Below are 143,154 nucleotides of genomic sequence, written 5' to 3'. Positions count from 1 at the left end.
AATGAAAGGGGGAAAGGAGACATTGAGTCTTTTCCATGTAACATGATCTGATCCCAAACATGCCTAAGTAGCATCCAGAGCAGGAATCCCCGATGAGAAATGTGAGACAGCAGTACTTTGAATATGCATATAGTAGTTTATAAGTTTTTCTTTTTCTCCACTCTTTTCTCTTTATTACTTGTGTGTTTTGGTGCCTGGAGCCTCCTGCAGAGTTCTCACTACACAGTGAGAAAATTATGCAGATTTCTATTAGAAAAGGAAAAAGACGATTTGCAGTTAAAATTTGTTACAGGACATCAAGACCTGGTGGGTGGATATGACAAGTCATGCGGTCTTGCTCTCAGTTTTGCACTGATTTTCCATGTATCTGTTGTCTCTATTTCTGTGTCTGGAGAAAGGCAGGATTACCTAACCCTGTCTGTGAGGTGCTTGGTGCTAACTGGGAGAAAACAGGTTATAGGACCTAATATTCTCCATTTGTCAGTAACATTAGAACCATAAAATGAACCAAATGAAGGAAATTTGTGCCCAAGAACTTGAAGGCCTCTTCCATCATGAAGGGTAGGGCAAAACTCTTACTCTCTTTCATGGTTTGCTATTGGACCTAAACTACTGAATGTCAAAAGTAAATTCTTTAAAAATTGGCTGAAATACGATTCACTAACTTCACTCTTAACTAAGAAAAAACTGTGGGGGTCTATGTGTGAGACAGGAATCTCAGCTCTTATTACAGCCCATGGAGATTACTTGGTACCATCAGCATAGTCTAGACAGCGATTCAAATGGCCACAACTGCAACCTGCCTTTTTTGCCAGGTAGGCTTTTTAGGTGAGTGCTTGGTGCTGCTGTCAATTACCAATGAAAGAATACAACGGACTTCAGTACAGGACAGGTAGCAGATGTCCTACAGTCAATTTATCTGCTCATTTGACGAGTTAATCTTTTTCATTTCAGGCTGGTATGCGATCTAATTATTTTTACACCTTTTAGTCACTATTTCATTTAGTCCATGTTTTCCTCTCCTGCCAATGAAAGCTTCACATAAGACAGAAGAGATCTTGCTGAATTCTAGATGTATAACTTATGTTTCTTATGTTTCTCCTTTACTCACAAGACCTATCACACAGAAGAGATGTGGATTAATTTGACAGATTGTGCTTGATAAATTAATTTTATCTCTTACTCATTTTCATGTTTAAAAATTGCTAATTTGTTCCAGAATTTTTTTTTTTTTTCCCCCAGAATTCAAAGTTTAAAAAACCCTATCCTATTGTTCTTACTTTAGCTGGGGTTAGAGTTAGTTTTCTTCACAGTATCTGGTATGGAGCTATGTTTTGGTTTTGTGCTGGCAACAGTTGATAACATAGGGATGTTTTAGTTATTGCTGAGCAAGGCTTACACAGCATCCGGATCTTTTCTGCTCCTCATCCCACCCCAGCAGGCAGTGGGCTGGGAGTGCACAACAGGTTGGGAAAGGACACAGCTGACCCCAGCTGACCAAAGGGATATGCTTAGCTTATAAAGCTGGGAGAAGATGAAGGAAGGGGAGGATGTTAAGAGTCGTGGTTCTTGTCTTCCTAAGCCACTGTGATGGAGCCTGGCTTTCCTGGAGATGACTGAACACCTCCCAGACCATGGAAAGCGGTGAATTAACTCCTTGTTTTGCTTTGCTTTGCTTGCATGCACAGTTTTTGCTTTATCTAATAAACTGTCTTCATCTTAACCCACCATATTTTATCACTTTTACCATTCAGATTCCCTCCCTCCATTCCACTGTGGTAGCAAGCAAGCAGCTGCTGGGGCTTAGGTGCTGGTTGTAGTTAAGCCATGACCCTCATAATTCTGTGGTCCTTTTTCTTACCTTTTTTCTCTCAACAACAAACCCACATAAATCAGTAGCTACCCTACTGAATAAGTATAAATATTCTGTTACAAAACCTATATAAGATTAGGGGAAGCCAAGGCCATTTTCTTGGGGAACTGGCTGAGTGTGTACCCTATCATAATTACAGAAACTGAAAAAACTTCACATCTGAAGCAATTTACTGAAAAATCATGATCTGGAATGTTTTATAAGAAGCTTTAACATAAATGAATTTGCTATATAATGTGTTAGGAGCAACAAGAAAATGCATAAGCTCAGCTGGCTGCCATCCTACAGGGAATCCTGAAATGTTTTTAACAGGATCAGTGTGAATACAGAGTGCTGGAAGAGCAAAATACAATTGAGCTTTCTTTGCCAGCAATTTTGGACAGTTTAATCTTCCAGTCAAAAACCCATGTAGTTTTATTCACACAGATTGTATGATGTACCAACAACAAGGTAAGAGCTATAAATACTTTGCTTATATAATGTAAGTTGTATTTGTGCTAAAATCACAGTTCAATCCCACGGTGTTTTTGAGACCAACCATTCCAAGATGGTGCAAAGTAGAAGAGGCTGGGTGTTTTTTCACCCTAACTTTGATGGATATTCTGTCTTTTACAATTTTCTGTGATTTGAGTACAACAGCTCAAAGTCTGTAACTAGGAATGTGAGACCTTTGGGACAAATGTTCCATTTCCTCCTTTGCACAGTGGGTCATAGGAACTAGAAGGACTTCTGAGTGTTGTTGTCATCATACTGGGGGCAAAACCTGGCCTCTTTCAAGGGGATTCCCTCTGCTCCACTTGCTCAGAGCAGCCTCACAGGCATCACTCACTAGGATGTATAAACACAGAATGCTGTGTGTTTTCATCTTGGTAGGATCTACGAGAGAGATGTTTCTGTGTTAATTTTTCATAAGGGAAGGCTAAGGAAACAACATTATCCAGCTCTGGAACTCTCGTGTGGGTGAGACTGCAGCAGGTTTTGTTCATGTATCCCTCCTGCAGAGTTCTCACTACATAGCAGCATGCTGATAGCTTTTTGCAGGTGTATGTAAGAGAGGATAGATTCTTTGAACATTCAGGAAAATTTTGTTTATACTGAATATTACAAACCATGCTCTTATATGTTTAACATTGTTAACTCATCTTGGGGGAAAAAATCCCAAAATAAAAACATAAGAATATAAAGAAAATATTATCTTTTTTTTTTTTTTCAGACCACAGGAGTTTGTCACCATGGAGATCCTCCTGTTTCCTTCAAGAGTGATTCAAATCTTACAGATGGAGCATATGTGACAGCAGCAAAACAAAATCACCAAGAATTCACATTAAACATTTCAGAAAAAGGATTTGAACACCAACCAACATGCACAGACTGTTCATGCAGAAAAAATTGTGCTTCAAATTTTTTTCCTTCTAACATTAAATAACTAAAAATTTTCTTTCTAATGTTAAATGACTGAAAATTTTATTTCTAAACATAGCTGAATTTTAAGGAATTTGTGATACATGAGCTGAAAGTTGGAGTACTTCACTATTATGTTGTGGTTTTATACAAAGAACTACTCTTTCTAAGAGCTAAAGTACCTTAAGGACATAATGAAGCTAAAACTCCTTGAAAAGCATGGTTTTAGTATTACTTATGTAAGCAGAGTTTTTAAATGAAGGCAGCCAAACCATGCACAAGATGGGGCCAAGAGCAGGACGAGGTGCTTTGTCAGCAAGCCCCTGGCTGCCCCTGCAGCAGCTGGGGGCACCGAGCATGGGGAAGCTGGAGTGGGCTCAGCTCCAAAATCATGTCCTGATGGCCAAGAGCAAATCTGCTGCTCCAGGAGCACCTCTGGGAAGAAAGGAAAACTGGATAAATTCCTATTGTCCTGCCTCCTGCGGCATATCAGACTGTGCCATTCCACTTTAGTCACTGCTCAGCCTGCAGAAATGTATTTTTAAATGAGCGTGGAAGGCACTGCAATGACGACCAAGGACAAACTAAATTAGTCTGAAAATGCATGACAGACTTTCTCCCTAGCCTGCCTTTCTGCTATGCTGCCCACCTGACTTTCTGGTCTGTGGCTGAGGTAGAGCTGAGCCCACCCCTTCATTACTTCTTCCACCAGTGTTGCTGTGATGCCAAGCTGGAGCTTAGCTCTTGTACTGCCACTAGTGCCACAGGGCAATGAGGGGAGCTCAGGGGAAGTGCTGCTCAGTTCAGGGCCAAAAAGAGCCCACTGCTCCTTCCAGGTCAGACTGCTGTTCTTAATCTGATTCCTGAAGAGAGGAACATCCTTCCTCTCAAACATCATGACGTGTCGGTGGAGAGGGGGAGAAAACACAGTCACACAATGTTAATCAGAGCAGTGCTGCATCTCTAAGAGATGTAAATCTGGGTTTAAGTGGCCCAATAGTGAATCAAAACTCCTGCACCTGTATAATACAAGGAATAGAGGCAGTGTCCACCTACTCTGGTGAGAGTGCACACTTCACATCTGATGGGGTTTGCTGTCAGCCGCTGTAATTTCATGCCAGAAAAGACATTGCTTGTCCTTCTACAACACATCAGGAGATTGGTTGAAGCATAAAGTCAGATCAAATATCCTGATGTGCTCAGGATAATCTAATAGAAGGGAAACTGGTATTTAGCCTTAATCAGGTTCAGATTTGTCCTGCTGGACCACATAGCATTAATTAGTGAGAAGGTGCAAGAATAATAGCAAGATCTGCAGTCCCAGTCCTAGGGGAAGCCTAGGCAAATCCATGGTCTGTGGAGCTGGGCAGCCTCACAGAGAACAGAAGAATGTAGGGCACCTTTCAAGTGGGACAGGCTTTTCTGCAATGGCTTTACCCTAGGAATATCCAGGATACAGTTCAGATGCTGCAAAGGGGCTCTGCTTGTGTTTTTTTCCCTCTTCTTCCTTGGTTATTTTGATAGTAACGCAAAAGAAAGGTTCAAGATATTTCCATTATCAGTGAACAAAATAACTGTTTAGAGAAACTGAATGCCTTTGAATTTACAGTGTTGCAAACAATCTACTGAGGACAATGCAGGAAACCTGAGCTGAAAACTTAGCAACATTTGTATTTAGCATACATAAATCTTGGAAAAACATGAACAAAAAAAACACCACTGCAGTTAAGAGATTTTTTATTAAATTCATCAGACCAAACAAATGCTTTCTCTATTTTCAAGAAGTCATCTTCATGAAAGTCAGTAATCAGGTTGTACTGGACATGGTGAGTGATAACATCTCTTTCATGAGTCCAAGATTTTTTTGTGTTTTGCTCATTGGGTTGAAATACTTCAATTAAAAAAAAGTATCAACACAATAGTTCTATCTGACACATAGCAAAAGCATTTAAGACAGAATATAGTGTTGCTTTTACTGGAGATGAGCCCCCTTACAATCAGCTGGCATAAGTTTATTTGTGTTGATGATACTCCCTGGTCTGTTGCAACCAGTGGTCTGCCCTTGCAGGCACCAGAGATGCACTGCCTACAGCATGTCACCTTCAGGAGTACTTTGAAAATATTTGCATGAGCTAGGTTCAAAATTACTTGACCTACTTTTTCTCACTACCTTTTCTGAAAAATTAGTATAGGATCCTCCTTCTGCCCTCAGATATCAGCCAAGATTCTTTGGGAGCCAGTTTCCCATTTAGAAGAGCCCTTCTCTCTCTTTGTATTTATACTTGTTTCATTTCAGATGTTGCCTGAAGCTGATCTGTGGGAATTGTACACTGTATTCCAGATAGTTTCTCAACACAGGCCTATAAATGGATGCTAGTTTTGGATGCTATACATGGGTACTCTCTAGTCTTTATCCTGTACTGATTGTAAGTAGCTCCCTTTACTCTAAGAGCTTTTGGCAATATTTGTTTGTTTTGCTGTTCTGTTTCTAACTCACTTTGATATTTGTCAATGCTTACTTCTTCCCAGTACTTCTTAACCAATAAGAATTGGCATGTTTTATTTTCCATGTTTTCCTTTCACTCTCAATAGGCTCTTTCCTTGTTCCTGCTGGTTGTTTTTAAAATTATAAATTTTCATCCTGTTGATCATGGTGATCTTTTGCTTAGAACACAAACTCATCATAGTTAATGCATACAGTTTTTATTTCTTTAGAGTAAAGATGCTGCCAGCCTTTTCCACAGTCAAGACTTTTAGCGCTTAAAAGCATTAATTAACTCCTCATTTTGTCGAAACTTATCCTTCTGGAATTAATGGCACTGTTATTCCATAAACCTACATGTGTTCATACATCCCAAAATTTCAGATGTATCAATTCAAGGTTATTTGCTCTGCCTAGGTATTCAGAAAGGTCCCTCCTATTTTCTAAATCTTTGTGTTGTAGAAAAAAATATGTTGACTAGCACATCTTGGAAAATAACACATCTGAGTGTTGTTAGCATTTTCTCACTGGACAATCTCTTAAAACTGAGAGTTGTGGGAGACAGTGATTTCAACTGTCTTGTTGTGGCCTGAAGTAGAGTAAGAGTGCTTAGTAACATCAAGCATTGTTAAACTGTAACATCCTATTTCCGCCTAAACTCTGGTCCTATTGTCTGTGTGAATATTTAAATTCTTTCTCAGAAACCTGGAGCAGTATGGGCTCTGTCACTTTGCTTATCATCCTGAAGAGAGTGCTGGGATTTCAGAGGGATATGTACATTAAAAGTTTTGTTGTTCTGCCGCCGCTTTTCCAGCTGAGATGGAAGGCATTGCAATGACACCTACTGACTTGCTTGCATGGATCCCCGTCTCAGGCCAGTCAGGAATGACCCTTCTTGGAAATATCCTAGTAGGAGCTGTTTCTAGCTGACTTCAGTAAGGGGAGTCTTTCACCTGCTGGCTTTTCTCTACCCTGCCTTCTTGTTTCTAGGGCACTAAGACCCTCAGCACTTTCTTGTGCTGTAGCCATGCCATTTCCCAGTTTTGCAGCTCTGAGTGCAGCTTACCAATAAAAAGCCACAATCTTGGTGATCAATCTTAGCTGCTGAACCTGATTTTGAAGATAAAACCATGGAAATGCATTTAATTAATTTCCAAAATATTTTCGTTTTAGAGCTCCTTAGGGCATGAAGAGAGTGAGGCATCTTCCAGTCTCTTCCACTGGCTAACTTCTATTAAAATTCCTGGCACACATGGTGTTCAATTGTAAGATACAGCACATGAGCCACAGGAGATAAGTGTATGAGCAGGAGAGAGTGTTCTGAGTGCTGGCAGGATGGGAACTGGCTTGGGGTCAGCAGCAGTGAGGTCCACACATGGGTGGGCTGGGGTGAAAATTGTAACTGTGGCTGCTGGGGCATAGGCAGCAGGGATGAGAGATGCGGACCAGCAGTACAGGAAGGCTGATGTCTGCAGACTGAGGCTGCTGAATCATGGTTCCCACTAAAATCTTCCACACAAGAAGGGTGTTTGTGGGATCTGGACAGCTTTATGATGGGGAAGTGCAGACACAGACACATAAGGGGTTGTCTTCCTCCTCTCACACCCTGCCCTCAGACATTTCCAGGGAGCATTCAGCTCTCAAAGCTCTGCTGCTCCTAAGCTGACTTGAAAGACAAACTTATGGGTGTTTTTCTATCAACAATATGCAAAAGGGGTTGAGGAAGGGGAAACAAAAATCCTCCCAGTCCATGGGCTGCTTTAGGCTGGAGCTGTACCAGTGAAGCCAGGGCACTGAGAATTAGGAGGCCCTGGCTATTTCAGGACCTGTGCTGGTAGGTGAGTCTGGAGTGGCAGGGACCTCCCTGTGTAGGGCCCTTGAGCTCCTGGAGCTGGGTATTTCCCAGCAGGAGGGTACTGGCTTGGGAAATGTCTGTCTGGTTCCCTCCCTTTTGCAGATGCTGTCTCTGTGTCCAGTATCCCAACCCAGCCATGACCAGGCTGCCCCAAGATTACTGTCACTTGTGGCTGAGGCTCATGCATGGCCAGTCTCCCGAGGAGCCCACCCTGGTGGCATGTGCATGAGCACGCACTCCCTGTGAGCACTGTTTTTAGGACAAGCTGCAGCTCACTCTCCATTGCCAGGGCTCTCAGCTCCTTGGGTGGGCGGCAGCGACAGCTGTGCTGCTTGAGTCATTCTCTGTGGGCATTAACTCGGCTCTGCAGGCCTGGTGGCACTGCCTAGCCCCCACAGAGCAGCAGCCCTGGTGAAGACCCCAAACTTGGGGGTTCTGGGTAAGCAGGTGACAGTGGATCCTGCTGCCATTCTGAGAAGGGGCTAGCATGACCATCCTGCAGGCAGAGCTACAGGAGAGTCCATGGCTAGGCTGGGCACGCGGGCAGTGTGGTTGCCCTTGGGAAAGATGGATGTAGCCACAGGTAATGTGAGTCAACTGGTGTTGAGAAGTGGCTGTGTTCTGAGTGATGGGCAAGGCATGAAATACGGACAGTTTGCACCACATAAACCATTTTCAGCCAGGACTAGAGCCTGAAAGATCTGCTGATAATCAAACCAAATGTTCAGCATAGCTGTCAAAGAAAAAAACACAAGTTACCATTAGGAGAAAGCAGTGAAACAGTTCATCAGCGTGGGGAGAGTCTCTCCCAGTGACTTATTTTCATACCATGATCAGACTTCTAAAAAACCAGGAGAATTAAACTGGCACTTGGAGCTGCCCTCTTGAGACTTTATTTGAATATAATATATTTCAATTATTGGGTATTTGAAGTTCCCATGCTAATATACAATCTGTGGAGACTTATAATGTGTGTTGCTTGAAATCTGAGCTAAATTAATATAATCTTTTCATTTAAAAAAAAACAAAAAAAAAAACAAAAAAAACCAAAAAACAAAAAACCAAACAAAAAAAAAAAACCCCAAGAGAGATAATCTACTTGGCTGCAAGTGCTTCAAGCAAGGAATATTGAGCAGAAAAGAGACAGAATAACTGGGGAGTGATTTGAAAGGAGCCCTTACGGCCAATTGCTCAGAGCTAGTGCCAGGAAATAAGGGAAACCTTCTTTTATTAAACATGATTGCTGTGACCTTCTCTGGTTAACCTACAGAGGGGAAAATGAGCTATGCACTGTACATGATTTTTTTTCTCACAGCTGGGCTGCATTTCAGTGACTCTGTGGAAGCTGGAATGTTTATTTTGATTTATTTTTGCTTCATTTTTGCTCAAAAGAGTGAAATGTCTTCTAGGGCTGCACATTTCTCTTTGAGTACTGTGACTGTACCCATATCTCTTTGAGTACCTTAACTGTGACTGCTGTCACCTTCCCTGTGAACAGCACAGCCGTGCACATCCCTGGCCCCCTCCTTCCAGGTGTAGGCAGACAGGCCCTGTGATGGCCACCGGGCACTGTCCTCCTCTCAGTGCAGAGCTGGGAGCTGTACCTGGCCCTTGAGGGAGGGCTGGTAAGGTAAGCTTTCTCTTACCTTGAGGCACTAACCACTAGTGCTCCCCTAGGGATTGCATAAATGAGATGGAGAGCAGCAAGCTGACGTACTTATGTGCAGCAGAGTCAAGAGGGCCCCACTGTGCCTGGGATACTCATAAGCAGAGCTCCAGAAGGCTCCCTTGTTGGGGCACCACAGGGACAAAGCACAGGTAAGAGCAGAAGGACAAGGACAGTGCAGTCGTGGGTGTGCTTGTGTATTCTTGTCAGCCTCCGAGGGTTTTTGCAGGGGTACGCTAATGTACGCAGCAAAATCAAGAGCATACGAAAATTCCCACAGAATCCAGACTCAGTCAGCTAATTATGGATTAGGTCATTTTCTATGTGCCTTCCAAGATGACTGCACATACCTAATTAAGTTGCCTAGTGTATTTTGTTTAGCCCAAATGGTGATGGAGGAGGAAGGTTATTGGTCTGGTGTCCAGGGTATTGGCAGGGTTGATTTTTATGTGGACTGGAATTAAGCAGACTTTCAGTTTCCAAGGAATAAAGTTAAGAACAAGGCTCAGTCACACAATTACTTTAAGGAACAGTGAAATCACAGAAAACATTTTCTGAAATCATAAGATTCCACTGATTCATCTTTCTGTGTCATTCCTTGGCTTTGGCTCTCACTTCAGGAAAAATATGCATTTGACTTTATTTTAAAACAAGGTTTTTTAAAGACTACAACAATCATAGAATGTTTGAGGATGGAAGGCACTTGGAGATAATCTAGCTTGAGCCCTTGCCTACATCAGGCAAGGCCACCTAGAGATGGCTGCCCAGGACCATGTCCAGATGGCTTTTGAATACCTCCAGGGACAGTGACTACATAACCTCTGAGAGCAACCTGTTCCAGTTGGGTAAAAAAAATATTTTCTGTATTTCCAATTGTTCCCATTACCTCCTAGCCATTCATTATCACCAATAAGAAACGTCTGTCTCTGTCTTCTTCATTGTCTCCCAGCCTTAGGTATACATTTATAAGGCCCCCCTGAGACTTCCCTTCCCTGGGCTGAACACTACCAGGTCCTTCAGCATTTCCTTATATGTCAGGTGCTCCAATCCCTTAATCACCTTTGTGGTCCTTCAAAGGATTCTGTCCAGAAGATCCACATATCTCTTGTACTGAGGATCCCAGACTGGGACACAGCACCCCAGATGTGTCTCACCAGGGCTAAGCAGATGGGAATGTTCACCTCCATAGACCTACTAGTGATGCTCTTCCTAATGCAGCCCAGGAGGAGGTTGGCCAACTTTCTCACAAGGATACACCACTGGCTTATGTTCAGCTAGGTGTCCCCAGGACCCTCAAGTCCTTCTCTGCAAAGGTCCTTCCAGCTGGCTGGTCACCAGTGTGGACTATAATAATAATAATGGTCCACACCATTATTCCTCGCAAGGAGCAAAGCTTGGCACTCCTCTTTGCTGAACCTGGGGAGATCCCTGCTATCGCATTTCTTCATCTCTTGAGGTCCCCCTGAACAGCAGCACAACCAGCTGGCGCATCAAACCCTCATTCCCATTCTGCAAATTTGCTGAGGGTGGCATCTGTCCCATGATCAAGTTCATTAATGAAATTGTATTGGACCCAGTAGGGCCTGGCCTCTGACAGGATTTCATGTCACTGATTACATTCCTCTGAACTCAGCAGTTCAGCTGGCTTTCAGTCCAGTTTAGCACTCATGTACCTAGCTTGAACTTCATCAGTTGGTCTGTGGAGAAAGACTTGACTAAAATCAGGGTAAACAAAGACCACTGCTCTCTGCTCATCCACCAGTCATCTCACCTTAAAATGCTCTTTGGCTGGCCAAACATGATTTCACCCTCATAACCCTCATAAATCATGCTGACTTCTTCAAGTCATGGTTTTCTTTTTCATATATTTGGAAATGGTTTCCAGCATTATTTGCTCCTTTATCTTCTCAGATATTAATGTGAGGCTGACCAACCTGTGGTTCCCCAGACTTTTTCCTTGCTCTTCTTGAAGGTAGGAGTCATATTTGCTTTCTCCCTATCCTTAGCTACTTCTTCCCCTGGTCACCACAACCTTTCAAGTATATTTAAGAGTGGCCTTGTAGTTACATTAGCCAGCTCCCTCAGCACTCATGGGTGCCTCCCATCAGGTCCCACAGACTTTAATATGTCTAGTTGATTTAGATGTTCCCTAAACTGGTCCTCCTCCAGTGAGAGTAACTCTTCTTTGCTCCAGACATTCCCATGAGTCTCAGGAGCCTGGGACTGCCAAAGGAAAGCTGTACTGGAATGACCATGACCAAGTCAAGGTTGGCATTGGGTATGTCAGCATCTTTCATGTTCATTGTCACCAGGTCCCCTTCCCCCTTCAGCAGCAGGCCCACAGTTTCCCCTTTGCTGCCACCTCCCAGTGGCATTTTCCCTGTCCATCCCCATGCTTACCCTTTCACCATGACATGTCCAGTGACCACTGCCCCAGGAGAGGCACGTGACCATCACAATGCCATTGGGAAGAAGAGAGAGAATTCAGCCAGGCACAGTCAGCCCTGCAATACCCAGCTTCTCAGATCCACTGGATCCCTGCCTCAGTGTAGTGTGGCAGGCCAAGGAAATATTTCAGTACACTGTCTCTAGCCCTGGGGCTGTATGTTGCACATACAGCAAAATGTGTATGAGATGGGTGGGGACTGTTGGATAACCACAAAAACATTGATTTTATATCACTGATGTGCATGGATAATCTAACTACACATGTAAAATAAAGACCGGGTGTAAAAGGTAAGTGCTCTCAGAGAAAGAAAACTTTCATGTGAGGAGATTGAGTTTCAAGTGGTTTTTCAAAGGGAAAAGCCTGTGGCAGTCTGTGAATGGCCAAATGCTTTTACATGACAAGTGGCAAGGAGCCAGTAGAAGTGAGAAGAAGTGCCTGTGGTGTCTGACCAAAAGGACCACCCACACACACTTTGTGCCAAGCGCTGCTTTGCAAACATAGTGGAGGCAGCGCCTAAATAAATGTTACATAAACCGTGCAGAGTTCATGTATGAAAAAACAGTAATGCTGAATGTCAGCTGCTATGCACCTTGTGGGGCTGTGGTGTTTAATGTCTCTGACAGAGCTCAGCTGTGCTTTCTCAGGCATCTGTACCTGTAGTCCCATTTAAGCCATCCTGCCCCTAAGCAGTGGAGACGGCAGTCAGTCAAGACTCTTTGTGTTTCATGGCCACTTGCTCTGGTACAGGGACATTTCTTATGCCCTTCTGACCACCAGGCTCATCAGTGAGGTCAGGAGCATCCCAGGGAACCTGGCGACCACGTGCCTGGATGAGAACAAAAACTGCAGCAGTAGTGCCATTATGAATAGGACTGCTGCCATCTGTTGGTTGAAATCTCATGGGGAGCTGGAAGAATCCTTGAATTGATGATGTCATATCTAAGACGTGGATATACTGAGAAAGGACATTTTCGTTTTTATGGTAAGTGTGATAAGGTCATATTTTGGAAGTCATAAGGGAGGGACAAGATTCTTGGTCTGCATCATTTTACCTACTTGCTGACCTACATATCAGTTTAAGCCCTTTGCTGAAGTACAGGCCAAAGTTTTAACTTTTCAAGATGTGGGTGTACAAACATTTCTCACTGCAGCACTGCCACCTTCAGCAGCTTCTGCTGCTAATTGCTCATGAACGTTCCACAGCTGAATATTTGACTGCCATCTCTGAGTCAGAACACTGATATGGACCAAGAATAACCCCTTACCTCTTTTTTCTTAAGATTATTAGTAAGCTGGATAAGTTTCCAGGACTGGTCTCTACGTCCTCCCACAAACAGCACAGCTGAGGGAGGAGGTCACCCATTGAGGCTGCTGAAAGATGCCCTGCTACTGTGAGAAAATCCTGTCTGTATCATCAGGGCTCTCAGCAGAACAGAAGTCTGTAGACACTGCCCAGATTTGTAAAAGGCCAGCCTATGAAATGGCTGTCTCTCCAAAGGCTGCAACTATCCAGATTTCTGCCACTCTTTCTCCCAAGCCCAGAGCAGCTCAGTATTAACATTCACTTCACGAAGCTCTGCTCTATTCTCTGCCTGAAAGTCACAGCTACAAAATAACTGTTAAAAGTAAATCCTATAGATCGAGCAGCCCTGAGATATGATAAATGTTCACTTCTCAGCTTTCTCCACAAGTTTGTTAAACAAATCGACATGCAACAAACATTTCCAGAGTGAGTGAAGGGTTTTTGCAGTGAGTTAAATTGAACCTGCAGTCTCCTCTGTCCCCAGTGATGCGGGTATTAGAGGTTAATGCTCACATTAAACATCTTGAGCTGTACAGCAATTTCTCCTCTCTGCATTCTGCCAGGCTCCACTTGCAGCTCCATGCAACCTGCCTGTACCTCACCCGCAACAAATTTCTTACAGTGTTCAGGAATAGCTGCTGAGCATACTGAAAAGGCAGGATACTTACCCCAGGATGTTTCTTGGCCTTTCTCTGGAAATGTGAATGGGCAGAAGCACTAACATTTCTAGCAAACATGTTTCCTTCAGGCTTCACAAAGTTTTTGTTAGACTTGGAGTGGGGGGTAGTTTGGCAGTTTCCAGATTTCTTTCCATGTAGGTTGAATGGAAAGTGGAGTCTGAACCAATCTGGTGGGTGCCACTAACTTGGGTGGATGAGGAATTCTTCCTCATACATGATCTAGCAATTGTTTCTTCTCACACTGCTCAGGTCGCACTGCAGTTAGAGGTCCAGTTTCTTTTGCAGTCAGCCATGCTGATAGGTTATTGCACCAGTGTTTCCCACTAACTTCCAATGGCTACAGCATGTTTTTGAAATTTTAGAAAGTTTGTTTGAATTTCTGTGTGATCTTGGCAGAACTGGTGGAAACCAGACAGAGAAGAACTAATTTCCCTCAGTAATTTAGAACTCCAGCTGAACTCTTGTTCAAATTATAGGAAATACTGAAGAAAGGCTCACTTTCTGGAAGTCTGCCTGTGGCTTTCAGCAGAGATTTAAAGAAGAATTAGCTGGCTAGGTTAAACACTGCTTTACTCACTCTTGTAAATCACAGCTCTTAATTCTTATTTTGCTTTCTTTGCAAGAATTACAGGCTGAGGATGTGTTCTTGTAATAAGGTAAATGAGTACCTGAGTACTCATGAGTACCTACGAAGCTTATATAAAAAGTATTGACAAATATGCATTAGAGATGTACATATGGTTATGATTAATAGAAGAGGATTAATAGACCTTCTTTGACCAATGCACTGCTCAGTTTCTGGCTTATTCCTTTGTTCAGTTTTGCATGTGGTCCATCTAGCTCTTTCCGTAAGAAAGCTCACACAGGGCTCTGAGGAGGGCTCGCTACCTTAAATGCAAAGAAGCATTTCTATCTATCTTAGACTAATCAACCACTAGTTTGATCACGCTTCCCCTAGTTCTAGGGATGAATAACCATTCTGCAATCACCTCATCCACTGCCTTCACGATTTTGAAAATGTCAGTCATAACCCCCAGTTTCCTTGTCTCCAGAGTCTTCCTTAGAAGTTGCTTCATTACCTTGATCATTTTACTTGTCCTCTCTGCCCTTTTTCTAACTTCATTGGAGAGGACATGGCTTAACATCAGTAGGAATGCCTTCCGTGTGGGTTACGAAGTGGAATTCCCTAACTCCAGACACAGTGGTGTCCTGTGGAGTGTCCTTCAGTCTTTCTGTCCCACAGGCCACCTCATCAAGGAACAGTTTGGCTGTTCCCACCACGTTGTCCTGATCACATCTTACTGCGCAGGTCTGCATGGGCCAGCATGGACCCTAGACAGAAAGTCCTTTAAACTGTGTGAAAATTTATGGTAAACATAGGTGAGTTCATCATCCTTATTCCCTTCTACATACAGTGTGAAGTGACCCACAAAAGCACTCAATGGTGTAAAGAATATATTGACTTTCTTTCAATGCCTCTGCCCTTCTATGAGTGCAGGGCAGTGGCAGCAGTGTCTGGCTGGTTGCTCTCTGAGGGATGCTCCTCTGAGGGCTGTGCAGCAGCAGAGCTGTGCTGCATCCACAGGGCCATGGGGACAGCTGCTTGCTCAGTGAGGCAGAACAGGTTTTGCTGATAAAGGCAGAGGTTCTCTGGGGTGTTTCACAGAATCAGTTATTTTCGTAAGGTAGTATCAAAACCAAAACTCAACAGGCCAAAGAAATGGAAAAAAAACAAAAAACAAAAAAACAAAAACAACAAAAAAAAAAAACCAAAAAAACAAACAAAAAAAAAAAAAAAAAAAAAAAAAAAACAAAAAAAACCAAACAAAAACAAAAAAACCACCCACAAACAAACCCTCACAGGACCAGGAAAGCACTTGGTGGTTACCAAAGATTTTTCTAGTAAGTCGATTGACTAATGTCTTTCCTGAAACTCCTGGTCCCCTTCCAGCAGCCAGCCAATTACCATGATCACTTGACAGCCCTGCCTTGGCTCTGGTGGAGCAGCTGCTCTGCAGTGCCCCTCAGCAAAAGCCAGGGGCAAGTGAACCTCCTGCCAGCCAGCAATATGAAAATGTTCAATTTTGCAGAGAACTCAGAAGCCCAGCGTGTGGTTGGGATGGGGGTGAAGGGAAGATATGTTGCCAAGCCTTGCTTGCTGGCTCCACTGTCCTTCCCCTTTCTGTGGAATTCCAGCAAAATCATATTCATTCGTATGCATGAAATCCATCTGTGCATTTTTAGAAGCATCTCTATTACCCTTGCTGCAAGGCTTGAGCCCAGTGGAGAAAAGAAAAATGCGGTTAGGAGGAAATAGTAATGAGTTCTTACAGATTGCTTTTGTCTGACTCAGACCATTAGAGCCTGTGTTTAACAACTCAGTGATGCAAAATATGCCCATCAATAGATTAAAGAGGAAAAGCAGGGCTTGTCTAACTGCTTTACTATGGGAACTTGCTGGTGTTCTGCTAAAGGTCTTCAGATGGACAAAAAGAAATTAGTGTCTTTAAGAAATACATCTTGCACATCCTCTGTCTGTCACCCTTGCCCAGGTTCACCCTTGCCCAGAGGCATGAGATGTTGGGCCAGAAGCCAGTATCTTTATTTACCCTTTTCTCCAACAGAACCATGAAATCAGGTTTATTAACACAGAAGTGAGTTCAGTTTTCATAAGAGAGGTCAGGTGGACTCAAGTCCATACTGCTATACCCAGTCTTTGTTGCAGGATTCAGTAATGGTCACAGGTCTTGCCCATCCCTCTTGGTGCAGCTCCATTGCTTTTCGCTCACAGCAGCACCCAGCTGGCATGCAATGGAAGGAGAATCGAGCGTGGAGAAAACACACTCTTTTGGGTCTTTTGGATCTTCTGAGTTTACGTTTCTGTTTGAGTAAGAATCAGTCTGCTCCCAGACAACACTTGCCTTGCTTGCTCCCCTCCACGCATCTCCCAAGGAGAGGCTAGTTACTGTGGGCTGCAAACTGCCCAAAGGAGATTTTGGCTAACTCGGGAGAGAAGTGAAGACAAGGAGAGAGGATAAAGCTCCACCAGGGATTGACAGTGGTGGAAATTAAAATGGGGCCAGAAATTAAAATGGCTGCAGCACTGAGGAGGGGCAGCGCATGTGCCATACAAGGCAGCAGAACAGGCTGGGGGAGAGCAACAGCCCTGATGGCCTCCCACGTCCTCCTTTTCATAAATCTGCCTCAAGCTGATGGAAGGAGATGTGCTCATCTGTTTCCAGTGCTGAGGGTGCCTGTCCTTTTATAAATCTACCCTGATATCTCTTGTCCTATCCTGACTGTAAGTAGCTGTGCAATTTCTGGGCATGCCAAGAATGAAAATGGGAGTGATGTAAAATTCTGAGAGTTGAATATATTGCTCATGCTGCTCTTTGTGCTTCTTTACTCCTCACTTTCTTATATGCTTAATACATGCCTTCTAACACCAGGTCCGGTGAGAGTGCAGTGCTGCAATAGCTCTCTCTGTCTTCCTATAAATACCTTCTTAACCAACATTAACCAACAGCTCTTCTGCAGGGTTTGAGTTTGTTCTTGGGCATCACTGCTCTTCTTTTAAAATGCTCCTTCAGTGGAACAAGACGGTCTGCCATAGCTCTGCCACATCTCAGCATTCACTCAGGGCAATCAGAGGCAATTTAGAACAACTCCATCATTTCGTGATGGGTTTCTGCCTTGTGCTGACCCACTTTTCTGTTATTCTTTTCATATGTGTGCTTGTGTCCTGTTTTTTTCTGGGATAGAGATAATTTTTTTTTAGTATCTGATACAGTGCTGTTACAGTTTTGGATTCAGTATGGGAATAATGTTGGTAATACAGTGATGTTTTGGTTATTGTTAAGTAGTTCTCACCCTAAGTCAAGGACTTTTCAGTTTCCCATGCTCTGCCAGTGAGGAGCTGCACAAGAAGCTGAGAGGGAGCATGGCCAGGACATCTGACCCAAACTGGCCAAAGGGATATTCCATACCATAGAACATCATGACCAGTATATAAACTGGAGGCTGTTGACCAGGGGACAGACTGATAACTGTTCAAAGATGGGCTGGACATTGGTCAGCATGTGGTGAGCAATTACATTGTGCATCGCTCATGATTTTTTTCAATTGAGTTTTATTATTTTCCTTCATTGTTATTGTTACTGTTGTTGTTATTGTTATCATTATTATTATATTTTACTTTGTTTCAATTATCAGCTGTCCTTATCTCAACCCACAGGGTTTTTTTCCCTTCCTTAACTCTCCTCCCCATCCCATGGGGGTAGAGAGGAGTGAGCAAGCAGCTGCACGGTGCTTGGTTTCTGCTGGGGTTGAACCACAACAGTTTGTGCATGTGAACCATCTCCAACATAGTGATATACACCTATACAGATGGAATAAGTGTATTTCTGATGAAAGACAGGTCTAATAATTCCATAAATAAAGTACAGATAATGGAAATTAAATCAATGTACCCAGGCAGGAAATAAGCAAGTGCAATATGAAATGCACATTACACCACCGACAGCTATTTTAATATAGCCTGTGAATAAGGGATTTATTTATAAGGAAAATGCTAAGACAAAACCTAAGAGTCTAATTATTTATCCAGCTATGCAATTATTAGTTATAAATCTCTAGAATGGCTGAGAAACTGTTTGGGGAAATGCCAAGTCTGGCTCAGTGTGAAATGCTATTGCTAGGAACTGTGTTATTCCTAGCAATATATTATGGCCAAAGACACCAGAGACTTTCCATTTTCTGGGAGCTCTGCCTTTTTGCAGCAAAAAATGTGCTTACAGCGATGGCTTTAATATCATGTTGCAGGCTTCAGCCACACAGGGGAGGAGGAATGGAGGCAGTTCCATTTAATCCAGACCTTTCTGGATTAAATGTCTGTTATGTGGTTGCAAGGGACAACAGGGGACTGGGTTTAATGGCCCAGGTGGTCCCTTCATATTCTGTACTCATATCCTCTGCTATTCAAATGGTTCCTTGGGGATCTCTGCCTGATCAAATATGAATGTCACTAAATCCTGAGACCTGCTGGAAAGCACTGACTTGAGTGATATAGTATGTGCTGAGCAGAAGAGTGTGTGAGTTAGCCCAGGTCAGTTTGTTTTACCCCAACCCCAAAACTACAGAATTTGAGGCACCAGACAGTGACAGGTCCTCAGGAGCAGGAGACACAGCTCTGCTTCCCTCACAGCAACTGCACAGAGGTCCTTTGTTAGAAGCTGATACTGGCTCTGTTTCAGTGCTCTTTACACCTTCCATCCAAGGCACACCTAATCCTGTACCTAAAATCTCAACATCACTAGACTTTTGCCAATGGTAAAACAACAAATGCCATCATGTAATCAGTAGGGTCTCCTGGGACACTGGGCACAATATTTCGCCCCCAGAACTTTGGATATATGTAATAAATTCATCTTTACCCACATATATGATGAGTATAAGGAATGAGTTATGTACTCTTGTATAGTTCTGACAGGGCTATACCACGACTGCACTTAGGGTAGGGATGGATACCTTAAGCAAATCTCCCACAAACTTCTGCTGCATTTTATAAGGAAAGACTGAGAAACTGGACCAATAATCAACATTAGGTCTCTTTTTAGTGTAAAACCTGTCACACTATTACATATATTACGCTAGCCAAACATGGGAAAAAGCCAATTGGAATTTGCCATCTGGGTTAGAAAACCCCACAAAGCAACAGTAAAAAACACTGAATGTTTGGAATGAAACTTTTAAGAAACGTTTCCCAGCTGACACTTGCCAAAACCCAGAGCAGACTGGTTTGAACTGGGGCTATGAATCCATCCATATACAAAGACTTCCTGGGATGTGCTGCCTTCTCAGGCTTGGTACAGCTCCACTATAACAAAGAGCTGCAATACAGGCTGTGCTGAAGAAACATTGCTGCATCACCCTCTGTGTTCTCTCAGCCCAGAAGGGAGAGGAGAAAGCATTAAGGATCCTGCCAAATGTTGTCCCAAGCTACACTTTCACAGCTGCTGGAGGCACACATCTGACCTGTGTCTGCTCCAAGCCTGCCTGTATTTTTGCTGAAGGAGGCTGAGCACAGGATGCAGGGGGTGGGGCTCTGCAGGCTTGTGTGAGCTTTTCCAAGTGGACTGGGGATGACAATGGGATGCTTTACACTGTGGGTTGCTGCTCCCATCACCACAAGTCCCAGGACAGGTCCCCTTCACCCAAGCCTCGAGGAGAGTGTTCACACCCACCTTGATGCTGTTACTGCCCTTGGGGCTGTGGCTGTGTGGAGCTCCTGCACAAGAGCTGTGCCATGCCCCAGGCCAGCAGAGAAGTCTCCTCCCCTGGGAAATGTTAGCAGATGGCTACTTTTCCATTGCAAGCCCTGGAGCAGATTGGTACCATCCAGGCTTGAGGTTTGTGTGTGACTCATGGTCATCAGATGGTGGAGGGAGAGAACCAGCCCTGCCCAGCTATGGTCTTGAGGGCCTATGGACTAATCTTTCTCTCATTAACAGTGTTGAATTTTTCATGCTACACTAATAAAAGCCATTTGTACCATCCTGTAGTCATTTGCTGAATTGTTTGACAAAGAAACAAATTTGGCATGGTGTCTCTTCCTTGGTTTGCAGCGTGCATTACCACTCTCTTCCCCTTGCCTTGCTGGACAGCCGTGGTGTACTTTGCAAAATTGGCTGGGAGCAGAAATTCATCATAACATAAGATCAGCTGCACTGAATCAACCCAAAAAATGCTTATCAACATGATCCTACCTCTGATGGTGGCTGAGAGTGAGATCCCTGTGACTAAGTGTAAACACAAGGCAAACAGAATGATGCTCCCCAGGCCTCCTATTAATTCTGGCTGTATTTAAAAGCAGCATTTGAGCCTGCACAGGAAAAGCCTGTGCTGATCCCGAGTTCAACACCACAACTACTCAGGCATCTTCAAGTGCAACCTCAGCTACACTGAGCAGAACACACTGCACAGAGATAAACACAGTTTCCCACCTAGTAGAAGATCTAGCCTCTCAGGCTCTTTCTGCAGACAGGTGTAACCCACAGAATCTAGAGGTCTTCTGCCATTTGAAGTGGTTCAGGGAGAGATTTGTTGAGTGCTGGTGCTGAAGCAGAGGTGGGGATGAGACACTGGGACCAGGACTTGGAAAGCAAGGGTTGGGATAAGCACACAAAGTTATGAACCACTTCCTTCCAGTGCCTGCAAGATATCAAATGTGCTCAGTGGTGTGTGAAGCCACACTGTTTTCATGTGATGTGCAACCTCACAACTCAAGCTTCCTTACCCTCCTAATTTGCGTTGTGGCAGCACATGGGAGACCCATCCAGATCCCCTCACACCCACTCAGCAGTGCAAGAGGTTTCACTGGGACAGCTCTGTGAATCACACAGCTGTCGGTGGGTCTGGAATGCCCATGGTCACAGCTGAGCATCTCTGCATCCCACAGGAAGCAAACACCCAGCACGTTGTGCCCAGTGCCCAATGAGTGCTGGGAACACAGCCCTGGTGGAATCCTGCTGTTTCAAATTAGCACGTTGAGTATGCTGTCATCTGAAAAGTCCTCAGACCACACAGGGCAGGGGAAAACCAGAACAAGTCACAGGGGATCTGGGAGAGAAGAGGGAAGAGAGGCAAGGGGTGATTCAGCATGCCAAATCAGCCCACCTCAGAGTGAGTGGTGATGCAGGACACTCAACACCTTGGAAACCAGGTCAGCCACTTCCAAGCACATTTTACAGTGAAGTACTGGAGGTAGCTATTACTGAGGTGCAAACGTGATAAGCCATGAGCTCTGGGCTTGCAGCATCTGAGAAATGTCAGGCTTGGGGAAGTGCACGCAATCCCACAGAGAAGTGGTGGCTCTGGTGGGATGGGAACTTGTCACCTCATGGGAGCCAACAGCCTGCTGGCTCAGGGCACCTCACTGGGATGGTTGGGCTGTGAACAGGTAGGAGTGTGTCACTGTTTGTCCCCCTTTCTGTTTTTCAGTTCTGCTATAAGACTGTTTCCAAGGCCAATTGGAAATTCCAATCTGAATTGTGTGTGAACCGGAAAAGTTCAGCTGACTTTTGCCAAGGAACTAATGTGTTATTAGCAACCTCTAAATTTGAGCCAAGTCTGTGCTGCTGCCAGCCCTGTCAGAAGGGCCACATCCTTCTATTTCAGTCAGAAAAGCCCCCACAAACTTATAAACCAAATTTGGGAAATGAAAGTACTTTTCTGAAATATAGCAGCCCAGGAGCAAAGCCAGCTGTGGGTGGGATGAGCAATGACCAGCAGGGTGTTTAACAAGCTTGGGCAGAGTTTCCTGCTGCTATTTCACACCTGTGAGCAGTGTCACTGGTATGTCATGCTGTCAGAGATCTGCAGCAGAGGTTGCAAGCTGGGCAAGAGCCCCAGGTCAGTCATGTTTTCTGTGCTGCAGGGGATGCTGTGCCAATCCCTGGGACAGTGTGAGGGGACACAAGGGGTGTTGGCCTCTGGGTGACTCTGTGGTGATTTAGTGTGAGCTAGGGGAAGGACAACTAAACCTCATAGAGCATCTCAAGACTGATACATCAGCATAGCATTTACACCATGCAGAAGGGACACACCGTGGGCCTCATGAGGACCACGTGCAGCAATGGGGACCAGGGAGCTGAGGTAAGTTAAAAACAAACCAGTAAAGGGGGAGAAAAGGTTGTTTTCAGCCAGATCAGGTCCCTGTATGGCTTATCAGGTGGCTCTGCCAGTAGGTGCATTGATTAGGAGGGATATGGAGGGAACAACAAGCACAGAAAGGGATGAATGAGTGAAGCAGGCACTGAAAGGAATGCTTGGGAAGCAGCCTGAAGGGAGCAGGGAGAGTGGGCAAAGGAGATTTAGGGAATGAGGATACAGCTGAACCAAACAGTGGGGCCATGCCATGAAAACTATTCTTTTCTGCTCTTCAGCAATGCCTCTCCTGAAGGCAAGTGGGTCAAGATACACTCCAAGAAACCTCAGTATTGTTAAACATAGCTCAGGACTACACTGCAACTTGAACTGTGATAAATGACTGCCTGCTTTGGTTTATGTCTGAAGCTGCGTGGGCTGAGAGAAGGAGGTAAATCTGTCCACCAGCAAAGTTGTGTGGTCCCCACAGTGGTGGTAGAGCACAGGGACACACAACTGCAGCCTCACAGCTTCTGGCAGGGACTTCCAACATCCCCTCCCATCTGCTGAGGGCAGTGGGAAGGCTGGCACTGCCTTTTGAAAAGAAATTCCTTTGCTGCAGCAAAAGCAATAGCAAGAAGCAGCTGGCCAGGAGATACCATGCTGTTCTGTTTAATCCCAGAGGACCAAGGGGGCTCTTGCTGGATCAGACTGACACCCTCTGAAGTGCTGTGCCAAAAGCACAGAAAACATTGTTTGGGGATGAAGGCAGCGGTGGCACTCTCTTGGGCAAACACAGGAACAATAAATCAATCATATGCTTGTAGAAGTGGTGGCAAACAGCAGCACAGCAGGCAGCAGCAACCAACAAAGCCTCCCAAAGCATCCTCTGGCCTTGCAAGAGGTCACAGCACACAAGCAAGTCCCTGCCAGTTCCCAAATGGCAGAAACAGCACTGCCATAACTGCAACATCATCACACCTTAATTTCTTTAGGTGGAAAACACATCCCATTTCCTCTCTGTCCCTTTGGTGTCTGGTTCCCTTCCCCTGAGGATGAGCAGGAAGCTCCTAGAGGACAGCATCTGAGCAGCTCAGTAGGCAGCCAGCACCAGCCCCAGGATCTCCTCTGTCTGATGAAATCATCTCACAGTGTGAAGATCCTTGCAGCTGAAATTGAAAAGTTATTTATTTCTCCTCTAAAGGGGAAAAAAATCTCACTGTGGAGGCTGTTTGTCTGTTGGGGCAGCTTTTCCAGCTTCTGTGTTTCTGTGTGCTGGCTGGGAGCAGTGAGATGTTCCGGCAGACAGGATGGAGCAGAGCTGGTGCTCTGCTGCCCACAGCCTCCCTCTGCCAGGGCAGGTACAATGAGGGGCACAGTTCAGCACTCCTCTCTCCATGGGACATGGGGATCACAACAGCGCTGTTAGAGCACCTTTTGCTCCACTGCAGCCAGCCAGCAATGCAATGGCTGATTCTCCACCCTCACCCCTTGAGGCATTGAACTGCCTTGATAGGAACCATGGCTGAGGTGTTCTGCATGCTCCCTGGCAGCTCCAGGGATAGCAGTCTTTACCCAAAGGGATTGTGAAGCTTGTATCTGTCCCCCACATGCTCCAAAGGAATATCACAGTGTACAACATCCCTCCCTCTCCCAGGAGTCAAAATGTTCTTGCAGAGAACATTCTGCAGAGGGGCTCTGCAGAACCCCTCAAAAAGGGGCTTTTTCATGGGAATGCTCATCCTGCTCACTCCAGCGGGAACATGAGACCAACTTAAAATCACACAATGAATGATTTTACCACTGTTCTCAGTTTTTACTGTCTGTTCTCTTATCATGGGTGGCCTATTTCCAAGCATGGCCTAGTCTTGCTCCCAGTGCCATCTGCAAATGGCACACCACTGCCTAGGGCCAGTGCTCAGTGCCTTGCAGCATCCCATCCCAACAGGGTGTTGGAAAGCTTTCTGTGAATACTAAACCTGCTACTCTGCTAGAAGAAAGTAACCTCAGAGCGGGTGAGAGTTGAAGGAGGAGTCCAGGGCCAGTCTTTTCTCCATGCCAGCAGAATCACTTTCCCAGTCCTCAGAGACACATTTGGAAACTTCACCTGGAAGAGGTGTGACTTAGACCAAGCTGATATGGCACATGATGATTTTTCAAGCTCTGGGAAACTAGGATTGTAGGAACTACTGCAGGAACTCCTTGTGGCTGGTGCACACAAACTTCTTATTCTGCTCAGATTTTACCTGCTTGCTCAGATCCTGTGCTAAGCAGGACTGCTTGCTTTGGCAAAGGTAGGAGAGGGGTCCTGCTTCAGGACTGGGCCTCCTATTTAAAAGAATAATAGAAAACAGCATTCAGTAGTAACAATACACCTGTTCAGAAATGTGGATGCTTTTGCACTGCTGTCAGGCTTCAAACCTTGAGGGAGCGGCTCATGCCGCAGCCAGCAGCACCAGCGTGCCGATGGGGCCGAGTTTCCACTAGAGGGTTGTAGTGCTGTAAGGAAGCAGACATGGTTACTGTGGCAGAAATATTGTATGCATTCCAGACCTTTGTCAGCAGATCAAAAGCAACCTGCGATATCCCGGCTTCCAGCAGGCTCCGCAGTCTCTGATGTGCACAGCCGGCAAGCTTCGAGAGGGCTGTGAGGGGAAGCACAGCCTGCTTCCCTGCCTTCCCTGAACAGCCTCAGCATCCACGTGTCTCAGTACCTACAACATGGTTAGAGAAGGACAGACAGACAGACAGATAGATAGACAGATGATAATAGAGAGAGAGAGATGGTAAGCAAACACACTGTGCCTAAGCCTATGCACTGATGGACAGAATGTTTGTTTGTACACCTGGGATTTTGATGCACAAAAAGCCACGAGGCATGGCGTTGGCACGCCGTGGCAATGAGTCAGGGCACCACTGGTGAAGCAAAGCCCACAGCCCGGCAACATGGTGAGTGGGACAACTAGCAGCATCAGCACAATGATAGAATCACAGTGTCATTCAGGTTGCAGAAGACTTAGAAGGTCATTGAGTCCAGCTGTTATCCCAGGACTGTCAAGTCCAACACTAAACCTCAGTGCCACATCTACACAGCTTTTAAATACCACCAAGGATGCTGACTCCTCCACTTCCCTGGGCAGCCTGTTCCAATGCTTGACCACCCTCTCAGTAAAGAAATTTCACCTAATATCCAATCTAAACCTCCTCTGGTGCAACTTGAAGCTATTCCCTCTTGTCCTATTGCTTGGCTGTTTGGGAGAAGAGACCTTTCAGGTAGTTGTAGACAGCAATAAGATCTCCAGTGTCTTATCAGTGCTGAGTACAGGGGGATGATCACTTCCCTGGTCCTGCTGGCCACACTGTTGCTGATCAGCAGAACTGGGAAGTGTTAGCTCTTCATATACAACTGCGGCTCCAGGTCAGGAGCTGCCATGCTGTGCATTGCACCAAACACGTGTGCAGACTCCCTGGAGTTTTCAAGCCAGCCTTGAGCAGGAGCCATGAGAGGGGACTGCCACTTCTGCCACCAACCACGTTCCCAAGTCCAGTGCAGCTCATTAGGTCCTCATAGGTTCTTGTGTAGGTGGCCCCAGCATGCATGTTTACAGTGGTGTTTGTATCTTTGCATGTTTATCTGTAGAATCATAAAATCATAGACTGGTTTGGGATGAAAAGAACCTTTAAAGGTCATGTAGTCCAACCCTGCTGCAAAGAGCCTGTGTGTGCAGCTTTCTGAGTAGATGGTGTGCTAAGTGCTGACAACTGTACCAAAAAGATCAGGGTGGTTTTGCTGCTGAAAACAAAAACTGGAGCTGTGTAAGACTGTGGGAAAAGCCCAAATATCACTGACGTTGCCTTCCTTTTGCAGAAAGAGTGGGAAGGGAAATGCAACCACAAGGCCTGCCTGTAATATGAAAAACACATCATGACATTCACCAAGAATTTACATAGTGATCAATTTATGTTGCACCTGTTTGTCTGATACAGTCACTATTTCAGATAGATGGAAAATGGATTTTGCCTACATTTTAATCTCTTTTGTTATCAGAAAGGTTTTGAGGAAGCAAGTATGAGACGTTCTTGCAAAATAAAACATTGCAGCAAAGATGGGCTTTGGTTCCTCTGAAAGATGACCTGATCATACCTAAGTACAACTATGTAAAAGCCAAGTGTCCAGTTGACAGAGAATCATAAAATATCTTGAGTTGGAAGGGACCCACAAGCACCATCAAGTCTAATGGAGAGGCCATAGAGTGCTATGATAGGTTATCTGACCTGAAATAGACACTTGAATCTTCTTCCCTTTATAGTTGGCTGGTGGAGAGTCACTTCTCATGCTAACAGGGGAAAGTAGGAGTTTAAGTGAGCTGTTTCTTGATATAGAGGACAAAAAAGCCCCATGAGGAGACTCAGCCATCTGAGGAGACCTGCAAGGTGGACACATAGAGTTGGGAGAGTCACCTCCCACAAGTGATGGTTCCCATTAACAAGTCACAGACCTCAGGGAGACCAAACAGGCTGGAGAGCAGGGACTGGTGCTGGTGAAGCTTCCCCTGCTCTGAACTGGCTAAAGGTGGTGGCAGCATGAGCCTTTGCTGATCCCAGCAATGCAGAAGAGCTCTGCAGCTCCAGACCACTGGGGTTACCCTCCTCCTCCTGGGGTGCTGCCACGGGGCAGAAGGGTAGTGGGTCTCCACCAAGGATAGGCAGCTGGCATCAGCTATGAAGAGAGCTATGGCAGAAAAGCATGGTGTGAGGAGTATTTGGAGTGTGTTATGAGAAGGATGGGAGGGAAGGAACATGAGTACCCTGCCTGGGAATAAGCTGTCTCAGCAGCTATAGGTTGGAAGGCTAGATTAAATTTTTTTATTACCTATTCTAACCAGTGAGAACATTTATAATCATCATGCAATAAATGTGTCTATTAGTAATCTTTCGCATCTAAAATTCCTGCAGAACACACACACACACACACACACACAAAAAAAAAAAAAAAAAAGAAAGGAAAAAAAAAAGAAAAATATGCATGTGAATTGCCAGCTGCAGAGGACAGCAGCCATGCACAAGCACCTTTGCCCCATGAGACAGCACCAAAACCCTCCAGCCTTGGTGTAGTACAAAGCTAGATGGCTTTCTGCACCTGCTTTTGTGAACAGCTCTGCAAACCCTCTTCTCACATAGCGAGGAGTCTCATTCCCTCCCGAAGGAGTCAGAAAATACAGCTTTATCCATCCTGCATGCAGCAATCAGACAGGCTTAAGAGCTTAAGCACTCGGAGGGTAGCAATGTTTAAAAAGATTGCGCCGACCTGTTTGCCTGCCTCGGTCTGCACCGCTAATCAAAGCTCTCCTCGGCGCGGACTTGCGGGGCACATTGTCAGAGCTGGAAGCAGCACACTGACCGTGCTCACAGAGGAGGAGTTGTTAAGCTCGGTCCTTTCGGGGCCGCACACAGGGCGATCAGCAGCTCGCACAAAGAGCCCGGTGCTCCTGCCCTTGCTCCGCTGTCCGGCCAGCTGCTGAGCCACGGAGCACGGGGATCACCGGGCAAAGAAGACAGCAGCAGACACATTTCATCTCTTTAGACTGTTTTATTAAACAAAGCCAATCAAAACAAACCCAACTTCACCGGCGGTATACCAGCTTCTCATTTACACACCGCTCCTTTTCCCCGTTGTGGGAGAACAAAGAGGCTGAAGTGTAAATGAGATCAGTGTGGTGAGTGTTATGCACATGAATTTTTATCAAGGGAGGGGTTAATTTGCCACCCTCCTGCAACAGCGAGAGCTTGGTCATCAACAAGTCGAGGGAAAGGGTAGGTGAAGAGGCTGGTCCATGCCTTTGTGCAGGCAAGGGCATGTGGAATGCTGGTGAAAGGCTGTTATTGCATCTGAGGGTGACTGGGGAAGCCACCACAGTCAGGAACAACACTGGGAGGATCCTGGGTTTTGCGACAAAAGCTGAGTACGACACAGTTATGAAACAAGCATACAATGTCCCTTCCAGTCATGCAGCCAGCATGCAAGATCCGCTTTAGGGAAAAAATTCTAAAGAATTAACTGAAAGTTTTTACTATTCCTTGGGCGTGCCAAGTGCTCATGATAAATCTTTTTCCTGAAGAAAAAAAGCAAGGCTAAATCATACTACAGAGCTTGTCAAGCATGACATTTACAGAAATCTCACTGGGTTATGGGTTCATTTCTTAAACAGTTGAATTATGGCAGCTTCTGGGCATCAATATACAAAGCGTGCTGACCCCCTCAGCGCTGCGGGGAGTTAGGGTATGAGCAGCAATGGAGAGATTGCACTGGTTATCGTCTTAATGTGTATCTCAAAGTCACTTCCGAAAAAGAAGATGAGATAGTAGTTGAGTATTCCAGCCACAGACATGAGGAACAGGAACAAAATGATACGCTTTCCAAATAAGTAACCAGGAGTGCTGAGGAGACAGAAATGGGGGAAAGCAATTTGTTAATGTGCATCCTCTCACACAAGAACCCTCAGACTTTGGACTCTGCTGTTGAGACCAACTGAAAGACCTCAGGGGCTGAGAGAACGGGGGAAAATTTCTTTTCTGTCTTGCATTACCAGGCAGTTGAAAGGACTTAAATGTAATTTTCAGGATCCATTTGGGTCTGGATTTGGCCTTCTGTTCTCAGTGAAGGCTGCTGCTTACCAAAGTGTCTGCTCAGAGAGACTTGAATGTGTTCTCATCCATTACAGGCTGTGAGACAACTCTGTTTCACATGTGTGTAATTTGCTTTATTAATATAAATGAAATATAAATATTAATATAAAAGGACAATCTTGTGCAAATAGTGACACAAACATGCAAACCTGTGTTTGCAGAGAGTCCTGTGAGCAGGAGCTGTAGGCCCCCTCACCCCAGTGCTGCTGCACGTCTGACATCTCCCACAGCTACACCCATTCATCCAAAAGAGAGGGGCTTTCCTGCACTACCCAATGCCAGCAGCTCTTGCACGCAGCACCACAAGCCAGTGGCTCTGCCTGTGGAAGTGCAGCATCCAGCTGTGCTGCTACCACATTCTGGATTTTTTAAAGAGGTTCTGCAAGTCCTTACCTCTGAGTCCTCTCCCCGAGGTAGCCCACAAAGTACTTTTGCCTCACAAACAAGTACATCAGGCCAGCAAAGGCAGCAGGAGCTGGGTAAAGGACAAAAAAAGACATTAAAAACACCAGCCCATGTCTCACTGTAAGCACTGTCCCCATCTGCTGCCTGGGCTGGAGTGGAAATGGGAATCTGCAGTCTTGGGTTATGGGACAAGCACTGGAACTAGGATGGAGACCTCTGCATGGGAAACAACACTTGCCTTGCCCTCACTCCAGCTTTTCAGAAGACTTTGTGGGTGTAACCCTGCACAAAACTGCCCCCACTGCAGAGCACACACTCACCACCATCCTTCCAGTACCTAAAGGGAGCCTACAAGAAAGCTAGAGAGGGACTTTTTACAAGGACATGAGCTCATAGGACAAGGGGAATGGCTTTAACCTGAAAGAGAGCAAGTGTAGATCATATATAAGGAAGAAGTTTGTCACTGTGAGAGTGATGAGGCACTGGCACAGGTTTCACAGAGAAGTTGTGGATGTCCCATTGATAACTCAGGTGATGCGTTGATGCATCACCATCCCTGTAAGTGCTCAAGACCAGGCTGGATGGGGCTTCAAGCAACCTGGTCTGGTGGAATGTGACCCTGCCCCTGGCAAGGGAGCTGTAACAAGATGATCTTTGAGATCTTTTCCAACCCAAACCTTTCTATGATTTTGTGAAACACAGTGTGGGCTGTACCAGGCTCAGGAAAGAGAGTCCCAACTCAGGCACTGTCCTCACCAGAAACAGAAGGCAGTTGGTAGATGTACTTCACTAGGAGCAGGTGGAGGATACACTATGGTCCAATACTAACTTCTGAGCATAAAAAAAAGGGGCTTTATCCCGTAATTCTAGCCTTTCCCACAATTGCAGGCAAAACCCCTTCTTCTCCCAATCAGGAAACTCCTTTTTTTTTCCAAAAAGAATAGACATGTACCCCCGGTTAGCACTCATATTCATGTTAGATAAACTCACATTGCATTGAAGGGGATCACAATTAGAAATGCAGGTCAATAGTACCAGGTGGCCCTCAGCACAGGGGAGAGCTGGCAGTTCTAGCAATTCAAAAAATTGAGCCTATTTCCTGTCCCAAAACTGAATAATGTGGCAATAATCCAGCAATCAAGTATTAAACCCTTCACCCAAAACAAAGGGAGCTAATCCATAATGCCAGTATGGGAAATGCCCCTGGCCTGGACTACCTTGAATTAAGTCTGGGAACATATCTGTTGACATAAGCCAAGCCATGGCATGAGTGCTGCTACTCAAGCAGCATGCTCAGCTCAGGAGAGGAGGGTAAGAGAGACTCCCCTGCTGCAGGAGGCTTGATCCCTGGAAGTGTAACTTCCAAAGTGCTCACCATCCTTTGCTGAATGTGGTACCAGGTTGAAGGGGGAAAAAACCAAACAAACAAGAGTGTTACCTTGGCTGCAGAGAAGGCCAGCACACCAAAGCACAGCGAGAAACGTAGGATATGCATGTCCACAGTTCTGACTAGAATGGAATTTATAGGAGAGAAATCAGAGCACAGGCAAATAGAAAAAAAATCAGAATGTTTCACCAGCAGAGACTGGTGGCAGGTGAATTTGGGTTGCACTAGTGCCCTTGAGAGCAGACTTTTACCCCAGAGCAGTGGGAGATCCCTGACCTGCCAAGGGCTGGACTCCTCACCCACGTCTGCTTCCCGGTTTTCTCACTCAGATAATAGATGCCTTTGTGCTGCCTGATGAGGAAAACAAACCATCCTGTGCCTGCCTGGCACCTGTGAAAGCCACTTTTCCCTGACCTGTTTGATCATGATACATGCTGTGAGCTTTATTGGCTTAAAGTCCTTTTAATTGAGTCATACCAATAAAGCTATTGGATGAAACCAACAAATGTAGAATTGCATCACAACTAAGAGTGTCTCACAGAGTTAATATGTGTCTTTGCAGGGGAACAGGAATGGTGTCCAGCTGCCTCCTTCAGCTGTGAATGCTTTCTGAGGGGGAGAAGTGAAAAAGTTGAGAGTGATTCCATGTGGCAAAGGAGTGGAGAAGTGGAGAGCTGTGTGCCAAGGGAGGTGCCAGAGACCAAGGGATTTGTACGAGCTCTGCCACCTACCTGCTCCTCAGCAGGCTGATGTCTCTGCTGGCTCTTTCCTTTTGAGCCCTTGGCACTCTGGCTGTGCCTGTGCCACACTTCCAGCAAGGAAGAGTGAACTGCTCTAGAGACCAAATGAAGGGACACAGTACTTGTGATGGCTGCAAGACCTATATAGATGCACCACATGGTGGCAAGAAGGGTGCTGGATTCAGCCAGCAAATATATCTGAAAACCTCATGTCTAAACACTGAGCACAGCTAGGGATTATGTACAAAGCCTTCATCTGAGGCAATTTGGAATCCACCCCTGGCCCCCAAAAGGGTTTGGATTTAATTTTAATGCAGAGCACGATGAACCCCACTCTACCCTCACTGACTCCTCAGGTCTTATCTACTCACTTGGCAGTGTAGACACGGTCGAAGGAGGAGGATCCCTGACGATGCAACACCTTCCCATTACAGTGTCTGCTTTCATGTTCCACTTTGTTAGCAAAAAAAGCTGTTTAAAAAACAGAGTATTCAGTCTGAGATCTCACCTGAAGATATTGCAGAAGCTGGGCATTGTGGGCTCGGCTCTGTTCCCATAAGCATCAATGCTGGACAGATGGCAGGAGAAGACACAAGTGCGGGAGGGTACAGGATGTGGCCAGTATGCTCGCTCCATCACCCAGGTTTAACCAAACCCTCCATGCATCCCCACGCGTCTGTATGTGGCTGGTAGCAGGCTCTCACCTCCAATCCCTGCTTCATCCCAGCTTTGCACTTTGTGCAGTCCCTGCATCTCTGCTGCAGAAGCGCTGCCCTGACCTGGTCCTTTGAGCTCCCAGTGGGAAAAGAGCTTTCCAGTCAGAGCTGCCAACCCCAAATCTTGCTCTCCAACAGAGCAGGGAGACAAGGGAGTCTATTCTCTTTTAGTGAAACCCATTTGCCAAACCAAGGACATCCTGCAGGGCTGGTTCTTTTCCCAGAAAGGCCCAAAGAAAGCCTGGTCTTAATGGCTGATCTGTGTGTATCCTCATTTTAAGCAAAAGTTGTGTCAAAGTGTTAGCTGCTGCAAAAATGCAGCCCCTCAAGATAATGTATCATGCTCTTGACAAACACGTTTTATCTGATGACACTAAACCAGAGACCATCAATCATATTTCCAAGTACACCAGAGAGAGCTCTGGCTGGCTACAAGCTGCAAGCTTTCTGTTGTCGTGCACCCCATCTCAAGTGTGTCCAAATCACTCTATGGCTTGGAATATTAACCTAATATATACACATGAAAGATAGCCCATCAGGAAATATATTATTATAGCAATAAAAATTTAGCTATATAAGCTGCAGGATTTCATCCCTGTAATCTGAAAAGTTGCCTCTTTTTCCTCCCCTTCACTGATGCTGTAAGTAGGTCTTTTGTACTTGCACTGCCTTTAACAAAAACTACTGATTTTTTGGTTCCCAGTATTGTGGGATCCCCTGGGTACATACAGCCCTTCTGCAGAGAAACCCACAGTGCTTTAAGCTAGCATCCCTACTCTGTGCCAGGCTGCAGACCCTCCCACTGCCACCAGCACAGTGTGCTGGCCGGTTCCTGGGGGACCCAGACCAGACATCATCTGGTGGCAAAGTTCTCAGCATCTCCATCTGCACACCAGCACAGCCTTTGGCAAGAGGTTACCCTGCCTACAGTGACTAAGAGGACCTAATTGAAGAGGACAGAGTTGATCAGCACTTTTTTGTCCAGTTCTGAGCTGCAGCAATGGACTTCTGCAGGTCTGGGACCACATGGACTCACTGGTAGCATACCTTCTCTCTTTCTTATATCATGCTTGAAAATCTCTAGAAAATACCACATTACTTAGCTTTCTTTTTTCTCAGAGAAAGCCAAGTAAGCTATTTATCTCCCTCTCCACTGCTGCAGGTGCTTCCACTTCCCAAATATCAGCTTACTGCTGCAGAGAAGTTCCACTATGCTAGGAGGCAAGAAGGTGCTTTCACAAGCCATCATGAGAGGAGTGAGCAGAGCAAGGCTGGAGTGGAGAGATTTAATTCACCTCAGTTGTTCCAGGAGATAACGCCCTGAGGCTCCAAGGCTGCAAGACTGCCCAGAGCCTGAGCAGTGAGAGTCTCACTCTGATCAAGGTAATGTGCAAGAGTTCAGTGTAAGCCCGGTTGTTTCACAAATCCATGCCAACAGAAACTGGGAGCTGATGATCCCACATAGCCAGTACTTGCAAACATGCTCCTTATTTCTCTCCACTTTGCTTCCTCTGTCCTGGTCTGCTCAGCAATGACCACTGATTTGCCCTGAAAGCTGCTGGCTTGCAACACATCTCCAGTAAAAGAACAAAACTTTAGGCTGCATACGTCACTCAGTGGTATGCGGCCACATGAGTCATTCTGTAGGATGTGGAGATTCCATAATGAACAAGGTGACAGCAAATGGACACCAGACTGGGGCAGCACCATAGCCCACCTCCATCTTCAGGAATAACATCATTCAAGCTGTTTTCTAGTCCTGCACCCTCTGCAGAGAAGCATTTAATCACAAATTTAGGTGGTACTGACTTCATGCACTCAGACAGTCAAGCAGAGGCCCAAGTGCTTTGTTGAACGAGAGCCACAGCAAGAGTTCAGCACACCTGATACCCCTTGATAAACATTTCTACTGCCTTCATAATTGCATTCACTGCAAGACTGCGTATCAGGTCTGATTTTTCTAGACAGAAAGCTTGGGAAGAGGAAATCAGATGATGCAAAGCCTGAACTCATGGTTTAGGGCTGTCTGCCTCACGCGCTTGCAGACTCTGCCAAGCATCCTACTTCCCCTTTGTAGCAGCTGGGTCCATAATCTCATAGACAGATAAAAGCACATGGATGGAAGTCTGACATGTCTGAGTGAGAGGAAAAAAAAACCCTGTATATAAAGTCATATGATTATGTAGCAAGAAATGTGTATTTGACACATTTTCTTAATTATGGTATGTTTTTATGGCTCTGATCTTAATGTGCCATATTCTGGTGATGTCACACGTTGTGCATTTGCCAGAGAATAGCATTGGGTTAAATGATGTGGCATTTAGTATTTAGTGACTATGTTGAAACTAAACCAGTCTGCATCTCCTTTTTTTTTTTTTTTTTTTGCTCCTTGGCAGCTAGGCTCCCACCACTTCCCCATCTCTGCAGCAGCCCAAGAATAGTCCATTTCCTAGGACTTTATGTTCAGTGGGAATCTCCCATTTGTAATAAGAAGCCTTCACTACAGATTTCTGGAATTTTCACTAGCCACCCAACCCACTGCTGAATCTCTTTGAACCTGGGCAAACAGTGCAGCTGAGGCAAAACTCAATCCTTTCTTTGAATTCTGGGCAGAATTTCCAGCTTTAAAAAGTATTTGTAAGAGAGGATGAAGAAGTTAAAATCAAATTTGCAGAGGAGAGATACTTGTTTTATTTAAAAAATCTTGAAGACTGTACAAGGGACTGTACAAGGTCTGAATAAGAGCTAGAGAAGGAAACTTCACCATCTCAGGAAACGTACAGTGTTCTTGGGACCACAGTTAATTGAGATTACTTATACTGCAGGACTTGGAGCTGCAAGAAAGCAGGAGAGCTGCCTGCCCACAAATAGCCCACACAGACTCCTCCAGTTCTGTTCCCTTCACCCAGCTCCATGCTCCAGCTCCCACTGCAGCCCCCCAGGGACTCCATCCCTACACATGGCAGCAGGGCTTCAGCTTGAGAGCAGCTCTGGCTGACCATAGCAGGGACCTAGGTCAGAAAAGGAGGTCTTAGTCATCAAATCAAAATTCATATCGCCACAGGGTATCCCAGCATATTAGTCCTTACATTAGCTGAAATGTGTAACAAACTCACTCCAGAATGTCAGAGTGTAAGACCATGTGACTGTCAGGATACTGCCAAAATGTCACACAAAATTCCATTCTTAGAAGGCTGTTCCTAAAGCCAAAGCCATGCCTAAGCATGCATGCACTTATAACTAAAGATTATCTATCCAAAGATCAGCTCAGCATATGTCATCCTGAACTTTCCTCAGCTCCTTTCTAGCCCTTGAATAAATGTTTATTTCTGTCTTACCGTTCTGGACAACACTGATCAGGGTGACAATAGCAAGCAGGACAATGCTTCCCAGGGTCTCCTGGTCCATTTTGGGAGAGGGCTCTCAGGGTGGATGGTGCAGCCTCGGTGGCAGCTCAGTGCTATGAGCACAGAACGAGGAAGTGAAGGTCTTATCTTGAATCATGAAACACTTCCTATGGTTTCACAGGAGAGTGGCAGCACCCTCTGCTCTGGCGCCTATGAGACCAACAAACGCTGGCTCGGTCACTCGTCGTGTACAGATGAAGCTCAGGGAAAAAAAGAGATTACATGTCTGTGATCTAAGATGATACATAATGTGGAAAGATACCTATTGCCCTTCCCACACACAAGCAAAACCTGGATATCTAAAGCATGTCTGAGCATTTGGCCAGCTGTGTGGAACAGCAGAAGGCTGGAAGAAATCAGTCAGGCTACCACAGATTGTCAGCAAGTTCCCAGCCACTCCACAAGTAGCTGGGAGGAGAAATAATGTTGACAAGTCTCAGCAATGGTGTTGCTCTCATGCAGATGCTCTCCCTGGCCACATCTCCATCAGTCTCACCAGTGAGGAGACCCCAGGCCTGCACATCACGAGCCAGAGCTCCTGAACCTCCTGAAATATTGGAATGGGCAGTACACCAGTGCTGTGAGCATTGCTGCTGAGCACAGAAATATGTCTTTTGTTACCAGGCATGGATCCTGCATCCTTCCCCCTACAAATAACGCCTTGGAAGACAGCAACAACTACAAGCATTCAGCGTTTTACAGGCTCAGACTTCACAGTTGTGCCCCAATTTTAGTGCTTGAAGCCCGGTATAGCTGAGCACAATTGCTGCAGCATGTTCACAGCTTGGATCCAACCCCTTGATGAAGCTGGCACAGAAGCACAAGCTGCAGTGTTAGACAGAGGGGTGGGTTGACCTTAGCTGAAAATCAGGCGCCCAGCCAAGCCACCCTATCTCCCCTCCTCAACTGGACAGGGAAGAGAAAATACAACAAAAGGCTAAGGGGTTGAGATAAGGGCAGGAAGAGATCACTCACTAGTTACTATCATAGGCAAGTCAAACCTCACTCTGGGTGTGACACAGCCAGGTAGGAGTTCCCAGCAGGAGCCAACCTGCATAACCTATCTTTTTCAATGGGGACACATTTACTTACAATGGTGTTTCTACCCAGTCTCTCTATCATGCAAATTTTTATAATCTGTAGTCTTACATATGGAAAACTCTCATATTCTTTGGGCATAAACAAATATGCAGAACTGAAGTGGCTGAGACGTCGTTATCAGAATAGGAAAAGGCTGTCTTTCTAGGATGCCTTCCCTACAGTCCAAACAGATAGGACTGTGTGAGAAGCAAGGCCCTAAAGAATATCAAGGTTTAGATTTGGCCTGTGATTTTTTCTTTAGATTTTTAACTTTTGCCAGATTTGCTTTAGGAAAAAACCCAAATTCAAGAACAAAAAGAGAAGGACAACAGCTGTTTGAGAATGTTTTTATTCAGGCTAAAGTTCTCTTTTTCCCCAGAATACCATCTTTTCCTACTTGAATATCAATGTTTATGTTTTGTCTATTGAGCACAGGATTGTAGCTGGTATTTAGGGATGGTATTTAATGCTAAGCATCTACTAATGTTCTGAGAAGAAAAACCATCACCTAAAAGCCATTATGGAATTAAGTCAAAAGAAGAATATTGTCTAAGCAGACAGATCAGTGTTATGACTGTAAAGAGAGGAGCTGTGCATGGGTTTGGGTAAGCAGAAGGGAGCTGCTGACAGGAGAGGATGAAGGGGACAGCACAGCTCCTCGGGGCATTTGTGGTAGGAGGATTCCCACTCATCCTTCTGCAGCAGGCATTATCCTTCTGCTACCTGTTTTGTGCTGGTGCAAACCTACCAGGCAGCCTGCAGCTTGCTTTTGATTTATAAGTGGCAGCACAAGCACATGAGCCTGCTCCAACTTGCCAAGAAAACACACACACTTCCCCACTATCAAAGGCTTTCCAGAGGTGACTTCTATTCAGCAGAAATCAGGCTGCTGAGGTGTGAAGTTGCCATAATGCAAAAAACCCCACAACACACCAGGAGTTTATGCTTTCCAGCTGGCTAACCCAAGCTCCCATCCCTCACCCTGTGCACTGGCCACATCGTGAGAGATGAGCTGATGATGTCTTTGCTTTCTTCTTGCCCTGCTCTTCATTTTGCAGCTCTTTGCTGCTGCTCAGTGCCTCTCACAGCACACTCATCCCCACTTTGCTCTTCTGCTCTGCCCCTTCTGATTTCCCCCCCTGTCCCCTGGCACCGTTTTGGCATTTTGGCACTTAACATCCCCAGTGCTCCTCTGGAAACCCAGCCTGTTCCCTCCTCTCACCCAGGTTTGCTCCAAAGCCATCCCACATGTATGGGTGGAGGAAAGCAGGGTTTCACACTCCTCCCTGCAGTAAAAAAAAAACCTATGACATCAACTCCAGGGCTTGTTAAAATGATTTCTTGGTGTGCAAGGAGAAAAAAGCTTTGCCAGCAAGAACATCTTTGGTATGGCTGCCTTAAGAAAGGAACTGCAGGGTATTCTTTTGTTGGGTTTTTGTTGTTTGCTTGTTTTTTTAAGGGCAGCATCACTCTGAGGGCTCTGCTTGAGGAAAAACAGGGAAATCAAGGTGGTATGTGAGACATGGAAGAAGAAGTCCCTTTACCATGGCAAGGCAACACTGTTGTACAGCCAGATAGAGCAGAAACCTCTTGGGGGGAGGAAAATCACCTTTTCATACCCCTTAGCATTGGAATAGCTGCAGGGTAGAAGGAGATTCTGGCAATTTTTTTGCAATTTGGGGAATTGCCTTCGCAAGGGAAGGCTAAAATGACTCTGCTAGCAGTGTTTTCCGTATCTACACACTAAATTGTTCTCTCTCCCTGAGACCTAAACACACACAGGATCACTGTCTGGATAAGACAAAGTTGGCACCACTGGAAAACCCTGTCCACCTGGGAGAAACATCAGTGCAAAACACCTCCATCATGTCTAACTTGGACCTTTGAAATAAGGGATTTTCCTGAACAGACAAAAAAAAATAAAAGGGGGTGTGGGGGGAGGGATACACACATTGGGGAACAGTACCTGCACCTTCTGTAACCCCCAGATGTGGTCAGAACTCTTCAGGCACAGGCAATTCAGCACTTTGGCAGCTGCTGTCAGACCCCAGCCCTTTTCCTTGCTGCATGGCTGTTTGACATCCACATCATCCTGTCCAAGGAAGATAACCTTGACACAGTGAGCCACGAAGCTCATGAAAATGTGCAAGGCCAGCGAGCTTTTCCAGTTGCGCTGCGAGGCTTCCTGCACATTAATCTCCTCCTCTGAAATCTTGAACAGCCAGTCAAAATAATCCCTTTGTAGAATTGCTTTCATGGTTAAGAGGAAAGGAGTGGGAACACAGATCTATAAATACCTTTTGGGATGTTCATCTCTCCTCTCATGCACTGCGATCAGAGCTCAGGAGAAAGGACTCCAACGAAAGTGTGTCTTGATAAAATAAAGGCTGCTTGTGTGAAACTCCCACATATGAAAGCCAGGTGACACCCAGCTGTCATGCTTTGCCATAAATGCAAGGGGACACAACCCCCTTGGACTGTCTGGTTAATATGAGCACCGTGCTTTGCAAACTCAAAGCACCACAGCCCCATCAGATGTAGTGCACACGCACACATGTGGGTGACTCCCTGCTGTCACGACAGCCTGCCTCAGCATTGCATCCTTGCTGAACCCTGACAAAACCCCAGCAGAGAGCATGAGCAGAGCTGGAACTGTGAAGTGCAGCATGAAGAAAAGGTCCATGCTACAGGTTTTAAAATGCTGCCTTCATTCTGCACAGCCAAGAGAATGAGCCGACAGAGCACCACCTCAAAAACCGTTCCTCCTCCACATTTCACAGGCTTCCTCCTCTCACTCACTGTTTTCATATTCCTTTGGTACAAATTCAGCTCAAAACAGAGCTGGAAGACAGAAGCTGTAGTCCCTCCAGGTCCCCTGGCACAGCCTCCTCCTCCTCATCCTCTGTGTCCCATTGTCATGGTTCAACCCCAGCCGGCAACTTAGCCCCACACAACCACTTGCTCACTCCCCACCAGTGAGATGGGGGAGAGAATCAGAAGGATAAAAATGAGAAAAGGGTTAGGAAATTCCACACATGCAGGCAAATAAAAGCAATAAATGCATTCAGTGCTTCCCACAGGCAGGCAGGTGTTCAGCCGTTTCCAGGAAAGCCAGGTTCCATCACACATAATGGTTACTTGTGGAAGACAACACCATCACTCCAAATGTTCTCCCCTTTCTCCTTCTTCCCTTAGCTTTATATGTTGGGCATGGTGCTATATGGTATGGGGTAAGCCTTGGATCTGCTGGGGTCAGCTGTCCCCGCTCTGTCCCCTCTCAACTCTTGTGTACCCCCAGTCCACTCAGTGGTGGGGTGATGTGAGAGGCAGAAAAGGCCTAGACTTTGCGTAAGTCCTGCTCAGCAGTGACTAAAACATCCCTTTGTGATCAGCAGTGTTTCCAGCACCAATCCCAAACAGAGCCACATGCCAGCTACCAGGAAGAAAATTAACTCTACCCACAGTATTTCAGATGGGGCCTCACCAGAGCTGAGCAGAGGAGCAGAATCACTTCACTTGACCTGCTGGCAATGCTTTGTCTAATGTGACCCAGGGTACCATTCACCTTCTTGGCCACAAAGGCCCACTGCTGGCTCATGTTCAACCTGCTATCCACCAGGACACCCAAATTCCTTTCTGCCAGGTTCAATTCTAGATGGGTGCCCCCAGCATGTCCTGGTGCATGTTTTTTTGGTTTTTTTTTTTTGTCTACAGCTGCAGGACTTGGCACTTCTCCTTGCTGAACTTCATGAGGTACCCATCAGCCCATTTCTCCAACCTGTCAAGGTCCCTCAGGATAGCAGCATCACCCTCTGCTCTGTCTGCCACTTCTGTGAGTCTGGTGCTGTCTGCAAACTTGCTGAGGGTAAACTCTGGCCTATCATCCAGATCATTAATGGGATGTTGTGCAATATTGATTCCTGGGGTACATTGATAGTTACTGGCATCCAACTACATTGTGCCACTGATCACCACACTCTGGACACAACGGTTTGGCTGCTTTTCAATCCATCTCACTGCTTATCCAACCCACACATCAACAGCTTCTCTGCAAGGATGTCATGGGAGACAGTGTCAAAGGCCTCACTGAAGTCCAGGCAGACAATACCCACTGCCTCTCTCTTCTACCAGGCCAATCACTTCACCATGGTAGTCTACCGAATTGTCAAACATGACTTCCCCTTGTTTGAGCCACACTGACCAACTGCTGGCAATTCCACTGTCTTTGATGTGCCTGAAGATGGTTTCCAGGATTAGCTCATACATTACCTTCCAGGGATTGAGGTGAAGCTGACCAGCCTGTAGCTCCCCCAGTCATCCTTCTTGCCCTTCTGGAAGATGGGGGTAATGTTGCTTTATTCCCATCCTTCCCCTCATTCCCATGACTGATCAAAGCTGATGGAAATTGCAATGGATCTGCCATCTCTCTCAGCACCTGTGGGTATATCCCACCAGGTCAATGGACTTATGTATATTCAAGTCGCTTAAGTATTCCCAGACTTGGCCCTCATCCATCTAGGGTATATCTTCCTAGCTAATTTGGGTTTTGTAACTCATGTTTGCTGCCATTATCACCCTATTACCTTTTAGGTGGCTGCAATCTGATTAATAATTCATTTTATAGACTGTTTAGAGCTGATGTGAGGCTGCCTGGGCAGCAGATTCACAGGTCTTTCTCTCCACTTTGCTTTGAGAATTCTCTTTCGCCCTGTCTCATTTCTGCCAGTGTTCCCACTTTCCATTAGCTCTTGCAAATAATTATCAAAGGTCTTTGAATCAAAAGTCACCGTGGAGTGAATTTTGTCTTCTGTTCTTCAAATCTCTGGTCACAACTACTCCTTTTGGTACTGTAATTATCAGAAGGAAAGATACTGGATCCCTTGACCACCTTAAATAACAGGGTAATGCTCATTTTTGCCTTCCTCATCCTTGGCACTTACTGTCAGAGCTTCCTTTTGCCAGCTGAGCTGTCTCGGAGAGCAGCTTTCAGGCTCCCATTTGCAACTGTCCCACCAACAGGCAGAACTTCAACCACTACATTTTTCTGCTTGTCCACTCTTTCCCAATCCCTCTGGAAAACAAACAGAAAAGGCCACAGAGAAAACAAAAAAAGAAAGCAAAGGAAGTACCGTTTTTCAGATTAAAAAAGCAATCAGGCCCCAAAGCTGGTGATTAAGAAGCCCAACCCACGCAGCTCCCAGAAAGAGCGGGGACAGGAAGAACACAAAAGAGCACAAAGCCCGCCAGGCTGCCGCGGGAGCCAGCGGTGGCTCGGCGAATAAAGTTTACAGCGCGTCTCTGTGGCGCAATCGGTTAGCGCGTTCGGCTGTTAACCGAAAGGTTGGTGGTTCGAGCCCACCCAGGGACGGGGTGCGATTCTTTTGTGGTGAGCCGTGTGTTTTTGTCTTCCCTCCTGCAAGAAGCCGCGGCTGTAACCGGCCCGCGCCGCCTTTATACCGGCGGGAACGGCCCGAGACCCGCTTTTGGCTCCGGGACCTCGCTCCTCCTGCCCCGCCGAGAACAGTCGCCCCCGCTCCATGCACTCACAGCGGGGTTCTGAGTGCTCAAGGGACACTGAAGGAAGGCAGCAAACAAGCGGGAGTTTCCGTAGTGTAGTGGTTATCACGTTCGCCTAACACGCGAAAGGTCCCCGGTTCGAAACCGGGCGGAAACACCAAATTTTTTCCCTTCCCGTGTCACCGCGGCCGTGTTTCCTGCCTTCTCCTTTAGAACGCGCGGCGCTCATCCCCCGCCCCGGAGTGGGAGAGGGCGAGCGGCCTCCTGGGCTGCAGGGGGCCGGGAGGAAGGAGCCAGGGGCAGGGCTGGGGGCTGTGCAGAAGTTCTGCTTCATTCCCATGCACGAGCCTCTTGGCAAACGCAGTTTTCCCCGGAAAGATCGCCCAGAGGAAGGGAAAGGAGCTTCAGCTGAAACGGTCTGAACATCATCAGAAAACTTGGGACAAAAACTACAACCACTTGCTGTGAGCATTACAGAAGTCTCTTTAGATATTAGCTTACATAAAAAGAGTAACATAGATCCAGGTCGAGAGAGAAGCATCTCTTGAGGGTTTCTTCAGCCTCTTCCTTGAAAATGTACACTGGAGACACCCAGCCCCTTTTTCCTTACACTCCTTTCCCAGCATTTCCTCTCCTTTGTGAGCCCTGTGGCTCCACCGTGTTCTCCTGGGCTGTGCAGCTTCAGCATCTCCCTCGCAAACAACCACACCGTGTTTGTGCACAGCTGTGTAAAACTAAAAATGCCTCAAACTCCATCAGCCTTGTTATCCCACTAACCTTCTCTTTTCTCTTGCTCTGTCTGCACACTGTCTTAGACTGGAAGTTCCTCCACTCTGAGACCAAATCCTGGTGGATCTCAAAGCACAGCACATACTTTTGAGTATAAGCTGCTCAAAATGTGTTTTGCTCTGAGCACAAAGGGGCTCACATCAAGAGCAGCTGCTTAGCTTTGCAAGAGGAACACAGACAAGACACAACAGCTCTCACTGATATATTGTCAAGAAGGGAATAATTATTTAAAGAAAACAAAACAAAACAAACAAACAAACAAACAAACAAACAAAAACAGTAATGGAAGAATAAATGGCAATACCCAGCCATGAAAAACATCAAGATTAAAATCAGATTTGTAATCAGCACCACAATAGATCTCTTGAACAGTGCTCTGGCAGGTATACAGCTAGAAATCCACCCAGGCAGCTCCTTTGCAGATGTGTTGGTTTATTGTAGGCAGGATGTGAGAAGGCAGCCCTGTTTTTCACCCTTTACTGTGTTGTAAGAAGTGCTTGAATGCATCATCAAGTAGTCAGATCTGAATCATAACACCATCTCTGCAGAGCTGTTTCCAAACTCTGAGTACCACGATTATGCCTTTCCCAAATCAGAAGAAACAGACTAACAAGACTCTGCAGAGGGCTCTGGACAGGCTGGGTTGATGAGCCAAGGCCAATTGTATGAGGTTCAACAAGACCAAGCACTTGGGCCTGTGCTTGGGTCACAAGAACCCCAGGCAGTGCTATCCCAGACTGAGGGCAGTGGCTGGAAAGCTGCCCAGTGGAAAAGGACCTGGGAATGCTGGTCAATGGCAGCTGAACATGAGCCAGCTGTGCCCAGGTGGCCAAGGAGGCCAATGGCATTCTGGCCTGTATCAGCAGTAGTGTGGCCAGCAGTGATTGTCCCCCTGTATTTGGCACTGGTGAGGCCACACCTCAAGTTCTGTGCCCAGTTCTGGACACCTCACTACAAGAAGGACATTGAGGAGCTGGAGTGTGTCCAGAGAAGGGAAATGGAGCTGGGGAAGGGTCTGGAGTGCAAGACTGATGAGGAGCAGCTGAGGGTGTTTCGCCTGGAGAAAAGGAAGCTCAGGGGGGACCTTGCTGCTCCACAACTACTTGAAAAGAGAGTGTAGCCAAGTGGGGGCATGCTTTTCCTCATAGGTAATGAGATAGGATGAGAAGAAATGGTTTCAAGTTGTGTCATGGGACGTCAGATTGGATGTTAGGAAAAATCTCTCTGAAAGGATGGTTAGGAATTGGAAGAGACTGCTCAGGGAGGTGGTGAAGTCACCATGCCTGGAAGTGTTCAAAACATGTAGATGTGGCATTTAGGGACATGGTTTAGTGGTCAAGATGGCAGTGCTCAAAGCCATTAGACTTTGGAAAATTTACCCTAGAACACTGATAAAACCTCCATAATATAGGGACCAGCTTCTGATCACTACCTGTACTTACTAAAAGCCCACCTGGTATACTTCCAATTGACAGAAAACTACTACAATACTTTGTATTCTCTTCATGGCAAATTAAGAGCAATGTTTAAAAACTACTCTTGATATAAAACATCCAGTAACATTTCAAATTCCAAACAATTTCTTTAGTCATAGGGTTTTCATTTAACCTTAGCTGAATTCTCACTTGCACAGGATTGGAAGCAGTAAAACATTTATGGAAATAAACAAATCTGCACTGCATCATCTTTAGTTTTCTGTTTCAGATAAAAAGGTAGCCAGGAACACGCAGCACCAACAGATTTATTTTCATACCTACTTTAATCTCAAGTGCTATTTGTTTGCTCTTGGAGTTTCTACATATACCTGTACCCACACAGAATGCCATGCAGCTGCAGACCAAATACTCCCAACTTCAGTTTGTGGAGGGGGTACAGGTGGTGAGCAGAGGTCCTTGCTTCTGTCTAGGTGTATTTACACAGCAGGTGTGCCCCCACACCCTCCCTCCTCTGCCATGAACCTCATTATAAACCTCTCCACCAGGACCTCTTCACCTTCTAGCAGGGTTTCTTCCTCCTGTTGCCCTGTGAATTCTGCATCACTAACCCTGGGCTGCCTGCTTTACTCACCCCTGGGTCTGTGTTTGTGTCCCAGGCCAGTGGTGAAGGAGCTCCCATGTCACAGCTGCAGGTCATTACAACCCATTCATGGATACATCAAACTCTCATTTTGGTCAGTTTTTTTTTTTTTTTTTTTTTTTTTTTTAAATTAGCAAATTCACAAGCGGGCAAACATTTCATAAGCAGTACACCAGCCCTTACATTCAGAATCCATTCATTTGTTTTCTATTGTAACATTACCAATTACAGTATTTAAAACAAAGAAAAAGTTCAAGTTCTTCACAATAACTCGAATTTCAAAAATTCATTGCCTAAAGTACCAGTTTGATAACAATGTACCCAATTGCAGCAGAAATAAAGTGAACACAGCAAGTTCAGGGCCAATGATAGTTTTTCAAACACTTTTTAAACCTACTACAAACAATCCAAAACCATTAGAATTTGTAACCATGCCTTGTAATATTAATATCATTATGTTTAACTCCATCTACTAGTAAAGTAAGACTGAACATTTAATGTTTTGAACTTGGGATCTGAAACAATGAAAAAATGCAGGACACTATATATGCCTGATATAAAGACTTGCTGATAATATCCTTCTTATTTCCAAGAACAAGAAAAATGTACAGCTAATCTAACTTGGCATATAATACCCTCATCTTTGTATCTATGCATTTAAAAAAAGACTCCAATCTAGCAAAATGAAAGCTATACATATCCAGAAACCAAGGTGTGAATCCCTCTGCTTACTCACTGCTGCCTTGCCAAGTTTTTCCATTACTTTCTTCCTACTGACCTTGCCTCTTCTTGGCATCTCACATACGATCAGGGCTGCACTGCCCAAGTCATGAAAAATTCCAAGTGACAACAGTAATAGGCATTAACTTACTGTTAAATTAATTCTAAGAAACCTTTTTTTTATTAAATGGTTTTGTGGCTATGAAGAGCTAATGGGTACATTTGATATTCTTTCTTAGTGAATGCAAACTCTGGACCGAATCTTACAATTCTTCTTAAAAAAATAACCTGGCTCAGAAGATATTTTACAAAGTTATATTTGCAGTTGCCCAGGATGAAAACTCAGTCGCTGCTGTAACTTTTAATAGGAAAATTTCTACCATGTATTGTTGTATTGTCTTTTTATATCTCTGTAACAGTTCTGTAATGGTTTGCCCCTTCACCCTCCATTTTCTCACGGTGGTTCCACCCCGAGCTTTCCCGCCTTTCCCTCAATGCCAATCTCCCTGAAAATGCTCAGTCATTCCCCTGTCCCCTCCCTGGTACCCTGTCCGTCACTCGGCTCCCCATCCCACTCTCCCAGAATCTTCCACCTTGGGCATTGAGTGAGTGGACGAGGCCCAGGGGTCCCTCCCTTGAACTTCCCCCATTGGTTTGTGTGTCTGTCTGTCCTTTTGCCTTCCACTCCCCCCAAATCCCCCCATTGGTGAATGGGCGTCCCTTCCCCCTGGTTACCGCCCCCGTATTTCAGCTGTTGCGGAAGTCTCGAGGCTGCTCTCGGCTGTTGGATTCTCTGGAGTTCGGAGCTCCTCGGAGCGTGGATTAAACTGAGACTGTTTTCCCACCCTTGAGTCAGCTCCTTTATTGCCTCCTCGGACGTCACCTCTCCTCCATACAAGGCGGATTGTCCCCCGCAGCTGACCGTGCCTCTGCTGGACAGGTGAAGCCAGGGGGCTTCAGGGTGGCACGGCGGCAATGTATCCATCTTTTCTTGAATCCAAGGGCTGTATACATCAGCATGAGCTTGTAGAACAGTAATTCTGTAAGGAGTTAAATGCCAGCCTAGCAGAATGCCAGCCTCAAGTTTATAATATCAGAGGATGCAAAATTCCCTAATTACAGAAGGTACTTACATTTTTTTTTTTTAAATGTTGGACAAAGTAACTTCAGGAATTGAATGGTCCTGTAAAATGATTACTACATAAATAGTATTTCTTACACCGTTACATCATCAAGACTACAGAACTTAATTAGTTCTCAAACTCACTAGAGTATGGAAGTTTGTCATACTAAAAACAGCAAAAATTAAGACTCATAGGAGCTTTTAATTAAAAATCATTGTCATATCTGACAGCTAAAATAACTGCTTCTCAGAAGAATAAAATACATTAAACCCTGATTTGCTTGTTACAGTAAAACATTAAGAAAAAAAATCTCAAATGTAAATTGTTCAAGTACAGCCAGTGTGCAATTAAACTGGTTATAAAATATAATTTAGTAGTGCTTTGTTTCAAAATATACATAATACTGAAAAAATACACCCAAGAAACTGAGTATTTACCAAGTTTCAAACAGAGTTTCATCAAAATGAGGTAAATCCATGTCACCGGTCATTGAGCTTGGTGCTGAAATGGAGAACAGGTCTTCGAGAATATCATCTCTTGTAGGACTTTCAAAAGAAAGTTTTTTCACACTCTGTTTGTTTATTGCATCAAGCTCTGAATTAGTGTCCTTTACAGGACTGTAGTAATTGTGGTCCTCACTTGTCACTGCTGCCTGTGGCACACTGGTGCTCTCATGGGGCACGGTTGTTGCCGCGCTGCTGTGCACCATTTCCATGTACATACACTCATCTTCGCTCTGTGGAGCCTGCAAGGAAGCGACACTCGAAGTAGGGGACAGTAATTCTGCCAGTATGTCATCAGTGTTATCATGGCCAGTGCACCGTGGCACAGTGTTTGCATTCAATTCAGATTCATTGCCTGTGACATCAATCTGATACTGCAGCTCCCTTAAAAAGCTCTGCAATAATTCACTGTCATTTTGAGATTCAGTCTGCGATGAGGTGCTTATGTCTCCACTCACAGGTTTTTCATGTTTCATCTGTTCCACTGCTAATCTATCCAGTGAAGCCAACTTCTTCTTTTTAGCATTAAGTTTTTTTAACAATTTCAGGCGGAGCTTCTTTGTTTTGTCACTGTCTGACTCTTCTGCCTTACCAGAGTTACAGCCAGGTGAAGGGAACTGAGTCACTTTACCTGAGGTACCCAAATTACTTTCTGACTTATTCCAAGTTGGACCTACAACAGTGGTATGATTTGCTGTTGGAAGACAAGTGCTTTGAGAAAATCCTTTGAAATTTGATAAAGGATGAGTATTATTACTCTGAGGAGCCACTAACTTTGGCATCTCAGTTGTTTTCTTTGTACCTCTGCTTTGAAATCCACCAAAGTTACTTGCGCCCTTCATTGGCAGCCGAACTTCACTTACTCTTTGCACTGAGGGAGTTTTGCAACTTCTCTCATTCTTGAGAGCTGAGGAACTTGAAGGCATGAAAGAAGTACTCTTGCTTAATTTCTTTACCCAGCTTCCTACAAATCCTCCTTTTCGGTCTTTTTGTGAGGACTGAACTGAATTACTGACACCAGAAGAACTGCCAACTTGAGAATTAACTACAGCTTTGCTTGCATCTTTCAAGTCAGGTGGATTTTGTATAGTATTTTCTACTGCTAACTTGTTTAGCAGTAGATCTGAATTTAATCCATGTTCTCTGTTAGCTAAATTTGTTCTGTCATTTAATTGGGAAGGCAATGAGTCAGATGAATCAGGGTCATGTTTTTTGGGCACGGGAGCAGTAATACTTACTGAGTTCAACTCTTCTAGAGGTAAGCAAATACTGGAATTTTCATATAACGTGGATTTCTCGTTCATAGCTAGACTAGTTCCAGCAAACTCTCCTGCGTATGGAGTGCTAAGTGAAAAAGCAGGTTCCTCCTGTTCTGGTGTGCCCCATCCATCAAGAAAGTTATTGCCCACCATCCGTCCGTTAGGCAGTGATTTATCTTCCGAGTCAACTAGAACTTCTTCAAGCATCAGTGTTATAAGATCACCATCTGCCAGATTTTCTGAACCATGATCAACAATACTTTTGTCCTCAGTTACTTGCTGCTGTTTCTTCTCTGGAATCCTCACAGAATCCTCTTTATGGTGTTCTGCAGGTGTTTTGCTGACAGTGTTATCAAAACCACAATGCAACACTGTGGAATTTGAATGTAGATTATTAGAAGGAATATCTTCGCTATTTTTACTTTGGAACTGTGAATTCAGTTCTTGTGGCACATGGGATGCTTTCTTTTCCCAGATAACAATATGAATCTCTGAAGGAGGAACTTCAAATCTTTTACGTTTCTTGCAATACGGACCCTTTAAGTCATCACATTCAAGCCAAGTTCCTGAAAAATAGCAACCAGTGCAGAGACTCAGAGACTTTTAAAACTGAAGTCACTATCCTCACACTTGTCAAGTATTTTTATTAACCCATTCCCCTGACAAGCAGAAAATAGAGTTTTTTTTTTTTCTCCAGAGAAAAATGGGAGACTGCCACTGTAAAAAGATTAAATACAAGAAGTTGCAGCAATAATATTACAGGTCAGAGTGGGTCAACCATATAAAACAAAGCTAGCTAAGGGTTTTTTTTGGCTGAAACATCTTGTCTGAAAATACCCTCCCAAGTCTGAGGTAAGAGCCACCTCTCAAAATAAGTCTCTCTGTAGACTTTTTCATTGCCTGGGTAGGAAGCACAGGGGCTAAAAAGAAACTGCTTATTTTAATACTCTTGTCTCATTACCTGCAAACTGTTCATAGATCACAAAAGAATATTTTATAGCTTCAAGAATTTTAAAACAGATATATATGACATATAGGAGCTTCTTAACTAGGCATTTCCCAGCTGCTTCCTCTTTTCATTTCTTTTTTATCTCTGGCAATATGACTTAGACAATTTTCATATTGTCACAACACTTCATAAGACTGCGCCCCATGCTCTCTACAGAGGCATGATTATCAAAATATCACCTTTTCACCTTCTCTGTTTGTGGATCTTCCATCAGTGGTACAACCATCAACCAGCATTAGTAATGTTTCTAATATGGATTTGTGCCTCCCACCCCTGAGGTGCCATAAAGTTCAGATATAAAAAATAACTACATTAATTGCTCATAGTACCATAGGTTACCTTGCTTCCAGCCAAGAATGGATGAATCACTGGTTTAAAAATAAACAATACTATTTGTTCCACAGTCACGGTCAGGCTGCATTTTTTTAACTTTCACCAAGTTATGAAGGGAAAAAAACTCTATAGCCAAATTACTTTTTCCAGTAAATGCACTGTAAGACAGCACAGTGCAGTTAAACCAACTGAAAACCTTCGCTCTGAGAAACAAATCCCCCCAGTTATTTGCAACGTTTTGATATGAAGTTTAGAATGCAGACAAAAGAAATCTTTCAACGGTTGAGACTACTGCAGTAACCCATAAAACATTTCATGTAGACTCATGAAATATTATGGTAGATAAGAACCATAAATTCTATCTTATCTCTCTCTTTTATGAGAAAAGACTGAGGGAGCTGGGCCTGTTCAGCCTTGAGAAAAGACAACTGAGAGGGGACCTCATCAGCATCCATAAGTGTCCGGAGAGAGGTGTCAGAAGACAGACCCAGGCCCTGCTCAGCAGTGCTGAGCAATAGGACAGAAGGCAACAGGCAGAAATAGATGCACAGGAAGTTCCACCTGAACATGAGGAAGGACTTCTTTACTGTGCAGTGGCCACACACTGGAACAGATGGCCCAGAGAGGTTGTGGAATTTCCCTCACAGGAAATATTCAAGAACCATCTGGATGCCATCCTGTGCCATGTGCTCTGGGACAGCCCTGCTTGAGCAGGGAAGTTAGATGACCCCCTGTGGTCCCTTCCAACCTGACCCATTTTGTGATTCTTACCATCAGGATTCAAAGACCAGCTTATGAAGTGCTTCTTATCTGTTTGGTACTGAACAACAGATGTTATTTGGTAGGTGTCTTCCTCAAATTGAAACGAATATTTCTCCAGGTTGTTATGTGGCAAGCCTTCCACAAAATGTAACGTTAATATTGAGGGTACTCTGACAAAGAAACGATAAGAACCAGTTTATTACAATGAAATAGTGGCAAAACTTCCTAATGAAAAAGTAAGATGTCTCTAAGAGTATGTGGTTCTGCCCTTACTATTCTACTTCCTCACAGACTCTTCAGATTGCACAGTAAGCACAAAGAGAAAAGAATATCCCACTTGGATGTTCCATTTAATTATAGATTAGGAAAAAAAAAAAAAAACAACACTAAGTAAGGGATTTGGGGAGTGGGGAAAAGTTGAGGAAAAACACCCCTGTGCCATAAACACAGTAGCAAGGGACATTGTTCCCAGCTGAAATAAGTAAACAAATGATCAAACAACTTTTATCCACAGCAGGGGGTGTGAAAAGGCTGACACTGGATATCAGTTGTCTGTATTTACTACTTGATAGTTAAGTATTTATGACCTAGCTCAAATACATGTGCTGGTCAGCATTTTAAACATTGCTCTATTTCATCTTTAGTAAACACTATTTGCTATTTCAGTTTTTAAGAATGATCTAAAAATCTTTAAAACTGAGTACTGATCAGAGTTTAAGGTTTAGAATCTCTGCAAACTCATATTAATAGTTTGGTTTCAAAAATCATAGGTTCAATAAATGAAGTCTCAGAACTGAGTTAAGTTAAAGTATGTTACTTTTAAGTTCACATATTCAAACTTACTTTTCCAAGATCATCTGCTGTCTTTGAGAAGTATTTCCACAGTTAATACACAATCCAATATGAACAGCATTAAGTGGATGCCATTCAGGGATTACATTTGTAAACGTTGTTAGAGTTTTCTTCAATCTGGACACACACACACATTTAAAGAGTAAGCTGAGTTGGTGATCAGAAAACAGTAAATATACATACTTTACCAGGAAACAAGTTATAAAAATATCATAAAAACCCACATTTTAATCATGTTCATGCAATTTGTGTGGAATTCGCTGTGACAGCATCACATCCAAGTCAGCCCTGAATTCAGTTCTGCCAAACACGTCACAAATTTTCAACAGCCCTGTGGCCTTCAGTTTCACATTATTTGCTTTTTCTCCCTTTTAATGTTACCTCTGCTTCCTTTCCAACATAAGACAGAGCTTGTACCAGGATCTGCATAATTTACTAGCTAATACAGATGTTTTTCAAATAAAATGAGCTGTCTTCTGAAGGTGTCTCTCTTTACCTGCTGACTCTAAAAGGAGCCTAAATTAAGAGCTTGTACCTGTGGCTACACAGAACTAAATCAATTCATGAAATTACTCCCCTGTAATACTATTTTAAAATAGACAAACTGTGTTAGAGACTCTGATTCTTTGTAACCCAAGTGAATATTCCAGGTATTTCTCAATAGCAGGAGTGTACTAGGCATACATTCTTTAGAACCACAGCAATTTGTATACTCTCAGCAAAATATCAGAGTGAGCATGTCCAGAGACTCACACGGTTACCTATTCTTTCTTTCTTTATTAATTGATAACATGGTTGCTTAAGACATGGAACAGCAGTAAACTATTTGCAAATGAAAAAGCAGATCATGTAAAACTTCAACAACAAGCTTAAGCGTGGAAATCTGAAGAAAACCAACTATTACATGCAGATTTTAAAAGGTAAGGTAGAACAGCTATATAGAAGCTACTTATATAAAAATCTCACCGATCCTGGTATTTGTGGCCACAACGTACACATTCAAACTTGCATGAAAAAGAATGCAAGAATAGTCTCTCAGCTTGTTGATCCACTTGTAAGAGTAGCTGAAGTGCAAACACTGGATTCTTCATATTACCTTCAAAGATGGGGCAGAAAAAAATGGGCACTAAATATCTGAAATCACCTTTCAGTACCTCAAAAAGGAAGAAGATAAGCTTATTACTATGATTTAAATGTCAGTTATTATTTCAAGGCTCTATTTGCAAATCTCACAGTAAAGGGATTGATCCATGTTATTAGGTTGTTATCAGTGACAATTTCATGCCTACAGTACAATTACAAAGATTATCTGCTCTCTAGAAAGCCAGAATGGGCAAAGGACAAACCAGCTGATCATGCTGTAAAGTATGTGCAAGTCACCAATAGAAACAAACGTATTTCCAAACTTTTTTGTATGCGTTCATACACACATGCTTTTATGTATGACATAAAAGGCTTCACATCTAGGGTTTCCTGAAAGTAATTACTGAGATGCTGCACTAATTACTTACCCAATTCACACTTCAGCTGGGGCTGAAGTTCTTTAAACATTACATTTCTGATTTCATTGAGCTGAGATTCTGCTTTTGGAAGAACATCTAAAAAAAAAAAATACATATGTCTTCATGTAGTCATGTGTAACAGCCCCCACACCTTTTCACACACATATGTACCCCTAGCATGCACTCCCTCTCTGCAAACCAATGCCTTTCATATTGACCCATACTTGCCTAAGACTTGTTGGTAGAACATCCAATTCTTGGTATTAATTGATTTGAACATAAGAAAAGAATTTACACAAGTTACTCACCCGTTTACTGCAGTTTGCTGACTAAAAACTACTTGCTCTGGCTTAAATTATGACTACAAGCCTGCACCAACAGCTTTGTAGTAACAATATTTAAGGAGAGTGTGACCATACATTAGAAATACTGAAGATTCAGAGATTAAAAGAAAACTCTAAAACTTAAGCATTAAGAGCAAAAGCACAAAAATTGCTTACATGCTAAGGTTATACAATTCAAATAAAACATTTTTATGTATTGTTTCAGATTAAATACCAATTTCCTAAGTGAGCCTTTAAAATAGTAAAAATAATTTTAAATTTAAAAATAACTTTTTACTTTATATATCTTAGTATTTTAATTTTGCAAGTTGTTTAAACACCAATACATTCTTTGAGCACAAGCAAGAACATAACTTCTACTACACAATCATAATCATAACCTGCAGAAATGAAATATTTAGAATAGCTTATTACATATAAACTGTGTATAGAAATAAACAAAGTTTCTTGCAGCTATATTGCTTTTGATTGTTTGTAAAAACAGCTTTATGCAAGAGATACTGTAAAATTACACAGAAGAACAGAATGAATTCTACACTTGTCCTCCACAAAAATACTCTTCCTCCAATCCCCTCTCCACTGTTACCCAATAAACTGATTCGTTTTGCCATAATTGAAATGAAAAAGTTTAAGTTCTTTCAAAACAACACTGTATTCCAACACTTAACATTCCCATTTAAGGGTTACTGCACACCAGACCTCCTTTGCAAACACAGCCCAACAAAGAAAAACATCTCAGACAGGTTCTAGGATGGCAGAGGGCTTCAGTAACAGCTGAACACCTAAACTCAAGCAGCATGACTTCCTGGCACAAACAGTACATGACCTAATTCAGAATATTTTGGGGTTTTTCCCCACTTTGTAACATGGATTAAACCACTTCTGATACACATTCTTTTTCCCAGGAAATATAGGACCATATTCAAGTTACCTAGGGCTGTTCTGTGATTGTGGTCTGTGACTGTGGACTGTTTATATATTCAAACACACATAGTCCAACAGCGTCCACTGAAATTCAGGAGAGGTACTGGCTAACCAGAGAACCTTATTCCTTCTTTAACAGATCATATCTAAGAAGTTTAGACTTATCACACCAGTGATCCAGTTCAAGAGAAATAAAAACCCCATGATCTTAGTTTCGGAGTCTTAAACAGAATCCACAGAACAGAAAATGACTAAAGGCCACACCAGTAGAATACAGTGACACATCCTCCTCAGTTACAGTCCTCCAACGTGTGATGCTGAGCTGACCTGCTAACCCCTTGTTAAGTGTTACTGAGTTACTAACCCTTTCCAGACCATATGATCCAGGTTAATGTGTTTGGCTACTTCTGACTGAAGCAGGTTAGGAAACACTGTCCTCTACAGCAGCTTGCAGACTTCGGGGGAAGCATTCCTTCAATGAGCACAGCTGGAGCCAGAAAAGAACTTATGTTTCCAGCTTTACTATTTTCGGTGTGGCAAGGCAACTGCCCATTTACACAAGGATATAAACCACAAAAGAAATTGTTTCCAAGATCAAGATTAGAACAGTATTCTAACATGTTAACCAACAGAGGGGAAGGAAACAAAGTAAGGTTGAATTACATAAATAATTCATAATACCTTTATGTTGGATATGACAAAAAAAAAAAATTAAGAGATGCTTGGCATTTAATGCCTTCAAAGAGTGCATGTTTGCCCCAAGAAGAACAATTTCAGATGTTACCGGGACTTTGCTAGATAAAGCACACTATTCTACAAATTCATGGTAATAGTTGTATTTTTTGCCATCTTGAAATAGAACGGAGGCATATATAAGTGTGCTGTACTAAATTCCACATATTTGTAGCAAATCAGTCTGAGAAAACAGCAGCTAAATTTACTCACCTTTTACTTTACTCCTTTTACAGGTATTCAGAAGAATAGATGCTTGATTATACTTTGTTAAGAGTTTCTGGAATAAACATTTTCCATCGTTATATTCTTCTGCTAGAGCAGATTTTAATGTTTCTAAGTGTACTAGTGCTGACAAAATGCAATCTAACCAACAAAGATTGTGTATGTTTCTCCACTGAAGACACAAATCTCTGTTATTAGTGGAACTTTTATCCTCTTTGAGTGAAATTTCAGATGCTGTTGATAAAAGTTCAGAATTTGGCAATAGTTGTGTTTTGGGACTAGAAGTCTTTGGTGGACTTTCTTGGTAGTTGCTGGTCTTGGGGGTTGTTTCAAAATCCACATTCTGCATGCAGGATCCCACATGGTTGCCAGGATTTTGCTGGTCATTTTGTAATACATCGTGTAGGCTTGCCCTGGGAATACACGAACTATTCTGGCAGCCTTTCACAGCGGAGTCTGCACTAATGGTGTGCTCAACATTGAGCACGTTGTTAGTTCTTGCTTCTTTTGGATCTGATTCAACAGCAGAAAAGTCACTGGTACCATCTAATTTCCTTCTCTTGTGAGTAGATGGAACTTGATGATTTTCTGAACCAGTAGAAGTAATTATGCTGTTTAATGGTTTATAACCAAGTGGGTAGATACACTAAAGGAAAGAAACAAGGTTACAGTGAAATCTACAAAGCAATTTAAAGAAGTACAAAACATACTTTTAAAATGGAGTTGAATCACAGAATCATAAAATGGCTTGGTTTGGAAAGGATGTTACAGACCATCCAGTTCCAAACCCCCTGCCATGGGCAGGGACACCTTCTACTGGGCCAAGTTGCTTAGACCTCCATCCAACCCAGCAATAGGGACTCCTGTAAAGTGATATTTTAATTAAATCAATATATATATTCAACATAGGTATGACAGGAAGAGTGTGTTATCCCACCACTGTCTTATAAGCAACTGTGAAATAAATCTATCAGTAGTGATACTTCAACACTACTTTTCCAGTAAATTCTTCCAACCTCTGCAAACAACTTAATTTTGCTAAGGAGAGTCCTCTTGTCTTATTCTGCTAAATCCATTCCTTTAGGGCACAGATTTGACATTATTATCTCATGCCTGAGAGACTACTAGTGCCCAAACTGACAGGGTATCTTTCAGGCTAGCTCAATGAATATAGACAAATCCCTATTACCAATCTCCAGAACTATACTATAATTAGTTAAAAGCAGGAAAGAATGGGAAAAACAACTCTGAGACCCATATCTAGTCAAGTCTCTACTAATTTAAGGACACCAGTCTGTTTGGGACTGCTATACCCTCCCCAAATACATGGAGCAGTGAAGGGAGAGGTAGCAAAATCACAACTCAAATATTGAGCAGCACAGAAATCCAGCCAAGGTTAAAATTAAAAAGGAAAAAAAAAAAAAAGAAAAATATTGTAATTACAATTATAAACCTATTTGCATTACCCAGACTTAAAGAAGGGAAAATGGGAGACTCAGATCTGCTAGAGTTATGCACTAATTACATGGATCATCATCACCTTCTACTCTGACTTCTACAAAAATTTACTTGTGATCCCTTGTTAATTGAGAAGAACCCTCCTTTATTTCATTTTTTTTATTCTTTTTAATCCTTTAGGGTAGCTACCTATGCCTAAACACTGCATATACACAGGTTAGTTCTGTTTTTCCCTATTTGCAAGCAAATATCCTGCAGCATACAGACTCAGACGGGTCCTATTCCAACAGTCTGCTCACCACCTACAATATCACGGACTTAGAGAGGTGTAACTGCTGAAGGCAAAGGCCTCTGCAGGGCCAAATAAAACTCTCTATTAGTGTAATACCTGAGGATTTTCACAAAGGAAAATGGACTCTTGAAAATTAAGGCGGTAAGTCCGTAAACCTTGGATCTGACCCTTCTCTTTGCAGACTGGACAATACTCATGTGCAGTTGTTTCCACAGGACTACAGTTCTAAAATAAAAACAAATCAAGAAAGATAAAGCAGCATAAATTTATGTATTTCATACATTTTCCCAAGGTAACACATACTTATCAAGATATAAAATCATTGTTCAACTTCTAAATATAATACAATATAAAAAAGCAAACTCCATTGGTTTCTTCTTTATTATTTGTAATATATTTGTATGTTAGTATGATTTAAATAAATTTATCTTTTTATTTAAATATTCAAACAAGGTGTCTTTCACAACACAATTATGCATATTTTATTCTATTTGAACTAAACCACAGGACCCTTATTGCCAGGGAACACAAGCTCAGATCTTTGAAAGACAAATCAATTTTCATAGGAATGCAAACAGTTGTAAAAATAGTGCCAGTAAAAAACATAGGCACATATTTACTTAGAATAATCTTTCGCCATTGTTATAGATTTCCGTGGAAAATAATTTTCAATTTTTTTTTGTAAAATTAAGACCAATTAAAAATCTCTCAAAACAGAGAAAAATATGAACTTTGCACATATGTAAAACAAGTTTCAACTGACTTTTCCCAAATACCCCACCATGTGGAGTGTCGATTTCCCTATACCAGTCCCTTCTCCAATCACTTGCAAACCATTTGTAGTCTTCTGGGTATCCATCATTCTGAGCCACTGGCTAATTTATGTCACTTGTAACAATGCCATGACCACTAAGGATTTTTCAAAGACTCCTGAAAAATAAGAAGTGAATAAAACAATTAAAGAAAAATTAGACTGACGTTTGGGAAAAAGAAATACCAACAACAATGCAGCTTGCATGGTTTGTGGAAATTAATTCAGAATAGTATTTCCTAAACAGAAAATAGTTTTTTTTGTTCTAGTGCAGATTGTGAACTCAAAATTTTAAATTAAGAATTACAGGGACCCAATCCTGCTCCTGTTGATTTGAAACTAACTAGAATAAATATATATCTCTTCAAGATGCATGAGGAAGTTAAATTGAACTGCAAAGTCATCAATGCAGTATCTTTCCTTCAACCACAACTGCCCTCTTTTCATTACTTCACTGAAAAACATTCTCTCACACACCACGATGTCCTTCAAACCCTTTTTACAGTACAGCAACAACTCCTTATGAAAAAAAATATTTCTCCAGGCATTCTTGATACCAGTATAAATACTGGTTCAGCCTAAACCTACATAGAATATTTGGCAAGAAGAGACCCTACAGAACTGCATGGAATGCTAAAAAGCAAGAGAGCTTAAATTTAAAAAGCACAACCGAAAAACACAACCACTCAGATTTCAAATCAGACCCCCAACTTAAGAGTGAGTCAAAATGAGGGGATATCCTATTGAAACTCTCAGTGTGTCCAGCAGCATTTCTCAGAATTATCAGTCTGCAGCATGTAGAGACAGTATTCCCTGACTGATAAAACTATGGTTGTAATAGAAGACAAGAACATAAAAATATCAATCCATGTCCCTTAGAGCACATTTAGCTTTCCAAGTAATGCTGTAGGGTGCACAAGAAACAGCATGGTCCAGGGCTCATGCAAGGTGAAAATTAATGAATTAGCTCAAGGTATACAAACAAGCTTGTTGGAGTATAAAGGAAGACAAGCACCCTGACTTTTCACACAGCAGCAACAGCACTATCACACTGCAAATCAACCCTGCTATCATATATTTAGTCTAGCCAGGAAGTTGACTTGTTTTATACAATTACAAGTTGTATAGATAACAACCCTTATCATAGGATATATCATATTAAAATACATCAATTTATTTTTTAAGGGACTTTTAGTCAATTCCTCGTCATGAAGCAGTCTCAGCACTCCAGAGTAAATAAAAACCAGGTCACATGACATGACAGAAACTCCTGAGAAATTTCTCACCACAAAAATTCACCACACACTCAAAAGGTTAGTAACACTAAGAACCTGCAGGTTATTATGTTTTAAGCATGCCCCTTGGTTTTTTAAAACATATGTATTTCTTTGCAAGGCCCTGTTTACCCTATCAGCTCTGTCAAAAGGAAAACAAGTTTTTTTTCTGGTTGTGTTCAGTTTCTGTTACTTATGCTGTTCTTTTTAAAGCTTGAATATTGAGATGTATAAGATTTTCTGAGATGTACAATACCTCCCCCAGCTATAATCACCCAGCCAACAGTACCACAATACTGAAAGAAAGACTTTTATTTCTCTTACAAATATAATAACATTTTTTAAAAATTAATTATCCTTTTAGTTCAAAGACAAACTACAATGAGCAAATAAAATAGGTCTGCCAGTACTAGATATGCAGAGTGGTACCAAGAGGCCTTCCTGTGCTCTTCAAAGTTTCTAACATTACAGGAAGGTATTGCTGATCTTTGCACAATATGCAAACACTGGGCATCAGATCAACACTGCCAAGAAAAACAGCCAAGTAAAAGACTGCTGCATCAAGTACTGCAACAACTCATTGTAGCCACGTGCAGTTACTGCATTACAGATGGGAAAGTGCAAAGGAATGCACACTCAACCTTACTAGGTCATGTTCTAAACAATTAATGCTGCTTTCCTTCTTTAAGTCTAAATATTGAAAAATATAATGTAAAATATGCTGTGGATGTGACTAAATTATCATTATGCTGTGGCTATGCTTCCTTGAGTAGATGTGTTGATCTAACAGCTTGCTGGTGCAGAATAGGGGCATCACTTTTCTTTTTTTTTTCCCTTCTCCCCACTTTCCCTCACAGCTCATATCCTCATCAGACTTTTTAAGAACTAAACAGACTCACAAAACAGCAGAAAACTTAGTAAAGAACAAGTTTTTCTGCTATTCCATGGAATTAAATTGGCCTATGAAAACTCCAATGACCTAGGGAGGGTAGAAGATAGAAAATAAGGAAAAGATGAAGTAATAGAGACATATGGCCTTGAAATAGAACTGCTAATGCCTAAGGAACTGGCTGGATGGCCACATCCAAACAGCTGCAGCTCAGTGTACCAAGCACAAACCAGGGTGTCCCTCAAGGGCCCAAAGTAGGGCCAACACTGTCTATTATCTTCAGCAAAGAGACACAGACTGTGGGATCTGGATTCTGCGCCTCCAGTCTGTTCTGGTAAGACCCTACCTGAAGTGCTGGGAGCTGAATAATGATGTGGACCTGCTGGAGCAAGTCCAGAGCACCTCTCCTATGAAGAAAGGCGATGAGAGCTGAGATTGTTCAGCCTGGAGAAGAGCAGGCTCTGGGGAGACCTTACTGCAGCCTTTCAGTAATTAAAATAGGCTTATGAGGAAGAGATAGAGGCCTTTTACTGGGATCTGTAGTGACAGTACAATGTGCAGTGGTTTTAAATTCAAAGAGGGCAGATTTAGATTGGACAAAAGGAAGAAATTCTCTATGATCAGGATGGTGAGGCACTGGGAGAGGTTGCTCAAGGAAGCTGTGGATGTCTCATCATTGGAAATGTTCAAGGTCAGGTGGGACAGAACTTAGAAGAACCTGGTCTAGTGGAAAGTGTCCCTGCCCACTGCAGGGGAGTTGGAACTAAATGATCTTTAAAGGTCCCTTCCAACCCAAACCATCGCATCAAACAATTCTACGGAAAAAGGGACCTGGGCCTTTTTGATAATAACTGTACCTTGTGAAACTGTACCTTATGAATTAGAATCAGTTACAAACTGCAAAAAGCAGGCAACAACAGTGATTACACTACAGTGAAGAGGACATCTCCTTGTTTACAGGCTAAAAGGACAATTAAAAAGAACCTTTTTTGTAAATCACCTCACAAGTCTTGTTTCCTTCATCAAGGGGATATTGAAAAGATTAAAAGAAACAAATGTGAAGAAAAAAAAAAGTGTTGTTAGTTACCTTTCCATTCTTTACACAATAAGACATCAGAGTACTAAGGTTTTTTGTTATCTCAGGTCCTAACTACAAATATCCGAATCCCAGTCTCTCCCTCAAAAATTGACAGTTTAGGCCACAAAATGTATTTCATTACATGCAACAGTAACATTGTTCCCATGAGAAAGCAGCTCTCTCTCCAGCACAGCCTGTAAGTAACGGACAGAACTGCAAGGCTCCATGGCGTGGGAGCAAACACGAATTCCCCACCTGAAAGTAGCTAACGTAGACTAAGCAAATAAAGATAAATCAGATGACATTGCAAAACGAACCAGCGTGCAACATCATTATTCCACTGTTCTATGAGTTTCTTCTACAGGCAGACTTCTCTGAGACGTCCACATATTAACTGCTTTTATGGGCGTATGACAAGGGATGGGGACTACATTTTGCTGGCAAATCATTCAGTCCTTCCGAAACGAAAATGCGAGTGTAGGAAAAACACAGCCTGAACTAGTGCAGTTCATTATAGCTGCAGCGAAGAGGTAAGATTTCATGAAGGCAGGCGATCTGTGTCCCAAGGCAGTGGAAATGAGAGGCACGGGGGTGTGGATGCCACCTAACCAGCCGTCAGGGCAGGGCCGGCCCAGTACGGGGCTGCTGCTCTCCCTCCCTCCCTCACCGAAATGTGCTCGGCTTTTTCAGATAAATCTATGGGTAAGCTGCCTCCTGATTTCTTATTCCACATCCAGAGTGATCCACACGCTACTGCAGAGGAAAAAAGCGCTCAGAGTTAATCGCTGAATACTAGAAAACCGTGCCAGGGTAGGTGCGTGCGGACACACGCGCGGTACCTCTCCGAGCGCATCTCTGCCGAGCGAGGCGCGGAAGGCCCGCACCCTTCCCTGCGCTGCTACTGACAAGAAATACTCAGTCGGCATTTCGGGACCCGCGAGACCCCCCCGCTCTCCGCCCCGGTCGCACCGAACGGACCGGGCCGGGCCGGGCCGGGCCCGCCGCTCCCGGCGCCAGCCGAGCCCCGGCCCGCTGCGCTCGGCGGCCCCGCTCTCACCTGCGGCCGCCGCCACTCCCGGCTCCCGCCGCTGCCCCGGACCCCGCCGCGCGTGGCCTCCGCCGCCCCCCGCCCGGTCGCGGTCGCTGCGCAGCTTCCGGCGCGCTCCTGCCTCCATGCGGGCCCGCCCCGCCCCGCTCTCGGCTGCCAGCGGAGGCGGAGCCACCGCCGGGCGGGCCTGGGCTGCGCCGAGCGGGGCCAGCAGCGCCCGAGGTATTTCTCGCTCCCTCCCTCTCTCCTCCGCGCCCTTCCGCCCCGCTCCGTCACTCACGCGGCGCGGTGGGAGGGGACGGCGGCGGGGGGGGGCCGGTCCTGCGGCGCCTCCCCGGGCGGGAGGGGCCCGCACCTGCTCCCCCCGCGCTGAGGCCCGGGAGGCGGCGGCCCCGCAGCGCTCGGCCCGGTGGCGGAGGGGGGGGCAGCGCGCCCTGCTCGGCGCGGTGCCCGGGGCAGGGAGTTGATGATTAACCTGCGGGCCATTGAATACCTGCCTAAAGTCGCGCCCAGGGTGGGGTTTAACCTTGTCCGAGGCTCGGTGCCTCCCGTGTGACTCTCTGCCCGAGACCCTGGGGCGGCCAGTTCTGCTGCCGCCGCCGAAGCGCTGCGGGAATGCGCAGCTCCCTGTTGAAAATCTCTGCTCTAAATCTCAGCCTAGAGCTCGCCTCGCAGTCGTTTTTGGAAGTTTCAGGCTCAAGAGGTGGAGGTGATGTGGGGTCCCGGCGAGCGTCTCTGCAGCAGCAGCCTCGGGCTGCAGGAGCTCGAGTGTTTGTGGCTGGCACTTGAATCCATGCTGGCCCCTTTTCCTCGGGCCGAGCTGCAAGGAGCTCAGCAGCTGCGGCATTTAGGTCAGTGCTCCGCTTCTCTTGCGTCAGGAAAGCTGCCAGTGCGGCCCCAGCCTCCTGCTCCCCGGGGCGGCAGGAGGGAGTGAGTCAGGAGATTGTTCCAGTGATAGCAGAGAAAATACCTTCTCTCCTAATGCCTGCCACTGCTTTCCTGACACGCTACTCCTGGTTGCGTTTTTAAAAAGCACTTAGCGCTGTATGATTTTGCATTGCGAAATGATGTGTTACTATAACGGGTCCATCGTAACATCTGTAATCTAATTTTTTGCTGTAGTTACTCCTTTAATTTGTGCAGCAATGTTGTCAAGGTTGAATTAATGTTTGAGAGTATTTTGTTCTATTGGAGGAAGTTTTATGCCTGACTGGAGAAATACTGCAATGAAATCTGCAAATAGTTATGTCACGAGCACTGATTTTTTTAGGTTGATGTTGGGGTTTGCTTCATTAGTGCTTTGATTGTAGTGTAAGTTTTCCCTTTTCCCAGGGATGACCAGGGATGCCGTTTTGTTTTGGCCTTCCACAAGCTTTTGTTTCAAGTATGTACAGCCTAAAAGATAATGTGGCAAAGGTGTTTACTTGTGTGTGTTTGTGCTCTGGAGGATTAGATAGATGCTTTTCCTCCTTGTTAGCATGGGCTGATTTTGAAAAAGCTCTAGTACTAGATCCCAGTTCTCTGGTAAGTTAGAATTCATGACTCAATACTGTTAAGACTTTTTAAGCTGCCTAATGCCTCCATTCTCTGCTTTGTCTCCTCCCTCCCACCCCCAACGTTTTTGGTAAATTAACTTATATTTGGGGACAGACATTTTAGCAGGGTCTAGGAAGAAATACTTTACAATGAGGGTGGTGAAAAACTGTCAGGTTGCTAGAGAGGTGGTAGATGCCTCATCCATGGAAACATTCAGGGTCATTTTGGCCAGGCTCTGAGCAACCTGGTCTTGTAAATGTCCGTGCTCATTGCATGCGGTTGGACTAGATGAGCTTTAAAGGACCCTTCCAGCTCAAAGTATTCTATGATTTCAGATGTTTTTTATATACCCCTGAGTACCACAGTAGGATTTACTGGTGTCCTCTATCTTTTTTCCTCCCTGACATTCAAGCTGATTAAAGGAAAGCTTGTGCCACTGACAGAATCCAGAACCTGAGTTTTTCCATATGCTTGAGGAACAGAATTTGTGTGTTGGCAAAGAAAAGAAACAGAAATTTTTCATGGAACTTGAACTCATTTTACCATACAACTTGATTTGTCCTAAACAAAACAGAGTTACTACATGACGCAGACTCTGCAGTCACTAGAAATTGATGTGAATGTGCCAGATGTGGACTCCTAATGACTTTGGGGTCTAGGTAGACTGCTGCTTGCTCAAATGGAGTTTTGTCTTGCATGTTGTGTCAATTTGACTAGATTTGGTTTTGATTTAACTAACAGTGCATGAGCACATGGCTTATTTCTTGTTTTATCAATTTCTATCTGCCTTTTGAAACTTTTTTCATAACATAGACAGGATTAGGAGGGTTTTAAGATAGAATTTTTGAAGCTCCTTTGGTTCAGGCAAATGAATGAACATCCATGTCTGATTTAACTTCCTGAATCAAGGAATCATCCTCTTGTTGCACTCTGTTCAGGCATTATTTTCCAACTTTGTGACTACATGGACACAGTGAAGACTCAGAGTCTCCCTTCAAACCCCAAGATGAACTCTTGAAATGAGTGTTGTTTAAGGCTTGATATGTGTATATATATATATATATCTTTGGTGCTTTCAAAGAGTAACAAATCTGTACAAGAAACCATTATCTGGAACATAGTTAAGAATGTTAGGGAAACAATATTCAGGGCATTTATTTAGAAATTTGTACTTGGTCTGAGAGCATATGCTATTCATGTGCGTCTTCTAAAAATATTTTCACATGCAAATTGCACACCCGCTGGCTGCTCAGTTCTAACCATGTTGTTGCTGCATGATGGTCTCAGAGAAACTGAGAATGGAGTGGGATGTACCAGCTGAAAACGTTTGCTTTGAAGGTTTTGTTTTTGGGATTTTACTTCTGCTTGTCTTTCCTCCTTTTTCCAAAACCTAATATAAGAACATTTCCAAAATGGCACTTTTCAAGTTTAAATTTTAATGTAAGAATAATAAAGTAACTAATTATATATGTATCTCTTTTTCTCTGTTTAATTGCTTAAATATATTAATCATGTTCTGTTTTTCAAGTACAGACCACAAGAAAGCCATTGTCTCACTTAGATTTTTTTTTTTTTTGTATATGAAGTCCAGGTGACTCTGATTGTAAACTTTCTTGCATTCCTCAACTATTTTTAAGCCTACAAATTAGTAACATTACTGATTGTGAAATATACACATAGTATCCTTTTGCTATTGCATTGCAGTATTTTAACCAAAGGGAGGGAGATCTTTTCTAAGAGAGAGATTCTAAAATAAGAGGCCAGGGTTTTTTTTGGTTTTTTTTTGTCAACTGCTGCCTGTTTAAACCCTTTATTTTTTCTGGAGTAAAAACCTCTTACATTTTTATGACTCATTTTCAGAAGTACAGGGAAAAAAAAGTGCTGCGTTTTTTCCCCTACTATGGTGCCTGTAGCCTTGGCAGAACAGGAGAAATCTATATATTGCTCTGAGGTAAAGGTAGATTTCTTTTTTCTTCTTGCATCTTATAAGAGTGTTTCTTATTTTGTCATCTTTAACAGGAGTGTGTTTTTTGCTGTGTTGAATGAGAGAAGCTGAACACTTGACACCTGATGCAATGCTCTCAGAAATCACTGCAAAGATTTCCATTTGGGAATTGCAGCTGGCCTTCAGAATAATTTCTTAATTTTCATACTATTCTTAAAGTTATTTTACCTCCATTACCTACAGCCCATAGGCTTCTGACCCCATTCTAGTAGGGAACAACAGCCAAGAGTTAACTTAGTATCTCTTGTGTTTTCAGAAATGAATTATTTTCAGGCATATTTATAGTGGGAAAATACCAGTGATTAAATGTTTTTTCTGAGACCTGTGGAAAGCTGAGTGCTATCTGATACGATCATAGTGGTTACGTTGTGCATTTGTGTCCTTACAAATCTTCCAGTACTTAGGTTATGTTTCTGTGGTGTTGTATTGCTACTCTTGTGAAAATCAGCAAAAAATAGAAAATACAGCTTAATGTTGATGGAAGGATTTGGATAAGACTCAGCATGAGGTAATATATCAACAGTCAAACAAAACTGACGTCTTTGTAGTGGCAAAGATATTGGCTAGCTTGATGTTAAGGACTTGAAAAACTGATGTGAAAGTTTGGAGTTGCATTGGTTAAAAGACTTACAAAGTAAGAAGGATTACAGCAAGCCAAGTGTTTTGAAATTAAATGAACAAATAGTTAACACTTGCCCAGATGTGATATGCTGGTTTCTGGTTTCATACATTAATTGCTCTTTTAAGGCAGGTTATATTTGACTCTCCTTTTTGTTTGGCCTTTATATTGTTTTTCTCTTCCTCTGTATGGAAGTCTGGAATTTCTAAGGTGGTTTAGGTTTAACTGATTGACTTTAGCAGAATTCCAAGATGTATTGTCAGTAAGATTTCATTCATTTTGAAAATAGCGATTTTCAGCAGTAGTTGCTAAAGACAGTGTTGTACAGGAATTTGGGAAAACTGGGATGGTGTAAAAGGTGCTATTGCTCTTTTGTGTGTGTTTATAAAAGGAAAATTAATACTAAATTATTTTTATACAAGTAAACAATAATTGATATAATGACACTTCCAGAAAGAATCTTAGTTGTTTCATTCTGTTTTCAAAGTAACTTTAAATTCTTTGAAAAAAGAAGTGGTAAGCAAACATATTAGTTAAAGTTGAACCCTTGTGGATCTTGGGGAAAAAAATTCTAAGTATCTTAGCTGCAGAACCCAGTTCCTATGTTAGCAGATCAAAGAATAATAAGTAACACACTCACTGTCCAAGTAATTGGCCAGTTCTTTTTACACTCCATAATGTGCTTGAAGATATTTTTCATGTATTCTGGTACTTTCAGAAGGAAGAAGTCTTTTCAAGTAGTCTGATTCTAAGTTTGTAAAATGTCAATTGGTATTGACAAAGGAAAAAAAGAACAATTATCTATTTTGTGAAATGTACAAGTGACAGATTATTCATTCTTACTTACTGTATAAACTTATACTGACATAGCATTACCTGCCCATTAGAGACTTCCCCCTCTGGTACTTCAAGCACTTGAGCTACATTTTATCACCATTATCTTGTGGTTCTCCTCTTATTTAGTCTTGGAGGTTTTTGCTGTCTGCAATCCCATTTGATTAAATGTCCTGTGTAAGGATGCTGGTATTGTTACAGCCACTTTACAGTGTGTGAACAGAGGCTCCAGCTTCTGGCATCTCTTTCGAGTGAGTGCAGTGTAAATGCAAAGAAAGACTGATGCTTATTGTGAAGAGTTTAAAATGCCTGTCCTGCCTTCTCTTTCTGGAATTGTCAGCGTATTGCATACTTCCCTGGTTTTTCACAGAGTTGCTTGAGCCTAAAGAGTTTGTTAAAGTTGGCAGGACTAATTCTGTGTGAGCTTAAAGCCCTTGCAAAATCTTTCCTGTTTCTGAATTATCCTGTGGTGGTTTTGTTTGATTTTTTAATGTCAGAAAAATTTATTTGTATATGAAGTCATTCCTTAGTTATGGCTAATGAAAGAAAATAATTTGTCTTTCTTAAGGTATAGGACCCAGATATTTTTATATGCCAGTTTTTATTTGCTTCTGGTGCTGAATCACCACATGATTTTGTTACGCTAGTTGCTGTAAGAATGCATGTAGCTCTTCACACTCAAATAGGAGTCATTTTGGGCCTAGAGACCACTACCCTTTTCTAAATAAATTATTTTTTTAAATCCCCAAACTATTTTTAGAGTATTTTTTCTGTAATTCCTAGACCCTTGGTTGACAGGGGGTGTAGGGAGTGGATGAGTGGGATCATGGTGGTAACAAAAAATTATTACCTTTTTTTCCCTCTAGCCTAAAATATCAATAGTTCAACTTCTAGCTGAAATGAAATATTGCTGAGTTCTGGTTTGCTGATGTAAATTTAGTGCCTCTCTCCTTCTCAAGTGTTGTAACCCATTGGCCTGGTAAGTGCATCTAATTGTATGTCTTCTTCCCTGCCAATCTCTCAACCTTTCTTTGTATTTTAAAATAAGAGATATGTTCCAAAGTGATGGTAGTGTTCAGTACTTGTTCTGTATAAAGCAGGATTTCTACCTTTGCCTTTAGAACAGAAGGGAATGGCTGTAATTGTCCTTTTCAGCCTAATAGTGCTTTTTCTGTAGATCAGAAATGTTATTAACTAGCCACACTGGTAATTTTTATATAATCTGTGGTGTGCTAATGCAGAAGTTTTGAGCTGTGCTGGTGTCATTCTCTGTACATAATATGATATAATTGACACAACTCTTTCTTTCTCTCTCTCTCGCTCTCTTTTTTTTTTTTTTTTTTTTTTTTTTTTTTTTTTTTTTGGTTGGTTTTTTCCTAGTGAAACTTTTCAGTAAAGTAATTTTGAACCTTGGCCAAAACTCAAAACCTATCATCTGCTTTTTACATGGCAGCAGCACCTAGCAAAGGTGTGGCCATACCTGTGTTGGCAAAATACCATGGAGCATCTCCTTGTGATTTTTTTCTCTCTTCTGTCAGACAGGGTGCCAGGACAGGGACTTGTTGCTTGGTAATAACCTTCCTTTCTCAACTAGAATGCCAGACACCACACTTCTAAGAAGGGTTGCAAACATGGAAATGCAGTTAGTTTTATTGCAAACAACTATTCTAAAGTATTTTTTTTCTTTCTAAAACACAAAAGCGATAGAGTTTATTGTTAAAAGGGAACCTAAATATTTAGTAGACTCAGTTACTCACCTTTATTAATCAGAAAAAATATTGAAGTTTCTTAACACAAGTATAAAATAAAGCTATCTAAGGTAGAAATTTGCTGGTGAAGATGCTCTGTCAGTTTGAGAATCTGACTGACCTCTTGGTTTTTGCTTTAGAATTGCTGGCTGGATTGTTGTCTCTTCCTGCTTCCTACCTGCATCTTTGAACCATGTCCCTTTCTTTCATGACTTAGTGGTTGATGTGGTTGCACCATCCTGTGACCTAACATCTGACACTTAAACACTGGTGGGAAATTTAGCTCTTTTTGTGGATATGTAGGAGAAAATTGTTGGAGTAACCTATAGTTTAAGTGAATGAGGTCACATAGGGACAGGCCCTCTATGCAACCTAGCAAACAGCAGTGGCTACTAATGAATGCTTGGGGAAGACACGTAAATAATGTCTGGAACTGTAGAATTTAAATGTTTTTCTGTGTATTTAGAAATACCCCAGAATCCAGTGTTTTAAAATGCCTTTTGAATGGTCCTAAGACCAAGGTTAACAAAGCTGCTAAAGTAAATTTCTTTTTTTCTACATATTCTGCTATTTATTTCTTGTTGCTATTGTTACCACTTAAATAGTGCCTATATTGTTTACAGTAGTGTCCACAGTATTAATATTTGAAGTTACTTACAATAGCAGGTATTAAATGTTCAAATGAAATCATAATTTAGAAGATGAACCTTATTTAGTTTGGCAGAGTTCATGTATTGTCACACAGCATAGATAAACCGTTACTGTGTTTCATGCTTCAGAACAGAGGATATTACTGAACTAATATAAGGCAAATTTATTTTGTAATCCAGCTTGGGTAACCATGTTTTTATAAAACATATTACCTTTTTTTTATTATTATTTGTGGATTGTTTCAGTGAGGGTGTTTTTTTTGTTGTTGTTCTTTTTGTAATTAGCAATGCTGTACCATATTTCATGCATGAAATAAAGGTGTAAACTTATGCACAAATCCAAAATGGAGGTCCTTATCAGAGCAAAACTGGAGGAACAAAACAAAATGGCAGTACTAAAGCAGAGGTTCCCAAACTGACTCTGCTGAAGTTTGGTCACTGACCTTGATATCTAAAGGACTATTGGTGCCACTGGTGTTAATTTCTCTTTATAGGTATTTTTTAGGTTTATAGGTATCTCTCAGAGCAGGACCTCTATCCTACATTCATCAGCCTGTGAACCACCTGAAACCAGGACCCAGCCCTGTGCTTAGGGGTTCATCACCCCCTACTTCACTCCATCCTTTTGCCATCTATCAAAATCTACCCCTGTGCAGCAGGTCCCCTTGGAAAGCTCTCTCATAACAGTATCTGATTAGAAGACATTTGAAGTGAAATGCAAGCATGATACTTGTTCTGAGTACAGCTGGAAGTGCTATAATGTTCCATGCTTAGGAATAATGTGTGGCAAGTGACTGGTCCCACAAACCCTTCTGCAGCTAAGTAATCCTATCAAAGGCAGTTGAGTGCATTTGATTAAGGATTACATGCGATTAGTAGTCTGCAAGGTTGAGAGTACAACTTGTGCCATTAATGAGTATTCACATATTAATGCTGCTTTGAGCAGAGATTGAACTAGATGACCTCTGAGGCTTGCTCCTACTAGAATGATTTTTTGATTATCACACTTGTATTATGCAAATAGATAACTTCCTTTATAAAAAAAAAAATCATTAGTTGGATAAGCTGAAGTCTTGTAAGTCCCTGCCATTATTTTACCTAACTGCATCTTGTTGTAGCATGGAGTTGCAAATGTGATCCAAGTTTAAGATTTAAAACAGTAAGAGGAATAAACCCATGCCTTCTCTGTGTATTGCTTCAAATTCTTTGTATACAGTTTTATGCCAGATTGAATTCCTTGTGTAGCAATGGTTTCCTAGCATACAGTTGACTTGTTCTAGAATTAGTTCAGAATAGAGTGCCTGAAAATTTGATGCTTTATGTGCAATTGAGGTGTGTGAATTGATTGAAACTTACTCTGCCTAATTCAGGTACCACTAGTACTGAGACTATGGTAACAAAGGTATCAGTGCAGGTTAGCAGCCTAAGAAAGGTTTGAGGCCCTAAAAACTTTCCAAAGCAAAGACTCAGAATGTGAGAAATATTAAAAAAAAAAAAAAATCCCAAACCCACTACCAGCCCAACAAACCCCTCTACTGTTAGAATACACTATGTAAAATCTGAATACATGTAGATATTGAGACACAGCTGGTTGACTTTAATAAACAATAATCCTTCTCATGTGCAGGGAATCATACGGATTTTCTTCTGCATCTGGATAAACTTTGTACCCATTGATACTTCTATAACTGTTCTCATTTAGTATTGTTAATTACTTACTTTAAGCAAGAAGTTGGTGATAAGAGAAGAAATCTCTAAACTGCTGCCTGATAAAGGCCAATCACTTTCACTTGCATGCAATTAGAAATATTTTTATGTAACATTTTAAGCCTCCCAATAGTTGAATTAATCTCAGTAACAGGCTATAGTTGTTTTCATGTCCTATTGATAGCGTATTTCAGGAAAACACTTGGTTGTATGCTTTTATTTAAAAATACAAGAAGTATGGTAACATCACAACTAATGTGTTAAGGACCTGGCAGGTCTCTTGGGCTTTTAGGCAGTATAGAAAGTAATTGAAAGGAATAAGAGGTGCTAGGAAGGAGTGGAGTTATTTCTTTATGCTGCTCTTCACCGCAAGGATGTGGGCATTTTATTCTTTTGAAATAATGTTGATTGGATGTTATCTGATTATGGGATTAGAGTGGCAAAAGACTGAATGCTAGAATGAAGTGCTAAAGACTCGTAAGTCACCAGGACTCGATGCTATTCATTCCTTTAGTGGTTCTAAAGGATGAAGTGGCTGATCTGCTAAGAAGAATGCATCTCGTTAGGATGAGATGCTGTGCCAGGAGACCGGAAGCTGTCAAGTGCTGTACATACTGTACTTCTAAACTGAACACAAAGAGCAGAGCTGGAATTTGCAGACCAAGGACTCTTATTTTAATGCCACTTAAGTAGCTTTGAATTCTGCATGGATAGTCTAGTAGTTCTGTGAGCACAAGATACAACAGCTTTCTATGCAGTTGTATCTTAGAGGTAATGAAAAATACCAGCTGCAGCTGGGGTACTTGTCATGTGTCTCTTGCTTGTGTGTTTTCTTCCGTAATTACAAGGGCATAGGCTGCAGTCTGTACTTCAGTTTGGTCTGTTTGTGGGTTGGTCTTCTTGGATTTCTGAAATCTCTGAATTCTTATTAAACTGTAAATGACTTTTCAGTTTTCCTTTTTGATAAAGTTTGAAATCAGGTAGTGGATTTGAAAGTTAGAAAAGGCCAGGCCTAACTAAGCAGACATGTTTAACTGCATTAATCTCTTCTGTGTTTAGCAGTCTAAACAATGACTAAGTTGCTTCTGTTATTAGTAGACAAGAGAGGGATGGACCTCTATACTGATACGCTCACACACCCTGTTTAGTTCATCCCACCTTAAACTTGCAGCGTATGGCCTTTGGCAGGAAATTGTACCCCATGCAATTTTGGTGAGGCTTTGTGAGTTGTCATTTTTGATGCCATTGTGGGGATGATGACCAGTGATGCAGAGGTGGAACTGAAAGCTAAAGCACTCCAGTAGTATGCTATGCTGCTTTCAGTGGCAGAGCTGTGATTTACCTTGGAATTTACACTCAGGTAACAACAGCAGTTTCTTAAGTACTGACATTTGTAGCTGCAATTAGCTGTGTCATCTTGTTCTCTCACTTTCCCTCCTGTTGTATTAGCACAGTGATTTGTGCCATCATGCAGTGACTTGAATCAGAAAATTGATCCTGACTTAGAGAGGGGTCTGTGGCAAGCAGCAATTTCTAACCCAAGCTAGTTCCTCACTCTAGTCTAGAGGGTGGCTCCACCAGGAGATGGGATCGTGACCTAAGGATCAGAACAAGCAGCAGGAGTGTCCTCTCTCTTTGAACTGGCATTTTACCAGAATAGATGCTCATCAGATTATGCCTCTAGAATCTGTGACTCATCTTGCCATCAAGTAAGCATCCAAAGTAAAATACTGAATTCATTCTGTAAAATCAGAGAAAGTTGTGAGAAACTTGAAGACAGTCTTCCAAAGCTGTCTGTATTACCACGATGGTGGTAGATGATATTTGGTGGTTTTAGCTACAAAATAATTCATGCTGGAAGGAGTAATTTGAACTACTTGAAGATAATTCTATATTACAAGCAAATGATCTTCAAAAATACATGTATCATTATAGATACCCAGGTGAAAGCCTCTTTGAAGAGAAGAAATATATTAATGTATAAGAAACATCCCTAAACTGTATTAAAATGGTGCTCTGCAGTAGCATTAAATGAAAGTTCTTTATCTGGGCATCTCTGCTTAGATTAACCATCTATCTGGTTTAATGAATTCATTTATACTTTATCAATCACTGCATATACATATCCTTTGTGTTTTAAATGCTATTGTTAAGTAACAAGTTCTTGAAAACTAACTAAAGTATTTTCAGTAACTTTACACAAAATAAAGTTGCTTTATTTCTTGCTTTCAGTTAAATTACTTCAGATCTGTAAATTTTCAATAATGGCAATACATTCATTCTGCCATTTGGAGGAGCCTGTGCCACAGAATAATGATCTGAAGAAAGCTCACTCATTTGCAAGGAAGAGTCTTCATTTGGGAATTAGCACTGATGCAGCTCAAGGGTGCTTTTTCAAGTCCAGGTAAGTTTTTTTAAAGTATACTTACTTGGGTTTGATATGCTGGCATTTCATTTACATTAGCATATGTGCTGTATCCTGTCAGAGCCTTTGTGTTGGTCATTTGACACATGAAGTATGTTGAAATTAAAAGGCACATGTAGGAGTAGACATACTTACAAGATGAGTGGAGGAAAATAGTCCAGAAAATAATTCTAGCACCATTTATTATCTCTGGAGTAGCTAGAGATATGGAGGTTATGATCTTAATTCCCTTTTGCTACATGCTTTTTCAGACATTTTGTATGTGTTTATTATATAAATTCAATATTTTGCTAAGCCTGAGTTGTTGTTTTGGATCAAAATGTTACTAAGTCTCAAGTCATTCAGAGGCAGTAAAAAGGAAGGTGCAGGTAGGTTTTCACAACTTGGAAAATTTTCTACTTAAAAAAGTCAGCATTGGAATTTTAAAAAAAATATTTAAATCTAATTTTTTAAAGTTTGTTATTAAATCTTGACATTGTAACACTTGACCAGGATTTAATTTTAGACTAATGGTTTCTGTATGTAGTGTTTATTTTTTTTTTCAAGACATCCAATTACTTTTATAACTTAATCATGACTTCACAGCACAAGTTAGTTTCTAGTAATGTTCTGTATGGGAGCTGTATGCAATGTACATTCAATAAGAACTCTGAGCAGTAAATTAATAAAATAATTGTGAATATTTAAACAGGCACTTGAATTTCTTGTGTTCTCATTGCAAACTGCAGGGATTCTCTAACTGGCAATGGGTTTGGTGTTCCAACCAGCAGCCAAATAAATGATAATTTATTGAAAAAAAAACCAACATCCAAATGCTTCTTATCAGGTAGAGTACAGTTAGTCAGCCTTTTCAATGGTGCACAAATCAAGAATTGTTTAATGATATCTGTCCACTTTTTTAGACAAATTATTAGTTAAATTACTGGATCACTTGCATCTTTCTAGGTGCATATACGATCTGAGAAGCCTTAACAATATCATTTGTCATGCAAAAAATCCTGCAGAGTTAAATGGTTTTCAAATTTCTCAGGTATATTACTGTGGTATCTTTGGGGTCTGGAAACAGAGGCTCCTGTTCTGCATGTTTTTGTGCACATGTTTGACTTCAGGTCAGTGCCTTCCTGGTAGAGAACTGATGCTGAGAACTTTTACATAGAAATAACATCAGGTTTTTTTAAGTGTAAGCCTTTAGTTTAGTCCTCTCATTCTTGTAGGAAGTATGAAGGTGCTGTTTTAAATAAATGCTTTATAAATGTAATGGATAATTAGAAGTCAGAAACTAGTTTAAAATAGCTTTTGAACTGTTAGTGTACTCCAAACAGGAACAGCAGTAGTGAAAAAGAGGCTGTTGCTTCAGTGTACTTCTAAAAATTGAAATGCATGTCAATAAAATCATCACAAACCAGAATTATCTGGTCCTATTTTGCAGTATGAATGCTGTGAATAGTGTTCACTAGATAGAATTTTAAGTTGTTTTTTTTTCAATGATACAGAATTATAAAAACTGAGGGCTTTGGTGTATCCAAATTTATTTTTAATGCAATTGAAGAACAATATTTATTCTTAAGCTTATTAGGTCCTGTTGGTGAGAATCTATTCTAGCTGCACATGAAATCAGACTTTAATGGAACACAGTTCCATTGAACCCAAAGTAAGACAAGAGTAAAACAGAAACCAAGTTCTGTATTATTCATAACAATGCTTATGGTGTCTATAATATGGATATTGAGAGCAGCAAGTATATTTTTTTTCCAGACGCTTTCAGCAGAACTGTTGTTTTCCTAACACAACCTCTGGTACAAGGATAAAATTGGGTTTTTGTCAAAGAACAGAGTCCTGTATCTGAAGAGCAAGAAGGTAAGGTATTGACATTATATCGTTTCAGCAGCAGTTGACAGTAATTTTGGTTATTTGTTACTTTGCACAGAAGTATACAAAAGTACTTGATTCATCATGCATCAAGAAGTCTCAAACATTTTATATCGGTTCCTTTTTGCTTGCTGGGGTTTTTTTTTACCGTTTTTATCTCATGGGTGGAATTTCTGAAAGCATTCAGCTCTGCTTTCCAAATGTGTTTTCTGTGAAATCAATGAGCTGACCTGAGTGGGAATGAAGGTTGGTTTATCTTTGGTGAGTCAAAGTTAAGTTGTCATTAAGTGATGTTGAAATACCATCCTTCAAATGCTAGGTCCTTGACATTCAGTGGGATGAGAATCTCAGAACTGACTACTGGGGACTCCCAAGCTACAGATCAGGTAAATAACTTCTTTGGAGGAGGAAATTAAAGGTGTCTTCTTTTCAAAATTATGATAATTAAGTAGCAAAGTGTGCAACTTAAACTATAAATATTTCCCACTTAACATTTAATTTAAAATAGACATATCTATATTTGTGAGAGGATTTGTTAGTTGCAGTTTGAGCCTTATATAATTATCTAACATTTCAGCAGTACTGTTTCTGAAGAGGACTTCTATACTGACACAGAGCATGAATATCTAGTTCTAATCCGATTTTCCAACGTGAACCTGTGTGTAGTTGGTCCAACTACTGTGGTTTTCATTTTGCAGTGATATCTTTTGATATTGAATGTATAATTTAGAACTAACAGTTTCCATATTAGAGGAAGTGATAGGGGCTCTGTTCAGATTGTGGGATTAACTTGGTTTATATCCTGTTTCAGCTAGTCCCCACTTTCTTCGAAGACAGGGTAACTCGGTTTGTGTTGTGACAGCTCAGCATAGTTTGTAACAGAGAGCCTTAACATCACCCAGAACTGGTGCTGCTGTACTTTATTTCTGCTCTTGGAAAGTAGAATGGTGCTGCAGCCTCTGTACTGGGGGTAGGAAACTTGGAGAGAAATGGTGTACAATGGCAGCAGGAGCTCTTATGGCCACCCCTGATAGCTTGTCCTAGTTCATAATCCAGGGTCGTCTTTTACTCTGCTTTTTTGGGGGGATGGGGAGGAAAAAGTGGAAAATAGTTCTGTAATTGTTTAAAAAAACAGTAAGTTTTCCTTGTTAAAAAACAAAAAGTTTTTCTTCTGTCATAGTGTTTCCAAGAGAAAACATGACAGATTTGGGTATTTGTTTTTAAGACTTAACCAATTTCAACTATAGACTTACTTCCTTGCCACCGTCAAAATCAGGAAGATAATATAAAAGGATCACTATTTTAAGATCAAGAATAAAAATTGAGAGTATTTAAAGATAAAAGATTACAACAAATCAAAGAAATACATGTATTACCTTTTAAGATATTTAACTTCAATGGGCTGTTAACATCAGTGAGACATATTTAGGGTTTTCTATGTTCAGTTCTATAGGCAATATAGAATGTGAGAGAAACAGCTGCATCTGAAATAGATCATCTGCTTTAAGAAAGTAAGCGACTATTTCTGCCAAGCAGTTGGTAAAAAAAACCTATTAAAATACAAGTGGCTTTATAGCTTCCTAATTAATTTAAGTGCATAAAAGGAGTATCACGTGCTTGTAATAAGTTGTGTGTTCCTAAGTGGTGATGAATACAAGGTTTGGGGTTTTTTTCCCCTATAGAAATGAGTAATCCTTGTAATTCTTACCACAGGATATACTAAACAATTGGGGGCGAATTCCTGTACCTCTTTAATTCATAAAGTTGTAAAAAATCTGAGCAACAGTTACTAAAGCTTCTTTATAATAAAAAAAAAACTGTGTAGTACACAGCACATTCAGTCTTAGAGAAGTGACGTATTTTAAGAGACAGTTCATATCACTGTAGGAAAGTTTGTGCCGTTAGCACTCTAAAATAAAAGTGTCTGAGCAATACATAAGCTGTGCATGTACCTCTCTCAGTGGGTAACCCATTGATATATTAGTTTTATAGAATATCTTTGTTCCACTGTTTTTTGGAACACAGCTTCCTGCCCACTCAGAAAGATGTATCTTAACTTCTTCTTGGGACTTGTGTTCCAAGAATGTATGAGAGGGCTATGTGGAGCTTACCTTAGGGCTTAGCAACAATGGTAGGACTGGATACCACCCAATGTGCTGCACTGATTTTGGGTCCCAACATCATGATATTTTTTTGAGAGCAGACACAGAAATTTGTTATCCTGGTCATGAGCATCTAGCTTAAATGCTCTCCTCTTGGATCCCACTCTTTTATTGTTGTCATATTGAACTGGTTGGTTATGTTCTTGAAGGAGGAGTCTGTTGCCTTATCTGCAATACAGCTATGGGAGTTTCAGAGTCTTCCAAGAGAGGATATCTCATTCCTGACGTGCTCACCAAGAAGAGGTGATGAAGCCTATGTAGTGCTTTGAAGATTAACTTCATTATCATGCTGTGGAATGGTAATTGTGTGTGTTATGGAATACCATCAAAAAGAGCAGTGAAGTTGATTTTTAAGGAGTAGATTTAAGTATTGCATCATTCAATATGCTTTCTGTAAGTTAAAAGTATTTTAGATTAATTTTTACAGAATTTCAGAGTATCGAGAAATTATAATTTCTGTATATAATAGACTACATTTATTGGCAGGTCTTTAAAGTGTTCTGTTAACTATTTACAATGAGATAATTTTTCTAAATAGAGATATTGTGTGTTTAACAAGATTTTCTATGTAAGTATGCCCTTCTAATTAATTTATGATAGCATGCTATACAAGAATTGTCATGTTGAGTTTTATTTTCAACTTTTTTCTTACTGAGATTCATCAACTAGCAAACAAAAAACCCCCACTTTTAAGCACCTCACTTTTTAACACATATTGATCCCTGAGATGAGAACATCCATGCTATTAAAAGTAAATATTGTACTATTTTTTTAATAACTAATATACCTATCAGTATATATGCTAGGTTCTAGTCGCTTCAGTTCTTAGTGAGGCACATACAGTTCACCTTTGATAGGTACGTTACAATTGTAGATATTTCACTTTATCCAAAGATTCCTGAGAGTAGAGGTCTTAATTTAAGGGGATGCAGAGATAGGGAGACAAAAACAGTGCATTTCTCTAGAGTCTCTTTTGGAAGCTGTTGTAAAGGAGTGACAAGTAAAGAGGACAATGCATTCTTGTTTTATCAGGTGATGCTGGTGTCTCAACTCAGTTGTCTTGGAGTTACCATTCATAGTGTACCAGGGACAATGCAGTAGTTTAAACTTTTTTTTTTTCATTTGTTTTGTCCCTTAAAGAACACTTGGATAAATAATTAAACTTTTTTCCTTTAGAAGAAAAAAAGTCGAGGTTTTTGTTTGTTTTTTTTTTTTTTTTAACACCACAGCTGGAATTGGCAGATGCTGTTTCAAACAACCTAGTGAAGTGCAGGTACATGTGGAAGTACTATTGTGCAGCTGAACTAAAGGAATTTTGCTGGATAACTGCTTGCCTGTTATTGTCGTTGGCACGTTACAGGTAATTTCCAAAGCTGTAGTCTGGCAGAGGAATAATAATTGCTTTTATGTGTATTTTTCAAGCCAAGACACACACTTTATTTTTACCAGTGTTTTTACAAAGATTCAAAATTACCACAACATTGTTGCTAAAAAAAAAAAAAAAAAGTTTGTTTTAAAAGAAAAGGAGGTATTAAGAGAATAGTGACACCTGAATGGCACAGGGAAAACTTTTGTCAGATGAACTCCTGACGGAATCTGGCAGAAATTCAAAGTCTAGTTTGTATCTAGTAATTCCATTAGCATTTCAAAGGTTGATAATGTTCTGGGAATGACACAGGAGGGATTATTTTTAAGTTAAGAATTAGAAGTCTAAAATGTTGTCGGTGCTAGGAATATTGTTGCTATCTTGCAATAGGTAAACGGACTATATCTGAGACACTCGGTTTTCTATCAGACATTTCTCTACTTTATTTGTACTGACATAATTAAAGTATCAGCCACCTTTCCCCGGTGTGAATAGAGCTGTATCAGTATAAAACTATCTGTTGGTAGCTTATTTCCACATTGAAGGAAACAACCTAGGAGTGTTGGCCCAATTCCAGGAATTGTTTGTAATTATATTGCAGTTGCTATGCCAGTATAAACTATTCCTATTGCAGATCTTGCACCAGATGAAAGTGACTTCAATCTAGTTTATTTGCCCTTATCCATACAGCCTCATAAAAAATTATACCACTTCAGTTTCACAGATTTGATTTGCCTTTGTAGGCAGACTTGCTCTTTACACTGACTTATCTCCATTTATTCTAAAGGATATAAACAATGACTGTTTTGACAATGAAAATGCATCTTCTGTTCTGATATAAGCCTAATCTATTCTGTTAATGCTACAACAAGTATATTTACTGTGAAGGTTAAAATATTTCCATCTGTCTGTGTGCACCAGAGCCTCTAGAGCAGCTGTCCCCATCCTGAATCCTAACAACTCTGTTATTCAGCATGGAGTACAATGTTTTATGTACTCTTATCAACTTTCAACTGCTCTTTTATAGATCAGTGTCTTGCCTTACTTTTCTACTATCCAGTATGTGTTACCTAAGAAAGAGTTAGGAAGGCTGAAGTCAGAATATAAGAACTTGGATGGCTTGCAAATAGGGCTGATCTGCATGTGCTTGTTATATACAGATACTGTTGAGTAGATTCAGATCATCTCTGTTTTAAAGCTACATGTGAGGGAGAGATCTTTGATCCCATCTTAAAATGTGGGGAGGGGATTGTGATGGGGAAAAAACCTGAAAATCAGTATACTTAGACTTATTTTATACTTGTCTAAGCCTGGCAGCAGTAAAGAAAGGACCTTGCCAGAGACTAACAGGAACAGAAAGAGTCAAAAACCTAGGGACCTTTGACCGTTCAGAGAGCATTCACTAACTTTAATTAGCTGATCTCTGTCCTGTGCTGACTGTTTCTTCCACCTCTAGCTGTCCATTCTACCTCTTCACTTCTGCTTCATTCCTGCATACTACATATCCTCCCTCCCACCCAATGTGCCCTCCTTACCCTGTGCCTTCTTCTATGTTGTTTGCAAGCAAAAGCCACCTGCAAAGTAGAACTACTGTTACATTTACTGCAGTCCTGCTGTTTGTGCTGTGTGTGGACTTTTCCCCTGTGCTGTCTTACCTGTTTAGACTTGTTTTTCTTTTATGTGGTCAGGGACCTTTTACTATTCTGTGTATTTGCTCTATCCAGCATAAATGGACCTTCAATTTTCATAAGTCCTTATAAGACCTTAAGTGTAGTTTAGAATAATGTTCCTTTATCCTGTTCTTTTATAAAAATCATTCATAGGCAAATGACCACCCCTAATGAGATGAAATATGAGATTCCATGGGATAAAAAGGAATTTTGCTCTTCAGTTTTTTTATAGGTGAACCAGTGATTTAAAAGTATGTCACAGCTGTGGTTATATTAGTGTCCAACATAATAGGATGAATGTTTCAGAATGAATTTTCTATTTGCTGTGTTTGCATTGTACTTGCACTGTTTTGGAAATTGCTGGTTTGTTTTCCATGTCTTACAGCTATATAATGTGCTTTCTAGAAACCATTTTGGTAGGTGTGGGTTGCTTGTCAGAAATCCATTCTGAAGCTTGAGTGCAAAGGAAGCAGGGTACTAATGATGAATAAGAATGGATATCTTGAGGATAACAATGGATTTTCAAAAGCAGTGGCATTCTGGTAAGAATTTGCATGTAATTTATTAAACACTACGTGATAGTTCTCAGTAAAATGTGTTTGTGTCTCTCTCTGAGGATTTGTCTGATGAAATTTTATTCTAAAATGTGAAAAGTAGGAGGATTCCTCTATATCATGAAGTATTTTAAATTCTGAAGCATTGTACCACAACTTTACTTAGCATTGAGTTCTTGCATACAAAAATAGTGAAAACATCTTTTTAGAAAAGTAAGTTATTTTAGAGAGGGAGTTAGTGGCCATTTATGGCTCACTGTTTGTGAGCCTGTTTCTCTGAATATTTAGAACTGAATATTTTTGAACTGTCATTTTAAAAAGCTGGGGTTTTTTTCACTCAGTATAATCTCTCATTGCATATTTCACCACTACACATAAGAATATTCTAACAGACATTGCATCCAGCTTTGCAGGAAATATAAAACACAAAATTATTGACAAAATAATCATAGCTGGAAACTTTTAATCCTCATATTGGTTAAAAAATATGGCAGCATGCCAAGTTACTGATTGGTACTGCTTTGTTGGAAGTTTCACACCATTTAAACAATGTACACAATTAGAAAGTGCAAGTGAAAACACCAATGAAAGTTTTACTATAACTGCAGTGTAGTACAAGAAATTCCCTTGAATTTAGTATTTGAAATAACTTAGGCCAATAATTCCCTAAGCAAAAATCTTTCACCAAAGCCGAGTATATTCTTATCTGGGTAGATTATGACTTCTTGAAATTAACAAAGAATTTGTGCCTCTTTTTTGTCCTATTCTTTGAATCCCACTGGTGGTTTATATTGAAGTGGAACTGTTCTGGTGGCAGCTGTCAGTTCTTAAAGCTTCTTGGTAAGGGTATTTTGAGGTGCTGGATGTGCGTATGCTCTGTAGCAAAGAGCTGCACAGATACTGCGCATTCTTCTGATGAGCCAGTTTCATAGCTGAGCTAGCTGTTCCAGAGCATGCTACTTCCAGTGAAATCAGGGTTTAGACACACCTCAGGAACTCTGAATTTTGTCATGCCCTGCAGAAAGCAGCGGAGGCTCGGGAGCCGATTGACAAGCAGATTAGGCGTTAATCGGATAGTCTGTGTTGGTCAGAGGGGTGGTGGTTCATGTCTCAGTGGTAGCAGTGGGCCTGTCAGAGGCCTTAGCCCTGCTGAGAGGCAAGGATAAGGAGCTCAGACACATCCTTGTGCCGACACAGATACTTCCCATGGACACACAGTGAGAGCAGGAAAACAGGGGTGTATTCTCATGGGGGTGAGCACCAGCCAGGCTGGGAGAGCATAGCTGCTCTGGACTCCATTGCACGGTATAGATGCACATCATAACAGGTACCTAGGGCAGCATTAATTGAAACAGAGCATCCTCTAAGATACTGGGGGAGGAAGGACAGAAAATGCCTGGTAGGTGAGCTCCTGAGAGGTCTGTGGCCGCACTCCAAAGGTCTGATATAAGTATATAAGTTAGACCTAAAAAGATTAATGTAAGCAGTCTCCTTATTTGAAATTAGATTGGCAAGCAAGGTGACTAAGAGTGACTGTTTAATATCCCTTTCTGTAACATTCAGTTTTTCATTTTACTTTTGAGGTAGGAAGGAGGGAGATAAAATCTGGCCCTCAAAGTACTATGTACTCATTCCAGTGCCAAAATACGAAACACAAATCAGCACCTTAAATTTAGGGGCATACTAGGTTCCCTTAACTGCTCTTGGACAAATATGCATGTTAGCTATATGAATGTAAACTTAGCTGCTTTGATGTACTTATAAGTGGATTTTTTTGACTGCTGTGATTCTGTGGGCTAATGTAATAAGAAGCTAATGGAGAGGAAGCTAGGCTGCTTTACAACTTTTTTTTTTTTTTTTTTTTTTTTCTTGCCAGGCTAACCTTTCAGTCAGGTTCATTGCATGTCAAGTGTTTGGTTAATTATTTTATCTTATTTATATTTTAAACCAACTTTTTTGGGGGGGAGGGGTGAAGGGAGAGGGGGCTAAGGGTGTCGTGTTAAGTTCTTAGTTTTAAATTCCCCCAGATTCTGAAGGAGGATACCAGTGAAGAAAAACCTACTTTGCAATTTCTGTATTGTAGAGGTATCTTATCTGTAGTTGCAGTAGTTATAAAAGTCAAGTCTGGAGTGTCTTTTTTTGTTGATCTTTTCTAAGATGACTGTACTGACTGGTATGGTTTCAAATACAAACAGTTAAGTTATTGACTTGTAAAAGAGTTGACTGTCATTTTCTGCTCAATTCCTCTTTTGCTAAATGATTTATGTGATATTAACTTCATTTGTGACACTTTAGTAGGTGCAGGCCTGAGGGAGAAAATGTTATAGTTCTTTCACAATTCATTAGTTTGTGGATATTTCTGTTACGTTGTTTCCACACTGAATGACTCATATGTTAAATGAACATACCAGCCCTAAGGCATGCCCTTGCTATTGCAGCCTACAGTGCAACTTGATGCCATTGCACATTAAAATGTGGAAGATGCTCATATCCGTTTGAATCCTTGGGAAGTTTTGTGCACTTCGGCCATGTGTGCTAGCAATTACTCAGCGTGTGTTCTTTCAAAAAGCTGTGGTTTACCATGTCTGATTGCGCTTTTTCACACTGTTGATTTGCTGAGTTTGTAAGCTACATCTATCTTGTGAGCCTAAGTTGGAACTGAGAAATAGTAATTTTTAGTTTTTTTTTTTCTTTTAACAAGGTGGTACAGTTTCATTGTATTCATTTCTGGACTGTTTGATGAGAGGCTACAGAAGTATCTGATTTGCATTGCCACCTGTGCATTTTTTGAAGTATTTTGACAGATTCAGAGATTGTTTTATCTTGGAAGTTGATAGCACAGATCTAATGCTCTCCACATAGTGAAAACACTAATTAGTGTTAGATTGAACAAGTTGGACCTGATTACCTTAGCTCTCCTTGAATTTTGGCTTTCTTACCCATTTGATTTTTCATTGTTTAATAAGAATGTGAAAGACGAAACAGATTTACCTATTGATGAAATCACAAAAATTATCACATTACAGATGCTTCACAACAGAATGTTGCTAGGAGCAAGCTCTTTAGTATTTATAACAGGGAGAGAGATGTGCACTCACAGCAGTGAGAGGAAAGGCTTTGAAAAGTATATGAAGTAAAACTTTTTTGATATTGTTTTGAATCTTTAAGATGTTTGGGCTTTTTTTCATGTGCCATATAGTGGTGTTAACTCTAAGCCTTCATTGATTCATATAGTGAAAGTATGTCTCCAGAATTTTTGTTGTGTGGTTTTGTTTTGTGGTTTTGATAGGAGTAAGACAGACTGCTGCGACAGGATAGATAAAACATATCACAAGGCAGGTATTTTGGCTTTTAAATAATGATCCTGTTCTGTTGTGCATAGTTTGCAGTAGAGTTTATGCCAGAACAAACAGATGCATTTATGAGAAGACCACTCTTCAATATAAATTTTTCACTCAACATTACTCATGGCTGAACGTTGGGTGCAACTTTTTCTGTCTGTGTCCCTGCTTGTTTTTGTGAGGAGGTTGTCACTGCTCACCTAACTCTACTTTCACTGATGGGGAGCTTGTCTATCCCGTCCCCTGTCAGCTGTGGCAGCAAGACTAGGCATGTTAATGAAAACTATGTGCAACTGTTAACAGCACCGATTGCAATTGCACAGGAAACACTGGAAGGCAATAAAAGCAACTGTTTCAATCCTGTTTGCAGTTCTAGCACCCCCAGATCAAGTCATCTCAGGTCACTTAAGGATGTCTCACTAAAATGGTATTAAAACACAAAAAGTTATAACAAGTCTACTGTTTAATCTTCAAGTGGTGTTGATGTATAGGCAAGAAGAAGGAGGTAGCAAAGTGAAAATACATCAGAAATTACTGCTCTGGCCAGTTGATGTGTTTGAAAGACTAGTGTGAAGATGCAGAATGGTAATCTTGTACAGCTACATTTGCTTTTAATAGACGATAGTAACAACTGCAAGCCAGAAAGCGGACATGCTGGTGTATTCCACATCTGCAGGTATAAAAACTGCCTCGCCGGGCTTCTTGCAGTCTCCTCTCTTCCTAGTCTTTGGCTTGTCAAGAGCCTTCCTTTGTTTGCCAGGAGAGATCCTGGAATCATGTTCGCGTCTCCTCCAGCATGCACAGTTTTAGTCCTGTTCCCTCACTTTCCCACCTGTTCCAGAGCATTTTGTCTGTTCCTGTACTGCATGATGAAGATGAGCAGCTCTCAGGTAAAGCTCAGGGGCTGAGTTTTGATGAACAAATCAGGATTTCTTACAAGTATAGAAGGAGCATCGATATCAGGGGCTGGTGGTACCGTCCCCTTCCTTTTCCCGTGGAATCCTTCGGTGCTTTTCTCTCGGGGGAGGGGGCAGGTAGTTTCACCGGTGGCAGTGCTCAGCTCTGCCGGTTACAGGCGCACGGACCGTGTCGCACATGAGCACGTCCGAGTGGCCTCGGGGTGTTCCCCGTGAGATCTGTCCTCGAGCCAGCGCGCTGCCAGAAATTTCCCCATTGGGATGGTCCGGGCATCGCCTCGGTGCCTTCAGCCCTCTCGGGCGGGAGGCGAGAGGCTCCTGCCCGGGCTCGGCGGCACTAGGACCCGGTGGGTCGTGCCTCCCTCCCTCCCCAGGTTGCTGGCGGCGGCCCCGGGGAGCGGCCGGGGCCGGGGCCGCGGCTGGAGCGACCTTTGCCCGCCGAACAGCCGCTCCACGCTGGCTTCATGTCAGGTTTCTTTTGTTCTTTTATAGCAGAAACTCAACTCTTCCTTCCTTCAGTGGTTATGCGGGGGATTGTGGCACGTGTTTGCCTTCAAAATCGCGCTTTGGCTAATGTTAAAATACGTCGAATTTAATGCCTACATGACATTTGCACTGCAAGACTTTTACAGCAACTACTATGTATCCTGCTGAACTCTTTGTAGTATAATATTCGAAACAAGACCGTAAGAATAAGAGTTCTAACTATTAAATTAAAATTAGACTGCAGCAGAAGTTGATGCATTATCTGACACTTGGCTTCTGTAGTGCCTGTCACAAAGTAATGGCTCTCTTAAACTGTACATTAATCTTCAACAAGTTCAAAAATGTCTGCTTCAGTCCAGAAACTCTTATTACCAAATAAATAGCTCTGGTACTGTTAGAAGTGTCCTTAACAAGAAATTCCTTTACATCTAAATGAAGTAAGTTCACACCTTTTTCTCCCATGAGTTTAATTTATTGCTCTTGCCCACCTTCTACTTAAAAGGAAAAAAGCATGGGGCAACTTTGCAGGTAAATGTCCGATGAGGTATATTTCAAGTTATGTACATTCAGAATATACTATCAAGCATGTAATAGCTTTAGAAAAGCAAAATGTCACTTTTATTTCAGAAAGGCAGTCTTTGTTAATGGGATGTGTTATTAAAATGATCACAGGTAGAAACTATACAACTGAAAGGTAAATCTGTCAAGTGACAGTTCTTGCACTGAAATACACAGCCCATGGAAACAGCAAAACAGAGTAAGTTACTCTGGAGAATAATTTTTATGTTCTTAGTGTCCTGGTGGTGGGTGGTTTGCTGCTTTCAGAACACAGATGATGTTGCCTTTTGTGTTCAGAAATTTTATACAGCCTTTCTGCAACCTGTTGCATTGCTTTTATTCCAGATAGTTTTCCTGTCATTGCTGGCAGTAAGGTCTTCTCAGACCCACAGCTGCCCATGGACTGAAATTCTCTGCTCTACCAGAACCAGAGCCTACACTCAAGTATCACCACATGAAGTTCATGTAGTTCTTTAAAGCTCTCAGTTTCTTGTATCCTAGAAAAAGCTGTATTCTCTCTATCCAAGAAAGAGTTCTGAGGCAATCTTTCTGGTTCTTTGTGCTCTCTATATTATTGATGTATGAGTCTTCACTTTTACTGTCTCTTGTACTGTGTGATGCTTTGGCCTTTTACTTCTGCCCTGTTTACCTGACCCAGCCTCTGACTAAGCCCAACCTTGCACTGACAATGCTGGCAGCCTCTCCTGCTCCCCCACCTCCAGACAATATCATATTCTCTTTAGCTGCCCAGATATCTGGGCATGTAGGATATACGTATGGGCATGTATGATATAAGTATGATATACTTATCATATCTGCCCAGATATGATGGAAAAAATCAACCGAAGTATATGAAGCCACATCCTTATGCTGTCTTTTGCTTTTGCCCATCCTAATAAAATTAAGACTCTGCTCTTTGATAAAAAAATTATAACGTTATATGTTTTATATAGGTTATAATGTCATATATGTTTTTGTAATTGCTAATACAACCGGGCAGTGTGGGACTCAGTATCTGCAGTGACAATGTGCATTTCAAACTAAACCAGGATGATCTTAGCAAGATAACCAAGCAGTATAGTTGTGGCATGCTAAGTGCTTAAGCTAATTCTAGCTGGCTTGCCTGTGGCTGAGTGGTAAGTAGTCAGTTTCTGGGTGCTTGTTAGCAAGATTTGTGATGAGAATCCTTGTTAAAATAATCCTTTAAAAATGATAAAGGGAACACTGTTCAATATCAGGTCTTTGAAAAATAGACAAGCTTCTAAGAAACTGGTTATGATTGGAAATGAGGAAAAAAGATATTTTAGATAGAACCTGCAGTGATGGAGTAAACAAGTTCATAATCATGCAGTTTTTAATTTTTCATGTATACTTGACTTCACTGCTCACATAAAAGCTTACTGTGTCCAAACATTAGTTGTTTCAAAACCTTCTAAAGACAACTACTGTTGTTAATGAGCTATTAATAGTATTTAATGCAAACTGTAGGAAGAGTTACTGTGAGATTGTGAATAAAATTTCAATAATAAAATCAAGTTGCTATTCCTTTTTTAATTTATATTTTTACAAAGGCATTATCATATATGCCTAAACCATAATACAGCTTCCCATTTGACTGGTAAAATACCTTCTAATGCTTCAGTTGATGTTAACTATGAGTAAGTTGCTTCCTGATTTCTCTGTGTAACAACTGGTTTAATTTATACTGTCATTGATAGGGACATTGTGTTTAGATTAATAACAGAATTTCCATGATTGTATGAAGGGATTATATATGATGTGAAAAAGCATTTCTTCTACTCGGTTTTGAATTTTCCACACTTTCAGTGCTTCTTTTTATTTTTTCTTGTACTGTAAGATAGCAAGCATACAAATGTCTGATCTGACCTCTCTAGAGCAATTACTTTACATGTGCATGAATAATATTCTTGATATGAAACTTTCTAATTTCTCTTCATATCTTCATAATATCTTCAGGATATTTTCTATGTTTAGTACTGTTCACACTTGAATCCTGTCTATATCTTTAGTATCCTTTTTGGAGAAAGAGTGATCTGTTCCACATATGGGATTTTTTTTTTTCTGGTAAGGTCACAGCACTGATTTTTATCATCCTGTTACACTGTTTTTCTTCTAATTGTCTTGCAGTGTTTAAGCTGCCTGTTTTGTTATTTTTATTTTGATTGTAGTGGTGTGTTGAGCAGAGATTTTTTCACTAAACTCCTGAAGTGGGCCCTGATTCCTTCCTGAAACCAAAGCAACTGGTGTGTTTTCCCATTATGGGATAACTGATCTAATGATTGACTTCCATTAAACAGATGCAATCCTACCACCCCCTTGCACCTGACACTGGCATGTAGTGATAGGATGAGGGTTAATGGCTTCAAAATGAAAGGAGATAGAGTTAGATTAGATGTTAGGAAGTAATTCTTTACTGTGAATGTGGTGAGGTACTGGAACAAGTTTCCCAGAGAAGCTGTGGATGCCCCATCCCTGGAGGTGTTCAAGGCCAGGTTGGATGGGTCTTTGAGCACCTGGTCCAGTGAAAGGTGTTCTTACCCATGGCAGGGAGGGTTGGAATTAGATGATCTTTAAGGTCCCCTCCAAACCAAACCATTTTAAGATTCTATGACTTGTCTAATTGATATTGATAATTAAAACAACTCCTGAAATGGGTCAAGGACTTTATAGCTGATGGCCCTTGTCTTTTGTTTTTCATGTAAGTTATTTTGGCCAGACCTTTAAACAGATACGTGTCAGTGCTTGTGAGTAAGTGAACATAAGACTGTGAGTAAATTAAATCTATGGGAGACTAAATGTTAGTGACTAACATCAATTTATTTGGAGATTTTTTAGGTAAGTGTTACCCTCCCTTTGCCTAACACATTGAGTGTTAGTGTACTAAGTTCCTTACAGCTGTGTCTTTGATTTGAAACCTCATAAAACACAGACTGTTTTTTTAATGTGTTTATTTTAATATGTCTGTTATCTGTCTATCATCACTTAAACTTGATTTAGTGTTTCTGGGGTCCACTTACTAATTTTGGTTAGATTAATAATTTTCCTTCATTCTGAGTAACTGAAATAACTACAAATTTTCTGCCATGATACTTGCCCCAGTTTCTGAATTATTAACAACTGTACTGTAATACAGGACCAAATACGTCCTTTTCGGCATTTTGCAGTTAACTCTTTGCAATTAATGACATTTTTTATCATGAAATCAAATAATTTAATTCAATATTTTCCCTGGTTAGATTTTGATCAGATTTTGATCTATGACTGACTGTGTCCTCATTTTTGTTTGTTTGCTTCAGGAGGCATTTTTCTCTTACTTTGGGCTTTGAAAGTACTTATTTTCTGTTATCTGGAGCGAGAACTGGATCATCACTAGTAGCAATTGTTCTATTCTATTTTCTTTTTTACGTGGTGCCTGGTATGACTTTTGATTATTGTTTATGCAGCCCATTCCAATGTCAAATCACCCTTTATATGAATAGATTCTTCCTGATATCCTAGTTCTTCCTTCTCTGTTTTTTTTAGCTATGTTGATTTGTCTTGAGGATTTGCCCATGATTCACAGTGGGGAGAAAAAAGCTGGTGCCAGCCATGAATGCATTCCAGGTCTTTATTATAGGATTGAGGAGTTTAGTAAATACCAGAGCTGAAGTTAGTGCAAAGAGCTGTGCATCATCCACCAGGCATATGTGTGTAATGCTATGATAATTGCATGATCAGGATCTGTATGATGAAATACTGTATAGCATTGTAAGTCTTTTTTTTGTATAATTGTAAAATAGTTCCTATGATGCTTTGCATCATGCAGACATGTGCTGGAAAGAATATCTGCAATTTTAAATTTTAGCAGTGTAAATATAATACAGTTGAAAGTAGAAAATGTACACAGAGGAAAAGGGAAATGCTACTAGTTAGGGAACATTCATACTTTAGGCAACTCCTGTAACTAAATCAAAAGACTGATTTCCTTAGGCCATTTCCAGAGGGTATCAGAGACTACTTCACAGGACATTTTGTAGCATTTCAGGAGTTCCTTCAAACAAATCTCTTCAAGGAGCCTCTCTCTGTTTACTGTAGCATAGGATCTGTCTCCTACATCCCACTCTTGCTTACTTTTGACATTTGAAAACAGGTGATGTGTATATAACTACTTATCACACATTTTGCTCAGAGGGGCTATAGGGGCATGTTAGTAAGCTGAATTTCAGAGAAAGCTTTGAACAACAGTTATGCAGTATGTTTTCAGATATTTAAGGGAATTTCCATAAAGTGTAAGGTATAAGACAGAAAAAGGCACAAGAAGTTTGTTTGAAAATACACCATGTGGGTGTGAGAGGAGCTGGAAACTGGACTCCTGACACTGAATGGCAGGTGGGAGATAGGAAGGGAAAAGATACAAGAAGCATCCCTGAAATTTATCTTTTTTATCAGTAAAGAGTGGAGGGTTCTTAAAGTGTTTTATCCAAAAACAACAATCAAATTAGACAGTATGATCTGATGGTCTTTTGAGCTATATATTTTATGAAAATTGGCCCAGTTTCAAACATGAGCAAACCACAGCTGTCCTCCTGACAAAGATTAAGGAGCAATAGGTGTGGTGGTGATCAGCAAGGATGGATCTTGAAAGTGAAGACAAGTGGTAGATGCTGTAGGAGTAGCCAGGGAGAGCTGTGGAGATAGTGATGTGTTCTCCAAGTGATTTACTAGGAAAAGGGTCTTTGCAGCAGTTCTCTGAGTGAATGTGTGTGATATGAGGCTTGTGTTTGTCAAAAGCAGAGAGAAAAAAATGTTGCTGAATCAAAAAGCAGAGAGCAAAATCTTGCTGAATCAAAACATGATGATGATGATTAACCTGATTGAATACTTAAGCTGATTGGGAGGATTAAGAAAAATACTGTCTTGGAAATGCAGCATTGAAAGTATCTGCAAATTATGAATATAAATCTTGGGATTTGGATCTCTTCGGGATGTAAGGTGATGCTAGAGTTACATGTCTGAGCAATAGGCAGGATGATGGTGTAGCTGTGCAGCTCTGTGTGTGTCACCAACAGTTAAATCATTAATAGGAAAAACTGTAAAATCTGTCCTCAAATATAACTGTATTATTTATTATTTGACGTTCTTCACTCCTACGCCTGCTTCCCACATAATATTGCTTAGAATATTTCCCCACCTGCCACAAAGGACTGGACATTAATTGTTGAGTTTGATTTGTAATGTCACAGTGGGGTGCCTAGTATGAAAAGATGTATTTTGCATTTGCTGGGAAGGCACTGCTCTTTTCATTTGGTTTATAGTAATGGTGAATACAGATGCAGTAATTTCCTTACAATTAAATTATGAAGTCAAGTCTTCCAATAACAGTACTCCATAGTATTTCAGTAATAATTAATTTATTCTGTTCCTTATTCTGATTCTGCCTGATGATACAAGAATTCCCCCCAGGAAGAGGAAGCTTTTAGTCTGCTTGAGAATTTTATAGCCAGGTCCCATACCAGCGACAGTCATTTTTTCCTTCCCCCTTCAGCATGTACCAGAACTCACAGGTTGAGAAAGGACAGAGGAAATACATCTGCTCTTGGCTAACTTTCCAGTGGTGTGTAGTTGCATAGACATGGTAGCAAACAAGTGTGACTTAGAATTGTTTCTAGGCTTTTCTGACTTAAACCAGAGATGAGGCAGCTTTAGTATCAAGGAGGCATAACCTGAAGAAAAAATCCAAACAGCTTTTTTGTTGTTGGTTTTCAATAGATTTCTGCCAAGTGTGGAAATTTAAACTGTTAATATATATTTGCAAGAGCAATAAGAAAGGTTGTCTTAGGTTTTGAGTAGTTAGGTGTCCAGATTAGAAAGATAAAGCCTCAGGAAAAGAAATTAAAACCTGCCTTTCTTTGGAAATATAACTCTGGCAAGGAGTTTGATATTAATGGCCCATCAATAGTTTCAGCTTGTTCAGAGAAAGAGCAGTGATATCCAGGAAAGGCAGTAGATTACTCTCTGCTTGCTAAAAATTTGTGAAATCATAAATTCATTGAGTAAACATACTCCACAGGCACACTGGGTCCTGGGACTGGGACCTCTACCTGCACAAGGCTGAGCCCTGCCAGCTGCATCTTCCCCCCAAGTCTCTGTGTGCCTACAGAGTGACTCCAGGTTTGAGGCTGTAACTCTCTGGAGATAAAATAACCAAAATCTGACACTATATTTGAAGCCAAGTGTTGTAGATTCTTTACTATGTGCCAGTTTCAGCCATGCATGTGGGACATAACTGGGAATTCAATATTAAAACAGGAGTAAAAATTTTGTTATCTATCCTGAGCTAACATCAATTCTAAAAAGACAAACACATTTCTTTTCTTCACAAATTTTGGAAATCTCATCTGCCTTGCATATCTGTGAGCTTACTTATATATAAGTGGTCTAAGTTAGTGTGTCATCTTGGCAAAAAAAGGCTTCTTAATGTCCATGTGCATGGAAAACATTTTATATACTACTATTTTTTCCTATCTAGAAATAATAGCAGTTTGAGTCTTTCTCTCCATGAGTGCTATAGGCAAATCAATGTCTCAGTGAATTTAAGATGTTCATGTCCTCATATATCTGGAGTTAATTTTTAAACTTATTAATTTTTTTATGTCAAGGATCTTGCTGCATCTTAAGCCATCCTGTAGGAGATACAAAAGTAATCAGAGATTGTTGATTGTCTTGAACATTTTTTTTGGGTATAAGGTGTATTTAAATTGATTTGTCAGGTTACATGCTGATCTCTGAAGGTGTAACTCTGCTCTAGTAATAGGAAGACTGGTATCATACTCCTGGACAATTCATTCTGTCTTTGGTCTGGCTGTCTCAAAGAGTTCATGCTAGTGAAGGTCCAAGCTGCAGTGATGACATTTACAGGCATAGTGAATTGGCCATTATGGCCTCCCAAGCTGAGAGATAGCCTTAGGTAGAGAGGAAGCATGACCCCTTCCTGGGGTGGGTGATAAGTGCTGGTGTGGAAGTTTGGATGACACAGCTCCCCACGGTGTAACCTGTGATTCCATGTGCTTGTGCCACCATAAATCTGATATTCCTGTAGTGTCTTCACTGTCACACACTCCTGTTATGTTAAAGTCTATATTTCAGTGGGCAAACCTCATTATGAGGAAGACTTTTTTTTTTTTTTGCTAGTCTCTTTTCTCATTAGCAGTTGTATGATACTAGGTGCATGCTACCATGGCGTTTTACTGGAACCTTGGGGAGACACACCGCCAAGCTAGAACTTCTCACAACCTTCAGATAGTCATAGCAATGACAGTTCTATAGAAATATTATTTACTTTCTGTCAGTTTTACAGTGTTTTAAAATACAGGCAGATGATCTCATTTTTGTTTTGGCCATCGTGTTACTAAGAGGCTGAAAATCTACATGAACAGCTGATGAAGATAAATACATTTATTGATTTTAGACCACTCTCTTTTATTAAAAATAATAAAACAAAATACATATAACAACAAAAAAGCAGCAGCACACAGGAGGTGAGCAAACACACTGCAGGTACTTGTGTTTGCCTGAAGGGGAATGTGCTGTGATCAATTAATGCTCTATAAATCTCTTGGTGTAAGATACCACCGTTGCCTTTGCTGTAGCTGCAGCATTTTAAGGTAAAAATAGAGATCTTCTCATGGTCTAGGCACTCAGATTATTTCTCTCTGATTAGTTTGATGTCTCTTTAATTAGAGCTGTGTGCTGTGTTACCCAATTTCATTCTTTTTCTCTTTACATATTTAGGTCCTAGTCCTGCAACTGGATTTATTCAAATGGACCTCGATAGCCTGGGGGCCTGATGAAGTTCATGGGACTCAGGTGACTGCAGGGTCTCACTCTGAAGATCTGATTGTAGGCCTGAATCTAAATTTAGGTTTCATTCTCCTGTCTATTTGCTTCTTAAATGATGAAAATTATCCTTTTAAATGGTGTTGTCTTTGGGTCTCATGCACATCCACTTTAGTAGTGTTGAGACACTGTGTGCCTGGGATATCGTCAGACATTGTTAAATTATTTCTGTTCTGTTGAGTGCCTAAACCTCATGATTTCTCTGATTATTGTGTTAGATTTTTCTATTTAGCGTCTTTCTGCCTAAAATGGAGGAGATCATCATCTGTGTTTTCAATCGTTGTGGTATTTCTCTTAACTCAGATTTTTAAGTCAGAGTAACTGTTGAAACTGTTCAGGTTATTTTTAAAGAAGTAGGTAGATTTGTTTATTTCTTGCAGGACACAAAGTATAATATTTTATTTTGCAAACTCGGTAGCCTAGTATTACTGAAAGGTTTCAATAAGATGATACTCTGATGTAATGAAATAAGTAGGAAAAGACTCTTTACTAGCTCGCCTGTTGCTTTTCTATTCCTGTAGCTGTGGTTACACAACATACAACTGAAAGTGAGGATAGTTTTATTTTTTGAGAGTCAGTGTATACCTTTTGTTGACAATAAGCACTGTTCCCTATCCTATTCCATGTTGCAGTTTCACTGCATAGTAAAGTTATAGCCCTGGTAGAAGCTATAGAAAGGACTTTGAAAAATCACATGTAGAGTGTGATCATAAATAGAGGGTGAGAAGAAAAATAGATGTGTTCTCTCTTTATACATGTTAGTATTTATGTTAGATATATTTTTAAAGCAAATATGTAGCGGTGTATGATAATTCATATATTAAAAGAGCCAAAACTTCCTTTCTATATAGAGAATCAGAAAAACTTGTTTGGTTTTTGTAGGCTTATTACAATGATATTAAGGAGCTTCACAGTATTTGATGACTTTTTGTGTATTCCCAGAACAGAAAAGCACCATTGTCCTGTTAGATCAAGGAGAAAACTGAGCCACTTGTTTAGTCAGTAGTAAAGTCAGTGATATTAAATGGATTCTCCTGCCTTTTAACCTTGTGCCTTCAGCTCCATTTTTCCCTCAAGACCCAGACCTTCCATTACCATCATCTGCTTTGCATTTCTACATGAAAGGCCCAAGGTGTTTCTGTTTGGACTCCCAGAAAATGAGGAAGACATGGTTGGTTGGCCATCTGCCAGGGTGCGAGGTCTGACTCAGTCCTTGCTCACAGGGGCTGCTGGTGAAGGCAGAGGCAGAACCGAGTGTTCTGTGTGGCATTCAACTGCCTTAACCACATGCCCATCGCTCTCTTCCTGTAGTTGTCTGTCTTGTTCTCAGCATAACTCCTAAAGACAACACATATACCAACCAATAAATAATCTAATTTGATGCACAGCCTTGATTCACTTCCTGAGCTGTGTCCTGCACACATGGAGCGGCCGCAGTCCCGTGGAAAAATTCAGCATGGTGCATGAGGCCAAAGAGTAAGGCTGTTAAGTGTCTTTAAACTTGGGCAATGAAGCAGTGTTCTTTTAATGTCACTTATTATAGCCATAGCTTAAAGTATTTTTAACAAGACACAAGAGAAAAATGAAAGTTTTTAGAACTGGTTGTAACCAATTCTCTGTCTAGCCTGTGAACGTGAATGTCCAGCTCAGTGAAACACAAAACATCAGCTGATGGGAGGAGGCTGGCCACTTCCAGGGAGGAAGGGAAGGAAGAAGGGTGGGTGCTTAACACCATGGGTATATCCAATTTGCTTCCAAGTCTCAGGGACTATTTGTGGAGTATTGACCCCAGCTTTTTAGGTTTTGCTTTCTATTCAGCATTCCCACACCCAAAAATTAGCTCCTCCAGAGCTTCTCAGTGCAATAGACATTGGGGGTGTTGCTGTAGTCTGCTAATAATTTAAATGAAGAAACAGAAGTCGAAGGTGAGCTTTTCTCCTACATTTTCCTGTTGAAAAATAAGAGGAGATGCTCCCAGTTCTCTCCACAGTGAATTTCAGGGGCTATCCTTCTGATCCTTGATCTCACAAATAGATGGCAAAAACTTTAATAATAGAAACTTTTGTTCTTGGCTTACCCCTTTAATCTTCTTCCCAGTCAAATTGAAGTGGCCTACTGTGTTTGCAAGCTACCAAGGATGGTGTGTAGGCTCCAGGGCCAGAGTAATTGTGTTGGGAACACAAGCTCATCTTGTTATCTTTTATGTTAGAATTTGGTAGCATAAGTGTTTTTTAGAGAAACCTTGCCAGACCATGGTCTGAGTTTCAGTTTTTGTTAATATATGCTTTATCTATGGATGGTGCTTGAGATTTGGTCATCAAGCCTAGTGATTTGCTATGAGGAAAACAAAACAATCTCATACTTTGCTTTTGCATGTTTTTCTCTGGGATATACAGTCTTTTATCCCAAGTAATTCAGCCAGTTCCTGTAAAAAGAGCAGGTAGGAATACTGTTAGGGAAAATTTGTTCAACCCATTCACTGAAATTTGTAAAAATCAAAATACTTGTGGAAGTATTCACTGGCATTTTGCTGCAAAATAAAAATGAAAACCCTGATTTAGTACTGGTTTGTTTTTGTTTTTTTTTAATAAGGATCAGTCTTCAACATTTCATAGCTGTAGAGAAATGGTGGGAATGGAACAAAACAGTCTTGATATACAGAATCACCTTAAGTCTGTATCTCAACTCAACACTTTGTGTCATGAAACCGTGGCCTGAAACTGCTGTCTGTCATATCAGATAATATTATCACTGATTTATTATGTTACTGCATCTTACCTGCTTTTTGTAACCTTTTGGCAGGATCGTGATTTTTTTCTGTATTTTGGGTGTTTTCTTTGGTTTGGGGTTGGGTTTTTTTACCAGCACCTAACAGAGCCCTGATCTATGATTTGGCTTCCAGGTACTAGGATAACAAAAGTAGTAATCATGCCTGCTGCTAAAATTTTTCTATGTTATTTCATTTGTATTTGTTTGCCTTCAGCTTCTAGTCATTGATTCTTGTTATGCCTTCTCCGATGGATTAAAGAGCTCTTTAGGACTCACTATTTTCTCCCCAGGAAGGTGCTTTTACCCTGTAATCAAGTTACTTCTCAATATTACTTTTGTTGTTGTTTGTTTGTTTTAAGAAAAAGCTAAACAGGTTGTGCTTTTTAGGGGACTCATTATTTTTTCACATTCCTGGATGATTTTTGTGGCTCTTTTCTATCCACAAAACTGTGTGTTACTAGTCAAATACACAGAAGTAAAATTACTTCTCTAGTTCCTCTTGTGTTAGTATGGTTAGAAATTGATGTTTTTGCAAGGTCAGATAAAAAAAAACCTACCTAATATGACTTCTACACACCTGAGTGTAGTTATTAGAGGACAGAAAGTGATGGGAGATTTTAAAAATTTTAAATATTTTTAAGTGATCCACAAATCAGCAAGAGTGGGTGTGCAGGAGGGATGCCAAAAGTATTTCTATTGAGGTTTTTAAGGAGCTAGAAGTGAAAATAAAAATAATAATTTTAATTGTAAAGCAACAATAATACATCAAAACTTAATTGCTGTGTTTTGCGTAGTAATACATAGTTGCAGAAATTTTTTAGGATTGAATGAAAAGTGTTTGTTATTAACACACTGTTGTGGGTCACTGGAAATAGAGACTGTAAGTGGATGTGAATATACATGTCCCTTACATCCATTTAATCCTATAAGTACTACTTGCTTATATTTGGAAACACGAGAACAGTTATGTGATCTATTATGCTGAAATAGAAGAAATAACATAGTATTTAGTCATATAAAAGTTCAAACAATCAAAATCCAGAGCTTCAAAGAGGCTCTTGAAAATTGTACTGCTTCAGTATTTCTTTCCAAAGGGGTGGCTATTTATTTTGATTTGCATCCATACTTTAGGACAAGGTTAAGTTAAATTTATACGAACAAGACTAATCAGATGCTTGTCTAGTCAAAACATCTCAGCCCACTCAATGACTTTCATGCATATCATGCATATAAGCACCTGAATTGGATCTGCACTCCCAGCCCCACACTTATCCCTCCTGGAAACCATCAGATTTTCATTAAATTCAACTTTAGACTGTTTAGACTCTCGGTGCTGCACATTAGTTTGATGCAAGTTTGTCTAATGTTGTGTCTGACAAAACTTTGAGGCCACCACATTGGCTTTCTGTCCAAACTGACTTGAGTTTTGACTTTGAAAAGAATGCATCTTTCCCTTGTGGCAGCATTCCCTCTGTGAAATTTGGGGTATATTCCACAAGGGTCTTCATTTGTTTCAGCAAAATGAAAGTGCATGGAAACATGATAAATGAGGAAGAAATGAGACTTAACATAATGCAAAAGACTTAGAATCCTCTAAAACTCATGGCAAAGAAGTAAAGGCAAACAAGAACTGAATAGAAAGCCAAATGGCCTCTAGTTAAGAAAGTAGTAAGCTAAACATATTTAGACTATAAATTTGTGTGTTAATGGAAAAGTTATTACTAAGATTTTGGTAACACTGGGTGACTTGGGGTAGAAGTTGTCATTCTGCAATCATGAGCTCACAGAGCCCTTTTCAAAACAACCATCTGCTGTTGGAAAAGGCAAGAGAAGTGGGCATTCTCTTGAACACTTTTTGGTATCACAGGCTTAGTCAGTGTAAAGTATGTGATTTCTTACATCCTAGGTTGCCTCAGTTTCTTCTCCTGAGTCTCAGAAATCTTGGAATAGAACCATTAAATAGAAGGAGATGACATCACTGGGAAAGAAGATGGTAGAAGAAACATGATAGAAGCTGGAGACAGTCTCTGTGAGAATACTAGCATGACTTCTTTTCTCTGAACAGCCAGTAAACAGGTGATCCTCCTTTCTGAACCAGTAATAAATTGCTATGGCTGCATGCAATGGTGGGTTTTTGACCAATGCAGCACCCAGTGTAGTGCAGTACATACTGGAAAACTGTTTTGGAAGTGGGGGGAGAAGGGTCTGGCTAGAAAATTACTTTCCCATTAAATAATGCTACTGATGACTATTTGGTGAGCAGATACAGCTGCCAGAATGCATTTTTCAGCTTATCTTTGCACAGGAGTGTGGACAAAAGAAGAGGAGAAAAAGAAGACAGAAAGGAGAGAGATGGAGAAAGGATAAGATTTTTTTGAGGCTCCTTCTGCTCTTCCAGGATATGTTCTTTGCCCTCCCTAGTGAGTGATATATGCTGATAACTTGTAGTGCTTGTAATCTTCCTTGAGCACTGTATCTCTGTGGGAAGTTAGCAGGTTTATGAAGTTCCTGAGTATGTGGACAAGTCCTCCAGCGAATGAGAAACACTCCATTGCATTGTAAGGGATGAGACAGACACTACACAGTGACACCCATGTACACGTGGCTATATTCAGCAAAAGGGTAAGACTGTCCTGTCAAACTATGCAAGTTCCCCTTTTGAAGCTGTGAGCAAATGTTTGTTTCCTCCAGCAGTTCCTGTAACGGCTTATATGCAGTCAACATTCACAGTAGGTCCAGAGTAGTTACTAGATAGACTGATGTGCGCTGCATCCTGTTTCTTGGAATCAGCATCCCATAAATTCACATTATTTTCTTGGTTTGTGGAAATAAGACTGTGTTAGGATTTCTAATATCAGGGACTGTGTTGCCATTAAGGTGTCATCTTCATATCCAGAAGCAGATGGTTTAGTCTGTGTTGCAGTCCTGTATAAAGGATCAGAGTACAGATCAGGTGATGTTTATATATTGTGTATTTTCAGAAAACATGTAGATAAGGAAACAGTAGCTCTGTCCCAGTACTATACCTAGCTCTAGGAATCTTTCCTGTTTGACATGGAGCACTGAGGTCTGTCTAAAGGAGTCCTGGCTGTGAGAGAGCATGTCCTGTTGAATCTTCTAGGCTGGATAAAATCGTAAGGAAGGGCATCTCAGGTATTTTTCATCACCTTAGGCCTGGTTGGATTCTGTCTGTTCAGGTGTAGAAGTCTAGCAGTGGTGTCAATATCAGAAGCTTACCTGCCTCTAGACTGGAGTGAGGGAGACAGAGTACTGACACCTTTAGAACAGTGTCTGTGAAGATGGACAGCAGCATTTTGGGTTTGTTAGAAGCAGATGATAACTCTTATTTCAGTGGTAGCCTTGAGTGTACAATACATAAATGATCTGGAGATTTTGGAGGGGGCTGAATATTTGATGTCATGTTTCCAGAAAGTTGAAGAGATAAGTGGATATTGCACTGCATGTTGTGTTCTCAGCAAAGCAAGCATCTCAGCAGGTCAGCGATTTCAGAAATAGTGCAGTCCTGAAAGAACATTTTTTGAACTCCTTTTTGCTGTTGAAGCTGAACACAGTTCCATCTGTCTGAAACTGTACATTGAGAGCTTCACAGAAGCACTTAAAGAAGTTATGTACTTATGCATAAGTAATAAGATGCTGAAGGAATCATATTTCATAAGAGTAAATCTATTAATCTTACCATAAAATGGTTACTTTCTATACAAAAGTTCACTTTAAAAAATGTTCATGGTATACTGATCATGTGAGGAAAAGTCTATACTGATGTATCTTCACCATCTTTCTGAGCTGAACAGTGTAGGTATGTGCTTGTGCTATGAAAATCTGTTTACTTGGATACTTTGCTATGCATCTGCTAATTCCACGCAAAGTGTGCAAATTTTCATGTTACCTATTTTGTGGCTAAAAGCACTGTGTAAGTACTGACCCTGGATTAAGAATGTATCAGCTCTAGAAATGATGGAATTGTCTTCAGGGCTCACATGTCAACAAAGATCAGCTGGTTCGCACGTGAAGCTTGGCGAGGAAAACACTGCAGCAGCACTGGTGCCATCCCTGCTCCCTTCCTGCCTCTCCCAGACCGCTGCCTTTAGTCAGCCGAGGTTACCTTGCCTGTCTGCCACTGCTCCATAGTTACCACTTACACACCTGAGTCAGCCAACCACTCATCCATGGGGAGTGGACAAAAAGCCACTTGAAACCCTGCTCACTGATAGAAGAGGGACAGCAGCCTACCCAGATTACTTGATACAATGTGCGCAAATCCAGAGGGAAATATAAAGCAAATCAGGTTTCATGCATTGGTACTGTTTGCAGATATAATGATTCTCATTCCTTTGAACCGAGTCTTTCTCTTCCAGAAATTATTTTAAGGAAATATTTAAAGTGTATCTCCTGAACATTTCAAATAAGACAACAGAGGAAAAGATTGACTGTAAGTCTGCATCTAATAAGCAACTGAGAATTCTGTTCATCTGGGCTGTGCAAAGGCTGGCACTGCAGCCTCAGGAAAAAGGCAAATATGGCCAGGGCTTTTTTTCAAATACACTGCGAAAACCCTGCCCGCTGTAGGGATGGAAATGTTCAAAAGCAACAGTGACAATCTACATTACCAGCAGCTCCATCAGAAGGTCATGTGCCCAGGTGCCCTGTCTCCACAGATGTTTTGCTCTCATTTTGAACTGAAAATGTAACTTTTCTATTGAAAAAGGCTTTCAGATCTTGTTAAAAATAGTCTAATAGTAGCTTTGGATTTGACTGACAAGCTAGTTGTTACTGTGCCATTTTCACTGTACTAGTCTAGTAATTTTGACCCAAAGAAACAATGATCTCATTCCCTGGGAGGGAGGACAGAGTGACAAAATCTGGAGGTCCTGTGACGACACTGAATCTCTTCGTTGTCAAAGCAAGCTATGAAATCATCTGCTTTCCTGCCAAATCCCACTGGGGAGTAAGCAGTGTCCTTCACAGAACACACATTTTGCAGAAGATGAGGGCACAGAAGAACCACGTTCCTGCCCCCGGGAGGTGCGCTGCCCCACACCCTGTGACTTCTTGAATTGATGCAAGTGTGTTTTCCCACCTCTGTCAACAACCACAGCACTAAAGTGGTCAGAAGCTTTCTAAGGTTCTTAATATACTGTGACTTCATCAAAAATTCTGCTGGTGTAGTGTCACCAGTACGTTTCACAGTTTTTTGGGGAATGGGGGACAATGTGATCTCTGCATCTCTTTCTCAGTCAGGCTCCACTGCCAACCAGGTGGCCTGTACTTGTTGGAATTCTCCATCCTTGTTTGTGTTTGCTAGAAGTCTTTGGTTGTGAGCTACATGGGGGATGATAGGAAGGGAGAGGAAAATTTTAATAAAACTTTTTTTGTCATTCATTTGAAACCTTTCTGTTCTACTCAGTACTACATTGTTAAGAACAGTTCTGTCTTTGGAGAGGCCTTCCTCTGTTACCTCTAAAGAAAACTGGAGAACAAAAAGATGCTTTAAAAAAAGGTTGATAATGTATAGGTGATGTTTCCAACCAAGTTCAGCTTGCCTTACATGGAAAAGGAGTTGAACCAAAAGGCTTCTTACAGCCATTTCTGCTGGTTTCCAAATAAGTAGCTACAACAAGTATCTTAGAAATTCAGTTTTTAATAGAAATCCTAGTTTTATTCTTGCTTTGCAATATGACAACCAATCTGTGTGTCTTTTCCCAAAGTAAACCCTAGTTTGCAAAACATGAAAATTACTTAACAGGGGTTTTGAAACTTCCTTTGCAGCTACATACTTTTTTTCCTGGAGCAGTTGTACTGGGCTCTTGTGACCCAAATGTTCTGTGGGCAAAGCTTATGTGCAAGAAGTCAAAGGTGTTTTGTGTTATCTAAGTGATCTCAGTGACTGCACCTGTCTAGCGGAGTGTAATTTAAAACAGATTTGAACTTCAATGAGGTTTGCAGGAGGCATGTTTGTGAAGTATCAGAAGGGATGTGGCACAGCATGAACAAGAGAAAAAACATATATTGCTTCTGTAAAAAACGCTACTGTCTGCAACTGAGGAGTAAGTTCTTTTGTATTTCTGCCATCAAGGATTGCAGAAGAAACCCACTGGAATATGCAAACCTGTACAGGCCTGAGCATATAACTGATAGAGATGAAGGAAAACCCTTACAGGAGTATGTCACGTAATCAAATTCTCCTCACTTGCCTTTTACTGAAGGTTCAGCTCTAGACAAGAGCAAGAAATAAAGGCATTACTTTGCTTTCCTTTCAGGTCTGGTTTTCACAGAATAAACCTTCAAGTTCTGTATGTGCAAGGTATCAGCTTCTGCACATACAGAACTTTAGACTACATAAATACTAGTGATTTTTACAGTTTTCCTCTGTTCCATATAAAGATTTTAAGTTTAAATGCAAATCAGAAAAAAAAACCTCAAACCACAAACAAAAACTTTCCTTGTGACAGAAACACTAGTGTTCCTTATTATTCACGTATTTTTGCATGATTCACTGTGTTTTTGCATGATTCACTTATTTTGCATGATTTTTGCAGAATCACTGTCTTCATACGTTCACCAGCACTTCACAAATTAGGCAATTCTAGAATTAAGGTCGTTGTTCAGAAGGATCTTTGCCTTCCATGAAGCACCACGCCTTCCCAAACAATTGCTATCCTGTGTGTGTCAGACCACGGACCCTTCCAAAACTCCATGGATAGATTTTGAGAGAGCATGATAATTAAGCAATTATTGAAGTCAGCTATTTACACTCGAATATTTTTGAGCAATATACACCTCTCTTCACTCAAGTTTGTGTTACTACAGCACAAGCGCTGACACTGCCTTTCGGAGCAGAGCAGTGGTTTTGGACTTTTCTCAGCAGCGCTCCTCCCAGCCTTGTTTGTACTAATAAAGTAGTGTAAACAGCGAAGCTGATGTTAAGGGTTATTTCTCCCTTTCACAACTCCTGTACAGCAGCTTCGTGCGGTGCAAATGACAGTAAAAAAGCGGAGGGAGGAGCAGCAGCGAAGGACAGGTGAGGTGTGGCTCGGCGCGCCCCTGCACCGGGATGCCCGGGACGGCGCCGGGCCACCGCTGCACCACTGCTGAGAACTGGGGGGGAGCTGCCCGACCACTGCGGACTGTTCCTTGTCACCCAGAAGGTTACGGAGAAAGCCAGTATCTTCCAGCTGTTGCTCATACAGGTGATGAAGCCATTTCTGGAAAAAGAAAGAAGAAAACCAAAAACCCAGGAACAAGAAAACAAAACAAACGTGCCTCAGCCTCAGGGAGGGAGCAGAGCCGCGCACACCGCCGTGGCGGCGGAGGGGAGCCCCGTGCGCCGGCTGGAACGGGGCAAGAGGAGCCGAGAAACGCGGGCTCGGCTCGGCTCCCCGCTGAGCTCCGGCTTCCGCGGCGGGGCGGAGCGGCCGCAGGGGCGGGGGGCGGCGGCGCCGTGCTCCTCACCGCAGGGCGGTCGCGGCGGTCACCCCGGCGCAGCGGGGGCGGCCGCGGGGGCGGCGGGGCCCGCGGCCCTCGCAGGCGGCAGCGCAGCGCCGGGCGGCCTCCGCCGCTCTGCGGGCCCCGCCGCCGCCCGGCTCCCTGCGCTCACTTTTATATTTGCGCGCCCTTTCCCTGCTCGGTGACGTGTCTCGCCGCGCGCCCAACCCGCGGCGCGCTCTGGTCAGGACAATGGGAGCGCCTGGGCCAATCGGCGCTGCGCTCGGCTTGGCGGCGGCCAATGGGCGCGGGGCTGTGCAGAGAGTAATGTTACCAGCGCCGCGAGTGTGAGGAGGCTGCGTATCGATCCCGCGCTCAGCCATTGCGGTGCACCGGGCTGCACAGCGACCCAGCCAGCGCTGGGGCCGGGCGGGCGGCCGCGGGAGCGTCTCTGGGGCTCGGGGCCGAGCGAGGGCTGCGTGCCGACTCTGTCTGACACGGGTGAGTACGCGCTGGGGGCCGCTGGGCCGGCCGGGCGCGCTCGCTCGCTCGCCCGCCCGCTCGCAGCCGGGCGGTGAGCCGGCGGTGGCCGTCGTGCCGCCGCCGCTGCATGACCGCGGAGCGCGGGGCAGCGCCGGCTCGGACGCCCGTACACAAAGGCGAGCGGGGCTGTGCCCGGGAGACCCTTTCACGGGCGGCGAGCCCCTCGGCCGGGGCGGGGCGGGGGCGGCGGGCGACTTCGAGAGAGCGGGGCGGCGGGAGGCAAGGAGCGAGGTGGGGAGAGAGGCGGGCGATGGGAGCCGGGCGAGCGGCCGGGGGTCGCCCGCCGCGGGGGGCGAGGGCCGCGCCGTCCCCCGCCGTAAGCCGCTTACACGGTACCTCGCCGTAGCCATCGCGGCGGCGGCGGGGCAGGCGGCGGGGCGGCGGGGGCTCCGGGCGGGCCGCGCCGCGCCGCCGGGGCGGTGGGGAGCGCGGGGAAGCGGGGCGCGGGCCGGGGCGCCGCTGGCCCCGCGGCCGCCTGGCTGTAACATGGCTGACGGCAGCCGCGAGCGAGAAAACAAGGCGAGCGGCGCGGAGCAGCAGAGGAGGCGCTCGGGCGGGCGGGGGCGCAGTTCGGGGGAACTTTTTTCTCCGGCAGCCGCCGCTCGCCCGGGCGCGGGGCTGGCAGCTCCGGGACCGCACAGCTCGGCGGGGCGAGGGAGCGAGCGGGGGGGGTCCTGCCGGGGCTCGTACCGCGCCGCCGGGGCTCGGGCAGGCACTGAAAGCGCGCTGGTCCCCCCCATCTTCTTCCCCCCCCGCTCCCACCCACCTCCCCCCGTCTCCCGCCCGCCCTCCCTCGGCTGCAATGGCTGAGCGTGTGCGCCAGGGTAGCGGCGCGCTCACACAAAGGGAAGAGAGGAAGGAGCCATGTTCTCTGTGCGGCGGCGGCAGCGGGCGACGCCACAGCGGCCATTCCGCGCCGCCTGGGCTGCGCTGCCACCGCCGCCCCCGCGGGCGGGGGTCGCCGCCCGGCCCCGCCGCGGCCCCTCTCGGCGGGGGTCCCGCCGCCCGGGCTCACCGCCCCGCCCGGCTGCGGGGGGTGTGGTGGCGGCGGGGGGGTGGGGAGCGGCCGGCTCTGCTCCTCGGCGCACAAAATGGAAGGAGGCTCGGCGGCGGGTGACCTCCTCCGCCAGGAGCCTGCGCCATGGCGGCCGCTCCCGCCGACACCGCCGCTGCGGCGGCGCGGCCGGCAGGGAGGGAGGGAGCGCGGGCCGGGGCTGCCTCGCCTCATGGCGGCTGAAGCGGGCAGGGCCGGGCATGGGGACGCTCCCCCCGCCGCGGGGGGACGGGGGTGGCGGAGGGAGAACGCTTTGTCACGCCGGGGCCGGGGGTCGCCGCCGGCGGGCAGCTGCACCCCGGTGGGTGTCCGGCTCCTGGGCATGTGCTCGCCGCTGCGAGCCCTCGCCTGAACGTGGAATAAAACTTACACATGTTCTCCCTAATAACGGGACTAGTTTTTTCTTTTTTTCTTTTTTTTTTAATTTTCCTTTTTTTTATTTTTTTCCTTCCACCCCCAGCAGGTCTCTTGAGGGACTTCAGAAGTTTCCCTCTGCCCCCCTCATAGGGGAAGCGTCCAAAATGGCGGGAAGGAGGAGGCTTTTAAACGCCAGCCCCGGGGTCGCGGTGCCGAGCCCTGCCCGCGGCCACCCCGTGTCCCCGGGGCCGCCTGCCCCCGCAGCCGCGGGCTCTGCCCCGGCCCGGCCGAGCCCCGCGCCCGGCTGCGCTGGGAGCGTCTCCACGGCAGGCAGGAGCGGCTCCTGCTTCTTCAGCCCTCTTGTTTACTTGGTAGAAACTTCAAACCGGACGTGTTTAGTCACAGAGCAGAAATCTGTTTCTGTCTATCCGCCAAACCGATAGGAAACACAGCTTCTGTGGCAATACGGGCAGGCACCGCCTGCCCTTTTTTTTTTCACTTTCACGCCTTTTTTTTTTATCATTCTTTTAATTCGTGCTGAAAAGCAGAGCTTGTCAGGGTGCAAGTGACTTTCCGGGGAGCTATGAAGAAATACTCCAAATGTCTGACTTGGGTGTGAAAGTCCCAGGAAGGTATTTTTCAGTCACTGAAAGTGCCAGATAGTGCTCTTGCTGAGCACAGCTCTGCTGGCTGTAAGTAAATGTTGTGCTTCTCACTGGGTAGGTTATAACCTATTTGACCAAGTGAGCTGTTTCATTCCCGAATTTCAAGGTATACCTGCAAAGAGCAGGCTTTTGCAGTACACATAAAGATTAGTCATAACATATGGTATAGAAAATAATAAAAAATAAATTTTGTAAATAAGCACCCAGGGCCTACAGGGAAGAGGTAGAAGCATGGGCTCTAAAAAGAAAGAAATCAGCAATCCAGAAGGCCACTGAGACTGGATACTTGGGTACTTGTTCCCTCCTTTCAATAGCGTTTATTCTTCCCTAGCATATGATTAATACACTGGTAATAATCATGGTATCCAGTCTGCACTACAGTACTTGCCTTCAGATTGCTTGGAAGGACAGTTCTTGTTTGCAGGAGACCATAACTGCACGTTTTGAAGGCCCTTTGAGATTTCAAGTTGCTTACATCCAGGTCACCTCAGAAAGGGATGACAGAAATCTTCAGTAAATTTTCCAGAAGAGAATCTTTTTCTCATTGATGATTTCAGAATACTGCTCCAGCAGGTCCTGTTTGGCATGGTCCTTGGTTGTGACTTATTTCCCACCTTGGTTCGTTGAAAGTACAAGTTTTAAAGGTGTCTCATTTGCTTCATTACAGAAAATCAGCAAAAATGGGTAAAGGTGATCCTAAGAAGCCGAGAGGTAAAATGTCTTCATACGCCTTCTTTGTGCAAACCTGTCGGGAGGAGCACAAGAAGAAACATCCAGATGCGTCAGTGAACTTCTCAGAGTTCTCAAAAAAATGCTCAGAACGATGGAAGGTAGGAATAGCTGCTTAAAAAGTAAAAAAACCACAAAACCTTAAATAACTGTTTTTCTGAAATACCATTCAAGATCGTAAACTATTTCTTTAGAAGCTCAGGTTTTGGGTAAGTATGAAGTGTAGTTGTAAAGTGACTGGTGACTATCCATTGTCCTCATCTTAACCTTTAGCTGCCCCAGCTGAAATTTTGGAATGGGCTTTGGTATGTTTTTGAATCTTAAAATACTGTTTTGATCCTTATGTGTCCCTTCTAAGGTATTTTGTGATTCTAATTGCCTTCCAGACTATGTCTTCTAAGGAGAAAGGGAAGTTTGAAGATATGGCAAAGGCTGACAAGCTTCGTTATGAAAAAGAAATGAAAAACTATGTACCACCTAAGGGGGAAACAAAAAAGAAGTTCAAGGATCCAAATGCACCGAAGAGGCCTCCGTGAGTAGTTTCCTAGCTTTAGGTGGTCTTGTTTGGGACCATCACACTGGCATGTGTATATAAAATGGTAATTTTATCCAGGAGCTTCAGATATACAAGACTATATGATCTTCCTCACCAGTGGCGTAAAGACAGGTTGAAATTTTAGTTATGAATGCTAAGCTTTTATTTTCAGGTAGGCCGTCCCACTATCAAAGTTGGAGTAATGGCAGCCTTTAAAAGTAGATGCAAAAATAGACTATATGTGATTCTGACTGATTTTTCTAATTTCTCTTAAGAGGGTAATTCCAGTGTAATATGGCAGTAAAGTACTGTAGGCCCTGCTCTCATCACCTGTTAACTTGAGCAGAATTTTTGATTGGCAATCAGTTTAAAATTGGAGGCTTTTGCACAGAACAGGTTTGAGGAGTGATCTTCCTCAAAACCAGCTTGGAAAATTAAAACTTTAGCCACAACATAATGACAACTGGCTTCAAATTCATCTACTAGACACCAGTACTTTATTGTGTGTGTATGTGTGTGTTTTAAACGGAGATGATGCTGAAAGGGGCAGGGAAGTTCCTTTACAAGCTAATGTACTTACTTGGGCTGGTGCTGTGGTCTGGAAGTCCTACTTTTCTAATAAATATTGCAGCCTCCCACCTCTAAAAGTTCTGATATAACATTTGCTGCCCTAGTATCATTGACTTAGTTTAATTTCTAAAGCTTTTCTCTGTGTCTAAAATCTGCCTATATGGGGATCCTGCCAAAAATGGGACCAGATGTGCAGCATTTCTTAAGAGAAGAAGGTGCATTGAGTTGCCAAAGTGGCTTGTTCAGTTCTGATACCTTCCATTGTAATCAATGTCTGTCTCACTTTTAGGTGCTTTTTCCAAAATGCTCTTAAGGAACGGTAGCAAAGGTCCCAAAAGTTGCTGCTGTAGCGGAGTCTATAATTTAAATAATCTTCTCTTATTTTTCCTCTGTAGTTCGGCTTTTTTCTTGTTTTGCTCCGAGTTTCGTCCAAAAATCAAAGGAGAACATCCCGGTCTGTCCATTGGAGATGTCGCAAAGAAACTGGGAGAGATGTGGAACAACACCACTGCAGACGATAAACAGCCTTATGAAAAGAAGGCTGCTAAGCTGAAGGAGAAGTACGAAAAGGTAACACTGACATTTAGGGACATGTTTTGGGGAGGTCAAGCCTCAGTTCAGACACTCTTTTCTTTATTGGGTACCCTGGTACCTGATGTTGCAAATTATAATATGCTAATGACATAATTCATGAGATTTGTTGAAAAGCGTTGTATACAGGGGTAGACGGTTCGTTGGCATAACACTAAACTGGAGTCCTTTACCTTGAACTATTTGCATTTGTCTGTAATTTTGAGCTATTACTGGTGCTTGAATAAATACTCTGGGTTCTGTATGATTACTAAATCCATAGGTCACAGCAGAATTTGAGTTGAGTTGGTAGCAGTAAGTAATGCTGGTAAGGAATGAGTTGGTTCTCCCTAATTTTGGAGATCCTGGTGAGCATCCTTGAATGTTAGGATAATGGATACACATAGCTGATTTTTAAAATATGCACCTGAGAAAATGACAAAACACAAAGGAGATGCTAGTTTTAGGCATGTGTTTTTCCTGGACCTACTTTGTGTCTATGTCCTTTCTAGTAATGAATTTGGTTAATTATGCATATGAAGCAGCTTGTCATACAATTATTTAAATTATTAAGGCTAAACCTTGCCATCATAATTGGAGTTGTAGAATTCTGTTGTGCACATGGGACTGTGCTATGTGCGGTTTTATTTCTAGAGGCAGATTTTCATCCCAATATGTGGAAGTCAGGGGAAGAGGAGGGATGCACGTTGGCATCCCCTGACAATGCTTCACAAGGGGTCAGCAACCACCTATAGCTGGCATACAGCAGCTATGTCCACTGTGTGCTGTCACCTTCCTCTGGGTATTTCTCCTGCTGGTAAACAAATCCAAGTTCAAAATTTTTGCACTGTAGTCTGCAAGGTGCAACCCTGGAGCCCTGTTGATGTGCCAGAGAGGAGTTGCAGATCTAGGAGATTCCCCTCATGTACTTTCTGTACAGCTTCATAGTAATGGCTTGTACATGCAGCCAAGGCAACTCAGACATTTTTTAAATGACAGAATTATTAGTCTTTATTTGCAGATATTATTTTATTTTTCAGTAGTAATGTCTTTATTTCTTAGACTTACATGTGGAGTTTTAAGGGGTAGTAATCTTCACTATTTCACTGCTTGACCTTTGACTTATTGGGTATCATACCTTCTCAAAATTTCCTGCTAAGTTTAAGAGAGTCCAAGAGAACAGTAAGATTAGTGGTGTAGTGTTTATTAGATGGCGAATATTTGAAGATTTGGACCATCTTGTGTGAATGTGTTTCTCTGTAGCTGGTGTGCGTAAGCTTTGTAGATCAGTTCTCCCACCTAATGGTTTTACTGTTTTGGCATAAAGTTGGGAAGTCTTAACTGCTTTTATGACTGTGCCTTCCAGGTACAGTTTTAACTTCCCTGTAACAGGAACTGAATTTTGTGCATTTCAAACGACTGGAATAAATTTATTGCATGCAGAAGGTGGCAGTGTCTACCCTTTAATCAAGTTCTTATACCTTTTATTTTGTAAACTTCTGTTAGGCAGAACTCATTCTAACTGCTCTTTGCTGAGGCATAACATTGCAGCTGTTAGGCTGGGTCATTCTGATGTGCTCCAGGTGGCTAATCCCGGGTTTGTGCGTCAAACGAGGGGTTTCCTGTGCATTTCTTTAGGCACTGTAGAAGGTAGGGCTAGAAAAGGAACTTAAGAGGTCTCCCTACTTCATTTCCTTATGGGATAGTGGGCTCAGTTGTGCCTTCACCATCAGAGGTAGCAGCTTTTCCAGCCTGTTCCCAGAAGCCCAACAATGGAGATTCCTTAGCAGCCATAAGGAATCTTATGCTGTGTGCAGCAGCATGCCAGTGTCATTTCTGTGTTAGAGGGTTCTTGTTTCTTTGGCTTCAGGTCACCTCAGAGCTGAAGCCGCAGGTCCTGGTCCTGCCCCAGTGGATGTACAGAAAGGGCAGGTACCTGGGTGACTGCTTTCACACGTGCTCTGTGGAGGTTGCTCAGACCTCTTGGCTGGTTAAATCTTTGAGAGATTGTTCCTGCTTTTCTTCTCCAAGGATATTGCTGCGTACCGGGCCAAAGGGAAGGTTGATGGAGGCAAGAAAGTAGTTGCCAAGGCTGAGAAAAGCAAGAAGAAGAAGGAAGAGGAGGAGGATGAGGATGAAGATGAAGAGGATGAAGATGATGAAGAGGAGGAAGAAGAGGAGGATGAAGATGATGATGATGATGAATAAGTCTCTTTTAGAGCAATTTCTTTCTTGTCTATAAAGCATTTAACCCCCCTGTACACAACTCACTCCTTTTAAAGAAAAAAAAATTGAAATGTAAGGCTGTGTAAGATTTGTTTTTAAACTGTACAGTGTCTCTTTTTTTGTATAGTTAACACACTACCGAATGTGTCTTTAGATAGCCCTGTCCTTAGTGGTATTTCAATGGCCACTAACCTTGCCTGGTACAGTGTGGGGGTTGTAAATTGGCATGGGAGTTATAAAGCAGGTTCTTGTTGGTGCACAGCACAAATTTAGTTATATTTGGGGATGTAGTTCATTTCTCATCTTCAGTTGTCTCTGATGCATCATAAAAATAATTGTTGTTCTGTTAACTGAATACCACTCTGTAATTGCAAAAAGGAAGAAAAAAAGTTGCAGCTGTTTTGTTGACATTCTGAATGCTTCTAAGTAAATACAAATTTTTTTTATTAGTATTGTTGTCCTTTTAATAGGTGCCCTTGAGAATCATACTTTTTCTTTTCTCTTTTTTTTTTTCTCTTTTTTTTTTTCTTTTGAGGGGAACTCATCTTTTGCTTTATTGAATGCCCGTATGGGATCACGGGAATATTACAGTTTTCATCTTTCATATAACCAGCTGATAAACAAAGCTTTGATCTGCATACCCTGCATTATCATGATAGGGTAAGAAAAGAAATACATAGGCATATGATGAAAATCTTCCATAACTGGAAACAACAAAAATTCAATCTCAGCAAATGGATACTTGTTCAGATTTTTGTGAAATGTAATATTCTATTGCATTGCATGAGTTTACCAGTCTTGGAGAGTTGAGAAGTATAGAGTTCAATTTTACAGAAACTAAATACTTTGCGGGGTGGGGAGGGAGGGAATGTTAAATTTTGTCCTAGAAGGACCCATAGGAAGAGTGTATGTCCATCTGGTGTAGAGAAATTTACACGTGTGACTCTGTTACCATGTAATGGAAGTTATATTTGTAAATCTCTGAACACCTGGGAGTGATGAGCGTACCTAAAATGTGTAAAGTTAAAAGCATGAAATGACCATATTATTTTTTGGTGACAGGTCAGGTGATGGCCACGGGCTTTATACCATGAGACTCCTGGTAGCAAAGGGCCCACAAGAAATGATTTTTCTTTCTAAGATTTCTATAAATGGTACCATTATTATTTGTTAAATCTATGTAAATTCATATTTGTATTCTTGAAATTCTAGTTTTAGCCCTTTAAACAAAGTTGTATATTGTCTCAAATTGAAAATGAGATAAGATGTATTTTTCCTGTTAGGTTTTATACCGCACTCTTGATGTTTGCCCATTTTTAAGTTAAATATAGTTGTATGGAAAAGTACATTTTATTAAATTTTGCATTAAAAAGTTAAATGTTTATGGTATACCAACAATGTCTAATTTGGTCAAATACAGTTCTCTTCCAAAACCAAAGCTAAGGGGTTTTTTGCATATTTAGTAAAACTTCAAGTGCTGGCAGCTGTAACTATTTTCACATATACCTGCTTACCAGTTTGGGGGACAATTCGGCAATTTTGTGGTTACAAAATTATGGTTCTCTTAAGTGCCAGTGTTTAAAAACAAAAAAAAAAAAGCATTCTTGTAATTTTACACGCTTTTGTGATGGAGTATTGTTTTGTTATACAATTTTGACTTTCAGATTCTTATTTCAATTTGCATTTATGTATAACTTCAGGAGAAATATTGAACATCTGAAATCCTGGATGATACTAATAAACTAATAATTGCAGAGGTTTTAAATACTTAGTTAAATGGCTCACTTAATACTCTAAGGATTTGGGGCTTTTTGTGTGTGTTGGTGTTCTCAGATATGTACATCCCTGCTTTCTGTTTCAAGCAGAAGAATGATGCTGTTTGCAAGGTCTCTATATAGAAAGGGTAGGACAGACAGACTTTTTTGTCTCCTTAAACTGGATATTACACATTCAAATGTGTAACTGATGACAAATAAATTTTCTGTGCTGAAGGGTTTTTTTGTTTCCCCAGGTCATCAGAGGAAAGTAGACATATTTCTTGTTCTTGGAACAAGCATACTTAATGAGATCCCTATAATCTTGTGCCTTTGTTCTCGATGCTTGATGTTGACAGAGGTAACCGAGAGGATTCAGCTGAATTTAAAAGATGAGTAGCAAGCGCTTCCCTGGCAGCCAGGCATGGCCTTTGCCTTGCCTTTGACTTTAGCATATTGGTAACAGAGTGTGCTCAAGGCTGAAGAGGATATGTAATGTAATTATCACTGCTGCTTACTGAGGAAAAGAGCCCCTGTATCTCGCTGCAGAGGCCAGTGTTGGGTGGGAGATGCTCCAAAGCTTCCCCAGCTCTCCAGAGAGGCTGTGGTTTTCTCAGGAGCACTCGGTATGTGCCTGTAATTCTGCTGAGCCAGCACATGGATATTGGGACTGGAACCTTTACTTGTGTCTGCTATAAAACTGTTCTGAAACAGTGGAAGTGTTCTTTGGTGAAGAGGAATGCCATAGGTTGATTAATTGCCCTTTTTAAGGAAGAGCTGCTGAGGGTTGTTGCTGGAAAGGGCCTCCCTGTTCCACAGCAGTGTTCCCCTGCAAGCTCCACTGGTTAAATAATCCTCTTGTCAAAACTGTCTGAGCCTCTTCACTGATAGGTCAGACTTGGCCACTCCAAGATTACTTGGTCAGAGGTCAGTTACTGCTGACACTTCAGCTTGAACCTGCCTCCCCTTGATCTTTAGAAGTGGATTCTTGCTGTAGAAGAGGGATAATGAGCAGTGAAATTACGACTGTTTAGGTGGTGGTTCCCTACAGGGGAACTGACAGCATTGACATCACTATCAAAAGCATCTCTTAGGGCTTTAACCTTCACATAAATGCTTGTTGTAGAGGTAAAGAAAAGGCTTTTCCTTTTCTAAACAACAACAAAAGATTGATTGGTCTGGAGAGAACTTGAATTAATATGTGGGAATTATGATACCTTGAATGCCAAATGAAGGCAGACTGATTTTTATGGTTGTTTATCTCAAGTTGGTCCTGAAAGGAGCTGCAGTTGCAGCCACCTAGATATGCTAGATATGCTCTGCAATTTTAAGCTGGTTTAACTAAATGTATGGACAGTGTTCATCCCTCCTGCTGAGCTTTCAGTGATCACACCAGCTCTAGCAAAAAGCTGAGCTTATTTAACAAAATGTTTCTGTCCAGGCAAAAGCGCCCCTGGAAACCTGAACTAAGGGGTGTGAAGTGGCTGATTTCTTCAGCTTAATTAGGGCACTGCTGACACAGCCTCTCTACAGCTGCTTTTATCAGTGTAACCAGCCCCTCCTGAAAGAAAAGGCTGAGTAACAGCTGGGTCTAGGCTTGCTGGAAAGTGGGAAGATGGATTTCAGTAACTCCTCCAGAAGAGGAGCCAGGTGGACTGCAGCCACAGCATTGGGTTCTCTGGATGGGGGACAAGCCGAGCTTGGAAAAAAACTCTCCTAATTCTTGCTAGCCTAAGGGTTAGACCTGCTAGTTAGAATAAACATTCCCACTATGCCTGACAGGAGATTAAAGGAATAAAGGCAATGTGCTGTGTTGGGTTATAATGAGTTATTCAATACAGCGTCTGTAACTGAGACATGGCAAAATACAAAGATAGTGTTTAATACAAGAGACGATTAATTTTCACCATTTCCAGGCTGTGCCAGTGGCAGCTGACCAGCTATAGGCTTTTAGGACTCAAATGTACCAATCATTTTATTAATAACAGTAAAATGCCAAATATTTTCAAGCATTATATTCTTTAGCTTACGAGTCTGTACTTCTCTGCAGATCACATCTTTTTGGGGTGCTTTAGCAGAAAATAACTGTGACATTTTCCTTTGGCAGGCTGCAGCAGACATTATTTTAGCACCTGAAATACATTCAGAGACATTTTACAAACGTGCTAAGTCCAATGGAGTGCCTAAATGTGGATGTGTATTGATAAACTTTTTCCCAGACTTAGCTACTGGATTGCACTCTACATCTGAAAACCACTTTGAGGTGGTCTTAATTTAGCCTAGTATAGATCCACTTTAAATTAACACCAGCCTTTATTTCAAAACAATGTACTTGCAGGCAAGCTGTCAGACTATTCCAATGTTTGAGTAAGAAAAAGCAGGAAAAGTAAATCTCTGAGTTTTTTATAATTTTGCTGAAGTTGTCCTGTATTTTTATTTTGTAAATGTTGTGTGTGCCCTGGCTTTTCTTTTGACAGTACTTCAAGCTGAAAAACAAAGATGGATTTTTTTTTCCCCAGTGAATTTATTATGAAGAATGAAGGTCAGATTCCTCTTACGGCTGCTTTGTGCTGTTGAAAAATACAGTGTGGCTTCTGCTTCAAGAGCACCTAATTTTGAAATCCATCTTGCTTGAAAGCAATTGCTATTAGAGGTGACCCACAAGAGAGACGAGCCTTCCCTTTTGCCACTCTGTGATGGAATAAAAGACTTGAGTGATAAATTAGCTTAGTCTACCTCTGCCACATCAGAAGCTCAAGCCTTCCCTGCAGCAGGAGTGCTCGAGATCAAGCTAGGCAGCAAGAGGCAGAGCAGCACAGAGCAAGGAGGACAGACAGGCAAATGTGGGTTTTTTTTTAACTACACCTTTTAAAATTTTGCGTCTATTGTTAAAAAGTGTTTGACTTAAATGGTGGTCATTTGGCACAGAGGAAGTTTATCCACGTGCGTCCAGCAGCCTTTCACCTATTAAGGCAGCAAAAGCTCAATTCATGTATTTCTGACCTCCCAAAAGTTCCTCAGTAAAAACAGGAAGGACCAAGCACTACAGCTTGAATGCCTGGAAAGGACCCATCTCCCTTCACATCTTACAGCAGCAAGAGGTCACCATGTAAATGCTTTTTCCAAGAAGCCATTGAAAAAATCAGGCTTATGGAGGGGAAACCGAGGATGTGTGCTGCTGTGTTTGGCAGGGGCATTTGTAACCAAGGATAAAAACAGTTTTGAAGAAATGTCTGGGATGACATCCCTGACCCCTCCTGCTCCTTCCCAAACTGAAATGTAAGAAAACAATGAAAATAATATCTTTATGGGAAAAAGTCTCCTTTGCCAAAATGCTGGGATTGACCACACTCTTCCTCATCCCATCCCAGGGGAAAAATGCGCATCCCCGGAACACTGTGCAGCAGCACTACAGATGACGTGGGGGGCATTGATGGCAACTGGGGGGGTCAGTCCCAGCAGCCCTCTCCTTGCTGCCAGCTCACTCCTGGTGTTGGGGAGACACTGAGTGTGAAAAGCCCTGGGCAGAACATAGGTCATGCCAGGGCTGGTAGGCTCACACCTGGCTTTGAAATGCAGATGCAGAGGGAGCACGGGGCGGTGGGCTGCAAGTAGGGATAGCAAAAACCAGCCCTCTGAAAACTCAGCCACACAGTTGAAAGTAAAATCAAGGTGCTCTTTAAAACAACTCTCAAATTTGTGTGGTGGTAATTCCTAGAAGAGAGAACTTTCTTGCAAGACGTGCGCTGGTAAATGATTGAATAACAGTGACTCATGTTTTATTATCAGACTTGACTGTAGCGGCGCTTACGCTCGCTTCAGATTTGTTGACACACATTTCTCCTGACGCCTGCCAATAAGGAAGATGCTATGAAGCAGCACTGTAATGTAAAACTGGTACAGGAAAATGCAGGTGAGGGCTGATCACAGCCTGAGCCCCTTGGCACCAGAGCAGCTTTTGGGAAGAGAGGGATTGGTTTTGCAATACCAGCCACCGATGGAAAGTGCTGGTGGGTTTCTGCTCCAGGATGCTGAGAGGCTCGGCACCCACGTGGGTTGTTGGGGCATTTTGCAGGACTAATCCCTTAGAACCTGCCTGAGACTGATGTCTGGTCCCAGAGTCACATCCTGGAATGTTTAAGTGGCTCCCAGTGGGAGGCTGACAGTGAACAAGACCCCTCCTTGCACCAGCCCTGCTGTATCTGAGTCTCCTTCCAACACTGTTTCCTTTGAGGTGGAAGAAGGACGTGATCTATTTTTGGGGAGCATTCACACCAGATGTTTGGTGATGGCAACACTGTCTCTATCACTGCATGCTCTGCTTCTGCACAGGAGTCCCCGGGCTCTGCCTCCCTGCCTCTGCCGCCGGTGACCCTGTCCCTTCCTCCTGCCCTGCCTGACCTCCACTGCTGGCAGCCCTGCTCCAGGAGGAAGGCGTGAGTTCACCTCCCCCAGCTGCTGGGGGCTGGATCTGCGTCCTCCAGGTAGGACTGGAGCGTTTTCCTGCTGCCCCACCACCCCCAGGCAATCGATGCCAGTCCCGTGGGGCCAGGGGTGCTCAGAGACACCCCCAGTACCAGGAGCAGCACTTGTCTTCCACAGACCCCTGGCACAGAGGGATAAACCATAATGTTGCTGCTGTCACAGGGTGCAACATTCTCAGGATGTGCTGCTGCCTGGGATCGATGTTCCTGGTCTGCTGGCCTCGACACTTGTCTTTGAGTCCCCTGTTCCTTCTGACGTGGGTTTTTCTTTCCATCTGAATCATTCAGCATGACTTTGGAGCACAATGGAGCTGTGATTTTTTTCAAAGCCGCCAGCCTGCAGGAAACAGAAGGTCTCTGAATAAAAGGGAGGCTCTTGTTACAACTTCCCTCTTATTTACTGTTCCCAGTAGCAGAGAAGTAAAAAGACAATGAATGAAATGGAGGATTAATCACGCGTAGCACTGAAATATAAACAAGGAGACAGCGCGTTCCAGAGCGCTGCTCCGAACAGTGGCTCGTGCCCACAGCGTGCAGAAATCTCTCATCACTGAAACCTCCTGATTTCGTGAAAAAGGCCAAAAGGCAGAGGAGGCTCCACAGGTGGTTTTTCAAAGGTAAACTTGCAAACCGGGTATTTTCTATGGACTTTCCTCTGTTCAGTGCTCTCAAAACTTGAATTCAAGTTGATAACCCCTGTGCTTAATCACTGGTCCATGACTTTTGCAGAGGCGACTCCCTATTTTCCTATTTTTCTGCATTTATTTTAAACCAATAAAAATTCAGGACAACTCCTTTGTCCCACAGAAGACTTTTAAAAATGCTTCAGAGAGAACCTACTGTACTGCACAGTGTGTAGCTCTGCTCCTAAAAGGGGTGTGTGGTCATTAGCCTTGCTCCCTTTTCCACTTGGGTTGGTATCCAAACACCAAAGGATTACTAATCATGTTCCTTATTTATTTTTCAAATCAGAGATTTACCTGTATTTGATTTCCAGCTATACATTTTGAGCATTCACACCAGCCTTTGCAAAGGTGTTGAGCTCCTTAAGTTAATTGGTTATAAATTAACCTTGGGAGGTTGTTTGTGTGAAGCAGATTACGTGCATGCAGCTTTGTGAAGGTTTTTTAGAGAAGCAAAATGTAGGAAAGAAAGGTGGAAACAGGGATGCATGACACAATTCAAATTGCCTGAAATGCCTGTAATAAACAGTTGGTTTGTGCGTCTGGGTATCTGCGTCTGTCAGGTAAGTACTGTTGATTTCTTTGGCACTGGGATGATGCATTTAATGTCAGGGTTGAGGCGAAGTGGAGTGAATAATTATAAAACTGATAGGGAAGCTCCAACAAACCTCTTAACTGTTCATTTTACAGTTCTCTTTAGAAAACATACAAGAAAAACCTCGGGAAAATTTATTTGGGCCACCTGCAATAATAAAATTGAAGTGACCCAAGCCTGAAAGTAACACAATGCATCTCCAAGTGAGTATAAAAAGCCGGAGCATGGGATATATTTAAGCTAAAAACCAAACCCAACCCCTGCTGCTTAACTAATCCTTGCTGTAACCTTCTGCCCAGACTTTGCCTGGGACTGGGAGCCTGGGGCAGGCACTGGGCAGGCAGGAGCCCTGCCAAAGGCTCCTCCTGGCCTTGTCTCCCTGCCGTCCCGGGGGCTTTCCAGGTTGCACTTTGTTTCACTTTCTCTTTCTGCTGTGCAGGGCTCTGCTGGAAGGGCTGCAGCATCCTCTATCAATTATTTACACTATTTGCATGGAAATCATAACAAAATATATATTCTTTTTAATATTATGATTATTTTTTTAAATACTATTAAAGCTGTGCTGGTGTTGCATTAAAGTAGTTGGTGATACTCTTTTAAATGTCCTTTCTAAATACTTTTAGAGGGGAATTGCATTAACCTCTCAGCTGCAGCTTCCCTGTTTACACACAGCAAAAAGCACTGCCAGCCTGAAACTGTTGGGTCAGGAGCAGAAGGGTGACCCCTGCAGCTCCCACCACCCTGATCCCCTGGCACGTGCAGCCTTCAGCTGACTTGATTTGCCAGTGGTTCCCTGGTGGGGAAGAGGAGGTGGGGAAGAGCTGCCTGGAGTCTTTGGTCATGGTGTGAGTTCTTCCCAGACAGGTGCTTGCTTCTTTGGTACCTATTTTAGGGTAATTAATAATAGAGAGCTCCTGTGCAACCCAAATTTAGATACTCTTTGGAAATCGAGGAAAAATCGGGGAAAAAATATTCTGGGAAGAGTTTGTGTTTTTTTTCCTTTTATCCACTACAGCAGATGTTTGAGGATCTCAAGTCGGGATGGGGGTTTGCCACTGTGCCCTGCTTGGTCCCCACTCTGGTTGCAACCTCCAGGTTTGGCAGCTCTACCACTTCCCTGGGAAGCCTGTCCCAATGCTTGACAAAATGCTAATAAATGTTTTGCTGCATTTTTTTTTTTCTCTTTCCCCATAACTTTAAGTTTCAGCACACTACTAGCAGAAACTTGAGGAATCTTCATTATAAGAAGACTCCCAAAATTTATAGGGCTTTTCTGGCTTTTGGTCTTAGTTTTGGCTACTCCAGCAAGTCACTTGGAATTTTATAAAATTGTCATTCTACAACAGAATGAAAGAAATAGATTAAATATTGTTACAAGGTCTCAGGGTCTGTCCCTGCCAGGGTTCTTGCAGGCTTTATTCTCTCTGCCAAGGCTTCTGGGTGTAGGACCTGTGGCCAGGATCCTTAAACCTCAATCCTCAAAGTTAAGGGGAATTTCTAAAAGGGAAGGTGTGTGCTCCATGTCTCACCCAGCCAGAGTGAGAGGGAGCACAGGGAGAGGGGTACAGGTCCTGCCCCCTGACCCAGAACCCTGTGCCTCACTCCTTCTGTGTCCCCCGGGGTGCTGCAAGTAATAGGAGCTGCACGAGGTGGTGACAAGTCCCCAGCATTCCGGGTATTTGATCCGAGGAAATCACCAGTCAGCCAGGAAATGTCAAGATTACGTCACATGCATAATCTTTTAAAGCCCTGAAAAGGAGCTTGTTAAAATCTGTGTCTCTGCAGTGTGATCCCAGTTCCTTTCATTTTGCTTTGCTCTTCCACTTTACGGGAACAGGCAGGCAGATCCTCCTCCTACATATCATTTTACTTTTCCCTCCCTTTGACTTACAGCATTGTTGTTTGCCATGGCCTTGCCACTCACTGGGGCTGGAGGAGCAAGTCCTCACTTTGCTGGGCCCCCAAAGGGAAGATGTTGTGATGCCCAGGGCCTGTGAGGATACAGCTACAGCCCAGCTTGTCTGCACTGGGAAAGAAGGGAGAGGACGTGGGAGTGGAGCTGCCATCCCATCCCCTTGTGTTTGCTCGTGTTCCGGGTGGGCGCCCTGGGCAGCCCAACAGCGCTGCAGGGAGGTGCCAAAACTTCACAGAACAAAACTGCACCTTGTTATTCCACTGATCCTGCAAAACTATTAAGGAGCATCCAGCAGAGTATGTGACACACATATGTTTAATTTCTTTTACAGTTTCTGTTTTGATATATGCTCAATGTGGTTTTATAAAACAAAGATTTATTGGAACCTGGAATTTTATGACTTTAAGGTTTGCTTGAGCCCAGATTGTGAGTTTCTCCTTTTGGAAGAAGAGAAGGTTTAAAAGAGCCCATCTGCCTGTGGCACTTATGAAACCCAAGGCCAAGGATGACACCTTTTCCCGTAACTTCTACTATAATGTCAAACAAAAATTTACCATCAAATATTATGCCTTCCATATGCAATGCCCTGCTGTAGATTTAGATCACAGCAATCATGTTGGGCTTCTCTCTTTCAAGTTTTTATCTGTGCCATAAGGAAGTCAGGACTCAGTGTAGGGTTCAAGGAGGAGCAGCAAGGCAGGAAAAACCCAAACCATACATAATTAATGACAATGTGCCTTCACTTGTGCCCTTGATTTTTCTTGTAAAAGCACAGCAATGTCCTTGCTGCCTGCAAGGCTGAGGAAAGCAGTGTATTTTTAAAACACAGTGCCAGTGTCAGACAGCTCCAAGTGCTCTGGTAGGAAACAACCAGCATCCAAGGAAGCAGAGCCTGAGTCCAGCTCTCTGGTTACCACGACATAAGTAAACAAACAAGTTTATCACAAGTAATGAGGGCATTGTGCCAGTTTCAGTTAAAATAATGAAATAAATAAAAAAGAAATCAACCCCAAACCAACAAATCATTACAGCATGAGGAAAGTCCTGAATGAAATTGATTGTTCGTGCCAACACCAGAAATATATCTTGTCATAAACTCGGGCCTCCACATCTGCTTCAGCACCAGCGGATTCTTTATAAACAGCCTCTTTAATTTTATCTAACAGCCTGTTAGCAGACATGGAGTCCAAAAATACATCTCCTTTTCTTCCTCGCACTATCCTGAGCTTGGCAGGGCACCAAACATGAGGTTCAGCTTGTAATTCAAAAAAGCCCTTCTTTAAGCATTGACAGAGCTTGATTTAATAAAAATCCGTCCAGCTTCCTCCGGGCAGCCCTAATGGGATGCAGAGCCCAGCACTTCTCAGGGGCTGCTCCAGACCTGCTGTGTGTTGGCCAGTGAGATTTTTTTTGTGGTGAAACAATATTGCTCTGTGGTGGAGTTGGGGAACTGGCTGGTGTTCTCCAGAATGTCTCCCCTGAGGGGTGCACAGCTTCACTTTCAGCTATGCCACCCTCTGAAAATGGAAGTGAGCAGGCAGCACCATAAAAACAGAGCAGAGCCACAGCACGGGATGTCCTGGTGCCCCTGGTAGCCCCGGGGATGCTCCAGTGCCACTGGCACCAAGCCCTCCTCTCACTGGCCTTGCCTTCCCCAGGGGAAGGAGAGAAAAGCATCAAGGACCCTAAGGTGACTTCCAACCCCCAAGTTCTCCTGGGGGGAGATCTATCCATCGTGTCCCAGTGTGGCACTGTCAAGCACTTGTAGGTGCTCCTGAAGGAAAGACTGGGCATTCACTGAAATAGAGGGGGTGTTGCACTGGGGCTGGTTCCCAGAGGGCAGCCCCGACACCAGAGGCAACCACCTTCACACTTCCTGACACTGGTGTTCCCAAGCAAGCACAACACTGATTTTCTGGCTGCTGATTGCCTGGGAAAGCTGGAAGGGACATTGGCTGACTTTTAATGCCAGGACAAGAGTGGCTGACGTCACCTTAGAAGACGAAACACATTCCTGCTGTGAGGACTGCACCAAATTACAGGCCCAGATTTCCCAAGAAATAAGTGTGAGAAACACTGTACAACACCACATTCACTGTATCACAGGAACTCATTAGCTGAATAGATGAAAATGTTAATAATTATCCCATTTGACAAACCAAGGTATGTATTTCAAGCCTCAAAGTTTGCTGTGCTAAAGGAATATTAATGTCCTGCCATGTCATGATGTCCAGGGGAAAAGGATGTTTTTAGTTTCTCCTCATGGCTCAGTTGTCTATTTAAATTACTTGGAAACTACACCAGCAGCAAACATAACCACTGCTGTTGTGAGGCGTGGTTAACAATAAGTAGGTTTTATTTAGGATTACATCAAAGGATGAAATGGAGTGAAATAAAGGAAAGGGAAGTTGCTTGAGTGGTCAGTGAGCCAGATCCCAATGCCAAGACGTGAGGAGGATCAACAGAAATCCTGCAGAGCCCATCCCGTCACTTGGCCATGCTGACAGAGGCAAATAAATGAACAGCACAGATGTCAACAAAAGGGAACTACTACATTTGGCAAAGGATGCTGCAGGTCTGTAGTGATGGAGGGGCTCTGTTGGCTGGCGTGGGGGATGCTGGTGGCACCCTGGGGTTTTTCATCACCTCCTGGGAGGGATTTTCTGACTGGTCTTTGTGGTTGTGCCAGGGAGGCTTGAGAGACTTGTGCTGCTTGGCTGCCAATTCTCAGCAGCACCTGACCCAACAATAGGGAGGGATCCGGGATTTGCTGGGGAGCTTGTGGTTCCTCCAGTCAGGTGCCAAATTTCACTTTACAAAGAGCACAAGCATTCATCCAGTGGTACCTTACTGATCTGAGCATGGCTGATGTCTTTCAGCTGAATATCAGCTGAATTTCAGCTGAATATTAAAGAGAAAGAGATCGAAGGCAGATGATTGAACAGGAAAAGTGGGTTTAGCTGCCCAGCTGGGAGCTGCAGTGCCCTAACCCTTCCCCTTATGTGCTACAACAGGGTGTAATTCAATCCTAAATTACTGAAAATCTTGATGTTTTGTAAATCATACATATCAGAAGGTATTTAGTTTATACACAAGCATCTACTCATTAGCAGTATCAAAATACTGGCAAAACTGTGCATACTCTGCAGGAGTTCTTGTCAGAGCTACATTTCACAGCTCAGATAGCCACAGCTGAGAGGTACACATAGGTCTTCCTGGCATCTCATTTTTTGTCCAGTCCTGTGACTGGTGGGGTCAAATGGAAAAGCCACTTCTGAGTGAAGAGGCCTAGAGGGATATGGTGGGCAGGGGAGCAGGATGTGGGCAAGCACAGCACCTCTACTCAGGTGGTGGCTCTGCCATCTTTAGAGACTTCCCAAAGCTGGCTTGATGGATCTCTGGGAAACCAAATCCAGCTCCAAAGTCCCTTCAGCCTTGCTTACTCTCCCTGGAGCTTGCAGGTAGTGACAGTCAGGCTCCAAGCATTCTGTGCCAGTTGCTCCTAAAAGCTTCTAAAATCTTTCTCCCAGTGAAGGCTGGAGGAGCTGATGCTGCAGTAGGAAGGAGGAGAAGTAGGAGGCTTGAAAGGGTCACACCAAGGCTGCAATTTCCAAATAAGTGTGAAGGAACTGGATGCCTTAACACCCTCCAACTTTAACACTCAGTCTTGGCTGTTAATGGAGTGTGCCATAAAACTGCATTTTTTATACCTATTCAAGAAGAATTAGAGGGAGAGACCACTTAATGTTAAGCAGGAGAAAACTTTTTGGCTGTGAAGGCTGTTCTTCCACATAGGAAAGCTGCTGGCAGAAAATGACAGCTTGTGGACAGAGTCAGAGTGGCTGCAACAGCAAAGAAGTGGAGGAAGGGAAGCAGCCTCAGATGAAAATGAGACCATAAATAGAGAATTAGCCAGTCTGAGGTGTCCATACATTTCATGGACTCACTTCCCTCCTTTTCTAGCATTTTGCTGAGCACTATAGCAATATTCAAGCCATTATTACATTAAGAAGTCTTTCAGCTTTTCTGCCTGAAAAAAATAGTCATCACTTGTAAATTGAAGGCATCACTCTCTTATCTGGTCTGCAGCCAGAAGGGCTGGAAGCAATAGAAGAAGTGTGAACTTTCTCCTTCATCTCAGAGAACATTAACTTCAAAGCCAAGCCATAAACTTTTAGATGTAATGACTATTTGTCCAAAAGAGAAACACATCAGCTTGATCAATGAGTGAAAGGTATAAAACACAGAGGTTACATTTGCTAACCACTTTGGGAAAAATGTGTGGTTATGCTTGGGTGTGTGGAGGGGTTAGGGTTAGGGCAGACAGGCCCAAGGGGCAGTGTGAAGATTGTTGTGGGTGTTTGTAGGTCCAGCACTGAGTGGTTTCTGTCCCAGAGGAGGCTGGGCTGCCATGTCAGAGTGTGCTCCCTTGAGTGCAGACCTTCATCACTGAGTGGGGGTCGTCGCTGTGTTGGTAGCCACACTACTCTGCTTTTCCAATAAACTGTGGGAGAAAATATCTCTCCTTTCAGCTGCTCAAACAAAGCATTCAGGACCAGTATTTCCTCCTGTGGCCTTGCTCCAGCTGTGTGAATGCTGACTGGAGAAAACCCCCCTGTGGGTGCACTGCCTTGTCCCTTGAGCATCGCTGAGCTCCAGGGCACAGGGTCCAGCAGTGCTAACACAGCCAGGCAGGTGCGCTCAGAGATTTCAGACACCTTTGGTAAGGCTCCCCACGTCCTTCTTCCTATTTTTTAAACATGCTTTTCATTTTTCTGATGAAAGCCCCATGGAAATAGAGAGTAACAATGGTTTTTTGTTTCCATGGCTTGCATGTGAGAAATTTAGAGGGACGAAAATTTATATTATGTGACTTTTTTTTGCCCTTCCTGATAACATCCCTTCTCCCCTCACCCATTAGGGCTTCCAGGAGGCATATGGACCCCATGCTCTCCCTGGGCACTGGGTGTGTGATCCTTGTGCATGGTACACGGTGCTCAGAGAGGGCACTTTGTAGTGTTAATCAACTCTTTGGTGAAAGTGTTTTTAGACGGAGTAATTGGGAGGACTTGCTGCTGGGCACCAGCTTCTACTTGCCAGGGCTCCAGGGCTGGGGAATGAAGTCCAGACCTGTGTGATTCCTGTCTGAGGATGGAGAGGAGGAAGTGCTGGAGTATGAAGAGGGATTTTGAAAGGTCTGTAACATCTTCTGCCAACATCTTTTTTGGATCAGCGCTGCATGAACAAGTGAGAGCCTGGAAGGGCTGTGTCATCCTTGAGGACAGCTGGGCTTGCTGGGGGGCAGCTCCATTTGGGATGGGAGGCAGAGGGTTGCTGCCACAGCTGGGGGGAAAAAGAGATGTTGGTGGGGTTGCTGTCTCCACAGGCTTCGACAGTATCCTGCTTTCCTGCTGTGCTGTGCTTGCCTGTCCCCTAACTCCTCTGTGAGGTGCCAAAATGCCTCTGTAGGGAACCAGAGAGCAAACCTGAGCCCTTCTTGCTCACCACACATTTTTGTGTCCCCAAATCCCTGTTAGAGTGAATGGAACTGGTGGGGTCTACTCAGGTTCCTCACCATACAGATGGTGTTGGGAGGAGATGGTGGCTCAGCTCTTGAAGTTTCTACCTGCCCCTAGATGTGCCCTGGCCTCCAGAAGGTGAGTTCTCCTCTCCAGGCTGTCCCCTCTGCCCTCCTGAATTCCAAACTGAGCTCCTCCCAGCATCCTGGAGAACAAGCCATGAGATGCTGGAGCTGGGGGTGTTGGTGGAGGTTGAGATGACGTTCTGGAAATGTAAAGAACAACTGCATGCTGAATCCATCTGGTCACCCTCCTCCTCGTGGCATATCACCTGCCCACCTTGGTCCCAGTGGAGACTCCAGAGATGAGGGCAGGTAATAAGTGGGTAGAGGTGGAGCAAGAAGAGCAACAGGAGGGCAGTTAAGTAATTTGTTTTAAGGGGCAGATGGCTTTACCCAGGTAAAACCAGTGCAATGCAAGCAGGCTCCACATTCAGCAGATCCCCAAAGGTATTGGTGAAGCAGTGCTCAGCCTCCCTTGCAACACCTCTGCTTGAGGGAGCTGTACCTGTGCTTTGTAGGTGTGTTGTGTATTTAGGTCTGGTCTTTGCAAAGGGATTCACTGTAGCAATCCCTTTTACGTGCCTGGAGTCCCATTTTCTACCTTCACTGGATCATGTCCTGGGCTTCAAAACACATGGGAGCAGTAACCTGTTTTATTGCATGGTCATAAAGCAGTGGTCCTTCTCTGCTCCTGAATATGAATAATAAATAGTATGTATGAATAATAAACAGTAGTGATATTGTTATATTTTTACATGGAGGCCTGCCAGAGGCTGTTTTTGAGTATGAGACGCGAGATTTAGTCTGAGAAAAAGGAAGCAGAAAACAAGAATCCTGACAGTTTTCTACCTGGCTGTGCAGCTGTGCTGAAAGAGGTGCCCTGCAGATCAAAGGGAACCTGCTCCCCTTCTTCCCAGGTGCTGCAATGCTTCCCCTATTAGAGCAGATATTGGATATCAGGCAGCAGTGCTATGAACAGCACAAATGTGCACTTTGCTCTCCAGAGGTTATGGCAGCCAGAAGGATGCCAGATTAGATTTAGGAAAGCACATATGGATGTATTGCCTTCTTCAGCCTTGCACCATTCCTTAAAATCCTCCGCTGCTCTGGAGGAAGACAGAAAGCACGGCTGTGGACAATCACAGCTGTAGAAGCATAATTGCAATTGCTGTCTCAGAGCTGCTTAGTGCTTCTGATAATCCTCGGAACCTGCAGTGAGTCACTACTGGATGAAGGGAGAGCACTTTGGGGCAGGGATACAGCACAGGGACAACTCCACAGAAGGACTGAAAAAAACCCACCTCTAGTTTACATTTCACTGAGGGGAAAGATGCTCTGAGGCAGCACCAGCACAAGTTCAGACTGAAGCCCAGACTTCCCGCTTTGGGAATCCAGGTGCTTGGAGAGTGTCTCTGACACCAAGTCCTATACCATGTCTTCCCCCGAAGGCTGAGATGCCACCATAGCTCATCTCTCAACCCAGTCGCTAGCCAGAACTACAGCTCCAGTCCACTGGCAGCGAATCCCACCAGTTCACCTCACGTGTTTACAGGGGTATTTAGCTTCTGGGGAGGTAAACAGGAAGGTGACAGGAGTGAAGTCTCATTTCAGTGTTGGGATCTCCTCCTTTCTTTCAGTGCTTCAGCAAAACCTCCCTCTAAGCCCCATACACTGCATAACAGATGCCACATCTGTTTCTATTTCCAGCGTGATCTCTCTAATCACTTTTTAAGAATCCAGCATCCAGGGTTAATCAACATGAGCTGAATTACAGTAAAGGTTCCTACAACAGTAGAAAAATCCTGTGCAACTCCCTTTCCTCAAGTTATCCTCTTGGATAGTGGGGTTTATCCTCTGCCTGAATTCTGCCCCAATCCTCATGATCCCTGCAAAGCCAAGGCCTCTTTCCAAAGAGTTTCTGCCTCTTAGGGCCTTTGTCTGTTTGACTAGGCAGATCTTCCAATAGTTGATTTTCTGTCTGGCAGTCAAACTAAAAGCTAAAAAAGCATGATACAGGTCAACCCCAAGACCCTCAACGGAATGGAAAGGGAGATTCCCAAGGAAACTTTGTCCTCAGCCACAAGGCCTATGAAGAGAAGCTATCACCCACTGCAATCCACTGCCTACAACACAGCTTCAGAGCACTCAGGATGCAAGTTCAAACCCCTTCTGTTTCTCATATGGAAAATATTTTAAAAAAGCTTTCCTGGAAGCAGCATCACACCCAGTGTGCCAGGCAGCACCAGAGGCACATGGAGATGGAGCACAGAGAGGCAGGAGACTGGCTGTGCCTGGCTGTGCCCACACTGCTCAGCACAAAGGCCAGGGCAGAGTGGCACCCCTGGGCTCACAGGCACTGTGCCTAAAGCTTGCTTCCCCAGGAGAACATTTACCTCAGAAACAGCTACTTGGAGTGATCCAAACCAAAGCCTCAGAGTTAGCGGAGAGCACAGCAGACAATGAGCACAAATCCAGGGCTGGAGTCCAACTCTTCTTTGCTGGTGATGTCTGGTGATTCTTTGCTAGCTATGCCTATCACATGTGCCTACAATGTCAGAAACAACTCCCCAGTTGATTATGGGTCCTCATCCTTGATTGTTCCTGTGTTGTTGGTCAGCACACACCTATGCTGTCCTCTGGACTGGGACAAGCAGCTCCCTCTGGCCACCAAACAGTGCTGCTCTGGGCATGTATACTCCTGGGAAAACTTGCAAGAGCCACATGAACAAGCTCTGTCTCATTTCCCTCAGGATGTTCCTACAGCATGGTCCCACCAGCCTTTCCATCCTCCAGCTCTCCTGAATGCTGTCATGCCTCAGTCCAGGCCATGCTACACACCCTATGGAATTCAGCACTGGTGAGCTATAGCATCATCTTTGTGGGCATTTTATGCTGGGATAAAAAAACCACCAAACTTACAAAAATACTTGTTTGCCCTTAGGCCCATAGGCACAACACACAGGGCCAAGCTAAGCTGGAGTCAAGTGCCATGCTATGCTGTCAAATTCAGCCTCTTTTTGTTGGCTGGCTCTGAGCAGCCAATGCTGCTCTGAAACAACTGCTCTTGTCCACTACCTACCAGATCCCAGGCCTGCTTTTTGGAGCAGGCAGTTTAGTCCTGCTGGTATTCCTGCTCCATCTGGTCCAATAAACAGTGTAAATAATTCTACCCTGAGCAAGAGGATTAGGAGAGCCCCATTGCAGGCTGTCCTGTGGTTTGGCCACGCTCTGAAGACACAGCATGTCGGGTAAATCCTCACTCCAGCTGAGGTTTCCTTTTGAGATCAGCTTCAAAAAAAAAAAAGTAAAAAGAACCTCAAACCAACAAAGCAAGCCATTTTTATGTTTCTAATTTTTGGGGCTAATTCTGATGAATGGTTGCACACCAATTGGCAGATAGCTTCAGTCAACCAGGAATGGTGCTTTTCGATGAGTAAGCTGTTCTTCAGACATCATTGCCTCTACTTGTACCCCTTTCCCACTGCCACAGGAGCGGGAAGGGATACTGCAGATATTGCTTCATGTATGATCCTTGCTGCCCTGGCTCTAATGTAGCCACCAGATGGTCTCACCCTCTGCCTGCTCTTCTGCTTGGAGACATTAAGGGCCTTCAGCAGTTACCACCTCTCACTCTGGGCAGCTTCTTCCTCAGCTGCACCTCTCCCACTGCTGTCAGAATGGCCATGGCAAGTCTGTCAAGACTTACTCACTTCATTTCCGTATTGAGGATTTTTAGCTACTATCATTGGTGTTTCTATGTCCTCCTTTCAGGACACAGGCCTTATGAGCCCATCAGGTTATGCCATCTGCTATCTGTTAGAATGTAAACACCTTCTTAGGGACAGGTACACGCACAACAATGGTAATGTTTGTTACCAGGACATGGCAGTGGGGCTCCACAGGTGGAGTAGAATGGCCACGAGTCACAGCATCATAGAATGGCTTGAGTTGGAAGGGATCTTAAAAGATCATTTAGTTCCAATCCCCCATTATGGGCATGGATGCCAGCTGGGATGCCATGGATAAGGCTGCTCATAGACCTGGGGTGTCCTCTGAGGACAAACCACTGGAACCTGATTTTTTGCCACCTCCATCACCATTCGCACCAGAACCCACTGGAGCCACGACAGCCTGGTTAAAGGGTGGCTGTAGGCAGAACTAAACTTTGCCATGCACAAACCACCCAGGCCTCCAGGGACCTTCAAATGGTCATATCCTGCATGATCCCTAAAAGATGCTCACTTGTAGGGTGAGCACAGCCAATGGGGCAGCCACGTGTTTATGGGGGTGCTTCTTTTAAAGCTGATTTATTTTAGTAGGATTTTTACAGAGTGTAGCTGGTAGTGGTGGCCAGCAGACATGGCAGTGTCCAGGCTCTGGTTAGAGACTGACAAGGAAACTCTGGGGCTGGCAGCAGGCTCCTGGAACCCTTTGGGGACCACCTGCTTAACCCTGCTTTGGCTGACCTTGCTCAAGTAGAGGACTTGGTCTAGGTGATCTCCAGAAGTGCCTTTCAACCTCAGCCTTTCAGTGAGGCTTATTTAAACCTCTGACATAAAGCATAGATTGGATATTCAGGTGTATATATTCAAGTATTCCATAAATTCTCAACTCAGTACAGGAAATTTGGCTTTCAAGTCCAACAGCACACTGAACCTTTACCAGGCTGTAAGGCCAGAGTTTCAGGAGAGTTTTAACAACCTAACAAACCAGGGAAGTACAAAACATGCCATGCAAGTCAGATGTTTCTATGCAACAACCATATGATCCAAAGTTTCTCAAACAAAACCATTTGCTGTCAAGACAGAGTGGAGCCAAATCAGTGCAATTCAAGGTTTTAGTCAATTTTGTAAAATGTCAGAAGGAGTTACTTAGTGCCACCCAGTGTTGGCAGTCAGAAAAGGGGAGGTTAAATATGGTTACAATTGGGTGTAGCCCAGTGAAACAGGGAAAAAAAAACCAACCCAGCTCTTGCTTTCTGTATCAGGGGTGAGTAACGTCACAGAAGCTGGGTACCACCAGCATTCAGGGATAGGTGTCCCAGAGCTGAAATGAAGTTTAGCCATCTTGTTAAAAAAAAAAACCCCAAAATCTCTGCTTTTTATATTCACTTTTCAAAGCAGGTAATCAGTTTGAGTTGCAGATGGTCTCTTTTGTCACAAAAGAGACCATCTTGTCACAGGACTCACTCCCCTTGTCTGATATCTGTCTAGTGAGAAAGTTGCAGTGACTTTTCTGGTCAGATGTTCAGGAATTTAGATAAGACACAACTATATAAAATGTGTCTCTTTCCTAGAGTAAATAGAATACAGTTAAACACAACTCTTTTCCCTCTTCCTGCCTTTGCCTCAGGTGTTGCATATGACTTGTCTTTTCCTTGAAGCCTTTAAAATTACACAGGATCTCATGTATATCAGGCATAGAAATAGTCTCCCGATTATGATCTTTGGATGTCTGAAGAATTGCATATCTGCTTTGCCCTTCAATGGAGTGTAGAAAATCACAGAATGGTTTAGGTTGGGAGGAGCTTTAAAGACCATCCAACTCTCCTGCCATGAGCAGGGACACCTTCCACTAGACCAGATTGTTTGAAGCTCCATCCAACTTTGCCTGGAACACTTCCATGTAAAGTTAGAGTGTCATGGTCCCGTGTAACAGATGTGGAAAGTGAGATCTGAGCAAGCATTCCCATCCTCATCTCAACCCCATCCCAGGAGAGCTTAGGCCTGGCCAAGATGGGATGGAGGAGATCTGGAGCCAAGAACTCAAGCGGGAAAGAGAGGAAGGGGAAAACAAGGCCCAAAGATGCCCCAAAACCACCAGCTGCTGGCAGGGCATCCCAGGGTTGTGGCTTCAACTGTAGTGGCAGAGAAACCTTCCTTCTACCATTTTGGGCTCCTTCACTCTGCTCTGAAGTATTCTCACTGCCCAGAGGGAAAATTAAGACAACAGAGGTTTGAGTGGTTCTCTGCTGGTTCTTTATTTCATCCCTAGAAGATGAGGGCCAAGGGCAGACTGACACAGGAGTTTATCTCAGATTGATACAACAAAAAAGCAACAGTGAAGTGAAGGGTGGCTGCTCTCTGAAACAACCTCACTTCCATGAGCTGCCACGCTGGTGATCCATGCTTTTGGGTATGAGGACAGGCATTTTTACTTTTTTTTCCTACTCATGGAGCCATCTATCTCCCAGTCACACAGCCTATCCCTTGGATTTGTGCTTGCTGACAACAAGTCTCCTTTCTCACTTACCTTTCAGTGACTGCTGGGAAACAGGCCAGGCAGTATGGCCACAGGTCACAAGCCAAAAACTCTTCTTCTGGGGCCAACACACTCAGGCTGGTTTTTCCTTTTCTCACCAGTCCCATGAGGCTCCTGGAGGACCTGGGTGCTGGGCTAGCTCTGCTGGCTTTTGTTGGAAGACCTCCACAATCACTAATTGCATCTGCATTTCTCACTGGGGCCCTTCATGTCCTAAGTTCTCTCCATGCTCTTCACAGCTATGAGAATCTCAATCTTTCTCCCACAGAGCTCACAGTTTAAAACCCAAGGTGGGAAATCACTATTTCCTGTGATGGCTGCTCATCAAAAAGATAATTTTCTCTAAGAGGGCCACAGGACACAGCGTGCACAGAAAAAGTTGGTAGAGGAAGGAAACCAGACAAATACAGCATTCTTGAAAAAACAAAAAGAATAGAAAAAGAGTATCTGTGAGTGTCCCTTCAGTTAGGAAGGTGTACAAAGTAGCTTCACAATGAGAAACAGTGCCTGCTCCAGAGGTTTTACAGTCCCAGCAATCAGAATGAAATAGCAGGAAGGGGAAAGGCAGAAGCAGAAGACCTGTGCTTCCCTGCCTTACACGGAGCAACTGTGCTCAGTTCGCAGGTCCAAGGCATTTTTAAGCCTATAAATAAACTGAGGACGTTAATGAAGCCATTAATCTCCGCTGGCCGCCGTCCCAGCTATTTTCAGTGGCGAGGTTACCTTGCCTCTCCCAGCAGAAGTAGGTCTCGAGGGGAGGGTCGGGCGAGCAGCAGGGACGGATGCCGTGTGCCCGGGGCCACCGCCCTGGGCGGGAGGACACTGCCACCGTCCTTGGCAGCCCACCAGGAGGAGGTGTCCCAAGCGCCAGCCCTCCTGGCTCCCAGCCTGCAGGGAAACACACAGAAACAGACGTCAGATAATAAACAACGAGAAAAAGCAGGATGCTGCCGGCTGCAGAGGGAGGCTGGTGACTGCTCCTGCCTGCAGCCCTTACGGCAGAAATGCCTTCTTCATCTCCTACAAGGAGATACCCACGATGGAGACCCTCTGCTCCTCTGGAGCTGCTGGGAGCCTGCTCCTCCACCCCTGCCTTTCCAAGGACAGAAAGTGGCAGAGCTCGGAGCTACAGAGTAGAGGGGGAGCCTGGGAGGGGCAGGCCAGGGCACCCCAGCATACCGGCCTAGGGCAGGGAATGGCTGGCGTGCAGGTCCCTGCGGAGAGCAAGGTCTGCCCTGAGACAGCTTCCTGCCCCTCACAGGCAGAGGGGGAGAAAAGCTCCCTTTCTTCTCCACCCAGGAGGAGCGGGAACGTCATGCACTTGGATGGTAAAAGCTGCTTTTTCTCCTTCCTGCTGTGAGGCGAGAAGCCCCAGGGCAGCATCTGCTTGGGAAAAGAGCAGCCCAGCATTTGCCCTCAGCACTCACATGGCACCCAGGGCTGGTTTGCCCGTGGGCAGTGTAGCCCTGAGGTTCATCTTACAAAGGTACCTCTTACAAATGCTTGCCTTATCTTACAAAGTATACCATGCTTTTGTTTATTTTACTATTTCTTTACTACTACTAATATGCCAGGAAGAAATTTATTCCTAGTAGTAAATGAGGTTCACACTCACTGAAAACTGGCCTTTGAAAACCACATCTACACATTGCTTTCCTTTGACCTGCCCCCTCAGGTATCCAAGGTGGTCAGATACCACCACACAGGGTTAGAGAAATTAATATTAATTAATATTCCTGTGCCAGAAACCAGAAAACATTGGCCAACTTTTTCTTTTCTATTCTGCAATTACCTCAAGATGTTGAGACGTTTGCCAATAATATTACAAAAGAATTGTTCACACACTGCTCCCAGGTGACATTTGGCTACTGTAGCTATTAGGACTTATTCTCCCAAAGCATTCAGTGGCACAGGACTTTCCCCCCAATTTTCTCAGAAAATACACACTGTTTTCTGTTCTTTGTGTTGCTTAGTAATGCTTCCTGAATTCTTAATATCTATAGTGCTCTGACTGCCAGTTGCTCATAATGTACCATCTAGAAAGAATTAAGAAAAATTTGGATGTTTTTCTTACCTTCTTACAATGATATTTTGGGGCCAGAGGCAGTAATTTCTCTGTGGAAGACCCACCCCACTTGACGTGGCTTGCAGCTCACAAACAACACAACCTATTCGCTCTCAGGAACAGCTAAAAAATGCGTTTCATTTACTTGAGTTTTGCTATTGTGTCTCAGCTATATCTAACGGACAGTGTGAAGGCGCTACTTATGCTACAGCTTCCCTGCTGCTGTTCTGTCTGGCATCTTTTAGGGATCATGCAGGATATGGCCATTTGAAGGTCCCTGGAGGCCTGGGTGGTTTGTGCATGGCAAAGTTTAATTCTGCCTACAGCCACTTTGGCAAGCACCTGGATCCTGCACTGTGCACTGGCTCTGTGAAGTGAGGCTATGGACTCCCATGTCAGTGTCAATCTGAGACACCAACCCCAATGACAACTGACAGGAAATTTCTTTCCTACTTTAATGAGTCTATGCAGTGTTAAGCCATGTTTTGCAAAGCTGTCACAAAGACTCCTGACTGATCCCTACTGCCTGTAGCTGGTACTTTGGGGAGCCCATCAGCCCCATCACCCTCTTGAGATGCTGCTCTTCCAAATCTGCTGATGAAGGGCAGCAGGGAGCAGGCACTGCAGTGATTCTTTGGCTCCACAGAAGTGTCTGTTCATCACACCCCCGCAGCTTTGGCAGACTTGGTGCAGTTGTTATTAACTCCTAACCTCTACTTCTGGATTTTCTGGGTAGTTGCTAAGATGAGAATTTTCTTTATCAATGGAATTTCATCAGTTGGGTTTGCTTGCCATCCACTAGCTTGTCAAATTCAGAGATACAGCCATCTAAATCTTATTGGTATAAACTGCAGCAACATCACTCTCAGGAGGAAAGTGGCAGGAAAAATAACCCCTCAAAGGTATTCTGTGTCAGGAGAAACTGCATGCCCAATAAGAAACAGCTTGCAACAGCAATCTTGCAAAAGACACATAGAGATACTCCAGATAGACTTAATGTTCACCTTGACAAAGTAACCAGCTTGTCAAGCAAACAAGTCATTATGGCCACAGTGGTCATTGAAGGTAACTAATACTCTCCACCTGCAGCATCAGTCAAATAAGGATTTAAAATATTACAGGAGAGGAGATCTGAAATGTGAAAACAGCAGCACGTGATGGCCAAAAATGGAAAATAAATGCCAGAAATGTTTCATATTGATGCAAATAAATAACAACCTCAAATGGTTTAGGCTTGTGTCATATGGTAAAGATATAGGCTAGCCTGGTCTTAGGCTAGTAATTTGCTTTCCCAAGAACAAAACAAAAGGCATCAGTTTATCTTGGCTATGAAAATGTCCTTGTCAGATGTCAGCTGAGATCTCTCTGGGCAGGTCACCTACCTCCTCCCACCTTCAGAGGAGACCCATAAACCACTGGCCCCCAAACACGATACATCTGTGCATCCTGAGCAGTTATCCCTTCTCTGACCTGAGCTGCCTGAGTTGTCTCAGAAGGCATAGACCTTCCCTATGCCTGGAAAATCCTGCTAGAGAAAAATGTCACTGCTAGTAGTAGTGACAACGGAAGACATCCCCCCTGAACCCCCACAGGGTTATATTAAAAGTGCCTTTAATGGCAATACCAGGTACAATAATTCCTTCTTGCTGACCTGGCTGCTCACCCACCCCAGAGCAGGGCTCCTGTGGGCACAGCCCTTCCTGGCACCAAGAGGGAAATGCTGAGGACCAGCACCCAGAATTACCCAGTCATAAATAAAATCCTGTGAAAACTTGTTGCTGCTTAGAAATAATCACCAGACAAAGAAAAGACCCAACTGAGAATTTCCTTCTTGGCATACCAATGATGAGGTGATGCACTGCAACTCAGAGGTAGGAAGGGAGGGAGCAGCTAGAGCAGGAGTGGGCATTGCTCCTAAAGATTAGCTTCAAACTAAACCCAGTGTTCCCACATTTCCACAAAGATGGAGGGAAGGGTGACAGTGTCTCAGATGGGCAATCGCTGGAGTGAGGTGGAGGTGAGCCCTGCACAAAGGCTTGAGTGAACCATACATGCAACCTCTGACTGACAGCACTGGTGTCTCCAGGGAGGCCTGAGGACTCACATCTATCTGCAGATTTAGGAGAGCAAGAAAAGTAGTGATTTATCTGATCAGTCATAGAAATGTGAAAATCTGTCTTGTTAATGTTGACAATTAACTCATATATTTGCCTGGGGAAAAGGATCCTGGTGCCTTTCCTCTGGAATGCTCAGGTATGTGGCAGTGGAAGCTTCTTGTTGTCTTCTGTAGGACCAGGACAATGCTGTGCTGGCAGGCAAGAAAAGTATATGGCGCCTCTGGACCTAAGTGATCACTGAGCAGGACACAAGAACATTGGAAATGGCCCCAGCTACACAAACATGATATTCCATCGTGCCGCTGAGGCAGCAGAGCCTCCTCCCTCTGAGCGGGCTGCGTTCGCTGGTTTGGGTTTCTCAGAGTGCTGTGATGGTTGTGAGATTCAGTCTCTAATTAGGTCCCTGTAGTGGTGAGATTGCTTCCTTTGTAATCACTCACTGGGAACTGGTACTTTATCCTCTGTGCTCAAATTTTTATGTCTTTCACCCTCATTCTCTCTCCAATGCCCAGAGTCTCCAGTCCACTGGATGACAGCTGCAAAAGCCTCTGACATTCACTTTAAGGACAATTCTTTTCAGCTGCTTCACATTTCCTTTTGACAAGCTCTTCCAGTGATATTTACTGCAACTAATGAATTAACTCACAGCTGGACCACTTGCTAGCCTTTTCACTCCAGAGCTGTTTTAAATCTTGATTAGCTGTTATGATTTGTAAATCTCACAGAACTGCTAAGTCCAAGCTTTCCTGTCTCACACTGTGATCAGGAGACTGTTCCCAGTCATGCAGAGCAGCAGTACACAGGCATTAGGCATTCAGGGGGACTCTACCTCTGCAGCAGGTAGCAAAACTGTATTATCCTCAGGAAATAGTTCAATTCACAGGGAAAGTTATTTGGATAACTCGTAGTGTGTCGGTTTTGCATGGCCTAGTTTTTGGTAGCGGGGGAGCCACAGAGGTGGCTTCTGTGAGAAGCTGCTGAAAGCTTCCACCATGTCCAGCAGAGCCAATGGCTGATGGCTCTGAAGATGGACATGCTGCTGGCCAAGCCTGGGCCAATTAGGAAGGTTGGTAATGCCTCTGTGATAACAGATTTAAGAAGAATATCAAACCAAAGTGAGGTGTGTACGCAGTGTTAATTCCAGCTAGAGAAGAGGAGGAGGTGGCAACGTGTGAGGGAAACAACGTGGAGACACCACGGTCAGGAGAAGGAGGGGCAGTAGGGAAGGCATGGTGAGGCAGCTGCTCCTCTGTAGCCCATGGGCATCCATGGGGGATGCAGAGATCCACCTGCAGCCTGTGGGGTAGGTGCCCATGCTGGAGTGGGTGGATGACCGGAGGAGGCTGTGATCCAGTGGGAGACCAGTGGAGGGAGGTGGCCCTTACTTCCAGGCTGGAGCAGCCTGTCCTTGGAGGTGTGCAGCCCACAGAAGAGTGACCCACACTGCAGCAGTTTTGGGAGGACTGTGTGCCCGTAGGAGGGATTCATGGTGCAGCAGTTTTGGGAGAACTGCTGCTCATGAGATTGGAAACACACTGGAGAAGTTCATGGAGAACTGTCTCCCATGGGAAGGGACCCCATGGCATAGCAGGGAAAGGACTCCTCTCCCTGAGCAGTGTAAGAAAATCTCAGGTGGTGAACTGATCAAACCCCCATGCTCTGTCTCCCTGCACTGTGAAGGAGGGAGGAGGTTGGGGGAAGAAAAGGTGTTTTAAGGGCTTATTTTACTTCTCATTATCCTCCTTTGACTTTGTTAATAATAAATTTACTTTGTACTTCCAAGCTGAGTCTGTTTTGCTCTTGGAGTGTTTTCTCCTGGTCCTTATCTCAACTCATGAAGCCTTCATTAAACTTTTCTCTCTTCTGCCCAGCTGTGTCAGGGGAGGATAAGTGAGCAGCTTTGGTGGGTGCCTGGCGTTTGGCCACTGTCAAACAATGACAGTTTTTGGTGGAGAATGCAGACACTGACAAGGACTTTGAGATAAGGATATTACTTGGGAGAAATATTGGGCAAAACAATTATTAAACCATGTTATCAAGTAGAATGATAGTGGGGAATTTGCATTGTAATTGTATTGAAGGGTTTAGGCATGGATTTTGTGTAGTTTGTTTTTGTTCTGTATTGTGATGATGTTATTTTTGGATCTGGTGTGGGGAACTTTTTTTTCTTTTCTTTCTGTTTAGTTTAGTTGTTTTTGTTGTTCTAAGATTGTATGTTGAATGTGGACCATTTTTTTACTGCAGACTTCCGCGGTTGTTGCCAATTCTTATATAAGCTGTCTGATACTGTTAATGTTATTAGCCAATACCACTGTTATTCTATGGAATTCATGGAATTTGTCATCATCCTGGTGCAAGAGAAAAAACCTTTAGGTGAGGAGCTATTAAAATCTGCCAGGCATCCAGTTCCTGGGCGGAAGGGTGTGTGGAGGGATTTGGGCAGGTCCTAGGGCGGTTCTAAATCGTCTAAATCATCTCCCATTGCCTGGGAGTTTACTCCTGAACAGGCAAACACCCCTAGCAAATTGGCCCGTGGACTGCTAGAAGGGAACCATTACAAGTGCTGAAGCTTCCCGCAAGTGTCCAACATTGCTTGCTGGTGGGAAGTAGAGACTGACTTTTCCCTTCGCTTATGCACACACAGATTTTCGCTTATTTCTTTTCTTTCACTGTAATAAAACTGCCTTATCTCACCTGCTGGTTGCTCTCCATCTTATTGTCTCTCCTGTCCCATTGGCTTAGTGGGCACCTGACACCCAGCCAGGGTCAACCTGCTACAGATAGTCGGAAAAGAAAAGGCCTTACTATTTTAAGCATGTGTGAAAAAATATGCAATGCAGCATATTCTACATTTCACAAGCATCTTGCACAAGTGATATTACACAAATGCACCTTTCTCCACATTATTTTGCAGATCCTCTTTTCTGTTTCTAGCTTCTGAGCACATCCTGAGCAATGAACAACAGCCCAACATTTCAAATTAGGATCCTTATTTGAGTTCCTAAATAAAATTAGTCTGATTTGTATACATTCTGCCCTCTCAAGTCCCACGACACTTACAGGGTCAGCAAGTCAGGTCATTTGTCTTTTGGCAACTAATTGTACATTTAGGAATCTAAATTTTCAGTGATTTGGATTCCAACTCTAAAATTCTGGCCTGGAGGTAAGTGTCAAACTGGAATTTGTAGCCCAGGGGCTGGGAATACACTAGTCATGTAGTTGCCTAAGTTCAGGACCAAAAGTCAACGCGCATGGAGGCTTTTCACTTATCAGAAGACTTACAGCAAAACAGGAAGTTATTAATATCAGAGCTCAAACTGACTTGAGAGTCAGACAATATCAAACAGAAGGTGTCTCCCCTTTTTCCTGTTTATCTTTTGCTAGCTCAGAAGACAGGGGAGATGAAGAGGCAAAGAGTTTCATAATTTGGTGCTACAAGGCTGTGAAATTGAACCGGCAGGCTGTACATCATTACACAAAGTATATGGCATCACTTTCCTCAAGTCTTTAAAGCTTTTGCTGTACTTTTAAACAAACAGGGAAGCTATTTTGAAATGATGGGGTGGAACATGACAAAATAATGCAGTGCAATGGCATGCAGGAGCTTAGACAAAGTGAGCAATAAATGAAACTGCAGGGGAGGATAATATGCTGCCTTGGTATAAGTTATCTTAGGAAAACACTGGAACTAAAGAACTTTCTCTTGAGAAAGTGTCATTTGATTTTTAAATAACACAGGTCATTAGGACTACAGTTTCATGTCATGTCTGCATGATGGTTTATCAAAGCAAGACCAAGTTACTGGCAGGGTCCTGGGAGGAAGCTCCAGGGTAAAGGAAAAATATTGTACAGAGCAGCTTACCACCACACAGTGCAGAAATGAGTAAAACTTGCTGGACTTACGGCCCAGCCTCATCACATCAGCACAGAAATAAACCAGACTGCATTCATCTCTCTGTTTTCACTGCTGCCCAACACAGTGTTTTCTTTCAAACAAGGACAATTTTAAAAACTGCCCTTTCTAAAAGGGAACTGGACACAGTCCCTCCTTGAAAGACAAGATCAAGCAGGAAGCCCTGCACTGAGAAAACTAGCAAGATCAAAACTGGAGTGCCAACCTGTTGGGATGTGGGGTCATTGGCTGTCTGAGATCTTTTGTGTTTTGTCAGCCACTGTGGAGGTGACAGGGCCTGGGAGCTGCCTCCCTGGCCTCCATGTTTACAGAGAATTTATTGAAAGACTCATGATGGGCACTGAAAAACTGACACTGAGCAGGCAAAAGGCAAACCCCAAGAATATTTATTTGTTTTATGATTGGGCAGGTGATACTTCCTAGTGTAACTTGGCTGTTCTCTAGAACAAAAAACATGAAACACTTTAAGTAGGTGTCAGATCCCTGGGAAAGGTTTCCTTTCTTTTGAATAAACAGGAGATTTCATTGAGGATTCATTCACTGGGTACTTTCACTCTTTCAGCTATCTAGAGATTTAGGCCTTTTTCTTTTTTTCCCATCCTATCTTGCTGAGCCACTCACAGCCACATGAAATAAATTCCTAGAAGGAGATCACTCCCCCAGAGCCTTACAGCTCTCAATTTACACTGAAAAAAAACACCGTTTGTGCATGCAGAAGATTAAAAAAAATAGAGGTGCATCTTCTTTTCTGTCCTTAATAAAGTTTCAGCTGCAAACACAAGGCAAGAGTCACACTTTCCACTGAGGTTGCAGATATCAAACAAAATCATCACAAATTTCACTGCTGCTTAAATGAAATCTGCTGTACATGACTTGGAGGAGCCACTACCTCTGACAAGATTTGTTAACTACAGTACTGGTGTACACAGTGTAATCCTCAGGGGAAGGCCCAGAAGTCAGCTGTGCCCCCAGAATGGCATCTTTTCTCCACTCAGGCCACTTTAGGGGTGCTGGGTAAGGAGGAGTAAAGCAAGCAGCTTCCAGTGAGCCCCCAAGCTCATGGATGAGGCGAAGGAGGAGGAAGGGAAGAAGAACTGTATCAGATGAAATGGAACTAGGCAAGACAAACGAGTGGTTACTAACAAACTAAAAAGAATTCTATAAATGAAGATATGAATAGTTTTCATGTTTAAGCAAGAAATGCGACAGGTATGAAATGAAGCAGAATTAAGAAAAATAATTCTGCAGAGTGAATTAGAGAGATGTACAGCACAATTTCAGTTCCCTGTGCACCTCAGGTCAAACACCACTTTGCATTTGAAAGTCAGCTACACGGAGTGGGATCCCCTTTGCTGTCCATCGCCTATGGTAAAAAGGTAATGCAGACCAAACCACTTCAGGGCCTGATATGACTCTCTCTCATACTGTAGCTGAATTTCTCACAGGTATTAATTTCACAGACCTCAGGGGTATGGATGCATGTTTTTCCGTGGAGAATGAGGGGAAAAAGGCAGAAGGATGGGACTAACTTACACAGGGGAGTCAGTGGCAAAGCAGAAATCTGGATGTAGATCACCCAAGTTCCAAGCTAGCATCTGAACTTCCAGACATACCCTCTTCTCCCTCCAAATGTGAGAAAATAAGAAATAAACCCAAAACCATACCATAGTGGTTTGAATCATTTGAG

General features: G+C 43.0%; 3 protein-coding genes, 1 long non-coding RNA gene and 2 other non-coding genes across 10 annotated transcripts; 4 read left to right on the top strand and 2 right to left on the bottom strand.

Moving 5' to 3' along the window:
* Nucleotides 1-27,975: 27,975 nt before the first annotated feature.
* ALOX5AP (arachidonate 5-lipoxygenase activating protein) lies at nucleotides 27,976-35,792 on the bottom strand. Its single transcript, XM_053970888.1, has 5 exons — nucleotides 35,626-35,792; nucleotides 31,943-32,042; nucleotides 30,883-30,953; nucleotides 29,433-29,514; nucleotides 27,976-28,790 (listed from the first exon to the last, which is right to left on the bottom strand). The coding sequence occupies exons 1-5, from the start codon at nucleotides 35,693-35,695 to the stop codon at nucleotides 28,628-28,630; spliced, it is 486 nt and encodes a 161-aa protein (XP_053826863.1). The 5' UTR covers nucleotides 35,696-35,792; the 3' UTR covers nucleotides 27,976-28,627.
* Nucleotides 35,793-42,068: 6,276 nt separating this feature from the next.
* On the top strand, nucleotides 42,069-42,142 carry TRNAN-GUU (transfer RNA asparagine (anticodon GUU)). Its single transcript has one exon. It is a non-coding gene; the product is annotated as a tRNA-Asn (tRNA).
* Nucleotides 42,143-42,375: 233 nt separating this feature from the next.
* On the top strand, nucleotides 42,376-42,448 carry TRNAV-AAC (transfer RNA valine (anticodon AAC)). The gene has a single exon. It is a non-coding gene; the product is annotated as a tRNA-Val (tRNA).
* A 4,733-nt stretch (nucleotides 42,449-47,181) lies between these two features.
* USPL1 (ubiquitin specific peptidase like 1) lies at nucleotides 47,182-62,332 on the bottom strand. Of its 3 annotated transcripts, none has more exons than XM_053970431.1 (9): nucleotides 62,305-62,332; nucleotides 57,959-58,125; nucleotides 57,292-57,420; nucleotides 55,434-56,091; nucleotides 53,230-53,316; nucleotides 52,685-52,814; nucleotides 51,710-51,835; nucleotides 50,876-51,036; nucleotides 47,182-49,328 (listed from the first exon to the last, which is right to left on the bottom strand). In XM_053970431.1, exons 2-9 carry the CDS (start codon nucleotides 58,055-58,057, stop codon nucleotides 47,434-47,436), a joined length of 3,285 nt encoding a protein of 1,094 aa, XP_053826406.1. In that variant the 5' UTR covers nucleotides 58,058-58,125; nucleotides 62,305-62,332; the 3' UTR covers nucleotides 47,182-47,433. The 3 variants fall into 3 exon arrangements, with proteins under 3 accessions (XP_053826406.1, XP_053826407.1, XP_053826405.1); XM_053970432.1 differs by having other exon boundaries at nucleotides 58,030-58,125; nucleotides 62,305-62,326; XM_053970430.1 differs by lacking the exon at nucleotides 62,305-62,332 and having other exon boundaries at nucleotides 57,959-62,191.
* Nucleotides 62,333-76,035: 13,703 nt separating this feature from the next.
* LOC128804007 (uncharacterized) lies at nucleotides 76,036-99,611 on the top strand. Of its 2 annotated transcripts, XR_008435898.1 has the most exons (4): nucleotides 79,086-79,210; nucleotides 81,272-81,428; nucleotides 94,534-94,608; nucleotides 99,314-99,611. It is a non-coding gene; the product is annotated as an uncharacterized LOC128804007 (long non-coding RNA). The 2 variants fall into 2 exon arrangements; XR_008435899.1 differs by lacking the exons at nucleotides 79,086-79,210; nucleotides 81,272-81,428 and adding an exon at nucleotides 76,036-76,074.
* A 5,570-nt stretch (nucleotides 99,612-105,181) lies between these two features.
* HMGB1 (high mobility group box 1) lies at nucleotides 105,182-113,864 on the top strand. 2 transcript variants are annotated; one of them, XM_054003479.1, is made up of 5 exons: nucleotides 105,182-105,351; nucleotides 108,137-108,299; nucleotides 108,585-108,730; nucleotides 109,699-109,873; nucleotides 111,905-113,864. In XM_054003479.1, exons 2-5 carry the CDS (start codon nucleotides 108,150-108,152, stop codon nucleotides 112,079-112,081), a joined length of 648 nt encoding a protein of 215 aa, XP_053859454.1. In that variant the 5' UTR covers nucleotides 105,182-105,351; nucleotides 108,137-108,149; the 3' UTR covers nucleotides 112,082-113,864. The 2 variants fall into 2 exon arrangements, with proteins under 2 accessions (XP_053859454.1, XP_053859461.1); XM_054003486.1 differs by lacking the exon at nucleotides 105,182-105,351 and adding an exon at nucleotides 105,457-105,509.
* Nucleotides 113,865-143,154: the final 29,290 nt, after the last annotated feature.

This window comes from Vidua macroura, chromosome 2, assembly GCF_024509145.1.
Source record: "Vidua macroura isolate BioBank_ID:100142 chromosome 2, ASM2450914v1, whole genome shotgun sequence".
In the NCBI taxonomy this organism is placed as follows: Eukaryota; Metazoa; Chordata; class Aves; order Passeriformes; family Viduidae; genus Vidua; species Vidua macroura.
Note: the sequence above shows the minus strand (reverse complement) of the source record. Positions and strands in the feature narration are given on the sequence as shown.

What these genes read in the sequence shown, in the direction of transcription:
- ALOX5AP (XM_053970888.1), bottom strand. Translation starts at nt 35,695, where the DNA reads ATGGACCAGGAGACCCTGGGAAGCATTGTCCTGCTTGCTATTGTCACC. An exon ending in TGGCCTTCTCTGCAGCCAAG is followed by an intron (nt 29,515 to 30,882) that starts GTAACACTCTTG and finishes TCCTTTACCCAG; the next exon opens with CTCCTGCTGCCTTTGCTGGC. An exon ending in CTCGGGGAGAGGACTCAGAG is followed by an intron (nt 28,791 to 29,432) that starts GTAAGGACTTGC and finishes CTGTCTCCTCAG; the next exon opens with CACTCCTGGTTACTTATTTG.
- USPL1 (XM_053970431.1), bottom strand. Translation starts at nt 58,057, where the DNA reads ATGATGGATACCCAGAAGACTACAAATGGTTTGCAAGTGATTGGAGAA. An exon ending in GGCCACAAATACCAGGATCG is followed by an intron (nt 51,836 to 52,684) that starts GTGAGATTTTTA and finishes GTGTGTGTCCAG; the next exon opens with ATTGAAGAAAACTCTAACAA. An exon ending in CTGGTCTTTGAATCCTGATG is followed by an intron (nt 49,329 to 50,875) that starts GTAAGAATCACA and finishes GCTATTTTTCAG; the next exon opens with GAACTTGGCTTGAATGTGAT.
- HMGB1 (XM_054003479.1), top strand. Translation starts at nt 108,150, where the DNA reads ATGGGTAAAGGTGATCCTAAGAAGCCGAGAGGTAAAATGTCTTCATAC. An exon ending in AATGCTCAGAACGATGGAAG is followed by an intron (nt 108,300 to 108,584) that starts GTAGGAATAGCT and finishes ATTGCCTTCCAG; the next exon opens with ACTATGTCTTCTAAGGAGAA. An exon ending in AATGCACCGAAGAGGCCTCC is followed by an intron (nt 108,731 to 109,698) that starts GTGAGTAGTTTC and finishes TTTCCTCTGTAG; the next exon opens with TTCGGCTTTTTTCTTGTTTT.